Below are 111,438 nucleotides of genomic sequence, written 5' to 3'. Positions count from 1 at the left end.
CTCCTGGTGTCTGGAGGTGCCCCTGGTACCTCTCACCCCAGCCTTGACTGTCACAGCTCCCCGGGGGTGGGGGGTTGGGGGGGGGCGGGAGTAGCCTGGGGGCTATGGATGGGGTATAGGAACAGGGGGTTCAGGGAGAGGTATAGGGTGCACACAGAGGGCTGAGGTGCAGGGGAGGCATCAGGGTAGCCAAGTCTCTCCTGAGCAGGGAAGGCTTCCAAACTCATGCACAGGCCTCCTGGGGCCTGAGTCATTCACTGACCACTCAGTAAGACTTTGAGTCAAGACTGTCACGTAACTGACAAAAGTTCTAGTCCAGATACCGCCCAGCGTTCTGCATCCTACATGACCGAGGAGGGCCTCCGGACTTCCGAGGCCAGGCTTGTGGTCACCAACCAGGTGCCCCTGAGTGGAGCTGCTGCAGCCAGGAGGCTAGAAGCAGTCAGCAAATATCCTGGCTGTCAGAAGTAAACGGAGGCAAACAAAAGGTTTCTGTCACTGTCCCCCCCAAAAAAGAAGCTTGTCAGCCAAGCTGCAGTCCACACTCAAACACCACTGCTTCCTCCTGCTGCCGGTCACCTCAGGCTGGAGGTGTTGAAGCCTGGTCCCGAGGCTTTTACAGCTTTCTAGAACATTCCAGGGAGGCTCCAGGCCCATCAGACTTGAGCCCCAAATGGAAGGGTCAGCCCATCTCAAGGAAGAGTTTGGCGACAGAGACCTGAGGACAGGAACGTGTCAGCTCTGTGGGCTGGGTGGCCAGAGGGGTCCTCCAGGGCCCTGGCAGGCTGGCAGCCTGGCACGTCCTGGGCTTCTCCTACACTTGGACTGGCCTTGACAGGGAAGGGGTGGGGGCAGGAGGATAGGGGAGCTCGTCCAGGCCCCAGAAGCAGAGTGGCTGCAGCGCTGGCTGGGCGCGCCTGGGGAACGGGGCAAGTCGTCCTGAGTCACCACCTCTCCGTCCTGGGGTGAGTGCCGTCGCTGTCGCTTCACCACATGGACGTGCCAGCCAGCCGGGTGCCTTTGGACCAAACATCAGTGTCAGATTCGAGCCCAGGCCTGCGCTGCGTCTGCACCAGGCCCTCCGAACAGGCGTCAGGGAGCTCCCCAAGCCTGAAGACCCTCACAACCACGTCTCCGAGCTCCACTGAACACACACACGCACTTGTTCACACTCACGCCCCTTTACACACCTCTGACAGCCACTCTGACCCTGGTCCCGTGGGAGGCACCACCCAGTGGCCAGTGCTCTGCGGCCTCACCTGACCCCCTGGACCGAGTGAAGGAGGGTCTCACCGATGACAGCTGCTGGCTGGTTCTTCACGAATGTTGGACAAAGGAACCCTTTCCTGGGTCTTTTTCTGCACAGGGTCAAGGCCAGCATCTATGAGCTGTCAATGCTTCGTTTGGCCAAGTAACCTCCATCCGGCGTGAGGTGAGAGGCAGGGAGGGCCTCCGGAGGCTGCTGGAAGGGAAGCAGGTGGAGGGCTGGGGGCGCCTGTGGACATCGTGCGTCCTCCCTGGCTCCTCTTAACCCAGAGAGCAGAGTTGTGTTTCACTGACGAGTGCGTGGAAATGCCTGTATCTAGCGAGGCCTTGGGAAGAGGAAGCGGAGGCCAGCTGCTTCCCACAGTTGCCGATACCTAAAAACCTGAGATGTCTCAGGAAAATCAAAACCTCCTCCTCTTTCTGAAAGTAGGGAGACAGGACAATGGGGCCCGTCCTTCTCCTGTGCAGCAGCTGGGGGCAAGCAGCAGCCCCTGCAGGCAGCGGGGCTCCATCTGCCCAGGCCCCAACCTGTGCAGCGTAGAAGCACAGGCGGCCGGGCGCACCTAGCGCCTTCTGGGTGGGAGCTGCCTGTGCACACCCCCGGCCTCCCCTCCCACCCTCTGCGTTCCTGCTCACAGACTGGGGGAGATCTGGGGATGAGGGGCAGACCTCAGCCATGACCCCAGGTTCCCCAAGGCCACCTCCATCAGATCTGGGGACTTGCAGCCTTCTCCCCACCTCTGGGATCTGCTGAGTGCAGGGCTCAGGGGCCCTTTGGACCAGGCAGAGCGTGGCCCCCAGAAGGCCTGCTCCCCATCCGGTCCCCTGCCCACCAGCCTGGGGCAGCCACCCTCACTCCACGAGGGCTTGCCCCCCCACCCCCAGCCCATGCTGACCCTGTAGATCTCAGCAACGCCCTGCCTGCTGTAAGGACGCTGGTCCCTGTAGGGCTCAGAGCTGTCAGGAGGCAGATTCTGGCAAGCACAAGGCACAAGGCCAGGCACTGCCATCCTTTTGTGGGTCACTGGTTACGCCCCCCTTAAAGTGGGCGGCAGGGGCGGGGGTAGCATGGAGGGCTGCAACCCAGGGGCTCAGGTTGAACTGTGCCTCTGGAGGCAGGGTTCGTCGTCAGGGAGGCCAGCCCGTCCACGAACAGGCAGGGGTACCGTGGGCGGGTTCACTGGCCCATGTGGCCAGGACACACTGTTCTCCAAACCCAGATTTCTCATCTCTAGAAAAAAATCAGCAGGGCTCTTGAGGGGACCAGTGGTTCCCAGCCCCCTTCAACAATACCCGTGTCCAGGGTAGAGGACGAGACCCTCCCCTCGTCTCTTACAGCTGCGATTGGCTGCTTCTACCTTATAATAAGTAAGTATGAGGCTACAGTGGCATTTAGGGTAAAGTTTTGATTTTTCTGGAAAAAGGAATAAGTGTAGGTGACATATGCCATGCCCCCTCTTCCCGCCTTGACACAGCTGTGACGCCTGGAGCTACAGCAGCCATCTTGGGACAGGGATGGGAAAATAAACTGGCATTGCAGAGGTGCCCAACCTGGGCTCCAAACTGATGCCAATCTCTGGCCCTCCGGCATCCTGGCTCAGTGAGAAAGGACTAGCGTGGAGGGGCTGTTGCTGCCGCTATGCATCCTAGCGTCTGTTGGGGTCGCGGATGAAGTGTGCGTGGAATATTCGCAGGACCTGCAGCTAAAGGCAGAGGTGTAGAAGCCACTCGCCAAAGGGTGGAGACAAGATGTGGTCCTGGAGGAGGAAGGGAGGGCGCGGGGGTAGGTGTTCCCAGCAGGGCAGCGGGGAGGGAGGGACCCCAGGTGCCCAAGGCTCAGACAGAGAGCAGGAGCCGGCTGGGGTGGGCCATCACGCACCTGCCCCGGGGCTGGAGCGTGGGTGTGAGTGTGGGTCCAGCCTGGCCAAGTCCGGACGTTTTGTAGATGATGGAGCCACCAGGCTGAAGTACAAGCAGAACCTGAAACTTACCTGGTTTCCCAGCTACGAGGTTGGTGAGACTCCTGCTCTCTGTCCCTCCTGTGCTTGTCATTTATGACTGTCAGCAGCTGAGATGAACACTCAACACGGAGACTCCCAGAGCGCAGACCGAAGCTCGGTCATTTCGGAGAAACACAACCCAAGCGGAAGGAGAGCGTTCTCTTCAAGCCGCTCACAGTTTGCTGGAGAGTGTGTACTTGCTATTTGGGGAAAACTTTCGGAAGCAAAAAATGTGCCCTTTTAACTCAAAGAATCCATGCGAAGCTCTGGACGTTACCTTACAGGTAGGTTATCCTGCGTTATCTAGGCTGGGCCTAAACGCAATCAAAGGCATCCTTATAAGACGGGAGACACACACATGGCCCCACACGACAACGGAGGCAGAGCGGCCGGGACCAGGCGGTGAGCCAGGGAACCCGGAGCCCCTGTGGAGGGACCCTGGTTCTGCCAACCGCACCCCCTCCCCACTCCCATGTCAGACCTCGGCAGAGCTGGGAAGTGTTAAGGCTCCCCAGCCGCCCCAGGAACCTGCAAACCCGTCTCCAGCGACCTAGGGTGTCATCGCTCATGCAGGGGGGACGGAGGTTGGCCCGGGGGACTTGGGCGGCTCCAGGGGCCCCGGCTGTGCTCATCTGGGAGGAGTGTCCAGGGAACAGATCAGGTCCCCGTGGTCACCGGACCCGCACGTGCGCCGCGGAGCAGAGGGTCCCGCCCGCGCGTGCCGGCGGCCTCTCATATCTCAGGGACCGCCCCCCACAACAACCCTCCCCGCCAGGAGCCCCGAGAGGGGCTTTGTCAGCCACGGAGCAGGTGTTTTCTGGACCGACGGCCGCAGGGGTTCTCGGGGAAGGGGCTTCCCTCACTCACACCCGTTTTCCAGGAGGGTGAACTGAAGTCCAGGGAACCCCCAGCTTGCCGCCGCCCACACCCAGTCCTGACTCCTGGCCCAGCTCTTCTCCAAGGAGGGAGGCCACCTCCCAGAGAGACCCTGGGACGGCCGGGCGGGGTGGGGGGCGTCACCTTGTCACCAGCCTCCGCAGCAGGCCCAAGAGCACACTTTCTGGAGGTGGGCTCCTCCGCCGGCATCACGTCACCCTGGAGTCCACCTTCCTCGGGCCCCAAGGGGAGGACGGCGTTGTCTTCTGTGGCTCATGCTGTTTTCCGTCCTTCTTTAACCCCAGATCACCGTTTCCAGAGCTCTATCTCTAGTAATGGTTTTGTTCAAAGGCTTCTTTCAGGCTCAAGGAACAGGAAGCAATATCCTTTCAAAAGCCAATTAACCACATCTTTCGTTCATTAAATAAATATTTCTACTTTGGACCTGATTGATTTTTCAGATGGCGAACAATGAGACTGACTCACCTGTTTGCAGCCCTTTCCTCTCAGACCTTTGAAGTTGGGGTGAGGCGGCTACGCCTGGCACCGGGGTGGGGCCCCGCCTGGCACACAGATGCACACCTGAATCCTCACCAGCTTCTCGGGTGTTGAGAAACGGGTTTTTGATTGGCTGATACCCCTCTTCTTGGAGCCCCAAGGGGTGCACAGGTGACACACCCTGCAGAGCGAATGCCCAAAGGATGAAAAGTGCCCTGGAAAAACCAGCGCATGGGGCAGGACGGGGACGTGGCAGTGGGCAGGTCCCAGCTCTCAGTGCAGGCATTTGAGCAAAGAGCTGATGGGCCTGAGGTTGGCCGTCCACGTTAAGGGTTCAGAGGGAGAGGGTGGAGGCAGGGGTCAGGTGGGTCGGGGGCTGGGGGGCTGGCCTGCACTGCCCAGCGGCAGGCCCTCTCGGGTCTCAGAGTAAAAGGCAAGTAAGTATTTGTTACTCCCCCTACCCTCTACTTCTCCTTGCCTGGAGTATTTTGCTGCTGCTCTCCATTAAATCCACTTCCCCAGAGTTCCTGTTATGGCTCAGCGAAAACGGATCCGAACAGTATCCATGAGGATGCAGGTTCGATCCCTGGCTTCGCTCCGTGGGTCGGGGACGTGGCGTTGCCGTGAGCTGTGGTGTAGGTGGCAGACACAGCTCAGATCCTGTGTTGCTGTGGCTGTGGTGTAGGCGGCAGCTGCATCTCCGATATGATGTGGGTGTGGCCCTGAAAAGAAATCTACTTCCACATTAAAGATTCTACCGTAATCTTTTCGTGCATTGGGTCTTTCTCTGTTGTTGTACAGACCCACAGGATATAAAGCCAAGTGGCAGGTTTTACACAAGAGTGAATTTCATTTAGTTTCTTCAGATAAACCTCATGTCAGTTATTTAAGTAGTCAAATGGTTAGTTGGATGCCCTGGAGTAGAATTAGCCATAGGTATTGGAAGCATAATGAAAGATTTGTTGTGGAAATTCAAAGAAGCAGAATACACAAATAATTGAAATATATAAACAGATACCTTGCAATTTTTGGTAGTTTTCAATTTGGTTGTTTACACATTCAGAAGCTGATGTATTATTTTTGGTGAATATTAACTGGATTCTTTGAAGTGGTCCGTTTTCTAATCCTTGAGGTGACCTGGGAGCCAGTTTGTGGGCTAACCTCTAACACACACCAGAGATGGGATGTCATTAAATCCAGCTGCCACAGCCGGCAGGACATAGTGGAAAATAGACGAAGGCCTAACATTCAAAAGGAGCTGAAAGGAAACAACACAATAAACAAGGAGTTCCCATCATGACTCAGTGGAAACGAACCCGACTTGGAGCCATGAGAATGTGGGCTCAATCCCCGGCCTCACTCATTGCGTTAAGGATCCAGTGTTGCCGTGAGCTGGGGTGCAGGTCACAGATGAAGCTCAGATCCCGTGTTGCTGTGGCTGTGGTGTAGGCTGGCAGCTGCAGCACTAATTCAACTCCTAGCCTGGGAACTTCCATATGCCTTGGGTGCAGCCCTAAAAAGACAAAAAAAAAAAAAAAAAAAAAGAAAAAGGAAAAAGATAAACAAAAAGAAACAAAATGATGGCAGAACTGCATAATTTAGAATTAGAACAACTTAGAAGCCAAGCGATTGGGGAAAATGAATATTTATTTGAAAAGACAAGGGACTAAACTCAGGAAAGAATTTTAAATATTTTTAAAATGTAAAGAAGACTAAACCAGAAGCAAGACAACTATGGAAACTCTCGATGGATATTGCCTTAAGAGAAATAAAATAAATGCAGAAAACGTTTAAACTAAAAGTTGTAGGAAGAGAAGAAGGTTGCAGAGGAAGTGGTGGAGATGATATGGACCCACAGGGGCATTGCATCCCGAGGGGGGCATCAGGGCAGCGGACGAGACCCAGGAGGACTTACTGGAAGAAGAGAAGTCAGTTGAAAAGGTGCGTCGAAAGAGTTCTTCAGGTGCCGGGAAGCCCGCCACGTGGCCCGCACCGAGGCCTCATCAACGAAGCAGAAGAAGAGAAGGCGTTTGGTCATCAAGACAAAAAGACCAAGTCGCTGGTAAAGGGAAGAACATGAGTGCCACCTTTTTGCCAGAAGCTAATGGGGCGATGTATTTCAGATAACCAAGGAAAAAGAGTATAGGCTGGGGACTTCCCTCCAGCCAGAATGACCTCGAGTGCTAACAGAAGGGCCGATGACCAGCCACGTGTCCCTCAGAGCTCAGGGGCTGCCCAGTGTCCGGCCCTCGAAAGGAGCCCGCAGCCTCTCCTACGGGGATGGACGGTAATATTCTAGGCTCTAGAGCAGAGGCAGATCAAACCCACTGCGTGACCGTCTGATACAAAACCCACACTTCCTGGGCCCCAGGAGTGGGTTTTCTGGCCTCTTACCAAGAACTGGCCTTAGACAACAGGAGGACCAGGAGGCACCGTGTCAGGCCGGTGAAACTGATCAGAATTCACATTTAGAACTGGGACCCTGGGCGGTTTCGGGTACAAGATTCTAAGCACAGACCTTGGAATCCAGAATCTGAACCCAGAACTTACACCAGCAAGTTAAAAGAGAGATCCAGAGTAGGCTTGGGAAGTGTCGGCTGAGCAGTTAGTGCCAATATTGAGACATTTCTTAAGCTTTTGAAACCTATATTCTTTCCTTTTCATTTTAATTTGCTTAATTAACTTACCTGCACACCGTAAAGTCTACCTTTTTCTTCGGTGGCACCTTGCTGAGGACGTAAAACAGACCCATTACCCCCCAAAATTTCCTTTGGGCTTCCCTTTTGTAATCAACAGCCTCCTCCACCCCAAACTCCCACCCCCCACCCCTGTTTCTCCATCCCTTTTGCAGAATGTCATATAAACGTCACTAGCCGAGACTGGCATCTCTCACTGAGCAGGATGCATGTGGAGTCATCCAAGTTGTTACAGGTATGAATCGTTCGTTGGTTGTCGTTCCTGTGTGCTATTCCACTGCATGGATATACAACTTTCTCCAGTCACCTGCTGAAAGATACAAAGTCACTTCCAGGTTTTGGTGATTTGGGACAGAGCAAGCACAGATTCTTCCGTGAAACCAGCTTCCATTTCGTCAGGGTAAATGCCTAGGGACGGACTGCTGAATTGCACGGTGGGCGAACGTTAAGCTTTAGAGAAGACGTCTGAGCACCAGGGTCCGCAGTGGCTGCACTGTTGACTTTCCCGCCGCCAGTAACAGAGGGGAGCTCCAGCTGCTCAGCATCCTCCCCAGCACTTGATCCTGTCAAGGGTTCTATTTCTCTTCTTTTCTTCTTTCTCCTTTTGTGCTGTTCTAGTAAATGCAAAGTAACATCACACTGGGGTTTTAATGTGCGTCCCCCCCCGCCCCGACTAACCATGTGGAGCATCCTGATGTGCTGACTTGATACCCACAACTCTTCCGAGATGCCTGCTTCAGTCGTATCAATCGGGCTGTTGGGTTGAGAGTTCTTTCTGCATTCCACATACGAGTGCTTTGTCAGATGAGTGACTCGTGACCATTTTCTTTTCATCTGTAGCTTGTCTTTTCGTTCTCTTAATAGTGTGTTTCGCAAAGCAAAGGTTTTGACTTTCATGAAGTCTGATATATCCATTTTTCTTTTATAATTTGTGTTTTGGGTGTTATATCTACGAATTCATATCCTAACCCAAAGTCAAAAACCTTTTCTTTTCTGCCTTCTTCTAAAAGAGTTCGAGTTCTACGTGTTGCACTTAGATTTATGACCCATTTGAGTCACCTTTATAGATCAACATAGACGTGTACAGAAATGCTCTTTTTTTTGCATATGGATGTCCAGTCGTTTCAACGTCGTGTGTTGAAAAGACAATCTTTTCTCCATTGAATTGCCTTTACCCCAGTCATACAAATCAATAGGCCATATTTGTGTGGGTCTGTTTCTGGAGCCCTCTTTTCCCCATTGATTTGTGTCTTTTTGCCAGTACCATGGTGCCTTTTTCACAGCACCTTCGCAGTGAGTCTTAGATCAGGGAGTATAAGTCCTCCAGTCTCACTCTTCTTTCTCCAGACTCTTGGGATGAATCCGGCCCTTTGCTTTTTCTCTGTTTATGTTTTACAACATGCTTCTCTTTATTGAGAAACATCTTACGGAGATTCTTTTATCAAAATGGCACGAACCCTGCAGATCCCTCTGGGGAGAACTGACGTTTTTCCTATTGTGTCTTCCAGTCCAGGAGCACGCGGTGTCGTCTCTGATTTCTTCCATAGCATGTTGTAATTTTCAGCCTGTGGACCCTGTCACGCTTGGCTAAGTGTGTATGGATGTTCTTTTCTTTGGAGCCATTGTGGACGGCACTGGGCTGTGCATTTTGATCCCCGTGTGTCTGTTGTTAGTGCAGTGTACAAAATGCAGTTGATTTTTGTGTTGAACTTACATTCTGTGACGTTGCTGAATTCTTTCTTGTTAGTTCAAGGTGTTCTGTTTTGTAAATCCCTTGATTTTTTTACATGAGCAAGTATAATATGAACAAATAAATATGGTTCTAGCCCACCCTTTCCTGTCTGTAATTCCTTATGCCTTTCTCTTCTTTGTTGCACTGTTTTCCAGGTTGATGTTGAAAGCAAACCTCCTTTCCTTAATCCAGATTCTGAGGAAAAGTGTCCAGTTTTTTGCCATCGAGTATGACGCTAACCATACCTTTTGAATAGTTATCCTTTATCAGGTTAAGGAAGCTCCCTTCTATTCCTAGTCTGCTGAGAGTTTTTCTCATGAGTGGATCTTGAATTTCGTCTTTTTTTTCCTGCATCATTTGAAATGATCATGTGGCGTCTCTTCTTCGTTGGGTAAGACGGCGAGTGCACTGGTTGAATTTCTAATGTTCACCCAGCCCGCATCCCACTCGGTCACAATGTACTATCCTTTTTACATGTCGTTTAGTTCAATGTGCTAATACCTCGTGGCATATTTTTGCATCTAGCTCTAGGAGGTGTATTTCTGTGCAGTTTTATTTTTTGCTGTCATTTACCCGGTTTTGCTCTCTGGGTGATGCTGGCCTCAGAACATCAGATGGGAAGTGCTTCTCCGCTTCCATCTTCTGGATGGATTGTGCAGAGTTGTTTGTTCTTCTGTAAATATTCATGAAGTTCACGAGTGGAACCGTCCGTACCCGGAATTTTCATTTTCAGGGTTTTCACTTTGAACTCAACGACTTCATACAAGAAGGGTTATTCGGGTTGTTTACTCCGTCTTGGACGAGCCGTTGCCGCCTGTGACTTTCAGACCCCTGCCTGTCGGGTCGCCACGAAGGCGCCACCCGCCCTGCGGGTCCTCGGGGTCCTCTCTCCTCCGCGCTCTCATCAGTCTGGTTAAAGCCGTGCCGGTTTTATTGATCTTTGCAGAGAACCTTTTACTTTCATTGATTTTTTTCTGTATTGTCTTTCTGTTTTTAATTTCATCGATTTATCTATGTCATTTCTTTCTTCCTGCTTGCTTTCGGTTTGATTTGGTCTTAATTTTTCAGTTTCTTAAGGTAGAAGCTTACATTGTTAATGTCTACTTTTCTGATGTTTTTAAATATTTCTTTATTCTTTCTAATTAAATGCTTCTAATATAAGCAATTCATTTTATAAATTTACCTCTAAACACTGTTTGGTTTTGATATGTTGTATCTTTTTACCTCTAAACACTGTTTGGTTTTGATATGTTGTATCTTTTCACTCAGTTCAAATAATTTCTAATTTTTCTGAGACATCCTGCTTGGCACACGGATTATCCCAAAGTGTGTTGTTTCATTTCCACATATTTGGACAATTTGCCAGATATTTTTCTGTTTATGATTTCCAGTTTAACTCTACAGTGGATTTTTTAATTTTAAGTTCATTAAGGTGTGCTTTATGGCCCGAGATATGTCTATCTTGCTGAACGTTCCTTTGGTGCTTTAAAAAAATGTGTATTTTGATGTTGTTTGGCACAGTGGTCTGTAAATACAAATTAGATCCAGATCGTTCACGGTCCTGGTCAGTTCTTGCATGTCCTTGCTAATTTTCTGCCAGCCGTTCTGTCAATTACAGAGAGAGGGGTTGTGTGGACAGAATTATGGTTCCCTAAAATTTGTATTTTGAAGCCCTAACTCCCCCAGTGCGACCGTATTTGGATTCGGGGTTTCTAAGAGGTAATTAAGGTTAAGTGAGGTCACAAAGGTGGGGCTCCAATCCCAAAGGACGGGTGCTTCATGAAAAGAGGCAGACACCAGACCTCCACCCCATCCGTGTCCCGCAAGCACAGAGGGAGGTCGTGCGGGGACACAGCAAGAAGGTGGCTGTCTACACGCCAAGGAGAGAGCTCTCCCGACGCCAGCACTGCCGGCACCTTGGTCTTGGACCTCGGGCCTCCAGGATGTGGGAAGGCAAGTGCTGGTCGATGCTGGGCTGGGGTGGGCGACTCGGCTGGGAGAGCGGCCGTCTCTTCCCCTTCCAGCTGCGCGGCTTTGCCCTTGTGTCTGGAAGCTCTGCGGTCAGACGCACGTGCACTTGCCATCATGATGTCTCGGTCCCTTGACTCTTTTGTCGTTTTGTACTATTTCTCCACTTGCATTAGTTTTCCATACTCTGACGCCTACCTGGTAACCTCAGTGTTTGCTTGGGGTATCTTTCTGTCCTGTCGTTTCCCGTGTCCTCACATCTGCAGCCCGTGTCTGGAGAAGCGTGGTCTTTTCTCCAGGCTGACCGTCTCTGTCTTCACTGGACTCTTGGACCATCTGCATGTATTTTCGTTGCTGATACATTTGAATTTAGAGCCACCCATCTGCCGCACGCTGTCTGCCGTTTCTCCTCTCCCCGGTTTATTGTCTTCTTTTTTATTATTGGAAGAGTTTTGAGTATTTCGTTTTGATTTAGCTGCTAGTTTTTTAACTCAGTCTGTTTCCACAGTTTCTTTAGTGGTAACCAGGGCTTACGCCATAAGCATTAACTTCTCCCTCCGCCGGTGAATTCACCAGAATGAGTATTTCACCGTTTCGGGCGGGATGTGGGAAGAGTCTCCCCACAGGCTCCCTCTCCCTTCACGCTCTGTGCCGTGGCTGTCACATGGGTCACATCCACCTGCACTGAAATCCCACCACGTAATGTCATAATTGCCGCGTTCAACCATCACACGTGTTTTGAAGACACATCTACAACTCATCTACAATTTGAAATATAGTAGTGTAGGTAGGTTGTAAATAAAAGAACGAAACATCGGTGAAATAGAGATGCTGCAATGGCCCTATCATTGTTAGACAAATAGACTCCGGGGCTGGGAAAATCGGCAGGAGCGACCGGGAGACCCCGCGCGCTGAGCTTGCCTGGGATCTGCCCTTCCTTCTTCCCTCCCTCCCGCCCTCCTTCCGCATGAGCTTCCCTCTCGGACCGTGTCCTCTGCACGACCGGCTTCTTGGCATACCTGTTAAAGCTGGCATCTGGCCACAGGCTCGCTCAGCGCTCCCTCGCCGGAGCACGGCTCCACGCCCCTCATTTCGAAGGAGGCGCTTGTGGGACACACACCTCTGACTCGATGACCCTTTGGGTTTAGCTTCTTAAACACATTCTTGCACGTCCTCTGGTCTCTGTGGTCTGATAAGAAACCCCCCTCCGTGTAAGTAAAGTTCCCAAATGGGGAGCGTGTCCTTTCTCTCTGACTGCTTCCCGGCACCAGCTGAATTAATTTAAATAAGTACTCTTTTCCCAGCAAACACTTTATGGAACACCAGTCACCTGTCTCTCACTAGGCATAGTAGGAAACAGAGCCCCTGGTCTAGGAGAGCAGCAGGCGAACTGCCCTCTCTGATGCATAGGTGCCATCAATTCATCCTACAGAACTTTGGGGAAAGCAGTGTCAGGTCGCAAAACACCAGGTCCAGGCAGGAGAACCACCGTAAGTTTAAGTCGAAGAAGCAGCATAGTGCTGGGGCTTGAAGTGTGTCCCCCATCAAGGCATGTTAAAATCCTGAGCCTCGGGCTCTGTGAAGGTGATTTTATTTGGAAGTCGGTTCTTTGCAGGGGTCACTTGGTCAAGATGCCATCCTACTGCATTAGGGTGGCCCTATGCAAAGGCAGGTGTCCAGACAAGAAGAAGAAAACTCGGGCCAGACACACAGGAGGAAGGCGACCAGGAGAGGACAGAGGCTGAGCCTGGAGCGATGCTGCTTCAAGCCCAGCAGCACCGAGGACACCCCGCACCGCTCGAAACAAAGAGGCGGGAAGGGTCCTCCCAGAGCCTCTGGCACGGACTCCGGCCTCCAGTGGCGCGGGAACAGAGTCCTGTTGTTCCAGGGCCACTGGGTTCACAGCGCTATTGCTGCCTTGGGGAGGACGATGCTCCCGTCACCTCCAAGGAGCCAGAGAGCTTTTGAACATTGGACTGAACTGGACGGATACACCTGACCTGCCCATGAGGTCTGCTGCCTCCGATGCGGGGTCAGCCAGACCCCGTGATGCGGTCGGGACATTAATGAGGGCAGGCCTCTCCGTCATGGGAAACCCAGCAGAAGCGTGTTCCCAAGCCACGAGGAACAGGTCTGGGACACCTCGCAAGAAAGAACATGCAGTGGCAACAAGCCAGCTGTGCCTTCGACCACATACCTAAAGCTGGTGCCGGCAGAAGAGCTGGGAAATGCACATGTGCTTTAAGTGTTGAACTGGAAAAACCAACCGCGGGAGTTCAGCTTTTCGGAGTGGATGACTAGCTGGATGCTGCTGAGGACAAGTGCAGAAGAAGGACAAGACACAGCGTATTTGTCTGCAAGCACCGGAGGCTGACACGCAGCGCCAGGGCCACTAGCCAAGAGCTGAGAGAAAATACACCGGGAGTCAGCTCGCAGGTGGGCCTCGTGACGTCTGCGGCCAGGCCGAGGCCAGAGAGCGTGGCCGACGGAGCCATCCTTTCGGAAGCACTCTGTGGCCAGGGGGCTGCTGCGGCGTCAGGCCCCACTGGGGACGGAGGCCCTTGGACGGCGCGCCCGCGGGGCGGCTCCTGAGGAGGAAGGTGGGCTGAGGGAAACAGCCAGGGGAGACGCTCCTGGACACGGCGTCAACGTGATGCCACACGGTTGGTGGCCCGAGGCTCTGTGAGGAAGCAAATGAGATCTTCGCTAGAGTAAGAAAACGGGATATTTGGCTCCAGTTATTTCTACAAATTTCGGACGGGGCGCTTGCACACACGAATGTTGACAGAGTACATGAAGCGGCAATCTGAACAGAGTGAAACCGGCAGGAATAACTCGCAAGAAGAAACAACCCCCTCAAGAGGTCCCAGGTATTGCAATGGCCTCTCCGCGGTGCTGCTGTGCTACATTCGAGCAGAGGGTATACGACTGCAAATGTTGCCACAGAACCAGAACTCTCAGAAAAGGACACAGCTGGGGAGTCCCCGTCGTGGCTTGGCAGAAACGGATCTGACCGGTATCCGCGAGGACGCAGGTTCAATCCCTGGCCTTGCTCAGTGGGTTACGGTTTCGGTGTTGCCATGAGCTGTGGGGTAGGTTGCAGACGCGGCTCGGATCTGGCGTGGCTGTGGCTGTGGCCGGCGGCTACAGCTCCGATTCGACCCCTAGCCTGGGAACCTCCATATGCCGAGGGTGCAGTCCTAAAAAAAGACAAAAAATGAAATACAAAAAAAACCTTTTTAAATGACATAGCGGGTTGAACAAGAACCAGATACAAATTCTCAAACTTTACTACAATAACTGAAAGTTAAGAACACGCACAAAAAATAAGTTTAATAGAAGTTTAGCAGCAATGGAAGAGAGATCTCTTTACGAACGATTTATGAATGTATGAACAGTAAATGCATTTACAGTTTATGGAAAATACTGACACTGTGGTTCCTCATTCATTCATTAATTATCTTCCAGAGAAATTTCTCAGATTCTTCTTAAGGCAAGAGTTTACTTTTTTTTTAGAAATCATGTGAAATAGGAGTTCCCGTCGTGGTGCAGTGGTTAACGAATCCAACGAGGAACCATGAGGTTGCGTGTTCGATCCCTGGCCTTGCTCAGTGGGTTAAGGATCCGGCATTGCTGTGAGCTGTGGTGTAGGTTGCAGACGCGGCTCGGGTCCCGAGTTGCTGTGGCTCTGGTGTAGGCTGGCAGCTACAGCTCCAATTCGACCCCTGGCCTGGGAACCTCCATATGCCGCAGGTGCGGCCCTAGAAAAGGCAGAAAGACAAGAAAGAAAGACAAAAAGAAAGAAAGACAAGAAAGAAAGAAAGAAAGTAACGAAAAGAGAGAGAGAGAGAGAGAGGAGAGAGAGAGAGAGAGGAAAGGAAAGGAAGGAAAGTAGAAGGAAGTAAGGAATGTAAATAAAGGAAGGAAGAAATAGAAAAATAAATAAAGGAAGGAAGGAAAGGAAAGAAGAAGAAGAAAAGAAAGAATAAAGAAAGAAAGAAATCGTGTGAAATAGAACCAGGAATCGGTTCCATTTTCTTTGGATCTGGGGCAGCTTCTACTGCCCTCGGCGTGGCCGCTCGCCTCTGCAGAAAAACAGGAAAATGAGCGGGCGTCACTGCTGAGGTCCCGGCAAATGTGTGACGATCAGCTTGAACACTTGGCACAGCATTAGAGACGCATCCGGTGGCCAATAGATGCGTGTTTAGAGTGGAGGACGTCCACCTGCAGGTGCTTACTTAGCGTGGCAGCCCCTCGGGGACCCCTGGTCCTCCCTGGCTTCACACCAGGGTGCAGTCACCCCTCTCACACCGGGTGGCCGGGAGCCCCAGACGGGGCAGGCGTGGAGGGGTGTCGCCGTGCGCGTGGTTAGAGATGGGCTCTGGCTCTGGGAGGGGCCCGCAGCCTCTGGGGTAGAACCGGGGCCTCCTGCCGGCCCTGTGCCTGGATGTGACCCACCAGCCACCGCGTGCGCCTCCAGGGCAGACGGCCAGTCCCCAGCCAGCTAGCGCCCCACGTGCCAGTGCTCTCGCTGTTCCTGGCAATTAGTTAGGCAGCCACAGGTCACCGCTGCTCTTCTCGGCAGCCGGTTTGGGTGGAGCCACAGAGTCCAGGGGGTCTGGGCTCTGCTGTGCCTTCCCTCTGCTGTGAGGCCAATGAAGGGAGTTGTCTCTTTTCAGAGAAAAAGCAACGTGTTCCCAGTGGCAGTATTTATGACTTAGCAAAGCAGTGGTGACTGCAAAACAAGGCTATCGATCATGGCATCCGAAGGAGTAGCCGTCGAAGTGCCTGGCTCAGCCCCTGCTTCTGGGGACACTTCCTGGTGGCCCAGGGCAGATGACAGAGGACGACACCTCTCCTCCTGAAGGCGGGGAGCTTCCCAGCGGAGAGCCGTGGGGGCCCCGGCATGTGGACATGGGGATGGAGGCGGTGCCCAGGGCAACGTCGGGCCTGCGCTCGGACCTGGACTGGCCGCCTCCCCGCGCCCCGGGGGTGTTGGCGGATCGGAGCCCCACGAGCGGCGGGCGACATTTCGCCGATGGGGAAAGCAGTGACCTCTCGCTCATTTTTCTACGGTTATGGAATGGAAATGCCACCATTACTTAAAAATCTAGTATCTACGAACATTTCATAGCACTTCTAAAGCCAATCGGTCACAGAGCAGTGGTAATGGTTTCTGCTGTTTGGTCACAAAAGCGACAGGGACGATGTGATGGGCAGGTTCTGCGGCTGCGCGGGCTCCTGCGGCGATGCGTGGTGCCTGTGGGAGAAGTGCTGCCCAGAAACTTGCGAACTTAGCCCGGCGCCACCTGGCTAGCTGGGTTCTCACCCTGGGGCCAAGACCCCGCTCCGGGGAAACACTGAGAACAAGGGCTGCAAGGAGTTCGGGGCCCTCTGTTTCCTGACAGCTCGTTAGCCAGGTCAGAGAAAGAAACTTGAAGTGTTCCCCTGGGCGGGAGGGAGATGGGAGGGCCCTGATGGGAGAGAGCCCGCTCCCTCCGGGGGGTGGTGGTAGCTCTGTCCTCTTGCTTCAACCTTGACTCTTGGGGATACCAGGACATCAGGGCTCCTGGGGACCTCAGGCTACCCTAGGAAAGTTCCAACTCCCTGTTTGAGTCAGGGTGCGTTGCAGGGTCCAAGGCTTTGGGAGGGGGTGGGTCAGGCTGGGCACACCAGGCAGTGCCAGTGGGGAGTATCTGATCACTGCCCAGCATGGACCTGGGTCGGCACAGCGCTGGAAACACACGCAAAGTGCTGGAAACAGCCCAGCAAAGAGCATGTGTGTGTGAACTGTTATGTGTTTCTTTACATTTTGCTCCAATTTGCACCTTCCTTCCAAAGAGACAGTTAAGCACATGGACAAAAATCAGGGCCGCACAGAGGTCAGCGCACGCTGTGCAAGGTGGCAGCACGTTTCCTCTTCCACCCCCTCTAGTTCATGCCTGTGGGGTGGCGCCTGCTCCGAGGGGGTCAGGAGGCAGCGGCCCCCGGCTCCCCTGGAAGTCGGGCCCCTTCTCACCGCTTCCTTGCAGGTTCCTGAAGCAGGCGGTGGCTGCCAAGCACACACGCTAAGCCTGAGGTCACCTCCAGAAAGCGAGTTGAGAAGTGAAAAGAAAGGTGTCGGAGCAGGTGTGTCCCAGATGGAACAGAATCCCAAGGAGGCCGAGCGTGTCCGTATATACAGATGGGTGCTGACCCGTGTGCGCGTGCGCGCGCGCACGTGTGTTTGAAAATAGAAAACATCCAGGCAGGGTCGTGCCGGTGGAGTGGGAAGACCCTGAGCCCGCCTCCCCGGCGCCAGCTACAACCATTCACAGGGCACCTGCTGGTGAGAAAGACCAGAACCCAGCAGTAAAGGTCTTCTTCTCCTGCAGATGGAACGAAGGAACCGCGCGCGGGGATGGTGGGGGGGTGTCGCAGAGCGGAGACCCAACCCCAGGTGGGCGACCGCAGAGGGGAGAACAGTGCAATTTCCATGGTCCATCAAGGAGCCAGGGCTCCGAGCCCCACTCTGGGCCACCCAACCCAGGGCTTCTGTGCCAGGAAGAAGAGTCCCCAGAACTTTTCCAGAGACCCAGAGGGCTGGGGGCCATGAAGACCCCACTCTTAAAGGGCACACACAAAATCTCATACGCTCTGGGACCCAGGGCAGAAGCAGTCATTTGAAAGGAGACTGGGTCAGACACACCTGACCTTGGAGAACCTCCCAGAAAGGCAAGAGGCCACTGGAGGTCACCTTGGAGTCACAGGCACTGTCAGCAGCTATTCTTGGGAGCTCCTTCTCCCGTGTGGGTGCTGGTGCTGGCAAGGGCCAGGGTAGAATCCACCCCCTACCCCAGATTATTAGCCTCAGGACCCAGCCCTGCCCACCAGCCTGCTGGCACCAGTGCTGGGAGGCCTCAGGCCAAGCAACTAACTGCATGGGGACACAGCTACTTCTGGACACAGCCCTGCCCACCAGAGGGTGGAGGACTTGCCGCCGTCCCCCCCCCCCCCCGCCCCCGCCCCCACCAACTAACGTGTAGGCAGTAGACCCAGGCCCTCCCAGGCCCTGCGGTAAGAGACCCCAGAACCTACCCCACATACAAGTGGTTGGGTCCCAGCCCCAGGACAACTGCAGCCCTGCAGCCTACCTTGGCAGGATACAGCCAACCCCCAGCAGGCCAACACAAGCTTTGGGACACCCTGGACCCTGAAGCCAGCTGTGTCAGGAGCAAGTTCTGGGACCCCTGGGCTACATATCCAGAGACCCTGGGAACTAGCAAGGTCCACCAGTGGACTGGCACTAGTCCTAGGACCAGCCACATCCATTAGCAGTTCAACTCCAGCCCTAGGACCCTCTGTACTCCAACCCTGCCCACCAGCAGGGCAACACCAGCTCTGAGACACTTTGGACCCCTCAGCTAGGATCCAGCCCCTCTCACCAGTGGGTCAGGATCAGCTTTGAGACACCCCAGACACTGCAGCCAGCCATGTCAGGAACTGACCTTACCCACTAGCAGGCTAACACTAGATCCAAGAACCCCAGGCCCATAACCACCCATCTCTGAATCTGACTTTGCCCACCACTGGACAGCACTAGCCCTGGGACCCCTGAGTTTCCATAGCCAGCCACCTGGTGGCCTGGCCTGGCAAACTGTGGCCAGTAGCCTCTGCACAAGGCAGGGGCTGGCAACCAACTGGGCCAGGGGCCAACCAAGCCTACTAGACCACCTACAGTAGTCAGCCTATGACAGCAGAACCCACACAGCCCACAAAGGAGGCACCCCTAGAGGACACAGCTCTGGGGACCAGGGAGGAGTGTGCTGCTGGGAGGTGTAGGATGTGTCTTACAAAAGGCCACAGCTCCACAGTCAGGAGATGTAACCAATCTACCAGATGCATGGAAAATTAGGCAAAATGAGGTAACATGTTCCAAAGGAAGGAACAAGATAAAACCCCAGAGGAACAAAGTGCAGTGGAGAAAGCCAATCTACCCAAGAAAGAGTTTAATGATCCTAAAGATGATCAAAGAATGCAGGAGAAGAATGGATGCAGACTGATAAGTCAGAAGTGCTTGGCAAAGAGCTAGAAAATATAAAGAACAACCAGAGATTCAGAATACAACAGCTGAAGTGAAAAATACACTAGAAGGAATCAACAGTCGCCTAAATGATACAGAAGAATGGATCAGTGAACTTGAAGGCAGAGTAGTGGAAATCACTGCTGCTGAACAGAAAAAAAGAAAGAAAAGAAATGAGGAGAGTTTAAGAGACTTCGGAGACAACATCAAGTGTTCTAACATTTGAGTGAAAGGAATCCAAGAAGGAGAAGAGAGAGAAAGGGCCTGAGGACATATTTGAAGACACAATCACTGAAGACTTTCCCAATCTGGGAAAGGAAACAGATTTCCAAGTCCACTCCTGTGCTGAGAGTCCCACACAGGATTATTCCAAAGAGGAACACCCTGGAGTTCCCTTGTGGCACAGTGGGTTAAGGCATTGTCACTGCTGTGGCTTAGGTCACTGTTGTGGCATGGGTTTGATTCCTAGCCTGGGAATTTTCACATGCTGTGGGTGTGGTAAAAAAAAGAGGAAGACATCAGATACATAGTAATTAAAAGGGCAAAAATTAAAGATAGAGACTATTAAAAACAGCAAGGGTAAAGCAACAAATTCTATATAAGAGAACTCCCATAAGGCATTCCTGGAGGGAGTGGCAGGATATATTTAAAGTGATGAGAGGGCAAACCCTACAATGAAGAATACTCTACCTGGCAAGGCTTTCATTCAGATTTGATGGGGAGAGCAAGTTTTACAGACAAGCAATAGCTAAAAGAATTCAGCACCACCAAACTAGATTTATGAGAAATGTTTAAAGGACTTCTTTAAGTGAAAAAGAAAAGGCCATAACTAGAAACATGAAAATTATGAAAGGAAAAATCTCACTGGGTGGGGATTCTTATTGTGGCTCAACAGATTAAGGACCCAATGTCGTCTCCATGAGAATGTGAGTTTAATCCCTGCCTCACTCAGTGGGTTAAGGATCTGGTGTTGCTGTGGCTGTGGTGTAGCCCTCAGCTGCAGCTCTGATTTGGCCCCTAGTCTGGGAACATCCACATGCCACAGGTGTGGCCAATAAATGAGTAAATTCATTTATCATAAAAAAAACCCACATTGGTAAAGGCACATGTACAACAAAGGTCGTAAGTCAACCCGGCATAAAGCTGGTAGAAAGGTTAAAAGGCAAAAGTAGTAAAATCATCTTTATTCACCATAACTAGTTAAGGGTTACCACAAAACAGAAAGATGTAAAATACGATGTCAAGGCAGGGATCGAGAAGTGGGGAGTATAATTGAAGGGCTGAAAATGCGTTTGAACCTAAGAGATCGGCACTTAGAACAACCACATACATACCCATCACACTCACACACATACATACATACATACATACATACATACATATATATATATACATACAGCTGTATAAAAACCTTGTGGTAACCACAAACCCAAAATCTATAATCGATACATAAAAAAGAGAAAGGAATCCAAACGTAACATTAAAGCAAGAAGGAAAACAGAAGAAAGGAACACAAAGACCCTCAAAATCCACCCAAATCCACTTTTAAATGTAAGTGTACTAAATGCTCCAACCAAAAGATTCAGAGTAGATGAATGGATATAAAATAAGAGCCATGTATACACTGCCTGAGGGAGCCTCACCGCAGAGCTGAAGACACACACAGACTGACAGTAAGGGGATGAATGGATATAAAATAAGAGCCATGTATACACTGCCTGAGGGAGCCTCACCGCAGAGCTGAAGACACACACAGACTGACAGTAAGGGGCAGAAAGAGGGATTCTGCGCAAATGGAAACCAAAAGAAAGCCAGGGTAGCAATGCTTATGTCAGACAAAATAGACTTGAAACAAAGACTGTTGCAAGAGACAAAGAAGAACATTACATATGAATCAAGATATGAATCCAGTGATTACATATGCACCCAACATAGGGCTATCTAAATACGTAGAGCAAATATTAGCAGACATAGAGGGGAAAATGGATGGTAGTACGATAATAGTGGGGGACTTTAATACCCCACCAGCATCAATGGACAGATTACCCAGACAGAAAATCAGTAAGGAGACACGGCCTTATGACACATTCGATGAGATGAGTGTAACTGATATGGACACAGCCTTCCAGCCAAGAGCAGCATGATACGCATTCTTTTCAAATGCACACGTAGCATTCTCCAGGGTCGATCACATGCTAAGGCACAAAATGAGCCTCAGTGAATTTAAGAAAATACCCGAAAATAAAATATAAAATGCCTAAATGCTATGTGTTTCATTGCAATGCCATCCGCTGCACTGAAAGCCTGTCCTGAAGCACCTCGCTGTCTCAGCTGCTCATTTATTTCTTGCAGCCATCTCCTGTACCCTGAGCCACATGCAGTGGTCTTGCTGTTTTTCATGACCAGAAGCCCTTGACTCTATAACCAGGGGCCCTTGACAGACACAGAAAGTCCTGCCTCTGGGCGTGCACGTGGGGTTTAAATGCATTCACCACCTCAGGGATGAAGCAGATGCGGCAAAGACCGTCTTTCTTAGCTCTTTCTCTTTACATCCTAGAAAGTACAGCATGGTGTCTGCGGCAGGTTTTCTGTTTGATGGTGTGTTGTTTCCATAAAAATGAAATAATTTTTTAAAAAATCTGACAAACAACAGTTACCATTAGGAGGTGGTGGGAAACAGCTGACACCAAGCCTTGAACTTGATGTACCCACAACATGATCTTGGGTGAATTGCCTGAACTTATGACATTCACATAATGTTTAGCCCCACTCTCCACAGACGTGGGATTAGCTGAGACCAGAACTGGGCTGTTAGCTGTGGGTTAAGCCTTCCTCTTCCTCCACCCCACAGGCAACCTTGGAGATACTGTGGGTTTGGTTCCCGAAGACCACAGTAACGCGAGCATCACCATAAAGAGAGTCACGAGAACGTTTTGGTTTCCCGTATGAAAATGCAGAGGCAAGCTACGTTTACATTGTACCGTAGTCTATTACGCCCACAATAGCTTTGTGCCAAAAAGCTCCATGCACATACCTTAATTAAAAGTAGTTTGTAGGGAGATCCTGTCATGGCATGGTGGTTAATGAATCGGACTAGGAACTATGAGGTTTCGGGTTCAATCCCTGGCCTTGCTAAGTGGGTTAAGGATCTGGCATGGCTGTGGCTGTGGCGAAGGCCGGCAGCTACAGCTCCAATTAGACCCCTAGCCTGGGAACTTCCACATATGCCTCAGGTGCAGCCCTAAAAAAAAAAAAAAAAGGCAAAAAAAAGTAGTTTGTTGCACAGTAAATTTGACAGAACAATATAAACCAACTGTAGTGGAAAAAATAAAAATCACTAAAAAGAAAAAAAAGCAGTTGGTTGCTAAAACATGCTATCTATCTTCTGAGCCTTCAGCAAGTCATAATCTTTTTGCTGGTGAAGGGTTTGAAATATTTTGAGAATTACTGAAAATGTGACACAGAGACGGGACATGAGCAAATTCTTCTAGAAACATGACGTGGATGGATTTGCCCAACGCAGGGGCATCACAAACCACAGATCTGTTAAAAATGCAGTGTCTGTGAAGTGCCATAAAGTGAGTTGCAGTAAAGCAAGATCAGCCCCTGTTAGCCACGAGCGGCCTGTCGTATGAGGCCAGTAGGGCTGTCCAGCAGGTGAGAGGACAGGCTGGGGGTGCACAGGACGGCCTGGGGTCACCCAAGAGCTGCTGAGAGGGAGCATGTGCCAACTGTGCCCCCAGGGCAGAAAAGGCGCCAAGGGAAGAGATCTGGAGGCGCATGTGAAACAGAGCATCTCAGGCTGGGTACCCCGGAGAGGAGCAGCTCCACCAGTGCAGCGGGGCCCCCCTGGGGTCCCCACCTGCACACCTGCACTGCTGCCCCACCTTGCAGCCAGCCTGGCCCTGGAGGCTGCACGGGAGGTCAGCTCGGCCTGGGGGTTCACCCAGAAGGCGCAGTGGGTGTTTGGTATTGTCCCCAGTAGTCTGCCTGTCGCTTTCCCATGCACCTTGCAGTTTGTTTCTGCGGGTGCACGTGAGTGCAGGAGCACATTTTTCACCCGCCCCCCCCACCCTTTCCTCTTCCTGCTAAGAGCACATGGCACGCGGTGCAGGAAGGACGGGGATGGGAGCTGGCCTGGAGCATCTGAGCGAGCCAGGCCCAGCAGGTCCCATTCCGTCGCATCACATGCCACCGCGTGTGGGGATCCAGTGTGGGGGGCCTGCCCCATTACCCTACTTTACAGATGAGGAAGCTCAGGCTGAGGGGTCACGCCTGCCCGGGAGTCACAACTAGGAAGTGGCAGAGGCAGGATTCACGCTCAAACCAGTAGACCACACAGCCCACACCCTTTCACGTGAGCTCCGGGCTTCCGGAGTCCACTCCCTCATTGTCCAGCACCCCCGCACCCATCCATCCATCCATCCATCCATCCACCCATCCCTTAAGGGTCCATGGGTTCTACGCCTTGTACCACCCCTTGTACCACCCCAGACATAGCGAGGCCGCACCCCGTGTGAAACCTGGGTCAGTTCCCTTTGCCTGGCCGCAGGGGCACAGCTCCCTTCCATCTGGAACTCCCGCCCCACACACCCCTCTGCTGCCTTCAGAGGCCCTGCCGGCTCCGCCACTCACGCTGGAGCAGCTTCTCCTCACCGCAGCTTTACCCGCCGCTGGGCACACGCGTTCTCGGCCGCTGCTCGTTGGCTTCCCTTTTCTGATGCCAAACCTCAATTTTCCTCTCGGGCTGCCTCTCCCACGCTCGGCCCACATTTCCAAGGGCAGCAGAGGGGTGCCCAAATCAAGGTGGTTGAGCGAGAGGCTGAATCTTGAACATTTTTGAATCTTGACAAATGATCTCCTAGGAAAGAGACAGCGTTAGTACCAAGACTGCAGAGCTGGGATCAATTTGCTGCTACTCAGGAGGCCTCCACCGGGAACACAATAACAGAGAGGCAACGGCTAAGAGGGAGACTAGGGCAGATTCATGAACGTATCTCTGAAGCACCTGTATCCAGCCATGCCTGAATGAGTTGGGGCTGCCCCACAGTTGCAGCAGGAGGTCATCAAGGCTTATCTAGAGCATCTGCCAGAGAAGTGTTGGCTAGTGGTGCAGCTTGTTTTCTGCACAACCTGAAAACAGCAGGATGTTGTGCTAAGGTTCCTCTGTGACTTCAACAATAAAATGTCAAAAGGAGTTCTGTCCACGACTTGAAAAATTACCTGAAAAGCAAGCATGTCATTCCAAGAGGAAGCACACATGGCTAATTCTATGGTGACTTTAGGATCTAAACCTGCCCCCGAAAGTATAATTATAAATTTGGCTTCCCTCACCCCACCCTCCACTCCCCACCCGGCTCCTTCAGCGAGGTTTCGAAACGGCTGGAGGTGTGACAGCTTCCACACCTGCTCGGGCGGCTGGGGCACAGGGCGCTGCCCCAGCAGGAACGCCGAGGGTGAGGGCCACGGGGCCTGGCCAGCGACAGGCAGTGCTTTGTTTATTCTCTCCCTACCTTTTAATTCTGTAGCAAACAGAGCATAATACCCGTGTGAAGGCTCAGGAATTAGAAATATGAGGTGTCAGCAGAAACAGGAGGATTAAGAGCAGAGAAGGGAGCATTTTATACCTGGCGTCACGTGGGTGCCCTCACAGGATGGAGCAGGTGCGAGGGAATCAAACACGCACACACTCTGAGGGGGCGACATTCGAAACGAGGCAGGGCTTATTGCGGGAGGAAACTGCCCACCCGCTTAAGGGTTCGGACCGGAGGATGTGGTGTTGGCTCACGCGCTCGGTTAACCGTGTGTGGCTCGCACGCCTGACGATCCCGGGGCTGCGCCAAAGGTCCTCGTCCCTCAAAGGAAGCGAGAGCGCCCATGGGCGGTGCAGCCACGGGGCCCTGATACCCGGGGCACCCACCCCCATCCAGAGACGGGCGGCGCAGGGCTCACGCAGCCAAGAGTCTGAGGACAGGCCGCCTCAGGGGCCAGGCCTGACATGTCCCCATCGCAGCCGGCACCGCGACATCCCCAAGCTCATGGGGGGCTCAGGCCAAACCCTCATCGTCGTCAGACGAAGGCTGCAAGTGCCCAGGGGCCCAGCCAGCACGGACCTGGCCCTGGCCCCAGGGAGCCCCCGGGGCTTAGGGCGGGGGCACAGGCCAGGATCAGCCAGTCTTTCTCTACCCCGAGAGTTCAGAGCAAAATCCCCAAAGAGTTGTCTGCAAGTAACATTTTAGTCCTCCTTAAATCTGTTGAGGAAGGAGATGCTGATAAGAAAATCACAGTGGGACCGTGAAGGGCGCCTCTGTCCAGCTGTGTGACGCCGGCCGGCCGAGCAGCCTCTCTGTGCTTCAGCGTCCTTGGGGGAGAAGAGTCCTCCTCCCCCCCCCCCCCAGATGCGCCCGAGCCGCTGGGATGACAGCGGGCGGGGCCGGGGTCTACAGCGGACGCGGGTGAGTTGGCATCTCATCCACAACGGGCGGTCCAGCCCACGAGGGCTGCTCCCCGGGCCTTCTGGTCTTTGGTTTCCTCGCGCACGTCTTGTGGAGCCTGTGTGCTTTTGCTGAATTTCGTCCCAAGCATTTTGGAGTTTGGATGCCAGGTTTAAGGCCTGAGTAGTGGGGCTTCTTTGTGTTCAAGGTGCTTGCTGTGGTGTATACAGCGATCCTGCGTCGTTCGCCTGGCAGAGCTAAGCGCCCTCAGCCCGGCCGTCGTGCCTCCGCGTCCAGGCCGTCTTCGGCGGCAGTGTCGGCGGCCGGCAGAGGCCGTTCGGCCTTTCCTGGCGGATCTTCTCCGCCTTTCTTGCTTTCCCGCTCCGAGACGCGCAGTAACGTGTGGAACAGTCGTGCGTAGAGCAGGCTTCCTTGCCTTGGCCCCGGTTTCAGAGGAGCAGTAAATATTTCGCCCCTCAGCATGCTCTTAGGTGTAGGTCTCACATAGACGCTTGGGTGCGGAGAGCCTTTATCTAGTTTTGAATCTTGGTAAATGGTCTTCCTGCGCCTGTGTGTGATTTTTGCGGGGGTTTCTTTATTTCGTCGCTATGGTGATTTTCAGATACGAACCTGGGCTTGCATCCGTTCTAGAAAAGCCCAGCTTTGTCATGACGTACAAGCTCTTCTCTAAGCCGCCAGATTCACTTGCTGCTGTTCTGTTTACCTGTCCTGCATGTTTCCGGAGGCTCTTCGTCTGAACGTCGCTTTGCCGGGTCTCGGCGTCAGGGTGGAGCCGGCCTCGTGAGTCGCGTGGGGAAATGGCCTGTCTCCCTGGCGTGGGGGACTAGTTTCTAGAATGTTGATGTTGCGTCTCGACTGTTTCGTAGGGTTCATTGGAAGCCGTCCAGCCCAGGAGTTTTCTCTGTGGAAAGGATTTGGATGACACATTTAATTCCTTGGAGAAATGAGGTGCTGTCAGTAATAGAGTTTAGCTCCTTGCATTTCTCGCCCAGGAAATGAGGCCATTCTGGCCTGTGCCTCCGCGGCTGTCAAGCCTGGTAGGCTGTGTTTTCAGCAGAGTTTGTGCGTCATCTCAGTTGTCTAATGTATCAGTATAAAACGGCTCGGACCGGTTACTGTCCTACTGAAACCCCTGGCGGGCGCAGGGACTCCCACTTTTATGCCCCGATTTTGGTAACCGGTGATCGCTTTGTCCTTTGACCATCATTTTCTTCTTTCTACTCATTTTGGATTTAATTTTCTCGTCTTTTTAAAACTTCCTAAGGTGAATTCTTGGATCTTCCTTTGAAAATTTTCTTTTTTCTAACATCTAACGTTGAAGTTATTATTTTCCCTTGAATCTCGTCTTTAGCTCATTTTACAGATTTGATATGTTATATATTCTTTCTCACTCAGTTTCAAACCTTTTCCAATTTCCCTTGCGATTTTTTGACCCACACGTTATTTTAAAGTGTGTTCTTTAATCGACAAACCTGTGTGTGAGTCCTTACTGACTTGTAATTTACCTCCGCTGCGGTCAGGGATACGCCTGGGGAGATCTGAGGCATGCATCTGATCACCCCTCACACGGTCTCCAGCACTTTGAAGTCCCAGAAGGCCCATTTGGTTCTTTTTAAAGAGTCTCTTCCGTTTCTCGGATGAAGTGCTCTGTTTATTCATCACCACTCTGTTTTCCTTGAGGTCCCTGGACGTATTACGGTTCTTGTCTTCCAATTGCTCCATTTTTCATTTTCTCGAGGGGTTTCTATTGACCCTTCTTTCTCGTAGCGACAGGTCACATTTCCTCTTTCTTTGCAAACCCGGTAACTTTGACTGTAAACTGCTGTACATCTGTCGTGGTGTCAGTACGTTGCAGCTACTCTGAATCGGGCGATTCTCCTCTGACGGGGGTTCGTTTTTGTCCCAGCCGGCCCCTCTCTGGCTGCACCCAAACCCCAGCTCTGGCGACAGCGTGCCCCCTGCTCCGTTCTTTCTTCTCGGGGCCCTAGGCACCCTCCCTGCATGGCATCAGGGCAGGACAGGACTTGCATGGAATTTGCCCACAAATGTGAGCTCCCTCCTTTTCGTGATTTAGCCCTCATCTCCCAGCATCGGACGCTCGAAGCCAGCAGGGCTGCCACTGTCTGCGCGGGTTATGGCAGCCCACACCACGCAGGCCGGTGTGCCCTCACCACAGAGCTGTGTGTGTGTGTGACTCTCGGCTGTGGCAGTGCCACCCTTTGAAGGGGCGTCTGTGCCAAGTTGCCCTCCAGTGTCTGTAGCTAGTGTTTCACGTTTGTCCAGGGTCCCCAATTATTCCCCGTGGGAGAGTCACTCTGAAACATGCTACATGCCGTTTACAAAGCTCAGATCCCCATGTGGCTTTTATTCACCCCAAAGTTTTCTGTCTAAAGTGGTTGATACTGTTTGTATTAACCAATAAGACCTACTGATTTCTCTCCCTCCGCTTCTTTCATCCCTCTCCTTCCTTCTTGGGGGTGTGTGTGCTTAGAGCCTATTGCAGGGAAAGTCTATGAGTTAGACTCTCTCCTCTTGATGTTAAATGCCCCAAAGCGCCATTGTTTTACTCTCATTCCGAAGTGATAACTTAACTGATGGTTTAATGGGGACAGGTGGCTGCCTTTCACACGATGAGGCTGCCACTGCGTTGTACCCCGGCTTTTAGAGCTCCGGATGACTCTGGGGGCCCCCACGACTGGCCGCTCCAGTGACCCTGCATCTCCCTTCCTGCCCCCTAATTCCCACTCCGATGCTTTACATCCGCCAATAAAGCATGATCCCCCCCCAACCCTGGGCCCCCCCTCACCCCATAAAGGCAGAGCCCCAGATCCACACTCTCCCCCGTGGCCCGTGACCTCACTGTGCCCGGCGTGCCGTGTACCCTCCAGGACCTGGGAGCAACAAGCTTCTTTTCGGAGCACCCTGGTGTTTACTGCCACCGGCGTCTCGCAGTTGCAGGAAGAACCCCGGGCCCAGTGCCGCCTCTGGGAGGTGTCTGCGGGGCTCTTAGAGGTGGCACAGCGGGTGAGCCCCCCGGGGAATCCTAGAGGGAGCATCACAGCAGCTGCCGAGACTAAAACAACACGTGGACTTAAAAAGTGGCGTTCTGTCGAGGCCACGACACGAGTGAGCCCCGAGGACGCTGGGCTCCGTGAAACCAGCCACACAGGGCAGCTTCCGTAGGATCCACCCGCGTAAGGGGCCCGGGGGTTCAGAGCCGTGGAGACGGAGGGCGGGGGGTGGGGGGAGTTTTACTAAATGGGGACGGAGGGTCAGTTTTCCAGGATGAGCAGATGGACACGGTCACACAGCACCATGAGCGCACTCCGTACCGCCAGGCTGTGCACTCAAACCGGTTAAACTGGGAAATGTTTTGTTGTTTGTGTTTTACCACAGTGAAAAACGAAAGACGTGGTTGAGGAGAGTAATCTAGTTTGGAGGAATAGAAGTCACTGAGAGACTGGGTGCAGTCCACCCCCCTGAGAAAGGAGCACGCACACCCACCGAGAAACTTGCACGTGGCTGCCCACGCCTGGGTTACTGGCAGCAGCCAGAAAGGAGGAGCCACCTGAGTGGCAAACGGATGCAAGAAACGGGTCCGTCCCCACAACGGGATGGCACTCGGTGTGGAAAAGACACGAAGCACAGACATATGACCGCGTGGGTGACCCCGGGACGTAACACGCTGGGTGGCCAGCTGCAAAGGTGCACATGTTCCCGACCCCTTTACAAACCAGCAAATCCATAGAGACAGGAAGTAGCCCAGGGGGCCAGGCCCGGGGGGTGGGGGGCTGCAAGGTGACGGCTCTGAGAGCCGGGTTCCAGGGCGAAGTGAAAGGCTCCAGATATGACGGTGCTGCTGGGTGCAGCCAGGGTACACCGGAGCCCCCGAACGCGCACCTGAGATGAACTACGCGGCCCGTGCATTTTACCTCAGTAAAGCTGTTTCTGTCCTGCTGTGCAGCACAGGGAACCAGATCCCAGCTCCTGGGACAGAAGGTGATGGATGAGAATATGAGAAAAAGAATGTATATCAATGTATGAGTGAGCTCCTTTGCTGTGCAGCAGAGATGGACACAGCACCGTAAATCAACTATAGTTTTTCAATTTGCTCTAAAACCAAAAAGCAAACAAAAAAGAAATTTGTAACAAAATGATGACGCAGGTTTGTTGGGGTGAGTCGCTCAGTTCCGAGGAAAGCATTAGATGAAGATGCAGATTTGTGAAGCCCCCCCTGAGCCAGACCCACCAGCATGCACGCCTGGCCAGGCACAAACCGCGTCTCCTCCTGATACGTTCTGTTCCCCACAAACCCCGTCTAGGGCTAACACGTCCGCCCCAGAGGAGGGTGTGGGATCGGGGGAGGGACAGGGAGCCCCAGGGTCGGGCTGGAGGCTGGCTGGCTCTGCTGGTCAGTGGTCCCAGGAACTGGGCCCACACAGCTTGGCACTGGCACGAAAGCAGACACCCAGATCCATGGAACAGGATAGAGAGCCCGGAGACAAACCCACACGCCTAGGGTCAGGTAATCTTCCAAAAGGAGGCAAGAGCATACAATGGGGAAAAGACAGCTTCTTCAGCAGTGGTGCCGGGAAATCAATGAAAATCAGCGAAACTGGAACACACCCTCACACCACACACAAAAATAAACTCCAAATGGCTTAAAGACTTAAATATGAGACACGACACCATGAAACTCCTGGAAGAGAACATAGGTAAAACATTCTCTGACCTAAACCATACCAGTGCTTTCTTAGGTCAGTCTCCCAAGGCACAAGAAATAAAAGCAAAAAAGCCCCAATGGGGCCTAATCAAACAGACAGGCTTTTGCACAGCAAGGGAAACCGTACACAAAACTAAAAGACCACCTACAGTCGGGGAGAAAATAGACCACACGATGAGACCGACGCGAGATTAATTTCCACCCTATATAAACAGCTCACACAATTCAGTGACGAAACAGTGGGCAGAAATCCTAAACAGACATTTCTCCGAGGACGTACAGATGGCCAACAGGCACGTAAGAACCTGCTCGACGTTGTCGATTATGAGAGAAATGCAGATCGAAACTGTGATGAGGCACCGCTCACGCCGTCAGAACGGCCGTCACCAAAGCGGGCACAGATGGTAAGTGCTGAGAGAGGGCAGAGCAAGGGGGACCTCCTACTGCGGGCGGGAATATAAATTGGTGCAGCCACTGTGGAAAGCAATATGGCGATTCCTCTAAAAACTACAACTACAAATACCATGATCCAGCAATCCCACTCCTGGGCATCTATCCCAAGGAAACTGCAATTGAAAAAGGCAGAAAAGATATTGGAGTTCCCTTCGTGGCGCAGTGGTTAACGAATCCGACGAGGAACCATGAGGTTGTGGGTTGGATTCCTGGCCTCGCTCAGTGGGTTAAGGATCCAGCGTTGCCATGAACTGTGGTGTAGGTTGCAGACGCGGCTCGGATCCTGCATTGCTGTGGCTCTGCCATAGGCCGGCGGCTGCAGCTCCGATTAGACCCCTGGCCTGGGAACCTCCGTATGCCTCAGGAGCCACCCTAGAAAAGGCAAAAAAAGACAAAAAAAAAAGAAAAAGAAAAAGATAGATGCACGCCTATGTTCATTGCAGCATTAGTTACAATAACCAAGACATGGAAGCAACCTAATGTCCACAGCCAGATGAATGGATTAGGAAGATATGGTACATATACACAATGGAATATTATTCAGCTATTAAAAAAGGATGAAATAACACCATTTGCAGCAACATGGATGGACCTAGAAATTCTCACAGTAAGTGAAATAAGTCAGACAGAGAAAGATGATACCATGTGATATCACCTATAAGTGGAATCTAAAATAATGACACAAATGAACTCATTTACGAAGGAGAAACAAACTCCTTCAGACATAGAAAACAAACTTACGGTTTCCCAAAGAGGTGGGGGGGGGGATAAAAAAAGAAAACATTCTTTATTTTGTTCGTTTAAACTTTAAAAAGTATCAATACGGTTAAACGTGTTCTTTTGGTGTCTCACTGGGATCGTGTCAGGTCTGGATTCACTTAGGCATGGGTCTTACCGTCATGACGTCACAGCTTCCAGCCTGAGAATGGCACGCCTTCATGCGGGGCCCTGAGAGGCCCTTTTCTTTGTGTCGACTCGCTCCTCGAGGACAGTCCTGGGGATGGGATCCTTTGTGCTGCTGCTGCTGCTGGCGACGTCTGAACAAATCCAGGTTCCAGCGTGGTTCCTGGCACGCCTGCCCCACCACACAGGCCGCCCACCCTGGCGGCTCCACGACAGACGGCCCTCGGGTTCACCTGCCTCACTGCCCTGCTCTCATTTCTGCCTGCTCTCTGTTTCCAGGCTGCGGCCTGAGCCACGGCGTGACTTCACCATGTGAGTTTGCTAACAGCAGACTCCTGCCGTCGTCTGACCCCCTGTCGCACATGCGGTCTGTGCCCCGTGGGAAATTCCGGGCCTGCGGGGTTGCTCCTCGGATGCTGGTTGTTTTCTCCTGGTCAGCTCAGGGGCTGCCTCTCTCCCTGCCCTGCCTGCCTGGTCTCTGCTGCGGTGAGAGCCGGCGTGCTGACGGCCAGCCCCGAAGGGCGCCCTCTTTGCCCTGGGTTGCTCTCAGGGGCTTTTCTAGACATGGGTTCGGTCTGCAGGGGCTGCGAGACCAGGCTGGGTGGGTCTTTGCGAGTGGGTGCGGCTGGGGTTTCACTGAGACTCATGCATGTGTGCCTGAGGCCACAGATCAATTTGGGGACATTCTTGGCCTCTCACTTTTCAAGTGTTGCTTCTGACCCATTCCTTCCCTCTCCTGGGCGGGGTCCCATTGGCAAGGGCTTTGGAGCTTTGACTCTCTCCCTGTCTTTCCAGGCCACGTGGGGCCCTACAGGCACATTATCCCTGAGGAAGTGATGCCTCCTCCTTAGAGAGGTTCCTTGCTTCCCAGGGCCCATGTCATTTGTTTCCTGTATCTTCAGCTCTTTTTTTTGGGGGGGGGGAGGTGGCCCTAAAAAGACTTTTTAGGGCCATACCTGCAGCATATGGAAGCTCCCAGGCTATGGGTCAAAGCGAAGCCACAGCTGCCGGCCTACACCACAGCCACAGCCACAGCCACAGCCACAGCCATGCAGAATCAGAGCCGTGTCTGCAACCTACACCACAGCTCATGGCAACACCGGACCCTGAACCCACACAGCGAGGCCAGGGATCAAATCTGCATCCTCATGGATACTGGTCGGATTCATTTCCACTGAGGTGCAACAGGAGCTCTGTCTCCTCAGCTCTTTCATGGTTTTTTTTAAAACTAGGAGTTCATAGCTTCACCAGCTGCTGTGCTTGTTGGGTGAAAACGACAGTGTCTTGTGGCTTCTATACGGTAAGTGAAGCAGAAGTTATAGTGTATTTTTAAAAATTTTTTATTATGGTTGGTTTACATTGTTCTGTCCATTTCGGCTGTGCAGCAAAGTGACCCAGTCACTCACACTCACACACGCACACGCACGCACGCACACGCACACACACACTCTTTTTCCCACATTATCTTCCATCAGGTTCCATCACAAGGAATGGGATCTAGCTCCCTGCGCTGTACCGCGGGGCCACGTCGGAGAGAGGAAGATAAACGTGCATTTTTACGTAAACCTACTTGTTCAGAGAACGTTTTCCTGGCCACGTGAGAGTCAATCGCCAGGCGATGTCTCCAGCTCCGGGTCAGGACGCAGGCTCGGTTCATGACCACCCTCCAGCCCGCGCATCCCACAGGGCTCCCCGCGCCCCCCGCCCCTTCGGCAGAGATCTCAACCCCAACTGCTGTCTGAGCTGCCCCCCTTGATGGAAAGGCCCCTTGGGCACAAAGTTTGGAGTGTCGGGGCCTCCTCGCGACTGTAGGCAGGTCGCGGGGCCGTGGCGGGAATGTCGCCGACGCGGGCGGCCTGCCTCTTGGCGCCACTGCCCCGGCCCCTCGGCCGAGAGGCTGCCGGGCTCCCTCCGAGCTTTGCCGGAGGAGGCATTTCCAGGCATCCTCGCCGCTTCCCCTCCGGCGCGGGGAGCGAGCCGCTGAGGAGAGGCCCCCGGAGACCGGAAGCATCCCTGTCCCCTCAAGGTTCCCGCGTCTTTCCTCGGCTACGTCTGGACGCGTGGACGCCGCTGGCATCTCCTGGGTCTTAATTCACTACTTTCACGATGGTCGTGAGCGAAGTGTCCCAGGTGCAGCCGGGGCCACCTGCTCATGCCGGCTCCAGGCCTCCTCCCGCAGGGCAGCCGTCATTTAACGTTCCTCGCTTTGTGACCCAAGGTTTCGGCTCGCCTTTCGTTTCCCGAGGATTCTGCGTGCTTTTCCGAACGGAAGGGTCCTTCGAAGCCTGGGTCTGGGCACTGGGCATGCTGTCCGGGTCCGGGAGGGGGTGCGGCTCCCCAGCGGTCCGGGGTCCGGGAGGGGGTGCAGCTCCCCAGCCGTCCGGGGTCCGGGAGGGGGTGCGGCGCTCACGTCTTTACCCGCCTGAGCATTTGGAAAAGTTCCCCCGGACGCCGTTGATTCCAACACATGGGACTTCGTTGCTGTCGCTCTTAAGATTTAACTCCTTTGCACTTTATTTTTTAACTTGGCGCCTTTTGTTTTCTTTTTCGCTTCTTCTTTTTAAAGTTCCACGGACGTGTGGTCGGTTGACAAGCTTGTGGCCATTTCTGACGCACAGCAAAGGGATCCTGGTTCACATCCTCTTCTCTCTCAGGTTCTTTTCCCGCGTAGCCGATCCCAGAACACTGGGTAGAGTTCTCGGTGCTGGACGGCAGGCGGGCCAGTCGTTCCGTAGACGCCAGTGGGCATGCGCCAGCCCCAAAGCCCCACCCGTCCCCCCATCCGCCCCCTTTGTTCACTTTCCTGACAGTAACTGAGCCCCATTGTCCTAACCCACTGAGGTACTTGATCCAAGCCCTTCAGGGAACCAATCCCCTCGCAGCCCCCATGGCAGCCTCTTCATCACACCTGGGTCTGACGCCCCTCACCCACTCGGGTCCCAACACCACGTGCCAGACCTTCGAGCCCCGCCCTGCATCTGCCAGGCTTGCCCAGGCCTGACCATGCAGCACATTCCGCCCCCCACCGCCTCTGGTCGGGGCCCTCACCTGTGGGCTCAGGTGAGCGGGAGGAAGAGTGGGTGGTTCCAGCTGCGAGGAGGCTGAGGAGCCTGAGCCTAACTTGGAGGGAAGGGCTTGGCGGGAGCACAGGACACCCCCCCATGCCCTCCAGGGGCCCTAAGGGGTGGTGGGGCTTTGTGAGATGCAAGCCTGGCCACAGACCGGGGTGGGAGCCGCAGTGTCACGGGCCTGAAGCCCTTCTGCACGTTCCCATCCCTGGGCAGAGCCCCCAAGCAGAGACTGGAACACCTGATTAAGCACCAATTAAACCCCATTTCTTCATGGCTTCTATTTTGTGTGACAGGAGAACTAATCTCCTGAGGGGCGGGCCGGCCCCTTATCTCGAGGCTCAGGGAGGTAGGCAACCTCCCTGCCAAGGCTTTGAATGCCCGTGGGAAGAGAGCCAGCCCCCGGGAACGGCCCGCTGGCCAGAAAGAGGACCAGAGGGCGCCCGGAGCTTACCTGGAGACGACCGGCCATCAGGGCTGCACAGGGCAGGGCTGGGCTTGTGGTCACCAAAGGGGCGTGGGAGCCAGTTCAGCTTTAGGATGAGTTGGCCGGAAGGAAGTGAGTAGCTCCCTGCATAGACAAGGAGGATCTGGCTGCAGAAACCCCAGGGGACACTCGGCACCTGGCGAGGAGCACAGCGCCTCCCGTCCAGCATGCGGGCGCAGGGCTCTGGCCTGTGCGCCTTGGTGCTGCTGGCCTGGCTGGCGGGCACCGTGTACCCCTGGGCACTTGCCAGCTGGGACCCGGGTCTGGCACCCATGACCCCCCGGAACAGCAGCGGGGTCCCAGGGGCCAGCCTGCCGTGGCTGTCCGTGCGGGTCCCCTTCCTCCTCACGCTGTGGACACTTGTGGCCCTGTCAGCCCTCCTGGGTAAGCGCCTGCGTCGCGTTGGGTCCCCTCTGGTCCAGAGTGTATGGCTGGTTCTGGTTCTGGTTCATGACTCCTCGTGCCCAGTGGTCCATGTGTCAGCTCTCTTCTGGAACAACAGGCGGACCCCAAGGTCACTCAGCCCCCTCCCCGCCTGAGACTGCACCTGCCTGAGGCCTAAGGCAGGGGGGATGGGGGGAGCTGAGCTGGGGACCCGAGGCGCCTTTGGGGTCACCTGGGCTCAGGTAAGTGAGGGGGGCCTTTGGGGGCCCCTGAGGGCACATAGCCCATCTGAGCACACAGCTCTGTCCCGGCTGCGGAAGAGTCCCGGCAGTGGCGGGGCCCCCGTGTCGGCTCAGCACCCGGGGAGGGTGCTGCTCCCTCGTGAGCCGGCAGCTCCTGGCCCGTCTTGGTTGGGCTCACCACTTTCTTTATTCCAAGAATGAAAAGAGGAATGTCACTGCCCTCAAGTTTTCCCAGAAGTAAACTGGCAGGGTCTGAACGGGTGAGGGTTTATCCCTACAAAGCAGGTAGCCTCTTGGTAAAATTGCACAGAACAGGGCGTTCAGCTCTGAGGACGGGTGAGCTCTGGGGCTATGGTGTCAAATTAAACGAACTGACCACCCAGCACGATCAGTTAAGACAAGAAAGACCATCGTGTCCTTTATGTTCCATTATGTCCGGCTCCCGTGACCTCGTTGTCGAGAGTCGATGCGGCCAGAATACCCCCTGGGGTGCCGCTGTCTCCGTGGGGTGTCATCCAGGAGCGAGGGTGGCGAGGATCCCTCCCAGCCCGCGGGCCGCTGGTCGCCTCGTGCCCTTCCTGTGGGTGGAACCTCTGCCCTCGGGCAGCCTTGTCCCAGGGCACGAAGGCCACTGGGGAAGAGAAGGAGAAGCCCTGTGCTGGCTGAAGACACCCCTGCGCAGTGCCAATGTCCCCAGCCAGGCACAGTGCACCTGCGCCCCTGTGCTGCTGCGGCAGAGGAAGCCGCACCCTGGGTTCCCAGTGGGAGCCTGGGAGGGCTGCACTTTGCTGAATGTCCCCTGAGGCCGGCAGGGGACTGAGCAGCCCGGGTCTCAGCCGTGGGCAGGGGCTGGAGCCACGTCTCTCCGTGGTGGGAAATGGGGTGTGCAGTGGGGCCAGAGCCTGGAGCAGGGTGTCCACGAGGTGCTGCCATGTCTGGGCTGGGTGGCAGGTGTCCAGCAGTGGCTGTAGCTGCCCAGATGGGAGCAGGAGTGGACTGGACAGAGGAGTGCTGACCACTGGCCCGTAGTTCAGGAGGGAACTGCTGGCCAGCGTGATGGACGCTCGGGCAACCGTGAACGCAGACGAGCCTGTGCTGGGCGGGCGGCCCAGCTGGGTCCCTGGGCTGGGCTGAGGCGGGAGTGGGTCACCCAGGGTGCAGCCTGCCCCTTCCTCCTGAGCAAGGAGGAGAGGCTTGGGGGCAGCAGCCCTGTCTTGGGGGGGCGAGGACCAGAAGTCGGGGGTTCTGGTGGAAGGTTTGTCTTGCGAGGAAGCAGGACACACAGCTCGTCTGCGTGTTGACAGGGCCCCGCTGTGGGGGCAGCGGAGCAGGGTGCTGGGGCCGGGAGGGCGCGGGGGTGCCAGCAGGTCCTGGAGCGGCAGGGAGAGTGCAGGCCCCGGGCAGCGGCCTGTGGCCCGGAGGCCCTGCCAGTGGGTGTCAGGAGCAGGAAGCGTGCCGTCGGGCTTGGACCAGGGGGCAGGGCGGGGAGGGCCAGCGTAGGCTGAGGCCTGGGCACTGAGGGCCAGGTGTGGGCGGAGGCCGGGGCTCCTGGGGGTGGGGGCGGGTGGGCCTCCATGCGGCTCCACGCGGGTAAACGCCAGCAGGGCTTAAAAGGCAAGGATAACATGCAGCCGGGAGCGAAAATCCTCAGGAAATGAGGAGAAACGACCTGGGAAGGGTGATGACCTCAGATGACCTGGGTTTTTGGCAAAGGGGGCCCAGAGTCAGGGGAAGAATTTGTGGGTGGTGAGCAGGGCCTTGCAGGCCCCCGGTGGGGCCAGGAGGAGAGTCCGGGAGGCGGGCTTCTCGTGATGGGCACAGAGGGGTGTTGTCCCGAAGAGTCCAGGCAGGAGGAGGTGGGGCTCGGCTGCGAGGGCAGTCCAGGAGCTGGAGGGGGGGTGCAGGCCAGCCCAGGCCAGCCCTCCCCCAACCCTGGTGATGGGGTAGAAGGTTGGGGGACAGTCGGGAAATCCTCCAGTTCGCAGGCTCACCTGGGAGGCTTCAGACGCTGCAGGACCGAAGCGTCGCGTGTCTGTGTGGGAGCACGACTCTTTGGATGACAGGCTCAGAAAGGCTCACACGGACGCCCTCCCGCTTGTGTGACGTGTCACCTCCAGGCCACGGTGGTGAGGCCCTGCCTCAGCCAAAGGCAGCTGCCACTGCAGCCTTGCGCTTGGTCTGGGGGACACAGTGGCGTCTGCCCCGGGGGACGGGCTCGTCTAGATGGGGCCACCCCTGCCGCACAGGTGCAAGGATTCTGCTGAGAACTTGCACAGCCATGGGTAGGAAGCGCCTGACGGGGGTCCCACCCACCTGGGTCCCACCCACCCGCTGCTGATTCCCACGTTCCAGATCCCGGCAGCCAGGTGTTATTTTGGTGTTTCAGACACTCTACGGTATCTTGTTCTGGTTTTGTTTGTGTTTGCCTGACTGCTGGGAAACCTATCACATATCCTTGGCTATTTGGATTTCTGGGTGACGACACATGGATTAAACCTTGGTCCAGCTTCCGGTCTTGTTTTCAGGAGCTCTTCACGTGGCCCGGATGCGATCACTTTGTCACTAGGTATCATCACAACTCCGGCTGGCCTTTCCTCCCCCGGTACCGCGCCTTCCGAATGCACAGGCATTTGCTTCTAATGGTGTCAGATTTACCTACGCCGGGTCCTATGTAAGAAATCTTCCCAAACGGATGCCCAGGTGTCTCGCATGTGGATGCTCCCTTGCCCCAGTGCCTGGACTCACAAAGATCACCCTTTCCCACTGAGCTTGTGAAACATCTTTGCCACAAGTCAAATGGCTGCAGCCCTGTAACTGGGGCTGCACGCAGGGGTCACAGCATGTAGGACCCCAACTCTACTTAAGGCTGAGGTCCTGTGGGTCGGGACGCGAAGGAGAGCTGGTTCCTCTCCTGCTCCGTCTGCTCAGGCTGCCACCACAAAATTCGCTGTCTGGGTCCCTCGGACATGACACATTTTCTCACAGTCTGGAGGCAATACATCTAAGATCCAGGCATTGCAGGGCAGGTTCCTGCTGAAGCCTCTCTCCTGCGTGTGTAGACAGCCGACTCCTCCCGTGTCCTCACATGGTCATCCCTCTGTGTCTGTGTCCTGATCTCTTCTTATGAGGACCCGATTACATTGGATCAGAGGCAACTCTTATGGCCTCGCCGAATCTTAATCACTTCCTTAGAGACCCCGTCTCCAAATGCAGCCTCACCAACGGGGCTTCAGCATAGGTGCTGGAGGGGCACATCTGCCCAGGCATCTCCTCACTCGTCTTCAGGGTGTTCTGGGTCATGCAGGTCCTCAGGCGGGTCCATGTACGTTTGGAACAAGTTTGTCAGGTATGGCCGGAACCTCACTGGGGTTTCTCTTGTGGGGGCATCAAATGCCCAGATAAACTACTTTACAAATTGAGTCTTCTGACCCAGGAACATGCCCTATTTCCTAATTTTAAGGACGAAGAGCAGCCCCTCCATAAACAGAGGCATTGAGATTAATCAGGAGGTCTCCAGGTGGCCTCCTGTTCTCCCCTAGATGATGGTGCCACATTGGAGGTGAGGTTTGGCCTCTGCTGTTGACACACTTGATGCTCAGCAGTGTCAGCACCCAGGTCGGCCTTGGTGTCGGGATGCGGCCTTGCACAGAACCCCCGTCTCTGCCACCTCGGCAGCTTTGCTCATGGGTTCATGATAGGCACACCCCTATCCAGGGGCTAACGGCATGCACACACTGAGGAAACAGCAAGCATCCAAACCAAAAGCAGCCCTTAGCCCCACAAAATAGTAAGCCCTCACAAGCTACCCAGGGGTGCTGGCACATATAAATGGCCCTCTAAGACTACAGGAGGTAGCTGTTCTCCCTAAACTCACAGAATAAGAAAAATATAAGCAAAATGAAGAGCTCAGGAACTGTTCCCAGTTAAAAGAATAGGAGAAGTCCCCTGAATGAGCACACGATGAAACAGACCTCTGCAGTCTAGCAGACACTGAGTTCGAAAAGGATGCAGTGAAAATACCGAAGGCATCAAGAGCGGATATGCACACTAATTCAGATTACTTTAGAAAGGAACTGGAAACCAAGAATAATAAGAAAATTCACTTGCAGAGACAAAAGCTGAGTTAAAGGCATTGAACAATAGAGTGAATAATACAGAGGAACGAATTAGTGACTTGGAAGACAGAATAACGGAAATCACCCAATCGGGACAACAGACAGAAAACCAAGTGAAAAACATGAAAGCAATATAAGAAATTTCAGGATAATGTAAAGTGGGCCAATCTACACGTAATAGGGATTCCAGAAGGAAAAGAAAAGGGGATTTAAAACACATTTGAAGAAATTATGGGCAAAAAATTCCTGACTCTAAAGGAAACAGATTATCAAGATACAGGAAACACAGAGGGCCCCAAACAAGTTGAAGCCGAACAGACATACACCAAGACATTTTATTATAAAAATAGCAAAAATTAAAGAGACGATTCTAAAGGCAGCAAGAGAAAAACAAAGAGTTAATTATAAGGGACCCCCCACAAGGCTATTAGCTGATTTCTCTACAGAAACGCTACAGGCCAGAAGAGAGTGGCAACATATATTCAAAGTTCTAAAAGGAAAAAATTTGCAGCCTAGAATGCTCTACCCAGCAAGACTATCATTTAAATTAGAAGAAGGAGTAAAGAATTTCTCCAACAAACAAAAACTAAACGCATACAGCAGTACTGAACCCATTCTAAAAGAAATACTGAAAGGTCTCCTCTAAATAGGAGAGGCATAAGAAGATACAGGATGGAGGAAATCATAATTGGAAAGTAATCACTTAAATAATCCAGTATACAGATCTAAGAGGGAAAAAAAGAGAAACAAAAAAAAGCCCCCCTTTTTGTCAAATCAATGATAAACACAAGGAACAGCAAAAGGATAAACATGAAGATGTGAAAAAGGACATCAAAGTCACAAAATGTGGGGAAGGAGAGTAATAAAATCTAGACTCTTTTCTTTTTTAATTTACGAGCTTATATGACTATCAGGCTAAAGCAAGCAGATATAGGAAGGGGTTAACATATTTAAAAAAATGGGCAGCCACAAATCAAAATCAAACAATACATTCACAAAAACTAAAAAGGACACAAGCATAGGAGCTCCATCATGGCTCAGTAGTTAATAAATCTGACTAGGAACCATGAGGTTGAGGGTTCGATCCCTGGCCTTGCTCCGTGGGTTAAGGATCTGGCATTGCCATGAGCTGTGGGGAAGATTGCAGACACGGCTTGGATCCCACGGTGCTGTGGCTCCGGTATAGGCCAGCGGCTACAGCTCCAATTAGACCCCTAGCCTGGGAACCTCCATGTGCCACAGGAGTGGCCCAAGAAATGGCAAAAAAAAAAAAAAAAGACACAAGCATAAAATAAAAGGAAATCATACAACCAACAAAAAAGAAGGGAGCAACAAAGAAACATAGAATCAACAGGAAAATCAAGGTTTAAAATGGCAATAAATAGATATTTATCAATAATTAGCTTAAATATCAATGGACTGGATGCTCCAATCAAAAGACATAAGTGGCAGACTGGATAAAAAACATAGGAGCCTACAATACTGCCTACAAGATACTCACCTTAGGGCAAAGGACACATATACGTTGAAAGCGAGGGGATGAAAAAAGATATTTCATGAGAATGGAAAAGACAGGAAAGCAGGAGTTGCAATACTCCTATCAGAGGAAATGGACTTTAAAACAAAGGCCATAAAGAAAGATAAAGAAGACACTATTTAATGATAAAAGGGTCAATTCAGGAAGAGGATACTACACTCATCAATATACGTGCCCCTAACATAGGAGCACCAAATACGTAAAACAAATGCTAACAGACGTAGAAGGAGAAATTGATGGAAATATAATAATAGTAGGAGATCTTAACACCCCACCCACATCAATGGACAGATCCTCTAGAAAGAAAATCAAGGCAATAGAGATCCTAAATGTTACAATAGAATAGTTAGACCTAACTGATATTTTCTGGACATTCTATCCAAAAACCCGGAATATACATTCTTTTCAAGTACACATGGAATGTGCACTTGACCACTCGGATTGACCACATACTGGGGCACAAAAGTAACCTCAAACAATTTAAGAGTATAGAAATTATTTCAAGCATCTTCTCTGACCACAATGACATGAAATAAGAAATCAACCACAGGAAAAGAAGTGGAGACGAAACAACATGCTATTAAAAAAATCAATGGGTCAATGAGGAAGTCAAAAAGGAAATGAAAAAATACCTTGAGACAAGTGACAATGAAAACAAAACCATTCAAGAATCTATGAGATACCACAAAAGCAGTTCCTAGAGGGAAGTACGTAGTGACACAGGCCTTTCTGAAAAAAAGAAGAAAAGTCCCAAATCAACAACTTAACCTACCACCTAAAAGAATTAAAAAAAAAAAAAGAAGAACAAACAAAACCTAAAGTCAGCAGACGGAAGGAAATCATAAAGATCAGAGAGGAAATCAGTAAAATAGAGATTCAAAAAACAATAGAAAAAATCATTAAAAGCAAGAGCTAATTCTTTTTTTTTTTTTTTTGGTCTTTTTAGGACTGCACCCACAGCATGTGGAAGTTCTGAGGCTAGGGGTCAAATCAGAGCTGTAGCTGCCAGCCTACACCAGAGCCACAGCAATGCCAGATCCGAGCTGCAACTGCAACCTACACTGAAGCTCATGGCATTGCTGGACCCTCAACCCACTGAGTGAGGCCAGAGATCTAAGGCACATCCTCATGGATACTCATTATGTTTGTTACTGCTGAGCCACAACAGGAATTCCAAGAGCTGGTTCTTTGAAAGGGCAAATAAAATCAACAAACCTATGGCCAGATTCAGCAAGAAGGAGAGAGAGAGAAAACCCAAATAAGCAAAATAAGAAGTGAAAAGGGAGAAATCTCAATAGATACTGCAGAAATACAAAAAACCATAAGAGAATACTATGAACAATTACATGCCAACATATTTGACGACCTAGAAGAAATGGACAACTTTCTAGAGACATAGAGTCTGCCAAAACTGAATCAAGAAGAAATAGATCAATTGAACAAACCAGTCACTAGAAATGAAATTCAATATGTAATAAAAACACTCTCTACAAACAATATTCCAGGACCAGATGGCTTCACAGCCACAACTCTACCAAACATACAAAGAACTTGTACCTATTCTTCTTAACACTTCCAAAATATTGAAGAAGAGGGAACACACCCAAAGAAATTCTATGAGGCCACCATCACCCTAAACCAAAACCAGACACAGATACTACCAAAAAATTATAGACCAATATCTTTAATGAATATAGATACAAAAATTCTCAACAAAAGTTTAGCCAACTGAATGCCACAACACACAAAAAAGATCATACACCATGACCAAGTAAGATTCATCCCAAGTTCATAAGGATGGTTCGATATATGCAAATCAATCAACGTCACACAGCAGATCAACAAAAAAAGTCAAAAACCAAACCATCATCTCAATAGATGCAGAAAAAGCATTTGACAAAATCCAACATCCATTCATGATTAAAGAAAAACTCTTACTAAAGTGGGTATAGAGGGAACATATCTTAACATAATAAAAGCCATTTATGGCAAACCCACAGCCAGTATAATACTCAACAGAGAAAAGCTTAAAGCCTTCCCACTAAAATTGGAACAAGAAAAAGATGCCCGCTCTCACCATTTTAATTCAATATGGCATTGGAAGTCCTGACCACAGCAATCAGACAAAAAAAGAAATAAAAGGCATCCAAGTTGGAAGAGAAGTAAAATTGTCACTACATGCAGATGACATGATACCATATATAGAAAACTCTAAGGATTCCACACAAAAACTACTTGAATGAAGAACAAAATGAGCAGAGTAGCAGGATACAAAATTAACATTCAGAAATAGTTGTATTTCTGTATACTAACAATAAAATATTAGGAAAAGAACATAAAAAACAACCTTTTAAAATTATACCCCTCCAAATTAAATACCTAGGAATAAACCTGACCAAGGAGGTGAAAGACTTATATACTGAGCACTATAAAACATTAATCAAGGAAATTAAAGAGGACTCAATGAAATGGAAAGATATTCCATGCTCCTGGATCGGAAGAATTAATATTGTTAAAATGGCCATACTGCCCAAAGCAATCTATAGTTCAGTGCAATCTCTATAAAATTACTCATGACATTGTTCGTAGGACTAGAAACAAACAATCCAAAAATGTATATGGAACCATAAAAGACCCAGAAATGCCAAAGCAATCCTGGGGTGGGGGGCACAAGCAGGAGGCATAACTCTCCCAGACTTCAGACAGTATTACAAAGCTGCAGTAGTCAAGACAGTGTGGTAGGGTTAGGGTTAGGGTTGGGCTTGGGCTTGGGCTTGGGGTTGGGGTTAGGGTTAGGGTACAAAACAGACATATGGACCAATAGAACAGAATAGAGAGTCCACAAATAAACCCCTATGCCTATGGCCAAATAATCTTCCAAAAAACGGCAAGAATATAAAGTGGGAAAAAGACAGTCTCTTTAGCAGGTGGTGCTGGGAAAACTGGACAGCCGCATGTGAGTCAATGAAACCAGAACACACCCTCACACCAGGCACAAAAGTAAACTCAAAAAGGCTTAAAGACTTAAACATAAGACATGATACCGGGAGTTCCCGTCGTGGCAAAGTGGAAGCAAATCCAACTAGGAACCATGAGGTTATGGATTCGACCCCTGGCCTTGCTTAGTGGGTTAAGGATCTGGCGTTGCCGTGAGCTGCGGTGTAGGTCGCAGACGTGGCTCAGATCTGGCGTTGCTGTGGCTCTGGCGTCGTAGGCCGGTAGCTCAGCTCCGATTCGATCCCTAGCCTGGGAACCTCCATGTGCCTCGGGAGTGGCCCTAGAAAAAGGCAGAAAGACAAAAGACAAAAAAAAAAGATGTGATACAGTAAAATTCCTAGAAAAGAACATACGCAAAATGTTCTTTGACATAAATCATACAGATGTTTTCTTAGGTCAGTCTCCCAAGGCAAAAGAAGTAAAAACAAAAATAAACCAGTGAGACCTAATCGAACTTACAGGTTTTGCACAGCAAATGAAACTATTAAAAAACCCCAAACACCGAAAAGACAACCTGCAGAATGGGAGAAAATGGTTGCAAATAATACAACCTTCAGGGGCTTAATCTCCAAAATATGCAAACAACTCATACAACTCAACAGCAAAAAACAAACAACCCAACTGAGAAATGGGCAGAAGACCTAGACATTTCTCCAAAGAAGACATACAGATGGCCTCTAGGCACATGAAAAAATGTTCAATGTCGCACAGTAATGCAAATCAAAGCTACCACGAGATACTGCCCCACACTGATCAGAATGGCCTTCATGAGTAAGTCCACACATAACAAATGCTGGAGGGGGTGTGGAGCAAAGGGAGCCCTCCTGCACTGTTGGTGGGAATGTAAACTGGTACAACCAACCACTGTGGAGGACAGGATGGAGGCGCCTCAGGAAACTACCTATAGGACTTCCATAGGACCCAGCAGACCCACCCCTGGGTATATACCCAGACAAAACTGTAATTCAAAGAGATACAGGCATGTGTATGTTCACAGCAGCACGATTCACGGTCGCTAAGACATGGCAACAGTCTGAGCGTCCATGGACAGATGACAGGACCAGGAAGACGCGATGCACACACACGACGGAGCATCGGCTGTAAGGAGGAAAGACATGACGCCGCTTGCAGCCACACGGACGCAGCTGGAGACGCTCGTACAGGTGAAGCCCGTCAGAAAGAGAAGGACAAACACCACATGATACCCCTTACGCGCAGAATCTAAACAGTGGCACAAACGACCCTCTCCACAGAGCAGCGACAGACTCGCAGCCGCGGAGAACAGACTTGTGGTTGCCGAGGGGGCGGGGGAGGGAGCGGGAGGGATGGGGAGTCTGGGGTTGGTAGATGCAAACTATCCCACTCAGAAGGGGTGGGCAACGAGGGCTGCTGATTACTCACACTCACTTGTGACGGAACATGATGAAAGATAACACAGGTAAGACTGTGTGTGTATGTGTGTGACTGGATCACTTTGCTGTATCTTTTGCATTACAGAACATTGTAAGTCGGTTATATATATATATATATATATATATTGGTCTTTTTGCCATTTCTTGGGCCGCTCCCACAGCATATGGAGGGTCCCAGGCTAGGAGTCTAATTGGAGCTGTAGCCGCCAGCCTACGCCAGAGCCACAGCAACACGGGATCCGAGCCGCGTCTGCAAACTACACTACAGCTCACGGCAACACCGGATCCTTAACCCACTGAGCAAGGCCAGGGATCGAACCTGCAACTTCATGGTTCCTAGTCGGATTTGTTAACCCTGAGCCACGATGGGAACTCCCCAAGTCTGCTATATTTTAATAAAAAAAGTTTTAATGTACAAAAAAAGAGAAACTATCTGGGAGTTCCCTGGTGGTTCATTGGGTTGAGGAGTCAGCGTTGTTACTTCTATGGTATAGGTTTGACCCCTGGCCTGGGAACCTCTGTATTTCCCAGGTGGGGCCAAAAAAAAAAGACACTACCAGCAGAATAAAAAGACAATCCACAGAATGGGAGAAGATATTTGCAAATTATATATCTGATAAGGATTTAATATTCAGAATATATATACACCTCCTAAAACTCAAAACCAACAAAGCAAAAGGGGTAAAGGACTTAACAGACATTTCTTCAAAGAAAATACACAAATGGCCCGTGGAAAGACACTTTGCAGCTCTAATCATCTGAAAATGCAAATTGAAACGACAGTGAGATACCACTCCACGCTTTTTAGAATAGTTTAGGAGCTAGGAAGCATTGGCAAGGATGTGAAGAGAGTGAAAGCCTCGTGCAGAATTAAAGGGGAGAGAATCAGTGCTGTCTCTATGGAAAACAGAATGGAAGTTACTCAAAAAATAAAGTTATCGTGTGATCCAGCCGTTTCTCTCCCGGATACATACTTGGAAGAATTGAGAACAGGGTTTCGAAGGGCTGTCGGTAGGGCATGTTCACAGCGGTGTTTTCCTCAACCGCTAAAGAGCCGCAGCCACCTCCGAGTCCGCTGATGCTAAGAGGGTCGCAAAGTGTGACCTCACACGTGGGATCCACTCGGCCTTAGGAAGGAAGAACTTGGACGGACGCTGCAACGCGGGCAGAATTCCGGGGGCTTCGCTCGTCCAGTCACAGCGAAGCAAATACTCTGTGACTTCACTTACATGAGGTCCCTAGACAGTCAACTTCAGAGAGCCAGAAAGCAGGAGGGTGGCTTCCAGGGCTGGGGGTGGGGTTTGGTGTTCTCGGGGTGGGGACAGCGCTTCGCCTGGGAAGGCGATGGTGGCCTGGTCGCATCCCCACACCAAAGTGCTTAGCGCCCCCTTAATGTCCCGCCGAACGTGCAAACTGTGCCCTCCCACGTGGGGAGGGGGCAAGCTTCCTGTGACACGCGTGACCGTGCAGAAAGGCTAAGCTGGAGAGACCCTGGACCCTCCTCGGGGCAATCGGCTGACGGGACACCTCGGCGTCCCCGCCCGCTCGGAGCACGAGCGTGCCAAGGACCAGCGCCCACTGGGCGAGCCTCTCCCCGGCGACGCTGTGGCTGCTCCACCGGGTGCAGCAGTCTCCCGCCTGAGCTTCCTCATCCACGCCTCCGTGTAGCCTGTCCCCTTCGTTCTCTTTGCCTTCGTGACACGGGTCCGCTTTGCTTATCTGAAAGCATCTTCAGTTTGCCTTCATTCTGGAGGATGCGCTTGGCCAGTGTCAGAGGCTAGGTGGGCAGGATTCCTTTCCTTCCACCCCTTTTAGGGTGTCAATGACTGTTCTTCTAGCTTCCATTGTCAAGGTCGTGAAGATGTCCCCTACCAGAGAGCAAGGATTACTTAAAGCCACTTAGTCAGACCAGGTTACACTGGCTCAGGAAGATGCAAATAATCAAATTAGATTCTTCAGACAAAAGATTGGGGGAGTTCCCTGGTGGCCTAGTGGTTAGAATTGGGTGCTTTCACTGCTGCAACCTGGGTTCAATCCCTGGTCTGGGAACTGGGATCCCACGTCAAGGCACGGCACACAGTGGCCAAAAAATAAATAAATAAATTGGACTATTTGTCTTTTTCATACTGATTTACAGAAATTCTAATTTCCTGGATACTAATCTTTTGTCTGTTCTATGAGTTGAAAATATCTCCTCAGAGTCGGTAGATTTTGGCATTTTTTTTTCATTTTAAAGTATATTTTTCTTGAAGAGGAGTTTTGGAAATTTGAAAGTAACTTACCATAAACCTATCTGTCAAGTGGTTTTATTTCATTTGTTGGTGTTTCCCCCCCACCTGGAGGATGAGACGGTTCTTATTTCACTTTTGTCTTTTAGCAAAGCTCGTAAACACCTAGTCAGTTAATCATAAGCTGAGAGATAATCTCAAAAGTGTGGAAAACAGCATCTTGCTGCTTCAGATGCTTTTGGCCCCAGCTCTACCCCGGGGAGGGGTCCATGCGGCGAGGGCACAGGGCCTTGTTGCTTCGTAACCATGTCAGGGACAAAAAAGGCCTCCCGGCGTCACACCACGTCCACGTTGGGAAGGACTGTGCAGTCAGACAGGTGGCACAGAGCACCAGTCACGAGACAATGGCGACCCCTTCTTCATCGGCTGTGATCAAGATGAGCTGATAAAACAGGCTCGGTGTGTCTCCCACTGTGTCAGCTTCCTTCTTCTTTCTCCTGAGAGGCAGACACAGGGTCCCACACTGGGACCCTGTGCAGTGTGTGTGGTCCATGCAGGGTGTGTGGTCTGTGCAGTGCATGTGGTCCGGGCAGTGTGTGGTCCGGGCAGTGTGTGTGATCCATGTGGTGTGTGGTCCGGGCAGTGTGTGTGGTCTGTGCAGTGTGTGGTCTGTGCAGTGTGTGTGGTCCGGGCAGTGTGTGGTCCGGGCAGTGTGTGTGATCCGTGCAGTGTGTGGTCTGTGCAGTGTGTGTGGTCCGGGCAGGGTGTGTGATCTGTGCAGTGTGTGATCTGTGCAGTGTGTGATCTGTGCAGTGTGTGGTCCGTGCAGTGTGTGGTCTGTGCAGTGTGTGTGGTCCGGGCAGTGTGTGGTCCAGGCAGGATGGGTCTGAGCCGAGGAGAAATAACCATGAAAACATCCATTTCTGCCCTTTCCTCTCACGGGACTGTCGAGTGTGGCTTAAGCAGCCTTGTTTGCTGGACTGGCTTCCCAGATGGGCCCTAACCCCTGGGCCTTGTCTGAAACCTACTGCTCTTCCGGTGGCCTTGCCCTTGGCCTCTGCACGGGGACACAGTGGTTGTCTGGCAGGTGGCAGGCCCTGCACTCCCTTTGGGCCTCGTCCTCTCCTTTTCAACCCACCGCAGGGAAGGAAGGAGCTTGGCCGTCCCGGTGGCCTCCCGGTGGCCTGGTTTGCTTATTCTCCTGCGGCTTCTACCTTAGCCAAATTAAGGGCACAAGGTCAGAACCCAGTGAGCACAGCCCTCAGAGCCCAGGGCTGGGGGGGGGGGGCGTGGGAAGGCGACATGGGGCCCGCTGCCCCCCTCAGCAGGTCCATGGCGACAGAGCCCCTTCCCTGTGCGGGGAAGAAGCCAACATGGGAGGGGCCCTGGGTGGTGCTGCCGAGGGTCCTGGCCCCAGGATGACCCCCACCCTCCCTGCTGCTGGCCTCCGACAGGGAGGCCCTTCCAGGAATGCGGAAGTGGAAGTCGGGCTTCCAGGCACGCACCAGCCCCCAGAATCCCAGGTCCTCACCGGCTTCTCCAGCCAGCCCGTGGCAGCAAGAAGAGGTGCGACCCAGCCCCATGTCGAGACAGAGAGGTCACTTGCCTTCCGCCGTCAGAGTCAGCCCCCTGCCAATGTTCTGACGTCCTCAGCCCGGGGAGCGCGGGCGTGTCCATGATCAACGGCCACACCGTCTTCACTGTCCCTCCCCTGCGGGGTGGCCGTCGCGGCAGGGCCGGCCTGGGCGAGAACAGCCCGCAGCGTCTCGGGCATCTCAGCGCCGCAGGACTGGCCCCAGGCCCGGGTGACAGGCACACAGCTGGGATGGAGAAGAAGGGACCGCCCAGAAGTGGGCCCCCTGGTCGGGGACTCGAAGCCTGTGCTGGTCCCTGTCCTGGCCCTGCCGGCCCCAGCTTCCCTCTGCCCGACCCCTGTCTCCAACCCCGCAGCCCTGGTCCCGCCGCCAGAGCACCGCCCTTCCCGCTTCTGGCTCTTGTCCCCGCACATCTCGGTAGCTGTGTCGCGTCGCCAGCAGATGCTTTACACGGAAACGTGCGCAGCACAAAAAACGGCTCTGTCCCCCTTTGCGGGTCCAGTGTGAGGGCCCATCCAGACGTGGTGTGTGCTCGGGAGGTGCTCCGAGTCCCCGGCCTTGGCCTTGGTGCCCACTGGCTTCTTCTCTGAAGGGGGGGACGTGGGGGGGGAACCCGCGTGGGCGCGAGCTCGCGGACCCCCAGCTGCCGGCGCCCTGGACGGCCCTGCGGCCGCTGACCGTCAGGGGCACAGGGGGCTGCCCTGCTTAGGGTGGGGCCACCCGCCGCCGCCTGGGGGGTGGGGGCCGTGAGGGCGCCCTGCGAGCTGGGGCAAGGTGCTACTGGGTCATTCACAGGACAGCGGTGCCAAGAGGGCAAGAGGCTTCAGAAAGGAAAGAGCCTGCAGGGCCCTCGTGGGGGAGGAAGCGAAGCCGCCGGCACCAACCCGCCCGCAGCCTGCGTGCTTCTATTTATAGCAATACTGCTCCGGGTCCAGCTTGAGTTGATGAGTGGCCCGACGTTCCTCTGGGAAGCGGATAGCGGGTATACCCTAAATAAACAAGCCAGAGTGGTGCGGCGAAAGGTTAAGGCCCATTTACTCTCTCGTCGTAAACACGCAGTGGCCGCGGTGACTGGGACCCTGACAGGGAGAGGACTCGCCGCTGGGAGCGTGCTCGGGGCCTCCCCATCGGGAAATGCAACAGGCGCAAACTCTAGAATCGCACAGCTGGGGCCCCCCGACCCCCGCTTCCCCACCCCTCTTTGAGCGCGGGTGGCTCAGCCCCCGGCTGGGTCTGTAGCACAGATGCTGGCGAGCACCTCCCGGATCACAGGTCCCTCCTGCCAGCCCTGCAAGCGGCCCTCGTCACGCCGGGCAGAGGTCCATCCTCTGCTCGTGCCTGGGCCCCGGGCTCCCCGCCCCAGGCGGAGGAGCCCTCGGGTCTGGGCCTGGCCCCGGAGCACAGCGGTCACTCATTCTGCTGAGGCAGCCGGGGGGGTGGGCACCCAGACCGTCAACTGGATGCTTGTGGCAGGTGACTGTGAGACAGGGACACTTCCATCAGCCAGGCCCCCGGTGCCCAGAGGCCGCCCCTCCTTGTCCGCCCCCCCACCCACCCCACCCCCACTCTCACCCCCCCCACCCCCGCTCTCACCCCCCCCCACCCCCGCTCTCCAGGCAACTCTGACCTGCCTCCTGGCTCCGCGATGAATCAATAGGCATCTTCCACAACTTTTAGAAGTGTAACAATGTAGCTTTCCTTTTTTTTTCTTTTCTTGGGGGGTCTGGCTCATTTCACTGGCGTAACTGAGATTCTCGACTCGTGGGGCTGTGTAAGCCTCCGCTCCTCCCGCAGCCTGGTGGCTGTGCCCCAGCCCACGCGCCTGTCTCGCCACCGAGGCCTGAGGTGCTTCTGCTTGGATGTTAGTGTGGTCATGCCAGCTCTCTGTGATCAGGGGTAGCTGCTTTAACTTTCCCAGTTTTGTGTTTAAACCTGTGCTTAAGTCTTTGTATTTAAAGCGGATTTTCCTTGGGGGGGTCACACCATTGGGTCTTGGTGTTTTCCAATCTGACAACCTTTGGTTTTCAGTTGGAGCATTTAGAGCACGTATATTTCATGTGATTCGTGACCTGCTGCCTTGGGGTTTATGACACACAGCTTGGTCATCTCACGCACCCCCGGCGACACGGCACCAACCGAGACCGTGGAGCCGGCGGCCTCTTCTGCACCGCCCCGTCCCGGGCCGAGTTCCCTGGTGTCCCGGGTCTCCGAGGCACTGTTCTCAGCTGCCGCGTGTCCAGTGGCTTCGACACCTTGTGTCCTCCTGCTTCTGTTGTTTCCACTCAAGCAGGTGGTACCTCTGGTCCCAGTTGCTCCATCTTAGCAGACGGGGTCGCCTAACTGTGCTTTAAAATAACTCTTTTCTAGTCGCTTGAAGCCATTCGTGCTCACAGCGAAAGAAAAAAAGTGGAAGCTGTAGCAAAGGAAAAGGTAATGAAAGGAAAGCACCCGCAGGGGTGAGATCCAGGACACGTCACGACCTTGGCCCCTGTCTGAGGGCCCACAGGTGACCTTCCTCTCTCCTGGGGTCCCCGCCGTGTCCTAGGCACGAGGGTCCTGATTTCTTTCTCCCAACACCGCGCCGCGCCCAGTGAAATTTTAAAGGAAGCGTCGCCTCCCCCATAAGGGCACATTGTAACTCACTGGCGCGGGCCCTGGTTCAGCCTGCTCACCCAAGTGTATTTTATGGGCCCAAGTGTGTGTCCACATGTGCACGCTGACCCTTCAGCCCCACCCACGACTGGCCGCACGGAAAGAGGCCCGTGTGGCCCCCACGGCCCTGGGTGTAGATCAGATACTTTCCCGCCTTTCTGGTGTACAGCAACTCTCCACGGTCTGTCCCGAAGAAAGGGCCACGCTGTGGCCGTGCTCGTTGGCACAATACAGGTTTTGTTCGGTGGCACAGGTGGAGGAACAGCCACTGTGCACTTGCTGCTAAAAGCCCTGGAGAGGTGGCGCCTCTGCAGAGCCAGGCGAGACCCGGCCTGCTTGGGCAGAGGGAGCCGGGCCCATCTGCCCGCCTTGGCCTACCCAGCGAGCTGCACAGAGCAAAGCCCCAGAGCAGCTGGGCCACTGACCTTCACAGCTGCCCGAGTGGTTCCTGGGGAGTGGGTCCCTTGTGGCTAAGGACCCCTAGGGGGCAGGACACCCACCCTAGCATTTCGCTCCCAGGGCAGGTGTGGCAGGCCAGGGCCTTCCCCACCTGGCGCCTGAGCGTCAGATGAGGAAAGCTGGGAGCCCTGGGTCACCTGAGCCAGCAGGACCATGGCATGAGCTAAGCACCCTGAGCATGGGGCCAACGGGCACGCAGCTGGGCACCACCCACAGCCCTCAGCAGCACCCGACAAGCTGCACCCCACTGGGCCCAGGGTCTAGCTGGCAGCTGCGGCCTGGGAATAGGGCCTGCCTAGGGCAGCTGGCTCCCTAGCCCCTGCCCCCCATGAACCCTGTCCCCTGCCCGGCCAGCCCTTCTCCGGGCTGCAGCCCGTGTTTCTGAGGCCAGACCCCCGTGGACTGGTGCTCGCTTTCAACAGCCTTGGCCCCCAACCCCTAACCGTGCCCCTGGGATGTGCGAGCCACCGGGCTGGACAATCCAGCTGGTGCCCCTGGCATGGCCGCTGAGCCTGGGGAGTCCGAGGCCACCCAAAGCACTGACGAGCACAGCCCGGGGGCCCCGTTTTAGGGACTTGAACGTCTGGAGCAGTTGAAGCTCGGGGGTCCTGGGGGCAGTGAGGCCATGGGGCTGACCCTGCTCCTACTGAGGGTGCTTGCTCTGCGGGGGTCGGGGCGGCAGGAGGACGACCCCTGACCCGGGGAGGGCCTCCTGGCCTCTCGGAGCCCCCGGACCCCCACCCCCGGGGCCCCAAGCTAGGCCCTCCATTCTGCCTGGCGGCCCATGTGCCGCCCCCTGCCTCCCCCACCCTGGATGGGTCCTTGAGTGTCACCTGAGCAGGAGGCAGTGGGTGGGGACATGCTTGGGACCATCGGGAGGTCAGGGCTGCGTGGAGCCCTGCCTCGTCCCCGGAGCAGGAAGTCGGCTTGAAGGCCTAGAGCGGGAGTGGCAGGGTGTCACAAGGTCCACGCCCGTGACTCTGGGAACTTTATTGGCAGGAGGGGCCGTCTCCCGGGCCTGCCGCCTTCGCGTGCACCGGCCCAGAGCCAGGCCGTGGGGAGGGAAGGGCACGGGCACGGGTCACGGCCACCACGAGGTCCCACGGAAGACCCGCGTGGACCCCTGTGTACGAGGTGGGGTCAGGCAGTGGCAAGCACGACCTCAGGGCCTGTGTTCCCTGATAAGTAGCTGCTCTGGCCTTGGCGGGAAGAGGTCACCTTCGGCCTCCCTGGGACCTTCTGGGAAGCTTCCCGAGGTGCAGAGGCTGAGCCTGCCGGGAACCCGCCGACACCCTGCGTGCCCCACAGTCCAGGCCGATTCTGGGGGCTCTGCTGTGGCGGGGGGGGGGCGGTCCGTGCAGCCTCGAGGGGGTGGGGAGGTGGCAGCCCCCAGGCTCCCCTGTCCTGGTAGCAGGAAGGAGGTGGTGTGGTGGCCTTCCTGGGGGAGGGCCTGCCTCTGCTTTTCCCAGAGAAGACGGGAGAGGCCAGCGCGTGGCTGTGCCAGCTCTGTGTTCTGGAAGCCCAGCGACTGATGTCCACGGCCGTGGGCCTCCCTCTGCTCACATGGCTACTTGGCGGACAAAGCACGCGGGGTAGGAAGTCCCTCGCAGCCGCTCCCACGGCCGGAGCTCTGCTCTTGCCCTCGGCCTGGGTGTGTTTACTTCGAGCCCCGACCCTTCGCCCTTGACAGAGCGAGGTTGGCCAAAGCCGGCAAGACCGTAAACGGTTCCAGATCCCCCGTGCTGGCCGTCAGGGGCCTCCCAGTGGGACAAGTTCCTGCCCCAGGAGCTTTTTCTCTGTACAGGTGACACGACGTCCAACTCATTAATTGTTCCTGGCAGGTAATCACTTCTCCTTGGCTGATGAGGGTGTCGTAAAATGCACAAGGCTCACGGCTGGGCGTGGGCAGAACTGAGACTCGGGCTCCTGCAAGCGGGCGTGTGTGTGACACGTGCAGGCCGGCCTTGTTCTCGAGAACAGGTGTCATCCGCCGCCCGCCGTCCCAGACCCTCCACCCCTCACTCACCGCCCGCCCAGCGAGGCCCACAGGCTTCCCTGCCGAGGTCTCGAGCGCACGCACTCTGATGTCTGATGGTGACAGGGCCCCAGACCGTGTCCCCGGAGGCAAGAGGCCCAGAGCTGGAGGGCATCCTGCTGAGACGGCCACGCGCCGCCTCTGGGCGCCCTCAGGCCCCTGCTTCCATCCAGACGGTGTTTGTGGTAACGGCAGAGGCGTCATCTCCTGGGCTTGTCCAACAAAACATGATGCCTCTGCCAGTGCCCGCCCCCCCGCCCCCTGCACAACTTAAGGCAAAAGAAAGCAGAGCAGAGCTCGCTTCTGCTGCTGTGTCCACGCCGCGTGCAGACAGAGATCGCCAGCCGCTCCCGACCGTCCTGCTTTCATCCCTCCCTCTCCGGTTCATCCGAGACACACGGGGCCCTGTAGGCGCCCGGCACCAGCCCTGACCCAGACTGAGAACCCCTGTCCCCCGCGGCAGTTCTGTGTGGGAGGGAGACGGATGCTGCAGAATCAGAAGGGGTGGGCTGGAGGTGCCGTGTTCTAGGCTGGAGGTGGGGGCCGCGCAGACGGACTGGAGAAGTGCAGCCTCCACAGAGGCTGCAAGTCGGGCCAGAGGCGGGGCTGCAGGGGCCAGGTCTCAGGCAGGCTTTGATGCCTGGTGGAGGGGGGGGGGCGGTGGGGGCAGCAACAGGAGGCTGACAGCCCACCCACCTGCCTCAAAGGAGGGCTGGGCCTCCTGCAGGCCAGCGGGGCGGGCTGGAACCGGGAGATGTCACCAGCCAGGTGTCACCACCCAGCACAGCCTCCTCCAGTGGCCACATTCTCAGGCTGCCTGACCATCGCCAAGTCCTGCTCATCCTTGGGGATTAGCTAAACACCGCTGTCCTGTCCGGACACACTTTTTGGTGTCTTTTCCTATTTTTTTACGACAATTTTTCTAGAGCAGTTTTAGGTTCAGAGCAAAATTGAATGGAAGATACAGAGATTTCCTCTATACCTCTGCCCCTGCTCTCATCCTCAACACCCTCAGCACCCCACTGTCCACACCCCACCGTCAACCCCACCACCAACACCCCCGCCATCAACACCCCACCAACACCCCCGCCCTCAACACCCCACTGTTAACACCCCCACCATCCACACCCCCACCAGAAGGTACATTTGTTTCAACTGGTGAACCTGTATTGACTCATCATAATTACCCACAGTCTGCGTTACACTGGGGCTCACTCTCGGTGTCCACTTTCTAGAGGCTTGGAAAATGTAGGATACTGTCTCCCCACCACTGCAGTGTCACACAGGCTAGCCCCGCTGCCCTAAAAGCCTCTGTGCTGCACCTGCTCGTCCCTCCCTCAGCCCCAACCCTTGGCTGATTTCTTACTGTCTCCACAGCAGAGCCTTTTCCAGAAAGTCCCAGAGTTGGAGTCACACCATGTAGCCTTTTCAGCTTGGCTTCCTTCACTTAGGAATGTGCGTTTAAGTTTCCTCTGTGTCTTTTAATGGCTGGATACCTTATTTATTGTAAGAGTTAAATAACGTTCCATTGTGTGCAAGGACCACAGGCATTCATTCACCTGCTGAAGCACACCTTGGTTGCATCCACGTTTTTGGCAATGATCAATGAAGCTGCTGTACACACCCGTGTGCAAGTGTTTGTGTGGACATAAGTTTCTGCTCCTCGGACAAAGAGCATGATTGCTGGATCAGATGCTGAGAGAAGGTTTAGTCTTACAAGAAACCACCAAACTCTTTTCCAAAGTGGCTGCACCAGTGTGAGTCCCATCAGCAGCGTTGGGAGTCCTGGTGGCTCCTTGGCTCTGGCCCAGAGAGTGGCCCTTCTCACAGGTGTGAGGCTGTCTCCCTGGGGTTCTGCTTTGCACTTGCCCAGTGACAGGCACGTGGAGCATCTTGTCGAGCGTTTACTGGTGGTCGGTTCATCCCCTCCAGCGAGAGGTCTACTAAGGTCTTGGGTCCATGTTCTAATTGGCTTGTTTGTTGCTAAATGTTGTATATTTAAAATGTACAAAGACCTCTTTGTATATTTTGGATAACAATCCTTTATCAGCTGTGTCTTTTGCAAAGAGTTTATCCCAGTCTGTGGCTTATCTTCTCATTTTCTTCAAACTGCCTTTTGCACAGAGGAAGTTTTTAATTTTACTGAGGTCCAGCTTATCAACTTCTGTCGTGAGTCGTGTGTTGGTATCACATCTAAAAAGTCATCGCCAAAGCCGAGGCCATCCAGGTTCCTCCGATCTTATCTTCCGCGACCTCCTGGTTTTGCATTTTTCTTCAGGTCCCTGGCCCGTCTGGGGTTGACGCGGCGAGGGGGAGGTGCGTGTCGGGCCCCGTGCTCCGCGCCTGGACGTCGGGCGAGGCGGCGGCGTCTGTCGAAGAGACCATCTCTGCCCCACGCGCCGCCTCGGCTCCTTTGCGGGAGATGAGTGACCCAACCGCCGGGGCCGGCTCTCTGCTCTGCCGCGGGCCGCCGTCTTTCTTTCCGACCCCGCGCCGTCCCTGTGACCGTAGCTCCACAGCAAGTGCAGGGTCAGGCGGTGTCCCCTCCTCCGACCTGGTCCCCTTGACGTGGCCGTGGCTAGTCTGGGTCTTTGGCCCCCTCCCCGTGTGAACCTTAGAATCAGTTTGTCGACATCCGCCAGAGCCCTGGCGACGTAATGCCAGGCACTCCAGGGCTGCCGCCACCCCACCCAGTGGCTCCAGCTCACCCTACTCTCCTGCGGAGGAGGGACTGGGAACCCTGTCTGTCCGAATAGTCCCTGTGCCGTCGGTGACGGGCAGGGATTCCTTGGGGTATGAATGCGTCGTTGGTGTTGGACCCTGTCCTGCCCCCCCTGCCCCAGGCCCCATTTCCTGAGGGGGATCCCTGGGCCAGTGTAGCCAGTCTCTAAGGCGGAAGCCCAGGCCTTGGGCGGAGGTCCTGACTGAGTGGGGTGTCTGCCTGGGCCAGCTCTGGGCCCAGCTGCCCCCTCCCCTGCTCTGGGTCCTGGCGCTTCCGTCTGCAATGCCGAGGAAGTCTAGGGGCAGGGGACGCTCCAACCTTAGGCCGGGGGGTCCACCAAGGCATCTCACTTCCTGCTTGAGATGCAGATTATATCAGGGAAGGTGACTGGGTGACCTCCTGCAGCTCAGAACCCAGCAGGACCAGGCTGGCACCCACCCGCCGGAGCTCCCGTGCAGGCCAGCTCCCCAGGCACAGGGCCCGGGCTCCAAGGGACAGGGCCCAAACCATCCTTGGTGAGGCTCAGGCTGGGTGTTTCAGGAACAGTGTCATGCTGGGAAAGAAAGCCACAGCCTGGCTGGCGTCAGCCCGGCCTGCTGTACAACCAGGTGGGACCTGCCCTGGAGACGCAGCCTGAGCACCCAGCCCAGCCACAGTGGGTGGGCAGATCTGGAGCCCCCAGGTGTCACTTGCGCTAACAACCACCTCCTTTTAGGATTGGGGGGCAGTTGCCAGCTGACCCCTCCTGCAACCCAAAAGTGGGGAACCGGGCTAGTGTCTGGTCCTCTCCTGGGACTCGGTGACCCAAGGAGGAGGAGTGAGCCAGACACACTGCCTTTTCACTGGAACCCCAAAGAAAATGTGTCTGCAACTCCACCAATGCGCTGAATCGATGGCAAGGCACCACGAGTCCCCATAACTCACTCCAATTTCAACTTGCCTGCTGCTGAGGGGCAGCTCCTAGTGACAGCCAGGCCCCACTCCTGCCCAGGCACTGCCCTAGCCCCGCCCCCCAGGGCCCCCCGGCCCCTCCTCTCTCTCTCGGTGTGCACGGATGTGGGAGCAGGGAGCAGAGAGAAGCGAACCAGAGGACGAGAGATAAAGGGCCAAGAGGTGGCGCGTGTCCGTGAGTCAGGCATGGGGAACCAGCACCGGGCACACTGGGGATGCCCGTGCGCCCCACCCCGGGCGGCCAGAGGCCACAGGCGCTTCAGAAGCTGCCACCGCCCTTTCTCCTAGATCCCGGGGTCTCACTGGCCAGCTGACCTCAGGCAGAAGCGCCCCCCGACCTCCCCTCCCCCAACACCCCCCCCCCTCGCCACCGCCAGTGCAGGTGGCCACGGCTCGGTTCCCTCCAAACCCGGGCTGTTGCTGGAGCTGCTGCAGTGGACACTGCGTGGTTACTTCTGTGGATGAGACGGTGGCTGGGCTGCCTTCTGAGCAGGGCAGGAGGTAACCCTGGCTGGGCCGGCTCAGGGCAGCTGGACAAGGAGAAGATGGGAGCTGCAGGGGTCGAGCCTGGCCTCTGGGGAGTCCCATGTGGGGGGGCGGGCTCTGTGGCCCCCTGTGGGCGAGAGGAGGGGCCATGCAGGAGGGGGCCCCGGGGCCAAGACCTCAGGCAGCTCAGAGCCCACGTCCTCTGCTCTGGGGGAGGCAGGGGGCAGCCAGGCCAGCTCCCCACGTGGGCAGAGGGGCTCTGATGGGGGCCAGAGGGCAGGTCCTGTGGCCTGAGTCTGGAAGCTGCTGTCCTTTGCACACGGTGGTCCAAGGCCCCTCGGCCGGGACGTTAATTAGTGCGAGTTAATGTGTAATTTACACCCGTGGGTGTCTCGCCAGCACCGGCGCTGTTGTTTGATAAGGATTTAAGGGAAGCCGGAGGGAAAATGCCTGATAAGCACCTTCTCTGACTGTGGGCAGCACCAAGGTCAGGAGGGGCTGAGGCACGGACCCGCTGGCGGTGTCCTTGGCAGGGGCTCTGGGGCTGAGGCCTCAGCGCCCGTCAGCCTTGAAAGTTCTGTCTTCCTTCGGGCTCATGGTCACCCCAGGCCGAGGCCTGATGAGGGCCTCGCGCGGATCGCCCACAGGATCCAGAGCTCCCCGTCCCCACGGGCTGTGCCCTCTCGGCCCACAGACAGCAAAGCCAGGAGGCAGGGTCAGGCTGTAAAGTGCCCAGTCGCCGGGTACAGGCAGTGCCCTTCCTGCGGGCAGGGTGGGGGCCGGGCCGGGCAGAGCACGAGCATCTGGGGGTTAAGGCGAGAACACGGTGCGTCATAAACCGGGCTCACCTCCCGGCCCGGCCCGAGTCCCGGCGGCCCACGCGCTGCCCGTTTATGGGCCTGGCTGCCTCGGGAAGCAGGGCTGGTGACTAAGTGTGGTGCCTGCTGCTCCCCAGGCCGATTCTGCCCGGGCCAGGTACGGATGGCAGGCGGGGCCCCCAGACGCCGCCCCCCCATCCCCCGCGCCTGCCTCTGCTGTGTCCTCCTTCCATGGTGACACTCCAGACACAGCCCCTCCGAGGAGCTGGGGCGGGCATGAAGGGGGCACGTGGGTCTGTCAGAGAACCCAGGTCGTGGTCCCCAGGCTCAGGGCCCTCAGGCTCCCGCTCAGGCTGTGTTGCAAACAGCTGTCCCAGCAAGGACAGCTTTCCTCCGGGGCCACTGGTGCGTCAGGCCCTGCCCCGCCTGCCTTTGTCTTCTGTGCTGTTGCAGGGGGACTGGTGTCTGCTTGGGAGGCGTCCTTGGGGCCCGGGCCCTACAGAAGGCCCAGGACTGCACAGTCCGGCCGCCCACACCGTGGCCGTCACACACAGCCCAGGCCGTGCCTCCGCGCCTTCGAGGCCTTGGTGAAAAGCTGCTGAGCTCCCCAGCGTGTATTTAAGCGCCCTCCGGGCCAGCCCCACAGGAGCACACAGGCCACCTCCCCCAGCAAGTCCGGCCTCACCCCCCAGCACTCTGTGCGGACAACACAGGGGCGGCTCGGCAGGAGACCTGGCACTTGCAGAGGCGACACTACCCACTGGACGGACGAGGCTGAGCAGCGTTCCAGCCAAGGTTCCCGGTGTGTCTGCCGGAACTGCTGGCTGATGCTCTGCCTGCCCATCGAGGATTCCTGGTCGCTCCCACCAGCCACACCCTCACCGCCAGGCCTGCCGTCCTGGCCCTCTGTTCCCCCTCCGGTGGCTCTGGGCAGAGCTGGGCAGGTGTGCGAGGGACGGGGCGATGGCCTCAGTGGGTAGCACATGGTCCCCTAGCAGAACATGCTCCCCAGGGCGTCTGGCACCTTCCTAAGCCAACTACTGTTAGCACCTCCTTCTGCAGGCAAGCGCCCCCTGGCAGCCCCACTCAGCAGGGCAAGCCGCCACCCCCCCCCGCCCCGGCCAAGCTGTGTGCCAGCCCCACGCCTGGGCAGTGGCTTTCCCGGAAGCATCGCAGGTGGCCGTGGGCACCCACAGGAACCCCTTTCTCCTGCGCAGCACAGAGGGTTCCTCACACCTTGTTCAGTGAGGCCGCCGCCCCATCTGACAGCCGGGGGTGCAGGCGCAGAGAAGCCAAGTCCCTCCCCAAGGGCACTCCAGCCAGTACGGGGCTGGGACTCCGGGGCCCTGCAGCTTGCCCAGGCCACCCGCCCCTGCCGCCCCTCGGGGAGCGTGTCCTCAGCCAGGGGCCTGAGGGGCTCGAGGGGCCAGGCTCCAGGCCGTGGGATTTGGGGATGCACCGAAGCCTTCCGCTTCCTTGCTTTACAATGGGATCAGGACGTGTGCAGAGGCTGCCCTGTGTGCCGGGTCCCACGAGGGTCGAATGAGCTTGGGAGGCACTGCGGGCGAGTGGCTGCTCTTGTCTCTGTGTGTGTAACTCCCAGTCTCTAAACAGGGAAGCTCGAGGCAGAGCAATGAGCATATTCAACTGCAGCTGAGCCGGGAGGGCCGCCTCTGTCCCCAGCCGGGAGCCCAGGGGCAGCCAGTGCTGCAGCCTGAAAACAGAGTCCAGGCCTCGCTGTGCGGTGGCCGTGCACATGGGAGGGCATACTGGGTCCTTCGGGTGCTTTTTCATAAACGCTCTCAGTGTTTGTAAAGGACACCTGAGTCCCACCCCGAGGACACCTCGCAGGCCCCAAGGTGCCGCTCAGACAGTCTGCACAGGTGAGCTGGTGCCGCCACGCACTGGCTCAGCTGTCGCGGTCACAGAGTCCCTGAGGTGGTACTTCCGCATGAGGGAGGAGGTGACGAGTGTCGTCGCTTTCTAGCAGGCAGGGTCCTGCCGGCGGCGAGCCGCCGGGCTGGCCTGCGGAGGGGAGCCAGCGGGAGGGGGCCCGACCTGGCTGTTCTGTGGAGGGACCCCGGGGTGCATCCAAGAAAAACACCCTTGTTTTCACAAGCTGAAACGCAGGGGCAGGAGAGATTGATTTTGGAAAATATTATTCCTGAAATCTCATCTTGCAGCTGGCATTTCCTGGCAGCCGGGCTAGTTGGGCATCTCAGCTTCGGGCTGCCAACGTCCAAAGCTGGCAGCGTCCAGAGACCTGGGCTCGGCGGGAGCTGGTCAAGGAAGCACACTTGACCTGGGGAGGAAAACCTTGAATTTACATACTGTCTTCACCCCAAACCTCTGTGCCCTGCTGGCCTGGCCGGCCCGGCCCAGGGGGCTGCCGGGCCGTGGGGAGTGGCCCTTCCACGCCCTCTCCGGGGCCACTAAACGGTGACTCAGATGGTGCTGTTTTCCCACTTCTTCTTCAGAATTACACTCAATAAACCTGACGACTCCTATTTCTGGAAAGAAGTCCTGGTTTATGTCCGATATAAACAGCCCCCAATTGACCTCAGCCCCGCCAGGACCAGCCCAGGACGGCCCATCCCACTGGAGCCCTTGCTACCCGGCCGGGCGGGGGCTAGGGGCTGGCTCCAGGGCAGGAGGGTGCGTGACGATGGGGCCCGGGGCGTAACCAGGATGGGGGCATGTCCTCCCGGGCATGGGATGGAGGCCAGAGGGGCACGGCTGCACTCAGGAGGGGCCCACGACCCCAGGAGTCCCAGTTGCAACAGGAGGCAGCTCCTCAGGGTGACGGGCTCACGTTGTTCTGCTCCCCAGACTGACCTTGGCCCGTGAGCGTCTCAGCCCAGGTGGCATTGGCTTCTGCCCAGAGGGTCCCAGCGGACAGGCCGCCCTCAGTCACACAGCCTGGGGCAAACCCGGGACTTCTGGGCCCGGCTCCCTTCTGCAAAAGGGAGGGGCAGCTCTTCATCCCCCACCCCCCCCCCCCGCCAATCTGCTTCGCCCCCATTTTACAGACGGGGAAACTGAGGCACAGAAAGGCCACACACCCAGCCACGCTCCCTGACCTCACACGAAAGCACAGGTGTCCTGCGAGCTTGGCGTGCAGTGGTGCCGGCAAACCCAGTGCCTTGAGTGGGTAGCTGAATGCAGGCAGAGCGCACGCGGGCACGGCGGCACCCCGCGGCTGGCTCCCACAGGCCGCGATGGTGTCCACTGCGGGAGCGGGCAGAGGGCTTGCTGCCCTCGGGGACAAAGGCTCATCTCGGCAAAGCCTAGCTCTGAAGCGTCCCCTGGCTGTGGGCCAGGTGAGAGGTGTCGCGGATAGGGCCGGGTGAGGGAGCCAGTGCCGCAAGGGTCAGTGTGCCCTGAATGCCTCTGCCCCAAGGGGAGGGGACAGAGGAAGAGGAGCCTCCTGCACGCAGTGCCCGGGGGGACACCAGCCACAGCGGTCCTCACACACAGCCTCAGGGCCCTGCAGCTGCAGCCCTTGCTCAGGACAGTGGGAGAGGCGCTGGGGGCCCAGGTGGATCGGCTGAGCCGGCGCAGGGCCTGGCTGACCCGCACCCTCGCTTCCATGTCCCTGAGAGGGCAGGGGCCCGGCCAGGGCCAAGGCCAGGGGTTCCTGAGAGCCTGGAGACCAGCGCTCGGGTGGCTAATCGGCCCTGCCTCTGGTTCCACCCCTGCCGAGGAGACCCTGCAACCTCCCGGGCAAAGCCAGCGTCTTTAGGGACCGGGCTGCGGGTCCTCTTCGCCCAGTGTCTGCAGGGTCCTTATTTCTGTTTGGGGTGTTTCTTGGGGGGGGGGGGTCTGAACACACAGCTGTGCTCAGCCACGTCTGGGCCAGCACTGGCTGCCCCTCAACCAGCGTGTGGCCTGTGTCAGCAGGACTGCGTCGCAGACACCCGGCCGAGAGGGCGGCCACTGCCCTGCAGCACCAGGCAGAAGGCCTGCCTCTCATGGCCTCACTCAGGGCAGGGGCTGGGAGGTCCGGGGGTGGCCCTGGGATGGGCTGGGTGGGAGAGTGGCGCCTGCACTGGGGTCTGCCAGCCGCCCGGACGCAGCTGATGCCCCACGCCAAGCCAGCCCCACCTGAAGCATGGGTTCCAGGCTCTGTGAGGTCACATGGGACAGCACAGGCACAGTGTGTCCAGAGCCCTCACTGAGCCTGGGAGGGTCACCTCTGCTACCAAAGCGCCAGCAGAAGCATTGGGCCAGAGAGTGTGGCACCCCCGCGGCGAGCCTCACCTGACCCCTAGCAGCCGAGACTTTGTCCTCCCTGTGGTCCTTCTGAGGAGGCCTCGGGGGAGGAGGCTGTGGGGGCTGGTGGAGCCGCTGCAGGTGCCCGGCGTGGCCGTGCAGGCATCGAGTCCCCCAGAGCCGCTCTGTGCCAAGCAGGTCTTGCATGAGCAGTGGCGCCATCTGCAAGGCTAATGTGTGCAAATGAGGGTTCTGCTCCCCCGGCCTCTAGGAGGAAGGAATGCGCCTTCCCCTGAAAACTTTCCATCACCAGGTGAGCCGGGGGCCGCACACCGTCCTCCAGGAAGCTGGTTCCGTGCTCCTGCCTTTGGATTTGGGCAACCCCAGAACTGGTCCGAGCCCTTGACTGGGGCTCGGGGATGAGAGGAGTGGGAGACACTCTCCTCGTAGGGGGTCCCGACCCCGCCTCCGCTCGTGGGCTCTGCCTGCGCGTCTCGACCAGAGCCCATCGGACCATGGCCTGGGCCAGCTGAGCACCCCCCACAGGAGCGGGGGCGGTGGTGGCTTCCTAAATGGAGACAGTCCCCTGGTGACAGGCCCCAGAGCCAGCCCCACCCTCAGCTGCGCCTGCCTCCGGCCAGCACGGAGCCCACCTACCCAGGTTCTGCAGCTGCCCCAGGTCGGGTGGGACCCCCACACTGCTGCAGGAACACCCGCCTCCAAGGGGCCCCTGCTCCTGCCTCCCCAGCATCTTCGGGGGTTCAGGAATTCAGGGCATATGTCCAGGCCTCTGATTCTCTGTAAATCTGTAGCCTGCCAGCCAGACTTGCTCATACTTAAGGATGAGGAGTAGGGGGGCGGGTAGCCGGGGCGGCCCAGGGGTTTAAGAACCTGACTAGTATCCATGAGGATGCTGGCTATCCTCACTGGGTTAAGGATCTGGCGTGACCTGAGCCGTGGTGTAGGCCGCAGATGCAGCTTGGATTCAACCCCAGCCGGGGAACCTCCATGTGCTGCGGGTGTGGCCCTGAAAGGGAAGAAGAAGAAGGAGGAGGATGAAAGGCACATGCGAGAGTGTGTTCGAGGCCCGGCTCGCAGCCCGTGGTCAGAGCCTAACGCCCCCCGCTCCCCGCCCCCAGGAAACCTCTGCGGCGTCTTCCGAAGGGACTGCGTCGGGAGTGGATGCGCTCACAACGCTCCTCCCCCCACATGGGGTTCACCCAGGAGGCCCTGGGCTCCGGTGGGACGGTCTCTCTGGGAGCACAATGCACACGGGGCGGCACGGCTCCCAGGCTCCAGAGCCTAAGTCCTCTGCACACAACCGCAACCTCAGACAAAGCCCGGCCACCCCTCTCTCCCTCGGCCACCTATTGTCACCTGGCCTTCCAGGTGAGTATTTGCTCTGGGCCTGGCCTGATACTATTGATCGCCAGTGAGGTGGGGCTGCGGGTGGGGCTGGGAGTGTGTGGTTTTCAGGCCCAAGGGGTCCTGGCCCACCTCCAGGGCCCTGGGCTCCGTGGCTCCCCCCGCAGTGCCATTGCGCTGCGTGTCGCGCCAGCAGCCCCAAGGGGGCTGAGGCGCGCCTGCCCAGGTCACTGCCAGTTTCAGGGACAGGGACCTGACACGGTGCCCAGCACGGGGTGCAGACCAGGCCTCTGGGTGTTTGCGTCTGTGCAGCCACTCGGGGAAATAGTCTCATCCACACAGATGAGATCTTGCCCAAGGCAGGCGGGGGTCTGGGAGGCGGTCCGGGCCAGCGACCCCAGAACTTCCATCTCCACATGAGGCCTCTGAGAAGAAATCGCAGGGGGCTCCCAGGCCCTCCTGTCTCCAGTGGGAGCGCAGAAGGTCGAGGCTCAAGGAGTGTCTGAGCCCCAGGAGAGCTGCGGTTGGTACCCACGTGCCTCAGCAGTTTCTTCCTTCTTCAATCAAGTCCACAGAGCCGGAGTGACGAGGCTTGGAGGCAGGTGCGATGGCGACTAGGGTCCAGCCCTGGTCCCCGCAGTGACCAGCAGGATTCGGCCAGGGGACAACGGAAGAGGGGGCACCTCTTCCGAGTGCCCATCCACCCACAGTGGGCAGGTCCCTTGGCCCCGGGGACTCACATCCATCGTCCTCCCTGGAGGATGGGAGCCGAGGGGGCCCGCTGGTCACCAACGCAGGCAGGGAGGACCCCCAGCCGCTGCTTCCAGGGTCCCCAGCCTCATGCAGCCCTGGGGTTGGCCCTGGGGTTGGCTGTAAGGGCTGCCACACTGTCTGTGGGGCTGGATGGGTGCTCCCAGAGGGGCTGCCTGGCAGGACTGGGAGCCGGGCCCAGAGCCAGTCTCTGGAGAATGGGCAAGTCCACCACCGGGGCAGCCCCAAGGGCTCTGCCCAGCGTCCCTGCATCATAAGGACGCAGGGGGCCTTTGGGCCTGGAGGGGGGATGGAGGATCACTCACCTGTGAGAAGCCCCAGGGTCACCAACGACAGCCAAATCCTGCATGAACAGTGACGTGGAGCGCAGCAGGGTAGAGGCGCCCACAGGGACTCGGAGGATCCGTGTGGCTGCAGCTACCTGGATGGCACTTGCTCTCCGTCTGCAGGGCTCACTCGTGCTGCTCGAGGTCACTTCCCACGCATGGACTGGGCGGTCGGGCGTCACTGCTGCGTGCAGGACCTAGTGGTCCCAGCAAATCTTTGCTGAAGGAAAGAGAATAGAAACAGATCTCCTGGGAAGATGAACTGGGCCTCAAAGGCAGACGAGAACATCTGAGCCCACAGAGGCATCTGAGCTCAGTCTGAGCAGGTGGTAGAAGAGGGATCCTGGGAGGTCCCGTCGTGGCGCCGTGGTTAACGAATCCGACAAGGAACCATGAGGTTGCGGGTTCGATCCCTGGCCTTGCTCAGTGGGTTCAGGATCTGGCGTTGCCGTGAGCTGTAGTGTAGGTTGCTCGGATCCCGTGTTGCTGTGGCTGTGGCGTAGGCCAGCGGCTGCAGCTCCGATTCAACCCCTAGCCTGGGAACCTCCACATGTCGCGGGAGCGGCCCAAGAAATGGCAAATAGACCAAAAAAAAAAAAAAAAAAGAAGAAGAGGGATCCTGGACCCTGGCGGGCGCTGTAGGTGACACACATCTGCCCACTGCACGACACCGCCCCGAGGCCATTGGCCTGTTGCTGCTTGAGAATAGATGCATCAACAAAACCCTTGTCAGACATGGTGAGCAAACCAAAAAATGCACTTTATATAGAAAGACACAGGTTGGACGCAAAAGAATGGACAACGGTACTCCTTACAATAGCAAAAAAAAAAAAAAAATGCATGGTTACACGCACATCAGAGGGGACCTGAAGCCAGAGGCATTTGGAGAAAGAAGGGTTACTCCCCACACGTCAGAGCCAGCCCAGCCTGCGGACACAGCAGCCTTACAGCACATCAAAAATCGTGGAAAGCAAAGGCTGTAGGACTGAAATGAGAGAGAAAACACCCACACACTGGAAGATTTCAACCTCCTTTCAGTTACTGAAATGAACATAGATTTGGAACGATGCAATGAACTAATCGGACCCAATGGACTCTTCAACTGCAGAAACCACAGTCTCATCAAATCACACAGAACAGTTACCGAAACAGCCCCAATTCTCATCCACAAGGCAGGTTTTAACCCGTGTAGAAGGGCGGGAACCGCAGAGTAATGGTGGAATCACATTAGATCCCAATATCAGAAAAATAATAGGAAACCCCTCCAAGTGTTTGGAAATTAAGCAAGCACCATCTAAGTGACACACTTAAGTAAAGCATGTCAGAGAGGATATTACACTGGAAATCAGAAAATATTTTGAACTGATAAAGAAAATGCAGCATATTAAGTCAACTGGAATGTAGGAATGCCATTTTCAGAGAGAGCTTTCTGGGTTGTTTTTTTTTTTTAATTGAAAAATCATTTTTAAAAAGGAGAAACACTGAGAATCAAGGCCCTCAGCTTCCAATTCAAGAAGGTAGAAAAAGAATATCAAACTGGAGTTCCCGTGGTGACTCAGCAGAAAGCAAACTGACCAGCATCCATGAGAACGCAGGTTCGATCCCTGGCCACGCTCAGTGGGTTAAGGATCCGGTGTTGCCATGAACTGTGGTATAGATCGCAGACAGGGCTCGAAGCTGGCGTTGCTGTGGCTGTGGTGTAGGCCGGCGATGGCAGCTCTGATTTGACTCCTAGCCTTGGAACTTCCATGTGCGGTGGGTGTGGCCCTAAAAAGACCAAAAAAAAAAAAAAGGGCTTTCAAACAAAATCAAAGGAAGCAGAAAGGAGACGATACATATATGAAACCGGAGCCAGACCTGCCATAAATTCAGCAGGACCAGAGTCTGATTCTGTGAGAAGCTTCATGCTGCTGGGGAACCTGCAGCAGAATTGATCACTAACAAGAAGAAAACAAGACGACCCACATGAGCGTGCAGAGCAGAACACATCACAGCAGAGTCTCACCGACCCGGAGAGGGTCTCAGCCAGGCCGCGACCACCCAGGTTTGCATCGATACACAAGACATTTTCGATGAAGGGGCCAAGACTCTCAAGAATTCAATGTACCAATTTACTAATGGACACAAGAGAAACAGAAGTCTAAAGAGCCTTACATTTATTAAAGAAATTAAACCTTTAATTTCAAGCTTTTCCTCCTAGAAAAGTCTAGGCCAAGATGCTTCACTGGCGAATTCTCTCATGGCGTCTTGCACTCCTTATGTTAGATTTTTTTCCTTAGGTATTTCATATTTTTGATACTGGGTAAATAGCACTTTTTAATTAACTTTCATTTTCTGAAAAGTTTGTCGCCACATATAAAGCTGGAGCTGAGGAGCTCCCACTGTGCTCAGCCAGTCGAGGACCCTACTAGTATCCATGAGGACTCAGGTTCAATCCCTGGCCTCGCTCAGTGGGTTGAGGATCCGGCGTTGCCATGAGCCGTGGTGAAGGTCGCATACACAGCTCGGATCCCGTGTGGCTGTGGCTCTGGTGCAGGCTGGCGGCTGAAGCGCCCATTAGATCCCCAGCCTGGGAATCTCCACATGCCGCGGGTGCGGCCCTGAAAGACACAAACAGAAAACTGGAGCTGATTTTGCAGCCTTTGCTCACCTAATTCTCATTAATTCTAATCGTTTGCTAAGCCCTTTGGGCCGTGGCCTATAGACAAGAGTCTTACCTGCAGAGAAAAGCCCTTCGTCCCTTCTCGTCCCATTTCTACGCTTCCACCCTTCATCCCCGTCCCGGGCGCCGGGGCCTCCGCACACACAGTGGGGACGAAGCCCTTGACAGGTCCCCGTGTCTCCTCAGTTCCGTGTCCGCAGGAACTGTCAGCAGGTCAGCTAATCAAACTTGCTTGTTCCTAAGTTTGCCAAGAGTTTTCCTTGGTGTCTCTCTTGTCCTTTCTGCCTCTGTCGAGGGTCATTGGCTTCTTCCCAGTCTGTCCAGCCACGGTTGCTGGCAAGTCCGGAAGCCAGGCTGGTTCTGGGCGCCGTGGGTTTAGGAGGGTCCAGCTGTGTCTGGGGGTGGGGGGGTTCCCAGGCGCTGGGCCAGGCCTGGGGCCCGGGAGGGCTGGTCATGGGACACAGGGTCCAACACGCCTCCACCCGAGGGGTTTTAAGGGGATCTCAGTGCCAGGAGCGTGGGCTGCAGGTGGAGGTCCCAGGGCTGCTTTTGGGAGGGGACCTTGGATCCTGAGTAGTCCTGGCAAGGGGGCAGCTCAGGATGTTAGGGAGTACTCTGGGGTAGGGGCCTCTCCCATCATGAGGGTCTTGTCTCCAAAAAGGGGGAGCTAAGACCCTGTGGGGAGGGGTCAGGGCCTGGAGAGTGGGGATCCCGCCAAGGGAACGGCGAAGACTGGCAGGGGTCAGGGTGACTTCAGTGCGTGGAGGGGGCGGGGGCTTCCGGCCAGTGGGGTCAGGAGGGGTCTCCGGTGTCCCCACAGACGGGTGGGGAGGATGGGCCTACTCCCCGACCTTGATGTCGGGGTCTGCAGCCAGCCCAGCCCCCAGAGTCCCTAGCGTGCTTCGCCCCGAGAGCGTCAGGGCCTGAGACTCTGCGGCACAGCCTGTGACCACCGGGACCCCGCTTTGCACCTCTGGCCTGGCCACCCCGGGGGTGGGACAGCGCTGGGGGTGCGACTCTGACCTGCAGAGGGTGTTCCTGGGGCAGGGGGTGCCGGGTGGCACTGGAGTAGCCAAACGGTCCCTCCCCACAAGCTCGGCCTCAGGCCAAAGGCTCCAGGCTCCCCTGAGGCCTCAACGCCCGGCAGGCAGACCTCAGAGCAGCTGGACTCCCAGTTTGTCTGAGAAACGCAATTTTAGTCCCTCCACCGAACAAGAAAACGTATTCAATTACAGTGATTCTGAACAGCTCCCGGAAGAGCCATCACCTGCACAGGCCCTGGCACACAGGGGCTCAGCAGACGAACAAGGGGTTCAGGAGTTACTGGGAGTTAATCAGAGCTGGCGTGTAACCACTCGGGTGTGTGGGGGTGACGAGGGCCTCCCATGACTTGGGGTGATGTCTCTCTCTGCCCTGTGCGTCTTGTCAGCAAAAGCAGCGAGCCTTCGCCTCTTTGTTCACTAGCTTTCATAAACCATGTGAATGAAATTCACCATCAAAATCACTATGACGGGGAGTTCCCGTGGTGGCTTGGTGGGTTAAGGACCCGACTAGTATGTGTGAGGATGTGGCTTCGTTCTCCGGCCTCGCTCGGTGGGTGAGGGATCTGGCGTTGCTGCGAGCTGCAGCTTAGGTCATAGATGCAGCTCAGGTTCAGGGCTGCTGTGGCGGTGGCATAGGATTAGATTCAATCCCTAGCCCGGGACCTTCCCCATGCCTCAGGTTTGGCCTAAAAAGAAAAAAAACAAATTATCGTGATGAATTAGATGCACTGTTTTTCATTTTTATTGTCGTAACTTGGAAGCTCAGGGCTCGGACCGGCTACCTGCATTATTTTAACATCTTCGATTATGTCGTATGGTCGTGGCTCCTCCAGGGGCGTCCCCCAAACACCTGTGCTGAAGCCCTAACTCCCACTGAGGTGGCATTTGGAGATGGTGTCACTAGGAGGCCATCAGGGTGAAATGGGTCTGAGGGTGGGACCCTGGCCCTTAGGGTTGGGGCCTCGTATGAAGAGGCAGAGCCCTCCCCTCTGCCCTCTGAGGAAAGACCGCACGAGGGCACAGCCTGGCAGGAGCTCTCACCAGCCCCAAGCCTTGCCAAGCTTCAGTGCTGCACTGGCAGCCTCCTGCTCACGAGAAAGTGGGGTCTGTTGTTCAAGCTGCCCAGCCTGTGGTGCTTCGTTCTGGAAGCTCAAGCTCAAGACCACGTGTGTGCAGGCAGACCCCAGGGATCCAGGCCACGTACGTGTGTGTGTGTGTGTGTGTGTGTGTGTGTCTGCAGAGGCACAAACAGAGTGAGACCGTGTGTGTGCAGGCAGACCCCAGGGATCCAGGCCACATACGTGTGTGTGTGTGTGTGTGTGTCTGCAGAGGCACAAACAGAGTGAGACCGTGTGTGTGCAGGCAGACCCCAGGGATCCAGGCCACATACGTGTGTGTGTGTGTGTGTGTGTGTCTGCAGAGGCACAAACAGAGTGAGACCGTGTGTGTGCAGGCAGACCCCAGGGATCCAGGCCACAGCAGGGAGGAGGGAACGAGGCACCAGCACCAGCCTTCCGGGCACTTTGCCTCGGAGCCTTGAGGGCTGCGCCGAACTCTGGGGCACTGTTCTTGGGTCTGACCGACGTAGGATGGCAGCCCGGAGTGAGGGCGCCGCAGCCTGGGCAGAGGCGAGGAGGAGGAGGCTGCCCGCCCACCCAGGGCCCCCGTCCACACGGGGTGAGTGGCAGGGCCAGCAGGGGCGTGGGCGTCAGGAGGCTTGAGTCAGTGCGCACCCGGCACCCCTACACTGAATAGGAGGCCACTGTCTCACCGCCACGTGGTCAGGCCCACAAACCAGCCAAGCAGCCGCACTTCCCAGCCGAGTTGCACCTGCCCGCAAGGTCACCTCTCACTCTCACTTGTGCCTTTTCCGGGGCTCGTGTCCCTTTCCCGTCCTTGGGCACCCTGTGGTCACCTCCTTAGCACACTGTCCAGTGGCCAACAAAGGCGGCAGCGTTGCTCCTGAATCCCTGAGGCTGCGGGACAGCACTCTGCTCTCCTGCCCTGGGAACGGCCAGCTGCAGCCCCTCTCAGGAGCACTGCCCTGAGTCCTTAAGGTAGGCTCTCGCTGGACACCCCCGAGGGGACGGGACCGAGGGTCACTGGGCCCGCAGCTCACACCCTGCTGGTGGGAACGTGGCCTTCCCATGGAAGGCGAGGCCCACTCTTCCTAGAGACTGAGAGAGGAGCCGGGGTGTGTGTTGGGCCGGGGGGAACCTCGTTCGGCTGCCTCTGTCTCCAGGGCTGAGGATGGATTTGGGGACGTGCCCACGGCCGCTGCATGGCCACGCACCTGGCGCTGGGTGCTTTGTGCCAGACCCTGTGCTCATCCCAGTGTAGCCCCCACCCCCATGGTCACAACAACCCTTGCGTCTGACCTACTCCCCCAGCAAAGGCCCTGAAAGTTCTCGAAGGACCCTCGGCGAAGACAGAAGCCCTCGGAGCACCTTCCCCGATGGTCACCAGCTTCACCCACCGCTCAGAGCTCAGCCACCCAGCCACCGCCCAGTGGAGCAGGATTTAAACCGGCTTTCCCAGGAGAGCACCAACAGCCACCCCACCCCCTCCCATCAGCCAGAAACTGGGGAGACAAGGCCCCGGGAACAGTCACACTGCTCAAGTCCCCTGGGACCTCAGCATGGACTCAGGAAGAAAAGGGCCCCACTGGACCCCCCAGCCACCGGCCCAGCCAGCCTGCATCTCCTGGGCGCGCTGCGTGTCGGGCAGGGTCTCAGGCTCTGGGGGTGCAGCCATGTGCCTCATGGGCCTGGGGGTGCTGAGGTCAGAGAGGAGGGGTCCCTTATGGAAGGACCAGGGACAGCCAGGGCCTGGAAGGGCAGAAGGGCCTGGATTCTGACCACCCAAGGTTCGGGGGCAGCTGGTGTCTGACATGCGGATGCTGTCGAGAAACGCAGGTTTCAGATGACGATGCGGCAGGAGGCTTAAGGCCCAGCGGCTTCTGACCCTTCGCGGGCTCGTGGGGTCTGGGCAGCCCCGCCCCACCCTTGATAAGGAGGCCTCCTCCTGGGTGCGTCCACAGTGGCCCCAGGCAACTCAGGAGCCCGCGAAGGCCACCGAGGGGCCCCAGCCTCCCACCTCCACGCCCCTCCCTGCTGCACTCCACCCCGAGGGAGGCAGTGGCCAGGCCTGCCCCCTCCAGCCAGCCATCCAGGAGAGGGCGGAGGGACAGCGCCGGGCAGGCGGGGAAGGCGCAGGCCAGTGGGGGTGGAGGTCGAGGAGGCCGGCCAGGCCCAGGCGGGCGTGCCGAGGGCATGCGACTCCGTCTGCGCTCGTGTGCGCGGCGCGGGCGGGAAGGCTCCGCCCCGGGGCGGGAGGGGGCCCGCCGGATTAAAGGCCACCCCGGCGGGCGGGGACGGGACGGCAGCCGGCACCCAGAGCAAGCTCGGCTCCGCGCCGCCAACGCCGGTCCCGCCGGTGCCACACGGCCGGCCGAGCACAGCAGGGCTCTCTCGACATGATCATCCGGACCAGGCGCTGAGCAGTGGCTGCGATGTCGGGGTGCCGGGCCCCGCGGCCCGCCTGGGGGCTGCTGCTGATGCTGCTGGCGCTGGGCGAGCTGCCTCAGGCACAGGGCACGGAGGAAGTGCCTGGTGACACGCACGGGGACGTCCAGGGCTTCGAGGTGGTCACCTTCAGATGGCACCACGTCCAGGACCCGTACATCATTGCGCTCTGGATCCTGGTGGCCAGCTTGGCCAAGATCGGTAAGCGGCCTGGGGCTTGGTGGGCGCGGGGTTCCGGCCCTGCAGCAACTTCCCCTCCTCCCGCAGGGTCTGCAGGTTCCCATCTGCGCCCCTGGGGGACAGAGCCGGGCTCCCGCGCAGCTTTCTTCCCAAGCTCTGGCGCGTCCGGCGTCGGTGGAGGAGCGCCGCGGCCAGCCCGGGGATCCCGGCGCTTGAGTCGCGCAGGGGGAGGCTCGGGGACTGCGAGCCTGGCCGGGCCCGTAGCGGCCGTGCTGGTGGCGGAGGGTTACCTGTCCCGGATGGGCGGGCGCAGCCTCCGAGGCCCCGCACTCCAGGCTCCCCAGGGCTCCGAGTTCCCTGCCCTTCTGCCCCATCCAGGCTGGCAGTGCTCGCGGCTGCCCTGTGCCGGGGCTGCTGCAGTCGCGGTTTCCGTCGGTCGGGCTGGTCGGGGCTGTTAATGCCTGAGGGAGCAATGTTCTTGCCTTTGAGGGCTGGAGCTCCGTCCCCAGTGCAGAAAGGAGAATGGGGCCACTCAAGATTAAACCAATAAAATCCTATTTATAGGAGCAAGTTTCCCCTTGACGGTGCTTCTCTTTCTAAAATCCTGGTCTGTCAGGTGGATTTCTCTTCTCTTAACTTGCCCCAGTGAGCCAGCGAAGTGGGACTGGCAGGTGACTCCCGGCAAGGTGACAGGAAGGTCAGCTCTCTCGTGAGCCAACGAGGACCAAAGCGGCTGCGTGCCGCTCAGCTCTGGGAGGGTCTTGGTGCCAGCGGGTGGAGGGGGTACTCGTAAGCAGTAGGTGGATCCGGGGCAGGCCCTGCTGGGGGGTGGGGGTGGTCTGAGGAACAGCCCCCCTCCTCCCCACGGAAGAGCAGGGACAGGGATGGGCCAGCAGTGGTTTGGGAATGGGGACGGGCCTGGCAAAGAGGGGACAGACAGGCTTGGGGAGAGGTGGCTGCAGGACTTTGGCCGGGGTTTGGGGGTTTGGTTATAGCTTGTTTTCCCTTCGCCACCACCTGCTATGCCAACGACCCTCAGCTAAGTCCCTCCCTTCGTCCTGATTTTAAAGGCTCTCCATCCCTGCCCCCACCCCCGTGCCTTTTCCTCTGTGTCTGCTTAGCTCCTTGGTCCTGCCTGTCTGGTCTCTGCTCAATCCACCCTCCAGCCCCCAGCTTCCTTGTGGGGTCGTGATGTCAGGAGCGAAACTTGAGCACTGAGATGGGCTGTCACACGCCATGTCCCCACCCCCACGCCTCTGCTGTGTTGGGGGCGGTCACTGACACAGACCACTTTCTCCTGGTCGGTTACGGGGCAGGTCCAGTCCCCCCGCCCCCCGAGGCTCCCCTGGGAGCAGGCCGGGGTCCAGGGCAGGGCGGGGTCCCCTCTGCCTCTCTCTTCGGTGCAGGGTGGACCCGTGACACTCTGGGGGTCCGTGCCTGGGAGCTGGGGTGACCGTGTGTGCTCTGTGCAGGCCCAGCCCTGGCCAGATGTGGGGCCCGCCCCTGGAAGTCGCATCTGCCGCTCCCCCGGGAGAGCCCTGCCCCAAGTCTCAGAGCACTTGGACTTGTCCTGAGGGGACTCCTGGGGGCTGCAGCTGCTGCTGCTCCAACCGGTTCCGGGCAGGCCCGGATCAGCATAGCTTGGGTCTTCCTGCAGGCACTTGACTCGCCATTTGAAAAGCCCCATGCCCCATGCCCCTCGCTGGTGTCATCCTGGGGTCGCTGGCCCCGTGGGAGGGGTAAGAGGCCGGCGGTGGAGGTCTGGGCGGGGCTCTGAGGGAACATGGCAAGGACCCCGGAGGGCAGCCATGGGGCTGAGCAGGCTTGCCCCGCTTGCCCTCCGGCCGGGCTGCCCTGGGCTTGGAGGCTCCTGCTGTTCGAGCCCTGGGGTCTCCCCATCAACTGCAGACAGACATGGTCTCCCCATCTTAGAGCCTCCCCGTGGCCAGCCCCTCCCAGCCTCGCCCCGAGCCCTGGAGTCCACCGCACTGGCCCTGCCCAAGTCCCCGCGGCCCTCCAGGGGCCCAGCGTGGGCTTCCCGAGACCCAGCTCTAGGCCCTTCCCTCTGGAGACCCCACCCCTTCAAACCTGTCCTGGCCCAACCAGCCCGCAGCGTCTCCTTCTCCCTCCACCTTGGGGCCTGCCAACCCGCACCCAGCACCTCCAGGGACCCACCTGGAGCCCAGGGGCCCCACCTCCAAGCCAGCAAGTGACTCTAGAGGATGTCTCCCTGCGCCTCGGACAGAGATGAGGGGCAGGGGCGGCTGCCGAGCCCGGAGCCCAGTCCCTGTCTGCTTGTGGCTGCGTCCATAGGATTCTTGGAAGGGGAAGAGGGGGCTGAGAGGCCAGGGAGCGGCTCTCCAGCAGGGGGCAACCTTAGGGCCATCCTACAGTGGCCGTGTCTGCCCCTACGTGTGAAGACTCTGGGTGACCACGGGCTGCCCCAGAGCAGGGGGTCTCGAGTCTGCAGCCGCCCACGCCAGGGTCAGGCTGGGCCTCGGACCAGGCTGGACTCCCTCCCCCTCGTCCCATCCTCTATCCTCCAGCCTCCACCCTGGAGGCCACAGCGCCAGCTCAGTGGGCCATGTTGGCCCCACAGCGGTCGTGACGTCATGCAGCCTGGGGAGGGCCCCTGGAGGTGGCACGGTGACCAGGGCAGGTGCTCCTGGAGAAAGAGGGAATTTGGAAGACTCCTCTCTCTCCCTCTCCCTCTCCCTCTCTCTCCCTCCTCCCTTCCCTGAGATCAGCCCCCCACCCCCTAGGAGAGTGGAGGCTGCCCCCACCCTCTGGCAGAAACACCCTGGGAAACCCCAGAGCCTGACGGGCCCACCTGGACTTTGAGGGTGGCTTGGGCGGTGGCAGGTGGCTTGGTCGTGCCCAGCAGCTGGTCCTCTGAGACCCCGGCCCCCCTCCCCCATGGCCCTGTGGCTTTCGAGAGTGCTCTCCTAGGATGCAGTCGCCAGCTCCCTCTTCACCCAGTGTTGGGAAGAGACTCACGGGTGGGGGACTTTCCTAACCAGCAGGAGCCTGAGTGGCCCCCAGGCAGCCCCGGGAGGAGGGGGGGCTTGGGGACCAAGTGTCGTCACACCTTAACCGCTTTGCCCCCCAAGACCCGGGGCTGCAGAGATGACAGCCCCTCAGCTCGCGGAGATGCAAAGTCCCTTTTCCCAGCTGTGCCCCAGCTGGAGCTCGGCCCTGGGGTCCCGCTCTGTTCTGATGTGTGGGCAGCTGCCTTATCTGCTCAGACTGCTCTCCAGGCCCTGGACCCCAACTTGGCTTCTTGCCTGCTCAGCGCGATTGCAGTCTGGCCCCAGGCCCTGCCCCGGGGGAGGGGCACAGACCCCCAGGCTTCTGTGAGACCACCTGCCGCGCTGGTGGATTCCTCCCACGTAGAGCTGGGTGCCTGCCCTGCATCGTTCTCCCCAGCAGGGGGGTCACGTGGGGACAGTATTTACCTCCCGGTGGCTTCTATTTCACGGGCTCTGGTCCCAGGACCCTGACCCCCAGCCAACATCCAGCCCATCCCTCCTCCCTGTTGGCTCCGGGCACCCTCCACCCAGCCCATTGAATTGTCCTTTCCACCCCTGGAGGACATGAGACGGTCTGCAGGACAAGGGTGACCTAGGGAGGCAGAGTGAGCAGCGGCGTCCCTGGCGGGCCCCGTCCTCCCAGGTGTAGACCTGCCCATGTGCCCAGGGGGCCCTCGGGCCTGGCAGGACCAGAATCAAGACTCATCAGCCAAGGCCTGGAACCAATTCTCCCGAGTCCCTGTGGGAGGGACGGCCATGCCGAAGGTGTAAAGTCTCAGGAACTGCCTGTGGGAGAATGAGCCGCCGGCTATAAAATGAGCCACCAGCTCCTGGGGCCAAGGCGCCCAAGCCGGGTTCCTGAGGGAGGGGACAAAGGTTGGGAGGCAGTGATGGCGCCGGTCCTGCCTGCTCCGCAGGAGGGACTCCCCAGGGAGCTTTCCACCTGGAAGGCGTCCAGGCGGGTCACGGCCGTGTGCCCAGGCCTGCAAGTCCCTGTCGGAGCTGGGCCGGGGGCCGGCCCTCTGTGTGGCCGAAGGTCACCCCTACCTGGGCTCTCACGAGCTGGGGCGCAGTCAGCCTCCTGGTTTATTCCTTCCCGGTGTCTGAGCCCCTTGACAGCAAGTTTTACCACCACCGTGCAGCAGCGCGGGGGCAGGGGGCTCTGTGCCGAGGACAAGGTCAGGGCCGGCTCTCCTAGGCTCTCCTCCCTTGGCAGAACGGACTCTTCCAGCTCTGCCCCTGCTGGGCCTGGGGACCTGCCTGGCCCCACGGTCTGGGCAGAGTCTGCCTCCCCAGCACTCTGCGCTGGCATCTGGAGTGACTGGTGCCCTACCTGGGCAGAGGCCGGCTCAGCTGGGGGCCACAGCCCCTGGGTCAGGACACTCCTAGGCCACCCAGGTGTGCCCCTAGCATGAGCTGGGGCAGCTCTCTGGCCACCCCGTGCCGGCGCCCTGGCTCCCATCCAGCCCCACCCTCTGACCTCACAGCCCCCCTTCCAGCCCGTTGCCATCCGCCTTCACACCGCGAAGTCCCCTCTGTCTGCCCAGGGCAGGACAGGGCAGGGCGGGTGCTGGGGGAGCCCAGCCACCTGCAGAGGCCCCTCCCCACCCAGCCCCGCCTACAGGGCCCATCGGAGTCAGGGTTTGAGCTCCAGGGCCCGTGCCCTGGGGTGGAGCGGGGAGGGTACACTGTTAGTGGTGGGGTCCGGCGGAGGGCTGGTGGGGCAGCAGAGGCCTGGGACGCAGCGGGCACAGGGGGCAGGGAGGTCCCCCCTCGTGCATGGCTGCCGCGAGCTCTGCCTTCCCACTGAAGCCCAGACTCGGCCGCTGGTGCAGGGGGGAGCCCTACCCACCAGCATCCCTCCCCGCCTAATCTGAGCTTGGAAGCCCCCAGCCCACCCCGAGCCTGAGGTCGCCCCTCAACACTGAGGTCAGCTCAACCAGGTCAACCAGGTCAGCTCTGCCAAGGCGGGGGCAGCATCTGCTTGAGGCCCGCCCGCCCTGGGCGCACACAGGGACCCGCCCAGAAGCAGGGGCAGGAATAAGACCCAGAGAGCTTCATCTGATGCCACCCCAGAAGGGGCTCCGAAGCTCCCTCGCCAAATGCTGTCCCCGAATTGCCACATGGCCTCCCGGGAGGGACCCGCCCGGTGACCACACCCTGTGGGAGATGAGGTGCCTCAGCCCCGAGCCCCGTGGGAGGCCGGGCTGCTGGGGGCAGCGCTTGCCCCACACAAGCCGGCTGGGTGCGCCAGGCCCAGAGCTGCCACGCTGGCCCAGGGGCGGCAGAGAGGCCGGGCCTGAAGCAGCTCCACCTCAAGCTGAAATTCAGCCCATTCACACTCAGTCCTGCCTTGGGGAGCAAGACAGAGCAGAGCGGATCCGTGGGTCCCGGCTCGCTGGTCTCAGCACCAGAGCCTCCTGGAGGGAGCCTGGACTCGGGTCCCGGGCAGCGCAGTATCCGCCACACAGCGATGACATGCACGTTTAAACATCCAGTTTATTTGATTAACGCAGCCAAAAATGCTTGATTTTTAGTAGCCACAGCTCTGCACACTGGTGTAGCGTCTGGCTCTGCTACAGGCCCCCAGGACACGGCCAGCTCCCAGCAGAACATCCCTGGGGGCTGGGAGCGTGTACTCCCTGGGGGCAGGCGAGCCCGCAGGACGTGAGGCTGGAGCAGAGCAGCGAGGAGGGAGCAGCACAGCTGGGGAGGGGCGAGCCCTGTGGGTCAGGGGGCACTTCCAGGGTCCGGACCCCCATGCAAAGACCCTGAGGTGGCCACATGCGGGAGTGTTGGAGGAGCAGCCAAGGGAGGGAAGTGGGGCTACGGGGCACACCTGACCCCTCCGGTCAGATAAGACCCCAACCTCTGAGCCGAGCTGCCCCAGGGCAACTTGTAATGTTGACAAAATGCCTTTGGTTTTACAAGATTCTTCCCGTAAACTCGTCGTGACAAAGAAGCCAGACACGCAGTGCACAGCTGCTCTAGGATCGGACCTGGGGTTCAGGCTCTGCCCTCCAGGGACTCTGATGGCCCCGGTGGGACGAGGCGTCCGTGCTGAGGGCCCAGCCAGGCGGTTCTGCTCTGGCCTCTGTGCCGCCATCGTCCCAGGGTCCTGCGGTCCTGCCAGGTGTGCCTGGGCTCCTTCCTTGGAGCTGTGGCTGCGTCTCAGGTCCACTGCTGTAACCCAGCTGTTCACTCCTCGGCTCTAGAAAGGAGGGCCCCAGGGTTTCCTGGACACGGGGGTCAGAGTCCAGGCTGCAGGGTCAGATGGCGGCCAGGGTGCAGGCTTCCCATGTGGGGGGCAGTTGAGAGGGACCACGGCGAAGGGGGGCAGCCCGAGCGGGAAGCCGGGGGGGCGGGGGCGGCCTGGGTGGAGGTGCCGCCCAGGGACCCCGGCGTACGGGGTGTCAGGGCCACATGAGCCACAGTGATGGTGGTTAGAGCTGGAGGGTGGGCACAGGACAGGCTGGAGGGTGTGTATCTGGGGGGCGTTGAGCCGGGTCCTCTGAGGTGACCCTCTGCTTCATGCCCAGTCACGGCTCTGGTCAGTCCTGGGGGGGGTGCCCCAAGAGCCTGGACCTCCGCCTCTGGGGCTGAGGGCAGACCAGGGTCCTCTAGGGCCCACCCATTGCTCGTGGGGGGGCGGCGGGGGGACGGGTCGGCCCGCTTCCTCCAGGGTGAATCAGAAAGGCTGCAATGAACCCACCACCTGCGGAGGCTCCGGGCCAAAGTCCAGGTGGTGTTGAGTTCTTAGCTGGGGAGGCAGGACGTGAGAGCCGGAAATGCCCATTTCCAGCAGCTTCGGAACAATGCGAGGGGCGGGAAACCTCCAGCCCACAGGGCTCCCTTTCTCCTTGGATTTGACCAGCCCTAGACGCTGGGGTGCAGTGGTCACAGCCTGCGGCCTCCCCAGCCTGCCTTCCTGGAACCTGACCCGCTCCCGCTGGGTGCGCGGCACAGCTCACCCCCTTCTGCGCCTGCCAGCGGGGTGTAGACCCTCCGTGCCAGGCCACCGCGCAGGCCCCCGCGTGTGCACACATGTGCTCGGCCCTGCATGCTGGTTCCGCAGGTTGGGGTTTCACCTGTGGTGCTAAGATCTGCCACCCACCTGCCTCTGGGATGCCAGCATCCGCTGCCGGGGCCGGTGAGGCGTGGGTGAGGCGCACAGGCTCTTGGGCCGGGTGTCCGGCGAGGATTCTGGTGGGCAACCCCCCCCCCCGCCCCCACAGGCTGAGGGAGCCTCAGCCGGTGAGATGCCCAGGGGAGTGGCCGGGAAGAGCCTGCAGGCGGGGAAGGAGAGCTGTGTCCTGGGGTCCAGAGGCCTTTCCAGCTTGAGAAGGCACCAGGCACCCTGGGACAGGCTTGCTCATCAGCACTGCTACGTCACGAAGGTCACCTGGGAGGACGCGCTCCTGGAAGGTGGCGTCGCCCCACGCAGCACCAGCGGTCACTCAGGACCCGAGCAGGACATGCCCGAGAGCCTCCCCGTGACCGCTGCCCCCTCTACCTCTGCGGGCAGCAAAATCTTCGTCCTGCTCCTCGGCTGAGAATGCGGAGGGGCACCCACTGCCCTGTAGCCCGGGGTGTGCAGTCTCCAGCCTCAGACCTTCATCAGCTCCTGGGGGTTGGCCCAATGACCCGCGTTGGAGCTGCTGGGGTGAGGCCGGGGCCAGGCCCGTGCTCGTGAGTCTGCCCAAGCAGCATGGACCACGGCGGGGAAGGGACGGTCCCTGTCCTGGGCAGGCACTGCCAGGCCAGGCTCCTGGCCACACCACTGTCTGCCTGCACCCTCAGAAATCGAGGACTCTGCAGGGCCTCCCACAGCCTGGCTTCTGCCTGGTCTGTCACTGCGTCCAAGAGGACCTCTGATGGCCTTGTCCGTGGGCAAGCTGCTGTCCCCTGTGACACCTCAGCCTCCTCAGGAGGGACAGGGCAAGCTTCGCATCTCCCTCGGGTGGGGACGTAAACAGGTGCTTAGAAGATGACTGGGGGACATGCTGGGGACGTTGTCATTACCATGCACGGCTCCTGGCCTGAGTAAGAGATCGACAAACAGTAGCTGAACAAAAACGAAAATGCCAAGACAGTCCCACGGTAACGACCGTCTCCGCATCTGGGGTGGGTGGTAGACCTGGTGGCACGAGCAAAGGCAGGGGCTCGTGTCCTCCATGCTGAGTAAGGAGGGGAGTGGGCCGTCCCGCCCCCACACACCTGTTACCTGCAGCCTCCCAGCCCCCACCTGTCCTTGGGGTGGGATGACGTCTCGGCCTCATCATGGTGGGTGCCAGTGCCAGCTGGAGAGGGTGTTGCACACCAGGCCTGTGAGGAGTGGCCTCTCTGTGACCTGGTGCTGGCCCCAAGCAGGTGTACCTTAGACCCTGGCTGCTAGGTGGCCCAGTGCTGGGGTCTCTAGGACAGTGTTGCTGGGATCGGGGGGCAGGATCATCTGACGGTCATTTAAAATAGAATCAGTGAACAGAGGCGGGATCCGGGGTCAGTGTGTGAGGCGGGAGCCTGTGCACACTCGACCCGTATGGGCACCAGGCAGGCCCAGCACACCCTCCCTGAGACCCCCCCACCCAGGGGATACCCTGGAAAAGAGGGCTGGTTCAGGTTTCTGAGAGGGCTCTGGGATTGAACCTCTGCTGTCAAAATTCCCTACTGGTGGAGTTCCCGTAGTGGCGCAGTGGTTAACTAATCCGACTAGGAACCATGAGGTTGGGGGTTCGGTCCCTGGCCTTGCTCAGTGGGTTAACGATCCAGAGTTGCCGTGAGCTGTGGTGTAGGTCGCAGATGCGGCTCGGATCCCGCGTTGCTATGGCTCTGGCGTAGGCCGGTGGCTACAGCTCCGATTCGACCCCTAGCCTGGGAACCTCCATATGCCGTGGGAGCGGCCCAAGAAATGGCAAAAAGACAAAAAAAAAAAAAAAATTCCTTACTCGTTACCTTGATGAAAACCAAGAACATTCTGACGGCTAGACACCCTCGGCCCTCAGCCCTGCCCCTGGCTCCGCGTTCCGGGGCCTGAGGCACCCCCTGCTTCCTTGGGGCACCCCCATGGCCGGCCCTGGCAGGCCCAGAGGCAGGCTGCCCAGACACAAGGACCTGCTCTCTTCGCCCTCGCAAACCGTGGCCACAGGCTCGGGGTGGGGAAAGCGGCCCCCAGCCCGAGCCCTGGGACCCTGACACCCTCCAGCTGGTGCAGTGGACAGAGACCAAGGGACTTTGTCCTGCGCCCTCCAGACCCCCGCCTTGCCTTGGGGGCCCTGACCCAGGGAACTGGCCGCAGACTTCCCATCACTAACCCTGGTCCCCTCATGGTCTGAGTTTCGCTCTGGTGCTCAAGAGCAAAAGTGACGGGGAAAGCAGTCTAGTGCCCAGATAGGAGGGGCGCCTGCCCAAGCCCGGTGCTGCCTGGGCAGGATCTCGGGGTCCAGGGCCACCGCCAGGACTGCTGGTCTCCAGAGGCCTGAGCCCAACCTCCCGCCCCTGGGGTGGCATCCGGCATCTGGGGGCAGGTCGCCCTGGGCTGCGTGGGACCCTCGCGTTCCGGCCCCACCTGCAGGAGCCCCAGGGCCCTGCTCAGTCCTCAGCCTGAGCACCGGCCTGGCTGGAGTACATTAGACGAGACAGGGGTCCGCTCATGCCTCTTGGGGTGGACGTGCAGGGGGTGGGGTCGGTGGGGCTGCGCAGGGGGAGGGGACATGGGGGAGTGGGGTGGGGGGGGCTGCGCAGGGGGCAGGGGGGTTGGGGCCGCTGCACAGGGGCGGGGGGGGGGGAGCGGGGAGGGCGCGCGGCCCCAGCTTGGGTGGAGCCCTGCCAGACGCCCCCTGCTTGGAGCGCCACGTGTCCGCAGGGGGTCTGCAGGGGCTGCTGTGTAGGCGATTTGCGCCCAGGGAGGGCCTCTCCCACCATGTGGCCCAGGTCTCAGCGGACTCTGAGGAACTGAGGCGCGGGGGGTTGAGAAGGGAGCGGGCCCAGGCCCGACCATCCCGGGACCGTGTGGCCGGAGCTGGTTTCTGAACGTTTCTGCCCCTCACCCCCCCTCCCGTTATCAGATACGAACTTGTTGTGGGGAGGCCCCTCCCTGTTCTGGTCAGTGGCAACGACACTCTTTGCACTTAGAAAGCGGGACTTCCGTTGGCGAAATTCTGGTGCAGACGTGCCCTGGTGGCAGCACAGGAGGATCCTGCCAGTTGGTCACGTTGGCAGAGATCTGCAGGCCGAGGGCAGCAGGTTGTCCCTCGGGGTGAGCAGCGGGCGGTTTCTCAGACTGCCCTTGTCCCCTCTCCTCCTCGAATGCGTCATCTCCGTCCAGTCCTGGCCCCCCAAGGCCTCGCCCCGGCACAAGGCTCGCCCTCCAGAGGAGCACCCCCTGCGGCCGCAGAGGGAGGGACTTTTTTTTAATTAATGGACTGAATGTTTTTACTACAGTTGTAGATTGATAGACTGAGAGAGCTCCCTGCCCTCGCCCACCACCTCGTTTGTCACCACCGATGCCTTACCACTAACTGAAGTCCATGGTCGACCTTGAAGCTCGCCCTTGCTGTGGTGCAACCTGTGAGTGTGGACAGGTGTCTAATGACACATATCTGTCACGGTAGTGTCCCTGCCTGAAACCCCCGGGCACCACCTCTCCATTCCTGGCCCATAGCCCTCTGGTGGCCACTGGTCTCTCTGTCGCCACAGTGTTGTCTTTTGCAGAATATCGTGGAATTGGAATCACACAGTCTGCAGTCTGGAGCTTTTTCCCAGGGGTCCCCTCGCTTAGCAACAGGCATTTAGGTTTCTCCATGTCTTTTCATGGGTTTGACTCCCCGTTTCTTTGAAGCACGGCGTGAGCGCCCGCCGTCTGGCTGGACCACGGCTCCTTTATCCTCCCCTGCTGAAGGATTCTTGGCTGCTTCAGGTGTGGGCAGTGACGAATGCCGCCGCCGCGATCATCCGTGCACAGGGGTTTGTGTGGACACAAGTTTTGGACTCATTTGGGCACGGAGTGTGATTGCTGGGTCGTGTGCTAAGAGTGTGTTTAGTTTCGGTCTGTCTTCCGGAGAGGCCGTGAGGGGTCTGCACTCCCACGGGGTCCCTGTAGCGCCACAGCTGCACCACCAGTGGGGCTGTCGCTGCCTGGATGTAAGGATCCTTGGGGCGGCAGGCGTGCTGTTCCCCGAAGGCACGAGGTGCGGTGCGAGCACTCCGCGTTCCAGCTCCTGTCTGCACATCTTCTTTGGTGAGGTGTCTGTTGACTTGGGGCCCGTTTTTCAAAGGAGGTTGTTTGTTCTGTCCTCATGGAGTGGTAAGAGCTCTTTGCATATGTTGGATGACTGTCCGTTATCAGATACGAACATTGTCGGCAAATACTTTCCCCCCGAATGTGACTCGTCTCCTCATCCTCTGGGAAGTGGCTTTTACAGACACTTCTGACCCCAGCTTATCAATTCTTTCTTTCACTGCTCATACTTTTGGTATCACATCTAAAAAGTCATCGCCAAAGCCGAGGCCATCCAGGTTCCTCCGATCTTATCTTCCGCGACCTCCTGGTTTTGCATTTTTCTTCAGGTCCCTGGCCCGTCTGGGGTTGACGCGGCGAGGGGGAGGTGCGTGTCGGGCCCCGTGCTCCGCGCCTGGACGTCGGGCGAGGCGGCGGCGTCTGTCGAAGAGACCATCTCTGCCCCACGCGCCGCCTCGGCTCCTTTGCGGGAGATGAGTGACCCAACCGCCGGGGCCGGCTCTCTGCTCTGCCGCGGGCCGCCGTCTTTCTTTCCGACCCCGCGCCGTCCCTGTGACCGTAGCTCCACAGCAAGTGCAGGGTCAGGCGGTGTCCCCTCCTCCGACCTGGTCCCCTTGATGTGGCCGTGGCTAGTCTGGGTCTTGGGTCTCTTCTCCGTACAAATTTGAGAATCAGTCTCTTGACATTCGCTTAAAATAACTTGCTGGGATTCGGGGGTGGAATCGCTTTGTACGCATGGATTATGTGGGAAAGAACTGCTGTCTTGACCGTATTGAGTCTTCACAGGCATGAATGTACACCCTCTCTCCATTTATTTAAATCGTCTTCAGTTTCTTTCGTCCAAGTTTAGAAGTCTCCCGTAGGTTCTGCATGTGTTTCGCTGGATTTAGGCTGAAGCGTGGTTCTCTGCGTGCACCGTTGTAAAAGGTGTGGCGTCTTCCCTTGCAGGCGCCATCCGCTCACGGCTGGTTTACAGGGGAGCCCCTGGCTCTATCCTGCAGTCTTGCTCTCATCGCGTATTCGTTGCAGGAGTTCTGGGTTGATCCTTTAGGGTTTCCCACTCCGATGACCTGGGAACACAGACTGTGTCCCCCAGCCCGTGAAGGCAGCACGTTCCCGGTGGTTCCTGGCTTCGGCTTTGCTACACTCAGGGGCCCGGGGGGGACAGAGCTGTGATGTGAGCATCCCAGGTGTGGGCAACCTGCCCCTCTCACGCTTGCTCCCTGAGTCCCCGTGTTTCCACCAAGATGCAGGGCCAGACACGCGGAAGGGCTCCACGCACCGCAGCCGTGGGCTGGCACGTACCTCCGGGCCGTCTCCCTACAACCTCTCCTTTCGCCCGAAGTCAAGGACTGTCTGCTGCTCTGCCCGCGCTCCAGCTCCCGACCTGCTGCTCCTGAGACGCAGGCTCCCCGGGCTCTCCCGTCACCCCGTCTAGAATCCCATGTCTTCTGTCGGGGAGGCCCTCTTTGGGGGGGACTCTTGCTTCGCCACATGTGACTTTGACCCCGATTCCTCTGGGGACTGCCTGTGCCGTGGACAGTGACATCCACCATCAGGAGCGGCCAGGTGGCCTGCTGGGCCGATGCTCAGGACCGGCTCCCTCGCCGCAGTGCTGTGCCTTGAGGGAAGCGCGTCTTCCCCCAGAGCCCCAGCCGGTGTGGTCCTGCCCACCTCCCACTCTGACGCCCTCACCCTGTCCCCGCATGGTCCTCTCTCCTCTCCTCTCCTTTCTCTCTATCTTCTGAGACAGACTTGAACTTCTCCGTCCAACTCCCCGCCAGCGTTTAGTCTCTGCTCCGTCTTTTCTCACGGTTGATGCACTCGCCTCCCAGCAAGGACAGCGCCCTGCCCTCCCCCGCTGCTTCCGCCCTTGCTCTGCTTGCGCCCCCTGCTCCCTGAGCTTTGGCCACTGGTTTTCACGCTCAAGGACCACCCTGCCTGCCCCCAGTGGTGACAGGTCTGGCTGGAGACTTGCCCTGGTGCCCGGAGACCCTGTGGGCTGAGGGGTGCAAGGCCGGGGTGCAGTGTCTTCAGATCCCTACTTCCTGTGGCCTGGCCAGAAACCTAAAATAAAGAACATAAATGACACCTTCCCTTTTGCTTCCATCTGGCTTCGGAGGAAGCGTCCAACCCACCTTCCTTGCAGGAGTCTGGCTTTCGTCCTACAACAGAGCCCAGAAAGGACTGGACTGTCCTCTGTGACAAGGACACCACGTCCCAAAGGCACGAAATCACCACTTGCTGGTGAGAAGCAGCACAGGTCCCTGGGGACAGAAGCCCCGGGGCGCAGAGACCCTGACTCCAAAAGCGCTGCCACCTGTGTCTGGGTCTGGCGCGTGGCGGGAAGCTCGGGGTGCAAAGCTGTTGCCGTGAGGGTGTCCTGAGCTGTGGGCCTCCAGGGTGGTTCACACGCCTGGGTCCGTGCGGGTCCTCTGGTCTCCGCAGCCCGGGCGCCCTTTGCCCTCCAGCCGGGAGACATCCACATCAGAAGTCAAGAGTCCCCTTGGCTTCCTGCTGCTGTGTGTCTGGGCTGCAGCTGTGACAAAGTCCTGGCTTTGGGGGCCGGGGCTGGGAGCACCCTGATAGCCGTGGCTGGGGCGACAGGCAGCCACGTGAGTGGCAGGCGTGGTTTATGACACCTGGGGATGCTGCTCACACCCCTTATCTGCCCAAGAGATGTCCTCAGAGAAAATGGCCACGCTGGAATTTTTTGCCTGAGGGTATAAAGCTCAAGGAGACGTCACCTTGCTCCCCATGGGGCTCTGTTGGTGACCCCCCAGCCCATCCCAAGGCGAATTGGCCTGTGCCTGGGTCCAGACCCCCCCCACCTCCGCCTCCGTCTTTACACGCCGGCTCCGAGCCCCCCGCCGACGGCCAGCGCTCCCAAGGTCAAGATCTTTCTCCTCCCACAAGAGCGCCCTATGATGTCATTAATTTTTTATTTTTTTCCACCTTAAAACTTTGAAGAATGCCTTTTCTGGCTCGTTTAGCCTCCCGCTTCCTCATTCTGTAAAAGCAGAGTCACGAGCACATGCCGTGCTACGGCCCCTCACATCTCACGCTGGGGAAGGCGTCGGGGTGGCGCTGGCAGGGGACCTGGGCCTGGACCTTTTCCACCTGCCTCTCCGGTTCCTGCCCTTGTACCTGTCACAGCTCGAGCTCACCGAGTTCTTTTGTGACTAAGGCCTCAGTGGCCCAGCCCCCACCCAGCTCACCCCGACGTCCGGGCGCCCCCTTCGCCTCTGACCTGCGATTTTAGCTCTCCTCTCCCCGAGTATACCTGCCCTGGACCCTCGGTTTTCTCGCCCCTGTTCTAGCTTCACCTGAGATAAGGCAGGAGAAACCATCGGATCTGACGCGATCTCAGGTCTGCACATTTGTCTTTCACCTGACTGGGGGCGTCTTGATCATTATTATTTCAGATTTTTTTCCTACCCCATTTTTCCGCACATTTCTTTCTAGGACTCCACTTATACCCACCTGGGACCTTCTGCTGTTGTCCCTTAGGCCACGGAGGCTCTGTTCACTTTACACTTTTTTTTTTTTGGTCTTTTTAGGGGCACACCCACGGCATATGGAGGTTCCCAGGTTAGGGGTCAAATGGCAGCTGTAACCATTGGCCTACACCACAGCCACAGCACCGCTGGATCTAAGCCGAGCCTGCAACCTACACCAAAGGTCACGGCAGCCCCGGGTCCTTTAACCCACTGAGCAAGGCCAAGGATTGAACCCACGTCTTCATGGGTACTAGTCAGCTTTGCTACTGCCGAGCCACGATGGGAACACCCAGGTTGGATCATTTCAATGATTTGTCTTCAAGTTTACACTCTTCTGCTCGCTCTCCCTGTTGTTAGGCCTGCAGGCGTTTTAATTTCAGAGGCTGAGCTCTTCCGTTCTAGAACTCTGCTTTTTCTAGATATCGTCTATGTCAGGGGCCAGCAGACCACGCCCAAGGACTGTCTCCCTGTTTTGTAAGTAAAGTTGTATTGAAACACGGCTGCGGCTGTTTATGGATGTCACGGCTGTCTTGTGCTCTAGGGACAGAGCCGAGTAATTGAAAAACGGAATGTGTGGCCCACGAGCGGAAACCATTTACCATCGGGCTCTTTTAGGAAAAAAATCGCCAATGCCTGTCCCACCGCTGAGATTCATTATTCGTTAATTCATTGCGAGTATAGTTCCTTTCACATCCTTAAGCGTGGTTGTACCAGCTGTTTTTACAGCCTCGTCTGCTAATTCGTGTCTGGACCGAGGTCCTCGCTGATTTAGGGACCCTGTTTGCCTGGTGTTCACGTATCAGGTACTGCTGGGTTGTTTCCAGGCCACTGTGGCGGTTCCACGGTGGAGGGTCTGTACTCTGTTACGCTCCTCTGCAGAGCGCTGATGGGGTGGTGTCGTTGCCGCATGGCGATTTTGCCAAGACTGGCCCGAAGCTCCAGATGCACCTCCCTGTGCTGACAGCAGCTGAAACCTCTGGATTTTCAGCTTCTGCCGGCTGCTTGGGACCTGCCGCTCTGTGTGTAACTCCTCCAGGGTCACCCAGAGATGGAGAGGATCCTTCCGCAGAATTTGGGGTTCGTCCTCTCAGGCTCTCTCCTCCCGGAATGTCGCCCCTCTCTTTGCCGCCGCTGAGGTCACCCTGATCTGTATCCTCTGGGTTTTCGGTCCAGGAAGACTAGAGGTTTCCACCCGAGTTTCAGCTCCTCTGCATGGCCCCAGCCGGGGCCCGCCCTCTGGAGAAAAGCCATACAAAAACAGGGACACCAGCCAGGACCCGTCCCTTCCTCGAAGCGGAGGGCCGTCTGGCTTCCGCCTCTGTCTGGTCTCTCCAGTGTGGTGTTTGTTGTACGTGTTTTTCCAGGGTTCGTGTTCACTACCCAGGGGATGGTTGGCTGGACGCCGTTGATAGGTGGTCCACTGGGACAGTGGTGCCCCACTGATGCCACAAAGATACAGCAATCACGAAGCCTTCTCCCGGGTCCTTGCGTGAGAGCCGGGCATGGAACCCGAGAGAGCAAAGCTGGAGCTGTGAACCCCCTGTGTGGGGCGCGCTTAGGAGCCGCTGACCCAGGCGGACCGAGGCGGGGCTCTCGGCCAGGGCGCCGCGTGGGGCGGGCGGCTGCGGAGCCAGCTGGCGCTCAGGCCAGGCCACGCACAACGTCGCCGTCCTAGTGTATAAAATGACAGGGGACTTCAAGAGCGCCGGGGGCGCTCGCGAACGCAGGACGGGGTCTTTTAAGGAAAAGGGCTCCTGGGCGTTGTGCGCAATGGCTCAGTCTTGAAGCCACTGCTGCTTCCCTAACAACGTTCACTTTCCAGTTCAAAAATTGACAAAGGTTGCTTGGGTTTTGCAAACATGCGATGTTTCAAACATCCTGTGGTTTGGAGGCAGCAGGGCCGGCCCTGAAAATGTGCACGTGAGGCCGGAAGCAGCCCCCGGCCCGGCCTCGCAGCCGCCCGGGAGCCGCCCTGTTCACAGCCCTTCCCGGGGCGGCCGGGCCCCGCGCTCCGGCGGGAGCCTGCGCACACCCAGGTCCTCCTGGCAGGCGGGAGGTGCGGGGTCCATCAGGTCATATTTTCGGACACTGTGAACATCTTCACCTCTGACCCTGGCTCGGAGGCTGGCACCCTTCCCACAGCTCCTTCCACGGTTCTCAGCAAGCTCAGCCAGCGGCGTGGAGGCCGGAGTGAGGGCGTCCGCTCCTCTTTCGTGGACGGGTGGGGAGCTGAGCCAGCGCCGGCCTGGGTCCTGGAAGGGGCTGAGGGGATCCCACACGGTGGCTGTAGAGACGCCGGCTAGTCAGAGCTGGGACCTGTGTGTGTGTGTGTCTGCCCCTGAGCAGGCGCCCTTTCGGGTCCAGCTCTGGCCGCGCGTCCTCCCAGGGTCGTCGGCGGCTTCCCCACCTGCATCTGTATGCTTCGCTGTGGTCAGGTTGTTGCGTCAGGCAGGGGTGACCATCTGCAGCGTGTTCGCGTTAAAGTAAAACCAAGGGATTTACTGTGTGGCTGCGTTGTGTGGACTCAGCCGAATCGGGCTGAGATCCCTGGGGCGGGGGTCATGTAAGGTCCCTGACCCCAGGCCGGGTCCCCGCTGCGATCCGAGGTGCCATGGGGAGCATCAGCAGTGACCTTGCTGAGCCCCCAGCACTGCCTTGTCCGGGGCCAGCTCCAGAGGGGGCCAGCTGGCCGGCGGGCACCACGCGACCTTTACCGCCCGTCAGGGGGTTAGTAATTAGAAGTAAAAGCCTGTTCCTCCGTGACCACCCGCAGCCACGCGTCTGTGCCTAATTGGCTGTGACTCTCCAGGCCTGGCCACCAGCGCCCTGCGGGCTTGGAAGTCCCTGCCGCGTGCTGGCCTCCCAGCCTCTCTGGGCTCCTGGGGCCTCCAGGCTCCTGGAGCGCCTAACTTGCCTCCACAGAGACGCCAGCCTGTCTCCTGCCGTCATTCTCCTCTGTCTGGTCAGTCCTAGGAGCAGGGTCACGTGCCCGCATCGGCACCTCAACTATTTGCCAGGTTGGAGCCACCCCCTGAAGCCCGTGTCTGGAAGGGCTCCGGTGCGTCGGGGCCCCGCTCGGACGCTGGCCCTTTACGGGCAAGGCGCACGAATCCCTCCAGGCCCCAGACCTCCTCTGCCCTCCCAGCATCAGGGTGGCCTCCCAGCCCTGGGTCAGGCTGCCCGCACGCTCTCTTCCCAGGAGGGAGGCCCAGCACCCCGCCAGCCCGGCCGCAGCGGCGCGGACGCCCAGGGCCCTCAGAGCTTGGCCCCCTGACTCCTGAAACGCCCATTATAGGCTTAATGGCTGAGCTACTAACAAATTGCCATTTAAAACCAATCAAGTCTTCCATTTAATTAGCTCGTTACAATGCAGACTGAGGTCTGACCTGTGGTCACGGGGAGGGGAGAGCCACCAGCCCGGGCCGGACCGGTGCCAGGCAGTTGGGACGGCGCGGGAAGAATTCCCGTCCACCAGAGACCCCAGACCTCTGGGCAACGATGGAGAAAGGACCAACCACCGGCTATGGCTCCCCTCACCCCAGACCAGAAAGACAAGCCAGTAAGCCAGGGCCGACCCGATGCCAGGCGCCAGCAGCAAGGGGCCCACGCAGAGCTCTCAGGGCCCAGGAAGACCCGCAAGCCCCCCGAACCAGCTCGAGGGAGGACACGCAGCCTCCAAAGCAGCGGGCGTGAGTCAGCGGTGTCCCTGTGTCGGAGAGAGCAGAGGGGTGTGGACGCAGCGGCGACTGACACTGACACAGGAGGGACGGGAGCCAAGGAGGGAAGGGCCACCCAGAGGAACAGAAGGAAAGTCCCACAGAGCTTCCATCACAGAAAGGGTCAGAACACAAAGTCAATAAAACAAGCTTAACTGAGACCATAAAATGATGGCAAGATTATAAAGAGGATTTTCGTGGCTGAGAAAACTAGTAAAGAACTAACGCGACACGAGATCTGACACATAAACTAGAAACAGCAGGAGCAGGACAGACGTGTCGGGGTCGGACCACTGGTGGGACAGAAGGTGAATGCTGGGAACGGACTCGGGGACGAGGGGAGGCCGCCTGGGGAATCTGCCTCCTCGGGCCCTCGAGAGCCGCGTGTGGGCCCAGAGGACACCAGATGCCTCCTTGAAACGACGGCCGTCACCCGTATCAGGGGAAGAAGGAAAATCCGCACGAAGATACATCATCCTCCGCTGCAAGGCTCTTCTCGAGGACAAGAGGAGGCCCTCTGACGCAGGCAGAGAGCGGACAGCTCCTGCGGGGAATTCTGTGAGTGGGACCCGGCCGCGTGGCCCTGGCTCCAGGCCTGCAGGGCAGATGTGGGCGATGCCCCCGAGACGGCACAGGAAGGGCTGTGGGGGGCGGGAGGTCAAAGTCACGCAGCCGCGGGGATGCTCGCGGGCACGGGGCGGGGGGGTGGCACGCCCACACGAGAGGTTTCAGGAACATTTCGGGGGCGCTTTCCATCTGGGCTCGGGCAGGTCCTTCAGTTTCAGGACTGTTTTTAAATATTTTCTTTCTTCAAATCAAGGAAAGTTAAATCGAATGTCCAAACTTGAATGTTTAAAATTGAGTGTTCGTGGAAAATAGGAGTAAGACCGGCTTTTTAAAGCATAACCCAAAACTCGGCTCCTGTAGAACAGAACACCAGCGAATGCACCTGAGCAGGAGGTGTCGGCAGGGAGCAAGACGACCTAAAGCAGTGAGATGCGAAGCGGCCGTTCCTTCGAAAGTGAAGAGGCACTTGCACCCGTGCGTGAGGAGCCGCCTGTCCCTCTGTCAGTAAGAAAAGGCTGATAACCTGGTGACATGGCCACGAAGGCCGAGCATACGCGGCTCACAGGACAGGAAGAAATGCCCCCCGGGGGACAGGTGCTCACACGGCTCTTTCCCCCGCCCCCCCCGGCGGGGATGAGGGCAGGGCCACCTGCAAGCAGCTGTGATGGGCTCTGCAGGACACAGGGGAGCACTCAGTAGGCCCCACCCTGCACAGGGTGCGTGTCCAACAGCACGCCCCTCTGTCCGTCCACACTGTGTGTGTGTGTGTATTTCTTTCCCTGGGGGTAAAAAGCTCCAGTTGCTCTTTCTGTGGGTTTTCGAAGCTTCCTTCCAAGCAAGGCACCTGGGCTGAAGTCAGCCCAGGTCTCACGCACCATTTTACAAATTAATAACATGTTCTAGTGACCGGCTGCCACACAGGAATGTGGCGGAGGGTTAGGACTCCGGGTTCCTGAGGGGCAGAGTGTGGTCGCTGCTTAGGCTCACCTGGCTCCTCGGCACCTTTCAGCCCCGTCGGCCCTGCAGGGTCAAAGGTAAATTCACAGCGTCCAGACCTGCTTGGGTCTCTAATCTGGGGAGAGATTTGGTGAAAGACCAAACACAGAGCCCCAGAGCCTGAAGCCAGCCCTGGCCGTCCCTCTCTGCCGCCCTTATGGCCGCTTCTAGCATCATTGGCCACCCCTGCTCCCCACGCCTGGCCCAGGGCCCAGTGACCTGCGGAGCTGGTCTCTGGGTCCCATCTTCAGAGAGGCCCCCAGACAGTGGGCACCGAGGGCCGCCAGCCTCCCCCAAGCCTCACTGGCCAGGCACCTGCCACGCGCCCAGAGGAGGTGGGAGGAGCAGGAAGGGGCTCCTCCCCACCCCCCGAGGTGACCCCCGCTGGAGCTCAGCCGGGACAAAGGCAACAGCAGGAAGCTGTTTGAAGGAAACGGCAGGGGCTTTGCGTGGCTCTCGACGTGGCTCCTCGGGGCTCGCTGGGAGTTGGTGGGGGCGGAAGCGGATGTCACCTGTTCCTGAGAAAAAGGCCAGCAGGGAGGAGACGTGGCTGCGGGTGGGAGTGGCTCTGTCTAAGCACAGCTGCTGGACACCCAGCCCATCAGGATGACGAGGGGAGACAAGCTGGCCGTCCGTGGACTTTATTGGACGGCGGGGGAGGCTCGGCGGGAGGGCACGAGCCCAGGCCTCGCTGTGGCTGTGCGACTCCGGGGCCTTCGGAGCCGCGCCTGTGCAGATTCCGGGCCCAGAGTTGGCCTGGGACCCGCAGTGGTTCTTGGGCTGCCCTGGCCGTCACTTGGCCATCGGGGCCACGGGCCACGGGGAGGCCACGGCCTCCCAGGTCTCTTCCCAAAGCCTAGGGCGGCCTGGGTGCCTGGGTTCTGGGAGCAGAGCTGGGCCTGGGCCGTGCTGGATGCCTGTCCCTCTGCCCCCATCAGGGCCCCTCCCCTGCCCGGAGAGCCCCCAGGAGACGCGAGCCTGCAGACCTCGGTAAGGCCAGAGCCGCAGTGCCTTCTGGCTGAGGAGCAGGGCAGGGCAGGGGACACCCAGGGAGCTGGCCTCCGGGCTCACCTCCCTCTAACACAGACTCTCGTCACTTTTTTCCTGAGTCTTAAACTAGAACCAAGGCGAACTGCCCCAGTGGTCTGTGCGATGGCCTCCCTTGAGGTCCTGGCAAGGGGGCCGAGGGGCCTCGCTGTCGCCTGAGATCTTGCATGTGGGTGGTGGGACTGGATGCTGCCGGCGAGCCCGGAGCCCGCCTCGCCAGCCCTCTTCCTGGGTTCTCCAACCTGGGAGAGTCTGGCAGGGGGACAGCCTGCATGGGACCCTCCGAGAAGATTAAGGCACAGGTGGGCTTCATGTGGGCTGAGAGCCCTGGCCCCCAGGTGCCACTAGAGGGACAAGGCCTGAGTGGGTCAGGGGGCTGGAGACAGGGGCTCCGTCTGCCCACCTAGACCGGGACCCGTCCTCAAGACACCATGCAGCCCTCCAGCCTCACTCATGGGGGCTCCCCGTGCAGGGAGGGGCCAGGCTCCGAGCAGAAGGTTTGGAGACATCTGAGGAGGGTGTCTTTGGGGCCAGGGGGATGGGCAGGGCCAGGGGGATGGGGCCACAGGTCAGATGACAAGCCTGGCTTCCCAGGCCCATGTCTGTTCTGCGGGGCCAGGCCGGCCCCCTGACCCCTGCCCTCCCCCATCGGGTCATGGCCCCCCCTTCTCCCCTCCCTCGTGGCCTCCTGGCCCCTCTGACCCCTCTCCTCCCCCACAGGCTTCCACCTGTCCCACAAGGTCACCAGCGTCGTCCCTGAGAGCGCACTGCTCATCGTGCTGGGCCTGGTGCTGGGCGGCATCGTCTGGGCGGCCGACCACATCGCCTCCTTCACCCTCACGCCCACCCTCTTCTTCTTCTACCTGCTGCCCCCCATCGTGCTGGACGCCGGCTACTTCATGCCCAACCGGCTCTTCTTTGGCAACCTGGGCACCATCCTCCTCTACGCCGTCATTGGCACCGTGTGGAACGCGGCCGCCACCGGCCTGTCGCTCTACGGCGTCTTCCTCAGCGGCCTGATGGGTGAGTGGGTGCTGCCGCCTGCGGGGGCTCCTGAGGGTCCTGGGTTCCCGAGCCCCGTGTAAGAACGCTCAGACGCAGGACACAGACGTAAGAGGGTGAGAGCGGTGCTCAGCAATCGCTTAACCTTCCTGGTTGGCTTAAGACAAGGTCCAGGAGCTCCTGTTGTGGAGAAGCGGAAATGAATCCGACTAGGAACCATGAGGTTGCGGGTTCAATCCCTGGCTTCGCTCAGTGGATTAAGGATCCGGCGTTGCGGTGAGCTGTGGCACAGGTCCCAGACACGGCTCGTATCCCGTGTGGCTGCGGCTCTGGCTGTGGTGTAGGCTGGCAGCTGTACCTCCAACTTGACCCCTAGCCTGGGGACATCCATGTGCCGCGGGTGCGGCCCTACAAAGGAAAAAGAGAAGGAAAAAAAGCAACAAGAAAAGGTTTAATTAGTCCATAGCCAGTCCACACACATCCCCAGGCCAAGGCACGTGTCCTACTTTCTTTCGAATGAAGTCTGGTCTGACCAGGTCAGCCGGTGGGCAGGAACGGCCCTCCCCTTGGAGGTGGGGTCCGGCTCACTCCCCCAGCTCCAGGACCCGGGGGAAAGAGGATGAGGCCCTGCTAGCAGAGGCCAGCAGCAGGACGATGGAGCCCAGGTAAACCTGGACCTGAGCGGAAGGCCTGGGCCTAGTTTCCACTCAAGCGGGTGGGGAGAAGCCACGCCGGCTCCTCCTCGCACTGCCCCTGCGCCTGCAGCTCCTGCCGGTGTTTCCTGCCGTGCGGGTGTCGGTGTCGTGGCTGAGCCGTGGCATCGTCCCAGGTGCGCCCCGCCCTCCCGGGAGCCGGTCATCAGCCGCCTGGGGAACGGGAGCGGATGAGGGTGAGGTCGGCCGCCTGAGGCCTCGCACGGCCGCCGCGCTGCACAGCCCCCGACGCTATGGTTCTGGGGGCGGAGGCGGAGCTGCTGGCACTAGGGCAGCAGGGAGGCCCGGAGAGGAGTGTCGTGTTTTGGTAATTCGGTCATTAATTTCCGGTAACTTGGGGACCGCGGGTGCCGGTCCATGCTCAACTTCGGCCTCAAACACTTCCACCAGCTGGACGAGACTCGGGGCCAGAGGGCCGCTCCCTCTGACCAGAGGAGGAGCAAGGCGCCCCCGCCCCCCGCCGCGAGAATCGAGACCCACCTCGAAATCTCAGTTTCAAAGAAGATTCGTGATAAACAGGGGCCAAAGGTCCCGTCTCTGGGGAAGTCTCCCTGGGACCTTGACCTACCCTGTGGGGAGCATGCATGCTTCCTTGAGCCCCCACTGCCGTCTGGCAGCCCCACCAGGCCCGGCCACATGCCTGGCCAGGCCTCCCAGACGCCTGAGCTGCGGGGGTCCTGCAGGTGCGATTACACCGCATTGATGGAACAACCTAAGGCCTCCTCCAGCCCCTGGGCCCAGGGAAAGGTCTTGGGGTTTGGAGTGGGGGGGGTCCTGCTCCCCGAGGGGCCGCAGCTGACTGGGGCTGTGCTTAGCCCCTGGACACAGCCGGTCAAGGCTGGGTGTCGGCCAAGGTGGTGGAGCTGTGCGGCGCCCGGGGACACCCAGAGGCAGGGCGCCCCGGGCTGGAGGACGGGGATGGGTCTCTGCAGAGCAGCCGCGGCTCCAGGCTCCGAGGAAGGGTCCTCCTGGGACGGCCGGGGGCAGGGCAGACGCTTGGGGGGGCCGTGGAGAGGCCCCGCCGGTGGGACGCTCCTGCCCCGGGGGCGGGCGAGGGCTCCCTGCAATGGCCGCCTGTCTTCCAGGGGACCTGGACATCGGGCTGCTGGACTTCCTGCTGTTCGGCAGCCTGATCGCCGCCGTGGACCCGGTGGCCGTCCTGGCCGTGTTCGAGGAGGTGCACGTCAACGAGGTGCTCTTCATCATCGTCTTCGGGGAGTCGCTGCTCAACGACGCCGTCACGGTGGTGAGTCCGCGGGCGCAGGGGGCCGGCCGCCGCTCCCCGGGGCCTCCCGCTTCTCCCCCGCTTTCCCCTGGGCCCTTGGTCTCCTCATGGCTGGACCCCCAAGACCGCTGTCCCTTCCCGACCCTCCGGAGAAGCGGGGGGTGACCAGAGCCTCATGGGCACTGAGGAGAGGGACCAGCCAGGTGTGCCCGTCCCCTGGGCGGCTGGCAGGGGCGGGAGGACCCCGCGAGGCTGCGAGGCGGCCTCAGTTCTGTGTAGAGTGACGTTCCGGTGTGGGACATGTGAGGGCACAGTCTGGACATCGGCGCAGCCGCCACCCCCCAAACTGGGCCCGTGGGTCCCCCAGGGTTCCTGGGGGCCACACAGAGCTGCTGCTTCCTGCCCATCAGTCAACGGCGGGTCTGAGCCCCTGCCCCGTCCATCCCTGCGGCCCCCCGGGGTTGTGCAGACAGAGGGATGCGTGGGGCCCTCTTTGCTCTAAATGCCCAGGGCTTCCATGCCTCCATAGAAGCCTGAACTTCTGCCCGAGCTGAGGAGTCTCTGTGAGGCTGGTCTTCCTACGACCCACCTTCTCGTAAAGAGGCAGGGCGGCTGGGGTCTGGCCCCATGACCCGCACAGCGGCCCGTGCCCCCAGCCCCAGGGGCATCGGCACTGCCCGGGTCTGCGTCTCCCTCTGCCCCTGGAGAGCACAGACTTGGGGGCAGAGATGCATGCCTCCCGGGGGCCCACAGCCCACCCCAGGCCCTCTCTGCCCCACGGCCAGCAGAGCCCTGCTGCCCTCCCTGCAGCCCAGGATGAAGTCATGTGGCAGGAGGCAAAGACGCCAGGGCACCGTCCCACTGCTGGAGGCCCACCGCTTTGCTAGGTCCCTGAAAACGAAACTCAGGGTTTGTCGCGGGAAATGGCCGTCGCCCTGCTTTGCTGAGGGTGGAAGAGGCCGGGTTTTCTCCTGAAGGTTCCAGTTCCTTCCAGATGGTTCTCCTGCCTCCAGGTCCCACCTGCAGGGCTCTGCCTGGGGACGTGCCCTCCTGGGACACCTGACTTTCCTCCCTGTGGTTTCAGTTTCTGTGCGATGGGTCCTGCGGCTGGGACGGCCGGCCGAGGGCTGACCTGGTGTCCTGTCTGCTTCTGTCCCCCAGGTCCTATACAACGTGTTTGAATCTTTCGTGACGCTGGGGGGTGACAAGGTGACCGGCGTGGACTGCGTGAAGGGATTAGGTGTGTGGCTGGCGGGTCTGTGCCTCAGGGGAGAAGGGGCGGCCTTTTCTCCAGAACGGAGACCCTCGGGGCGGCGTCTCTGCCGGGCCGCAGACCTGGGCCTGGCTGGGCTCCAGCCTTGGGCCCACCCTGGGCCCACAGCCTGGGCAGGAAAAGTCCCTCCCAGTGAGTTTCAGGCCCCAGCCACCCCCAAGGCAAGGTCATTGCCCCTTCAGACCCACCAGGGGGACGTGGACCCTGCATCTGGGAGGTCCTAGGGATTTCTCTGGGCAGGGACAATGGCAGCCTGGCAGTCCTTGCTGCCAACCCTGCCCCAGGGCTGCTGGTCTTGGCGCCGCCTCCTCCGTGGGGCGCCCGGGCCTCCCGTGGGCGCTTTCCCCGCTGAGGCGGGAGCCAGCAGCCGGCCTCGGCCTCCGGCCTCCAAGAGAATCAGCCCCTTGTGAGCTGAGCTGCTGGCGCCCCGGGGGGTCACAGGCAACCCCAACGAGGAGCAGTCCAGAAGGCCCACGCCGCGGCCACAAAGGGCCATTCAGGGCCGCAGCCGCATCCTTGCCTCCGCAGTGTCCTTCTTCGTGGTGAGCCTGGGGGGCACGCTGGTGGGGGTCGTCTTTGCCTTCCTGCTCTCGCTGGTAACGCGCTTCACCAAGCACGTGCGCACCATCGAGCCCGGCTTCGTGTTCGTGCTGTCCTACCTGTCCTACCTCACGTCCGAGATGCTGTCGCTGTCGGCCATCCTGGCGTGAGTCCTCCCGCGCCGGCAGGCTGCGCCCCGCGGGCTGGGGGGCTCGGCCAGGAGGAGGGCCGGCGCCCTGGCAGGAGGGCGGGGACCCGCCCAGGTGAGGGTGGCCTGCCTCCAGACCCCCGGCTGCCTGGCCCACTTCGCCACTCTGGGTGGGAATTCACTGTGGGGGCATGGAATGTGAGGAGTCTGCAGTTTCAGAGGCGCCACAGGGAGGGGCCCACACACAGCCCCTCCCAGGTGCTCTGAGCCTCAGCCCCTCCCCGGGACAGAAACTGAGGCAGCCCCTCCAGGGGCCCACAGACGGTGCCAGGGTGTGAGGCCCGGGTGTCCAGTCCAGGGCGCTGATCCCCTGGGGGACCCTGTGCTCACGAAGGGGAGGGCTGACCAGCGGGGCGGGCGTTTGTCCAGGACGCAGAGGCCCTGAGGTGCCAGAGGGGAGACAGGTGCCAGCCTTGCACGTAGGCCCTGGGCCACGGGGTCTGCGGGCTCACAGCGGACCGTCCCCGTGTCCCAGCATCACCTTCTGCGGCATCTGCTGCCAGAAGTACGTGAAGGCCAACATCTCAGAGCAGTCCGCCACCACCGTGCGCTACACCATGAAGATGCTGGCCAGCGGCGCCGAGACCATCATCTTCATGTTCCTGGGCATCTCGGCCGTGGACCCGCTCATCTGGAAGTGGAACACAGCCTTTGTGCTCCTGACGCTGGTCTTTATCTCCGTGTACCGGGTCATCGGTGAGGGTGGAGGGGGCACAGGGTGATGATGGAGGGGACAGTGGGGAAGACGGGGGATGGGGATGACGGGGGGAGGACGGGGGATGAGGAGGACAGGGGATGGGAGGAGGACGGGGGATGGGAGGAGGGTGGCAGATGGGGAGTGATGGAGGGATGACGGGAAAATGGTAGAGCAGTGACAGGGATTGGCTGCAGGAGGGTCCCTGGAACCAAGGACACACACCTACCCCCAGTTCACAGCCCCCTGTGGAGCCTCGGAGTGGCCTGGCTGTTGGTTGTCCTCAGTGAAAGGACAGGCCTTCTCATGGCCTTGTGGCCTCATGACTGAGATGGCACAACCTGGAAGTCAGAATGGAAGGTTCTGGAACCCAAGGGAACCCACATGGCTTCCCACTGACCCTCTCTGGATGTGGTCGTTCAGGCACAGCTGGCAGCCAAGGCATTGGACCTGGGCATGGGAGAGGCAGAAAGCCCCTGCTGTCCTCACCCAGCCTCAGATGTGTGGTGCTGACCAGGTGCCATGACCCAGGGCCTGGGGGTGGGGGACTGGGGGAGAGAAGGACCAGGTGACCAGTGCCTGCTCTGCCCACCATCGCCAGATGAGGGCCAGATGCCAGGCATGTGGGTGACCTCTGGTCCTGGAGCCACCAGGGCACCAAGGTGCAAGGCCTGGCCCGTCTCAGCCATGGCCCCAGCGAGACTCGAGCTCTTCCAGAGCTGCCGGGTGCGCGGAGCTTGGCGGATGGTCCAAGGGGCGTCGGGGGAGGGGCCAGGTCACAGGCCGCAGCCCTCCGAGGCGGGAGTGCTGAGTGCCCGCCGGGCCCGTAGGTGTGGTGCTGCAGACCTGGATCCTGAACCGGTACCGGATGGTGCAGCTGGAGATCATAGACCAGGTGGTCATGTCCTACGGCGGCCTCCGCGGGGCGGTGGCCTTCGCCCTGGTGGTCCTTCTGGACGAGAACAAGGTCAAGGAGAAGAACCTGTTCGTCAGCACCACCCTCATCGTCATCTTCTTCACCGTCATCGTCCAGGTACCGGGACCGCCTCCCGCCACTGGAACCCACCCTCGCAGGCGCCAGGCCTAATTGGGTTTGGTAATTTTAGTAACTAGGAGCCGTTTTGTAGGTTTTCATGTGGCCCCACAGGGGACGCAGCACGATTTGGCCCAAAAACGTCCTTCCTCGGCTGTTGCTGGTTAACGAAGCCCCAGTTAATGTTTCTTTGAGTCGACGTGTCCGGGAAGGGCCTCGCTTTGCTTTAGCGAATCCCGGGAGCCCGCCGGGCCTCCAAGGCCACCCAGTGACCCCGTGGCAGGGGCTCCTTCCCTCCGGGGACGCGGCTGAGGGCAGCCCCTTCCTCCCCTGGGGGGGTGGGGTGGCGGTGTGGGCTCGGGGGGGGGGCCTGTCCCGTCCACCAGAGTCAGCGTGCCCTGTCTTCCAGGGCCTGACCATCAAGCCTCTGGTGCAGTGGCTGAAGGTGAAGAGGAGTGAACAGCGAGAGCCCAAGCTCAATGAGAAGCTGCATGGCCGGGTACATGGAGGGGGAGGGAGGGGTGGGGGGGAGGAGGGAAGGAGGAAGGGGGGGCAGAGGAAGGGGAGGGAGAGGGAGAAGGGGGAGGGGAGAGGGAGGGGGGAGGGAAGAGGAAGACAGAGGAAGGGGGAGAGGGGATGGAGGAGGGAGGGGGGAGGGAGAGGGAGGGAGGGGGACAGGCGGATGGAGAGGGAGCGGGTGAGAGGGAGGAGGAGGAGGGAGGGAACGAGGGAGGGAGGGGAAGGAGGAGAAGGTTGGGAGGGGGAAGGAGGCAGGCAGAGGAGGGGGAGGAGGAGGGAGGGGAGGAGAGGGAGGCAGTGGAAGGAGGAGCGAGAGGGAGGGGAGCAGGGAGGGAGGAGGAAGGGAGGAGGCAGAGGCGAGGGGGAGCGAAGAGGAGGAGAGGGAGGGGAGGAGGAGGGAGGGGAGGGAGAGGAGGGAGGGAGGAGGGGCAGAGGGAGGGAGGAGGGAGAGGGAGGGAGGAGGGAGGGGGAGGGAGGAGGGGGAGGGAGGAGGGGAGGGGAGGGAGGAGGTAGAGGGAGGGAGGAAGGGGTGGGGCGGGGGAGGGAGGGGCCACCCAAGTGACCTGACCCACGGGCCTTTCCTCCCGAAGGCTTTCGACCACATCCTCTCGGCCATCGAGGACATTTCAGGGCAAATTGGACACAACTATCTCAGAGACAAGTAAGTGGCTGGAGTGGCCCCTGACTGAACTGACAGAGGACAATTCAGAGGCACGTTTGTCTCAGGGTCAGTGCCCCCTCCTCTTTTAACGTGACTACGGCGCCCACCAGCTATAGAGGGAAACTGGCGTCACGTAGCCCTAACCTCGCAGAGCCCAAGGGCCCTAGGGACGCTGCCCTGCAGGGAGCCCGCTTCTCTGGGCCCCTCCCCCTCCGGGGACGTCCCTCCCGGCTTTGAATCCCTTCCTCCTCCCCCTGGGCACCTGTGTCCCCCCCGCAGTCCCCTGGGACTATCTGAGTCTGGCCCAGGCTCCCCCTCTCCAACCTGAACAACCTGGATGCTCTGCTGTGTTCAAGCTTCCCTCCGGCAGGCTAGTCCTCCAGGTGTGAGAGTTCAGGGGGCTCTTCCTGGCCCACCCCTCCTGCAGGCAAAATGCACCCCATCACTGTAGCCAGAGCCCAGGGCCCTGCCCCCCTTTCCAGAGGGTTAGGCAGGCACGTGAAAAGCGCAGCATCGCATTAGAGAAGAGGGTGTAACCTCGTTTTCACACACACGCCCGCCCGTGACCACTGCCATCCGCCAGACAGGTGGGAACAACACACGCAACTGGGAGGCGGGTGCTGGGTGGCAACGTGGAGGCTCCTCTTCTATCTTAAATGTCTCCTGTGTGCCTGTTGTCGTACATACAAGTCAAAGTGGGGGCCTGTCCTGTGTCCTGCCCCAGCTGCTGACACTGGGTCCATCCTGAGTCGATGCTGGGAACAGGCCCACCACGCCAGCAGGGTCCCTCTGTCCCCGGCGCACCCAGGGCCCAGCGAGTGCTGACAGCTGTTGGTTTGACCACCGCCCTGCCCCCGCCCCCAGGTGGTCCAATTTTGATCGGAAATTCCTCAGCAAAATCCTTATGAGAAGGTCGGCTCAAAAGTCACGAGATCGGATTCTGAATGTTTTCCACGAGCTCAACTTGAAGGACGCCATCAGCTACGTGGCCGAGGTACCAGCCATTTCGTCTGCTCTTTGCTGGAGTTGGTGTTGAAGCAAGACAGATGCGGTGTGGACCTTCCCTGGGGTCTGGACATTGGGCTCAGGGCCCTGCACCCTGGGGCCACGGGGTGGGGGTGGGGCCGGCTGGCGGGCGACACCACACCCTGCTTGGCGCCTCAGCCAAGTTCACCTGAGCTCGTGGGCCCTCGGGCATCCCGGGAATGGGTTACCTCCTGGCTCCCACTCTGTGGTGCTGGTGGGGCTGAGTGCACAGCCCCCATGTACACGAGCTCCAGGCTCCAGCAGGGGAGGCCATGGGATGGGCGCTTCTAGAAGGGTTGCTGCACCCCTGACCCAGCTGGGGAAGTTCAGGGCGAGAATCCCGGCCTCTGACTGTGCAGGCCCTGGAGGCCTCAGAGCCTGAATGTGGGTGGCAGGCGGGGGCTTCTCCAGACTGTGCCCCTCTGCTGCCTGCACCCTCTCTCCTGGGGACCTGTCACTTGGTGCCACAGGTGCCCAGCAGGGCACCAGCCTCCCCTGCAGCCACTGCCCACCCCATCCTGACACAGGCCCATGGGCTCCTCCCCGCTCAGACCTGACGGGGTTAGCACATCCACCTTGACTGCGCTGCTGAGCGGCAGCAGCTCTGCGGGAGCCCCCACCAGCCGCCCCTCCCAGCTCCTCCCACCCCCAAGGGTCAACCATGCTCTCCAGGCACATCCCCGGCACACAGCCTGCATCCCAGCCACGACTCAGCAAGGTGACTTCCTGCGGGGCTCTTCTCTGTGGAGTTTGAAGCCGATTCAATTCCAGATTGGAGAGGGGTCCCCCCAGCAGGGACAAGCCCACCTTCCCAATCCTGCAGGGATTCGGTGTCTTGCCAGCACTCTCCCATCTGCGGCCAAAGTGCCATGTCATCCGCACGACTGTCTACACACCATCCAGTCCCAGCACGGCCTCCACTGTGGCCTCTGGGGTCTGGGCCCTCCCGTGGCCGGAAGGTGCCACAGGGCCAGCGAACAGCCCCCCAGCTCCCTGCAGCCAGGCACGCCCTGGCCAGGCCACCCGTGGCCGCCCCGGCTGTGACCAGGCTGTGTGATCCTCGCAGGGAGAGCGCCGAGGCTCCCTGGCCTTCATCCGCTCCCCCAGCACCGACAACATGGTCAACGTGGACTTCAGCACCCCCAGACCCTCGACCGTTGAGGCCTCCATCTCCTACCTCCTGTATGTGCCCTGGGGCTGCTGGGGGCAAGGCTCTCCCCAGCCCCCGACCCACCTGCAGGCACCAGCCAGGGGGCGTCTGGGGGCCACCGGCACAGGGAGGGGGGTGGGGAAACGGGCCCAGAGCCCCTCGCCAGAGTCACCTGCGGTGCCAGTCAGCTGCTGCTGTTGGCACTGGCAGAGAGGCGGTCAGGAAGGGTCAGCAGGTGTCGCCAGGAGCCTCATCAGAGTTTGTCCCCCCGCCATGGAAGCCACCTGGTCCTGGGTCTCAGGCCTCTGGCCTCTGCTCTGCAGGGCTGCTTGGCTGGGCTTGCGGCCAGTGGAGGGCTGTTCCGGGCTCCAGCACCGGGTGTCCAGGTGCTGGGAGAAGCAGTGGGAGCCCGGATGGGGCTTCAGCCGGGCTTTGGAGGGGCAGGTGCACAGCAGGGGGACAACTAAACAGGAGCCAGGAAGGCCCCTTGGGGGACCGTCTGACTCGAGCAGGGGGATAGCCCAGGCCCCAGGGGTGCCGCCTCGGGGGTGGGCGGAGGGGGGTGGCACTTGCTCACAAGACCCCGCGCAGGAGGGAGAATGTCAGCGCCGTGCGGCTGGACATGCAGTCGCTGGAGCAGAGGCGGCAGAGCATCCGTGACACGGAGGACATGGTCACGCACCACACGCTGCAGCAGTACCTGTACAAGCCCCGGCAGGAGGTGGGCCGGCCCGGGGCTCTCCCACCAGAACCTTGGGCAGGGCCTGGAGGCGAAGGGCGGGGGGGGGGTCCTCAGGCTGAGACGGGGGAGGCGGAAGGTCAGGGCTCGGTCCCCCGGCTCACGTTTCGGGGGGTGGGGGCAGCCCTGGCGTGCTAGCCATGCGGACACGACCAGCTGCGACGTCCTATCCCCGCAGTACAAACACCTCTACAGCCGACACGAGTTAACGGCAGACGAACACGAGAAGCAGGACAAGGAGGTCTTCCACAGGACCATGCGCAAACGCCTGGAGTCCTTCAAGTCGGCCAAGCTGGGGCTCCACCCGCACAAGAAGGGGGCGAAGCTGTACAAGAGGGAGCGCGCCCAGAAGCGGGTGAGGGGCGGCAGGCCGGGCTCAGACTGGCCTCCCCGGCCACGGGGAGGCGCCCTGGCCGCAGGGCCAGGGTCTCCCAGGGCGCTCCCAGTGGTTCCGGATCCATAGCGAGGCCCGGCTGTGAGCAGTTTCCTTCTATTTCTCAGAGAAACAGCAGCATCCCCAACGGGAAACTGCCGATGGGAAGCTCCCTGCAGGATTTCACCATTAAGGAGAGAGGTACGGCTGGGCGGGCGGCAGGGCCTCAGGGGCCGAGGGCGGGAGGGTGCAGAGGGCTTTTCTTCCAGGGAGACCCCTCCCCTCAGCACCGAGAACCCTCCTTTGCAGGCTGCTGCCCCGCTTCCCCTGCTGCCCGTCTGGTCAGCCGCGCCGGGAACTGGGCGCTTGCTCCCCGCCCGTCCCGAGTCCGCAGCCCCTCCGCTCCAGCTTCCCTCCTCCTCAAAAAGGCCAAGTGCAGCCAGGGAGGGTGCGGGGAGAGCCCCTGCCCGGTGTGCTTCTCTTTGCCCAGCCCCATCCTATCGAGACCATCTGGGCACCACGGTCCACTGAGCTGCCCAGAGGCCACTGGGGTGGGGTGGGGTGGTGGCAGCAGTGACGACGCTCGGGGCGCCGTGAGCCGGTCCAGGGCGTTGCTCATCTCCACTCTCCGCCTGTTCCCCTGCCGCCATCAGATTTGGAACTTTTGGACCCCGAGGAAGCCGCCAGCTATGATGCTGAGGACATGAGCGGGGGCATCGAGTTCCTGGCAAACATCACACAGGACACAGCGACAGACTCCCCCTCCGGTGAGGGCCGGCCCTCTGCTCCCCTAGAACCCACCCCTGGTGAGAGGACCCCGCGGTCGAGCGCTGGGTCCACAGGGCGACACAGTTGTGGGTGGCAGGCCAGGGTCTCTGCTCTGAGAGGAGGGCCCGAACCCCCCAAAGAATGTGACCCTGACCTTCCAGGTGACCTTCCAGGTGGCTGCGGCTGCAGGATGCACTGGCGTCTGACGCCGAGGGGCGCTCCCCTCTGCCCTTCTGGGCGAGCCTGGGAAGCTGACGAGCCGCTGCCCTTTCTCCTAGGAATTGACAACCCCGTGTTTTCCCCCGACGAGGACCCCAGCATCCTCAGCCGGGCACCGCCCTGGCTGTCTCCCGGGGAGGCAGTGGTGCCCTCCCAGAGGGCCCGAGTGCAGATCCCCCACTCTCCCGGCAACTTCCACCGCCTGGCGCCCTTCCGCCTCAGCTGCAAGTCCGTGGACTCCTTCGTGCTGGCCGATGGCTCCGAGGAGCAGCCCCGCGCCGCCCCGACCGAGTCCACACACATGTAACTGGCCCTGCCCTCCCCTGCCGGCTAACAGCTGCTCTCTCCCCAGCTCCTCTGCCCAGCCGCCGCGCCCGCTCTGGCCGGACCTGCTCCCTCTCTCTCTGCAGCAGCGGCTCTGCCTTCTGCTACTCTGTTCTCACAAGCCTCTGGTTCCAGCTCCATTTTTCTTAAGATTCGTCTGAGTTCCCGCTTCTCCAGCCGAGTTGGGGGTGGGGCGGGGTGGGATCAGTGCTGTTGGAGAACTTGACCGCTTTAGGTTTTGCGGGTTAGGAGACTGTGAGCTCAGAGGGCAAGGGGAAGGGGAAGATGTTTTTCTCCCTAAAGGCCCGGAGGTCCGGAAAGCCCGCGTGACAGATGGGAGTGCGGGAGACCCTCAAGCGGAGAGCAGGACAGGGGCAGGGTTCAGGACGGGGTCCCCGCGGGCCGGCCCGTGGCAGCTAAGCCCGGCTCAGGAAGGTTCCAGTGAGCCTGTCCTCGGCCCGCGCAGGGCTCCCGGGGCACCACGCGCCTCTGCAGCTCTTCTTCCTCCCGCGGCTTCACCTCCAGGCTTGGCACGCGCCCCGGCCCTGGGGTGCGGTCCTCGGTCCCACCTGGGCTGGAGGCGGGGGCACCCGATGCCCCGCGCTCACACCGGCTTCTCCTGCAGGTGACACGGGGTCGGACGCACCGCTGACCGGACGCTCGTCCCCACGCGAGGGACCGCCCGCCACAGAGATGCCCCCGCGCGTGCGCGCCCCGAGCCCGGCCCCGCCCAGCCCGGCCCCGCCCAGCCCCGAGAAGGCCCCGCCCGCCTCCCGAAGCGCTGCGCCCTCTGCGCCGCCGGACTCCGAGCCGGGGGCGGGGCCTGCGTCTGGGGCGGGACCAGAGCGCCGCGGGCTGCCGGCTGCGCACGCGCGGTCGGCAGCGGCGCGCCGCGTGCACAGCCGGCGCTCGTTCCAGAGGCCCCGCGCGCGCCGCCGCCCCGCGTTGCTAAAGCTCGCTTCGCTGCAGCCTTCGTGCCACACGCCGCCGCACGCCCTGGAGCAGGAAGAGACGCCGCTGTGATGTCCGCCCACTCGGGGTCTGCATGCATGATCTCGCCCCTGAGGATGTCCCCCATAGCCGCGCCCCCCAGGGGTCTCCCCCGCCCCCCATTACGGAGGGCTCCCCAGGGTCTGCACTCCCGGGCTTCTGCACCCTCCACCACGGCTGCCCAGCCGGGGGTTGGCACCCACGACCTCGCGCCCCCCCGAGGATGCTGCCCCCCAGGGATCTCCACCCCCACAACACACCCATATTCACCTGGGGTCGTGCCCTCCATGCCTCCTTCCCAAGGGGGTCTTCCCATAGCCTCAATTAGCCCTGGGCACTCACCAGTTAGGTGCTGGATGGACAGGAGCTGGACTCCCAGGGGACGAATGTGCTGCAGGACCTGACCCTTGGAATTCCTTGGGGTCCCTGCAGAGAGGCCCCTGTGGGTCACGAGCCTCCTCCACCTTCTGGGAGGCCCAGACAGGTGCCCTTGCCAGGAGACTCCTGTGCCCTCTGTCCATCTGTTCTGGATTTAAACTGGGCACTTGTGTGTTACTGTTTCCACTGTCACCCCTGTCCCAGGGACAGTCTGTGCTTGAGTTCTTGCCACCCTGTATCCATTCTCATCAGCACTGCTGGGGAAACTGAGAACCAAACAAGCTGAGCTTTGCCCACTGTTATGCCAACCCAAGATCCTAGGCCTAGACTGGCCTCTCTCAAAGCCCCCTGGGAGGATGAGAGCCCAACTCCAGGGTAGGATGTGGGATGTCCTCATGTCCACTCACCAGGTCTCGGGACCACCTGTCACCTTGTGGACCACGGGCACAGCTGCAGAAGCATCCTGCGTTTGCTTATCCTTGCTGTGTTGAGACTCCCAGAGCTCAGCGCTCATCCTGCACACACCCCCGCCCCAGTGTGGTCTCTGGGCACAGGGGCTGAACATCCCCAAACAGCTGGTCTCTGGCCTGAGCTTGTCCCACCTAATGCTGGCAGATGGCCCAGGCTGGGTAGAGGTGGCACCGGCTTGCATAGGCCTGCCCACGAGGCCCCAGCAGACAAGTGAGGCTTCTGCTCAGCAGTCTTCTTTGGAATCACACTGGGTCCTTGGATGGACCCTGGCCAGATGGTGGCTCAGGCCTCCTCACACCAGGGACGCCGAGGGGACTTGGACCACCTCCCCACCCCACCCCAGCCCCAGGGCCCCAGGGACGGGGCCTTGGACAGAGCCCCCAGGCCTCTGGGGGGCAGGGCGGGGCACCTGTGCAGTGAGGCGGGAGGGGCCTCACCTGGCCTCTCTGCTCCTCGGATGCAGGGTTTGAGGCAGTAAAGGAGTAAAGGACAGTGGACACCTGGAAGCTTTTCTGAAGAAGCCAGGCTCCAGCCTGCTCAGGGAGCTGTCTGCGCTGCCCTCTGCCTTGTTCCCGGGGCGAGGCCTCAAAGCCGTCGTCACCAGGGTCTCGAGCAGTGTGCAGCCCTTCGACAGAGCAGTGGTTCCCAGGGCGAGGCTACACTTCGCTGTTGAAGAACAAGTGACCCAACAGGGAAGGTCCTTGGGGCCCTGGTTCACCCAGAGTTAGCTCTGTAGCTGAAGTTCGGACCTGCTCACAACCCGAACCACTGGCTTAGCCGTCACGGGCGCAAGAGCGACCCGCAGTTTGCCGTACTTGTTCCCACACTCACAGCCACTTGGACCAACACTGTGAGCACAAAATCCAGCCATCACCTGCCCAGCAGACTTGGCGGAAGGCACAAGCTCCGTCTACTCCCTGCAGGAGGGATTGATCCAGAACAGACTGGGTCCTGCAGGGTCCATAGCCCAGCCGGTCCGGCATCTCCAGCTGCCTTAACAAGCCTCCCGGACCCTATTCAGCTGCAGGGCCGGAGGCGAGCCCTGGGAAAGCGCTCCGGGCACTTCCCAGATGCCCACTAGACCTCAGGCTGATGAAGCTCTCCTGGGCCAGCTCTGTGGCCGGTGTCTTCTGCGGCGGGTGACCTGTGCCACTGAGCACAGCCACCGTGGGGGCAGGTTCCAGGGGAGACCTTTCAACTTGGGAGAGACTGTTCAGTCTGTGGACACAGTGTCATAAAGCCCAGTAGTGCGGCTACGTCTCATGAAGGAGAATCCTAGCTGTTCTTGTCATTGTCAAACAGAAGGTAAACAAAGTCTTATGAATGTATTTCCTTAGGAAAACTGTTGTAAAAATTTTTATTAGGAAAGAATTCCTATTTATTTAACACTGAACTTCGGCCTCCTTTGTGGAAGACTATGACGTGCACAGATTCAGAACCCACTTCTCACTTCTGTATCTTCTCAAAAATGATCTGGTTACAGCGCCCACATCCTGTGCACTACTGATCTTCCACTGTGAAAGGTGGTTTGATGGAGGAATTTCACTGAAACTGGAAATGCAGTGTAGTGTAAGTTCTGATCTTGTCAAATCTCCTGTAAACCTAATCCAATCGACGTGCCTTAAAGAGCTGCCCCATGCAGTCCCCAGTGCGGGGGGCGTGTCCGGGCAGGGCCCACCACAGGCCCTACAACAGCGACGCCTTGATCAAGTCTATTAAAAAATGTTTCAAGGAGTTTTGGGGTGAAAACTTTGTTTACAAGTGAGAAATCGTATCAAGGAGGATTTGAGGAAGCATCTCCTGCACGCACGCAAACTGTTGGCGGTACAGTTAACATGGATGCGTGTGTGTGTCTGTGTGTCTGTGTCTGTGTGTGGTGGCCCCTGGGCTGGTGCCAAAGCCTGCAGGAACGGCCAGGGCCCTGGAACCCGTCCCGTCCCCAGCAGAGCCTGCAGGGAGCGGCGCCCACCAAACCGGAGTGGGAGGACTGAGTACTTTCCACAGCGAGGTGGTGGGGTCAGCAGGGTCCAGAGCCTGGTGGTGGGGGGGGACAAGGAAGGGGTCTTGGTGGGGCTGAGACAAGGCTGGTGAGGGAGGCAGAGATGTGGCGAGACCCATCCCCTGGGTGGAGCTGCCCA

At 58.3% G+C, this 111,438-nt stretch overlaps 1 protein-coding gene and 1 long non-coding RNA gene across 2 annotated transcripts; one reads left to right on the top strand and one right to left on the bottom strand.

The window, feature by feature from the left end:
* Nucleotides 1-61,962: 61,962 nt before the first annotated feature.
* Nucleotides 61,963-64,241, bottom strand: LOC125111529 (uncharacterized). The gene is made up of 2 exons (XR_007130877.1): nucleotides 64,081-64,241; nucleotides 61,963-62,122 (listed from the first exon to the last, which is right to left on the bottom strand). It is a non-coding gene; the product is annotated as an uncharacterized LOC125111529 (long non-coding RNA).
* A 9,299-nt stretch (nucleotides 64,242-73,540) lies between these two features.
* SLC9A3 (solute carrier family 9 member A3) lies at nucleotides 73,541-111,034 on the top strand. The gene is made up of 17 exons (XM_047771318.1): nucleotides 73,541-73,924; nucleotides 95,715-96,017; nucleotides 97,795-97,955; nucleotides 99,096-99,174; nucleotides 99,736-99,913; nucleotides 100,431-100,651; nucleotides 101,480-101,682; nucleotides 102,092-102,181; nucleotides 102,792-102,862; nucleotides 103,727-103,856; nucleotides 104,955-105,070; nucleotides 105,630-105,759; nucleotides 105,956-106,132; nucleotides 106,279-106,351; nucleotides 106,804-106,917; nucleotides 107,197-107,440; nucleotides 108,087-111,034. Exons 1-17 carry the CDS (start codon nucleotides 73,711-73,713, stop codon nucleotides 108,088-108,090), a joined length of 2,508 nt encoding a protein of 835 aa, XP_047627274.1. The 5' UTR covers nucleotides 73,541-73,710; the 3' UTR covers nucleotides 108,091-111,034.
* The last annotated feature ends 404 nt before the right edge of the window (nucleotides 111,035-111,438 follow it).

Source organism: Phacochoerus africanus, chromosome 1 (assembly GCF_016906955.1).
Source record: "Phacochoerus africanus isolate WHEZ1 chromosome 1, ROS_Pafr_v1, whole genome shotgun sequence".
Taxonomy (NCBI): domain Eukaryota; kingdom Metazoa; phylum Chordata; class Mammalia; order Artiodactyla; family Suidae; genus Phacochoerus; species Phacochoerus africanus.
The sequence above is the reverse complement of the archived record's forward strand: the minus strand, read 5'-3'. Positions and strand labels throughout refer to the sequence as shown.

Bases quoted from the DNA above. Each gene is read 5' to 3' on its own strand.
- SLC9A3 (XM_047771318.1), top strand. From the start codon at position 73,711: ATGTCGGGGTGCCGGGCCCCGCGGCCCGCCTGGGGGCTGCTGCTGATG. The intron at 99,175-99,735 runs GTGTGTGGCTGG...TTGCCTCCGCAG, and splicing joins GGACTGCGTGAAGGGATTAG to TGTCCTTCTTCGTGGTGAGC. The intron at 100,652-101,479 runs GTGAGGGTGGAG...CCGGGCCCGTAG, and splicing joins CTCCGTGTACCGGGTCATCG to GTGTGGTGCTGCAGACCTGG.